This window comes from Lonchura striata, chromosome 13, assembly GCF_050655825.1.
Source record: "Lonchura striata isolate lonStrDom1 chromosome 13, ASM5065582v1, whole genome shotgun sequence".
In the NCBI taxonomy this organism is placed as follows: domain Eukaryota; kingdom Metazoa; phylum Chordata; class Aves; order Passeriformes; family Estrildidae; genus Lonchura; species Lonchura striata.
This window is the reverse complement of record NC_140715.1, coordinates 5,450,287-5,580,218: the sequence shown is the minus strand read 5'-3', so window position 1 is coordinate 5,580,218 and position 129,932 is coordinate 5,450,287. Positions and strand designations below refer to the sequence as shown.

General features: G+C 57.2%; 1 protein-coding gene and 2 long non-coding RNA genes across 7 annotated transcripts; all 3 read left to right on the top strand.

Annotated features, from left to right (window-relative positions):
- Nucleotides 1–636: 636 nt before the first annotated feature.
- CXXC5 (CXXC finger protein 5) lies at nucleotides 637–36,554 on the top strand. 4 transcript variants are annotated; one of them, XM_021531866.3, is made up of 3 exons: nucleotides 637–663; nucleotides 29,530–30,599; nucleotides 35,510–36,554. In XM_021531866.3, exons 2-3 carry the CDS (start codon nucleotides 29,814–29,816, stop codon nucleotides 35,549–35,551), a joined length of 828 nt encoding a protein of 275 aa, XP_021387541.1. In that variant the 5' UTR covers nucleotides 637–663; nucleotides 29,530–29,813; the 3' UTR covers nucleotides 35,552–36,554. The 4 variants fall into 4 exon arrangements, with proteins under 4 accessions (XP_021387541.1, XP_021387540.1, XP_085447288.1 ...); XM_021531865.3 differs by having other exon boundaries at nucleotides 35,507–36,554; XM_085591162.1 differs by having other exon boundaries at nucleotides 637–733.
- A 10,169-nt stretch (nucleotides 36,555–46,723) lies between these two features.
- On the top strand, nucleotides 46,724–58,726 carry LOC146766157 (uncharacterized). Its single transcript, XR_014958279.1, has 2 exons — nucleotides 46,724–50,239; nucleotides 58,319–58,726. It is a non-coding gene; the product is annotated as an uncharacterized LOC146766157 (long non-coding RNA).
- A 21,190-nt stretch (nucleotides 58,727–79,916) lies between these two features.
- On the top strand, nucleotides 79,917–99,511 carry LOC146766156 (uncharacterized). Of its 2 annotated transcripts, XR_014958278.1 has the most exons (4): nucleotides 79,917–80,990; nucleotides 81,308–81,881; nucleotides 88,351–88,602; nucleotides 89,018–99,511. It is a non-coding gene; the product is annotated as an uncharacterized LOC146766156 (long non-coding RNA). The 2 variants fall into 2 exon arrangements; XR_014958277.1 differs by having other exon boundaries at nucleotides 79,917–81,881.
- The last annotated feature ends 30,421 nt before the right edge of the window (nucleotides 99,512–129,932 follow it).

Here is a 129,932-nt window from a genome sequence, read left to right as displayed (position 1 = left end):
ATCCCATCCGTGTGTGACACGAGGGGTTGGGACACCACGGTGACACTCGCGGGGGGGTGGCGGGGGGGAGGCAGCTGGGACACGGAGGGCGACACACCGCAGCAACACCCGTGTGGGGTGTACGGCCCACGGACGGCACGGCACAGTGACACCCATGAGGGCATGCGGGACACGAGGGGACACACCACGGTGACACCCATGGAGGCAGCTGGGACACGGGGGCGGGCAGGCACGCCGCGGCTACACCCGTGACAGGGGCGGGTAAATGAGACACGGGGGTCACAGCGGGATAAAGCCGGTGGGGGTGGGTGGGACACGAGGGTCACACTCTGTCCCCACGCGCGGGGCCGCTGTCACACGGCGCAGCGGGGTGACACCCGTGGGGGCGGCGGGGCCGCCGGGGATGGGTGTAGCCGCTCGGCGCCGGGGGTCGGGCGAGCGGGGCGGGGGTGGCGGTGGCGGTGCGGGCGGGGCGGCGGGGGGCGCGCGCGGCGTGTCGTGTCGCGGCGTGTCGCGGCGTGTGGCGGTGTCCGGCGGCGCGGGGCGCTCGGCCCGGTCCGGTCCGGGTTTTGCCGGCAGCCGCGGGCAGCGGCGGCGGCGGCGGCAGCGCCGTGCAGCGCGGAGCGGGGGCTGCGCACTCCCAGAGCGAGCGGCGATGTGGAGGTGGGTGTGCGGCGGCGGCGAGGCACCGAGCCCGCCTCGGCTCCCCGGCCCCGGCCCCGGCCCCGGGCAGGTGCTGACCTCCCCTCCCTACCCCGCTCCCTTCCCCTCCTGCCCCCTTCCCGGCGCCCGGGCAGCCCCCGCCGCTCCCGGCGGCGCTGCCCGCAGCGCGGCGGCTCCCGGACCGCCGGTCGGTGCCGGCCCCCGGGGCGCTCCGGCGGTGGAGTTGGGGCGGGGGGTGTCGGGGGGCCGTTGGAGAAAGGGGAGGTGGTGGAGAAGAAAAAGTTTGGCGGGGGGATCCGCGGCTCGCCCCGCTGCCCGGCGCCGTGCCCGGGCTGCCCGCGGCGGCGGCGGGGCCGGAGCTGGCCGCCTGCCCGCCTGCCCGCGTCGGGCCCGGCCGGTGCTGCCTGCGCGGCGCCCGAGCGGCCCCGCCGCTTCCCGGGGATGGGAGGGGACGGGGGGAACGTCGGGGTAACGAGCAAAGTTTTTCTCGGTGCGACCGAACCCCGCTGCCGGTACCCGCAGCCCGGCGGGGATGCGCTGGGAGCCGTGGCGAGGGACGGAGTGAGCCCCCCACGTCTCCCCCCGCCGCCCCGGACCGCCGCGGCAGCGCCCGGTGGTTTCCCGGGTGACAATGGTGGCGGCGGGGCCGGGGGGCGGCGGGGGCGGCGGCGCCGGCGGGAGGCGGTGGGCAGCGGGGCCGGCGGTGCCACCCGCGGCGGGGCTGGCGTGGGGACCCCCCCCCGGCCCCGCTGTCCGCGCGTGGGTCGCTGCCGCCTCCCCGGGGTGCGCCGGGCTCCCGCGGCAGTTTGGCTCCGCCACCGGTGCCCGGGCGCGGGGTGGCCGCGGGAGCGGCGCCGCTCGCCATCGCCCAGCCATGTGCGACAACTCGCCCAACTTTATCACCCCCCCGTTCCCAGCGAACCCCCCCGCCCCGCTTCGCCGTCAGACGGGATTCCCCAACCCCCTGCTCCCCCCACCCGCGGCGGGGACGGTACCCCACGCGCCCCGACACCCATCGAGCCGCCGCGATCGCGCCGTGGAACATCCCTCGTTCGCACCGGCGTGGGTGCCACCAGCCCCAAAACCACCGTGGGGGCTGTGGATTGTACCCGAATTTGGGAATTACGGCCTCAAACTCCTCCGAACCGCGGCCCCGTGCGCCCCACGGAGGTGTGGGGTATTTTCTTGTTGTTGTTTTATTTTTTTCCCTTTTATTTCTATTTTATTATTCCTATTTTTTTTTTTTTTCCACCGCATCCCGCAGCCGGCAGCGTCCTTCCTGCGTGGCCGGGGCTGCTTCGGGTCGGGTTATTCTTCGCTGGGATGATTGATTGGGGAGAGGAGGATGGGGGGGCGGCATGGGGGGTTAGAGGGTGGGATGGCCATGGGGGGGGGGGGTGCATCCCACGCACAAACAAAGCTGCGCACACATCCTGCGGTAACGGCCCCGCGTGTGCGCTGACCCGGCCGGGCAGCCTTCACCCCCCGCCGCTCCGTGCCGGGGGGCCGGGGGAAGGATGAGGGATGCCGTGCTGCGGGAGGGCGGCTGAGGCCGGCTTTGAGGGGGGCGTGGGGGGATGCCCATCCCGGCTACCTGGGGCGCGGAGCCGGGGCCGGCGGAAGTTTTGTTTCTCTGGAAACGGGCCCTGCTGTGTCAGCGGCCCCTTTGTGCCGCTTTGTCCGCGCCCCCCGGCCCCCAGCCCGGCGGCGGGGCCGCACCTGGGGCTGCGGGGGGACGGGGACCCCTCCGGCCTCCCCGCCCGCCCCGGCCCCGGCGTTCCCCGGCCGCGCTGCTGCCCGCGGGCTGCGCTGCATCCCCCGGCGGGGCCGAGGCGAGGGGGCTCGGTTGGGAGAGGGCGGGGGGTGACTCTCCCCGAGGTCCCGCTCCGCGGGAGCGCTGGTAGGCATGGAAACCTCGCTCCGTCCCTCCGTCTGTCCGTCCGTCCTTCGCGTTCCCAGCGGGAGCAGCTTTGGGGAAACGGCTCCTCCAGCGGCCCCCGCGGGGCCGCCGCAGCGCATCGCCATCGGCGGCGGTGTCACCCCGAGTGTCCCCGCGCGGGGTACCCCGGAGATGCCCCCGGAGATGCCCCCGGCGCTGCGCCCCCTCCCCGGTGCCGGTAGCGGCGTCGCCCCGGCGCGCTGGCAGATGTCGCGCCCTGACCTCGGGGACGCCGCCCGGGGGGGCTGTGGGAGGGGTGTGGGGGGGACACGGTGACGGGACGATGGGGACGGGGACGCGCCGGCGTGTGACAACAAAAGCAAAGTAACAAAGGACCCGCCGGTGCCGCTCAGAAGTTGGTCCCGGCGCCGTTCGGGGCTCGGTGCCCCGGGGGCAGGGTCGGGGGGGGCTGCTTGCCTGGCGGGAGGTGCGGGCGGGGGGTGGGGGGGGTTGTGCCGGGCGTCACGAATGTCGCCGTGTCCTCCCCCCGCCGCCTCGGTGGGAAGAGGCTGGAGCCGGCCGAGGCGTCCTTGACATGGATTTTGTGGTGGGGATGCGGGCAGCCGGCGCCGCGCTGCCAGGCACTGCCCGCACCTCCCGCGCTCCGGGCTGGCTGGGCAGGGGACAGGAGCTGCACCCCACAGGGCAGCCTGTCCCTCCTCAAACCCCTGCGGCAGAGGTTCGTGCCGGAGGAGACGCTGTGGAGGTGTGGGAGGTGTTTTGGGGAGCCCCGACCCTGCGTGTCCCTCAGCCACCGGCATCCCCTGGTGGCACCAGGACCTTTCCAGGCAGGTGGCAGCAGTGCAGGTGCTGGTGTCTGTGACCTGCGGGTGCTGCAGGGTTTGGGGGTGACAGCCTCTCTCCAAAACTGTCCCCTCTGACAAATCTCCTGTGACAGCCGGATCCGGGCTGCTTGGCCCTGGCAGCCAGCACCTGGCACCTCCTGGTGCGTCCATGCAAGGCTTGGCCGAGGTTGGATCCAGCCCCAGCTGGTCCTGGACCCTCCACCTCCCCCAGCAGGGACATTCTCCAGGGTGGCCACAGCGATGCCACCGTTCTCCTGCCTCCCTGTTTTGTTTTCCCAAATCTTGGCTGTAGGAACAACCTCTTGATTAAGTGTATTAATAGTTAAACTTTCAGCTCATAGCTTAAACTCACCAGACCACGAAAAGCTCCCTCCTTTACTCATGCTCTGGTGCTCAACTAAAATATTGCACTCAAAAGCCTTGTTTCTTTCTTTTTATTTTTTTCTCCTTTCCCCTTCCTTTTCCCCTGACTCAGCTTTGACTCCTGGGAGCATGGGGGGTCTTGTGGGACTCCCAATTGTCACTGCTGCCCCTTGCTGCCACCTCTCTGCACAGAGCCCAGGCATGGAGCGTGGATGTCCCCAAAGGGATTGGTGCTCTTGAAATTCATCCAGGTTGGGGAGGAGGATGGGAGCCACTGCCCCAGGTAGAGGCTGGCCCCCCACCCAGTTGGGGACAGGAGAATGGATGGGCCGTGGTGGCTTGGGAAAGGATGGGGATGCTGGCAGTGGATGGTGTGTGGCTGTGATGGGGGAAGAGGAAGGTGGGAGGTTCAGCCATGCCAAGTGCAAGATGTTGCAGTTGTGTGGGGACAGTCCCAGCCCTGGTACCGCTGGGGGAATGGATGGGCTGGGAGCAGCCCTGCAGAAAATGACTGGGGGTGCTGCTGGGTGACAGAGGGGACATCAGCCAGCGCTGTGCTCTGGCAGACCAGAAAGGTGAGTGTGTCCTGGGCTGCACCACGGGCAGTGGGGTGAGGAGGGGGTGTTCCCCCTCTGCTCTGCTCTGGGGAGATCCCCTTGGGGCACCACATCCAGCTGTGGCATCCTCAGCACAGACAGATGTGGGGCCTGTTGGAGCAGGTCCAGAGGATGCCACGGAGAAGGTCCAAGGGCTGGAGCCCCTCTGCTCTGGAGACAGGCTGGGGATGTTCAGCCTGGCATAGAGAAGCCTACAGGGAGACCTTAAAGCTCCTTCCAGTGCTCAAAGGAGTTTCAAGAGAGCTGAAGAGGGACTTTGGACAAGGACCTGGAGTGACAGGACAAGGGGTGAGAGTTTTAAACTGTAACAGGTCAGGGTTAACCTGTACATTGGAAAGAAATGTTTTACACTGAGGGTGGTGAGGCCCTGGCACAGGGTGCCCAGAGAAGCTGTGCCTGCCCCATCCCTGGAAGTGTCCAAGGCCAGGCTTGGAGCAGCCTGGGCTAGTGGAAGGTGTGCCTGCCATGGCAGGGGATTGAAAGGAGAGGAGCTTTAAGGTCACTTCCAACCCAAACCATTCTGAGATTTGGTGCAGGGAGCAGTGGTGTGGAAGAGGCAGGAGGGAAGAAGCATGTGGGCAGAGGGGTGGCTGGAGGAGAAACAACCTCCAGAGATGGCCACAACCTCCAGGCTGGAGTGGGGGAAATGTGAACTTCCTGCTGCTCAGCAGTGGCTTCGTTGTGGGGATCAGTTCTGCAGCTGCCTTCACCTTCAGCAGAGGGACATGTCCTGGTGGGGAGGCTGGGACTTGCCATCCTGAGGAGCCCACTGGGAAGCATCAGGACATGTGGGTGAGGAGCAGCCTGCATCCCTACCCATGTCCTGTATCCCTTGGGACATGGGGCTGGAGCCCCAGGAGAGCTCCAGGGACAGCAGGCAGCAGAACAGTGTGACCCCAGTGAGTGGCTGAGGCAACCTGTGGGTCCCTTTGCCTTTGGGAAAGTGCAAAGGACACGTTTACCCTGGCCTCGGGCCCTCAGGCACCTGACACCCACAGTGAAAAAGCTTTGGGGTCTGTCAGCATCTCATTCTGGTGATGTGCCCACCCTGTAGTCTCTCCTTTTGGGGTGCTGGTCCCTGGTATCTTTAGAGTGATTTCATCCCTGCTTGCCTTTTCCCACGGCTTGCAGGCAGGTGGAGTGTGTTGATGGTCCGAGATGACAGCCTGTGCTGCACATGGGTGGCAGCCTGTGATTATGTGGATAAAAGGATTTTTGAGGTCAGAAGGTTTTCCAGTGGCTGCCTTGGTGTCCCTGGTTTCCACCATCCATGGTTATGGCATGGAAGAGGGACTGGGCTAATGGCTCCCAGGCTGTCAGCTCGCCTTGGGATGTGTGGGTCTGGCTCGATGTCCTTGTCCTGGAGCAGTGTCACTAGCAGCAGAGCATCCTCCATCCCCTGAGCTGGGACATCCTTTGTGCTGGCAGGATGGGGGTGCATCACCTCCCCGCAGAGATGCTGGCAGGGTGGTGGCCCGGGCATGGGAGGATGTGTGTCGGCCGTGACCCTGGAAGCGGTGGCAAAGAATGAAAAAAAGAAAAGCTGTTTTCTGATTTTCCAAGCAGGATGTGCTTTTCCATCTCCACCCTCCCAGCTCCGAGAGGTGGAAGCTGGAAAAGGGCTGGGATCACTGGCCCTGCCCTGTGCCAGCCCTGTGGTGTTTCAGAGGGGACACAGTGGGTGATGGCTGGGACCTGCCCACGGGGTGAGATGTACTCTATCATTTCTGGGTCACTTCTGAGATGGGCTTCATCCCCAGGGTCTGATTGTCCCCTGGGTGGTGGCAGGGCTGGGAGCAGTGCTGTCCCGGCCTTGTGAGTGACTCCAGTGAGCTCTGGTGGGTGCTGCCACCCATGGGACCCTCGGCTGACCCTGGCATACATTGGCTGAGCACGTGCTGAGCTCCCTGGGAATGGTGCCTGCTGGAATGGGGACTGGGTTTGTGCTCAGCTGTGATGAGATTGGGCATGTTCCCCTCTGGCCTGCTCTGGTGTTGCTGTCCCTGGTCACCTCCTGGTTTGTGGGTGGTTGACTGTGGTTGGAAGCAGCCCTTGTTTGATGGATATTTTGGTTTTGCCTTTGCAAATCTGCCTTGAGTCCATGTCTGTGCTCCAGCTGTCTGTGGGGATATCTGGGCAATATCTATCTCCCACACTCTTCCATGTGGAGTTGTCTGTGCCCAGCCAAGCAACGCAGCTCTGTCCACTCAGCCTCTGGGGTCTCTCTTGGTGTCCCCAAGGGTCTTGGTGTCATCGGTTCTCACTTCTCTTTGCTAGGACTTGCCCTTGTGGCCTTTGTGCCTCTTTCTCTCCCTCAGAGATGGGATTTAGGGGTCCAGATCCAAGCCCAGATCCTGAAAGCTGAGACATTCTCAATTGAACATCCCAACCCTGAAGGGTCCCAAGTGTTGGCAGATCCAGGTGCTCTTACCCTGTATAAGAGCTCTTATTCCTCTGCACCCACTTGCTGCTCAGAGGCAGCTTCCTGCTCTCCTGCTACTTCTGGACCTGGAGCAGGGCCAGGGAGGACCATTCATGCCCAAGCAGATCTGATGCCTTGGGAAGGGCAGGTGATCATCCCACAGATGATGCTTGGGGGCTCTGTGGGATCTTGCTCCTTCTGTAGACTCCTAGAACAGTTTGGGCAGGAAGAGACCTTAAAGGTCCCTGGGCAGAGACACCTTCCACTAGAGCAGGTTCCTCCAAGTCCTGTCCTACCTGGCACTGAGCACTTCCAGGGATGGGGCAGCCACAGCTTCTCTGGACAGCCTGAGCCAGGGCCTGCCCACCCTCACAGGGAAGAATTCTTCCTAATACCCAAACTTTCCTCTTTTAGTTTAAATCCCTCACCCCTTGTCCTGTCATGACAGACCCTGGTGAAAAGTCTCTCTCTGACTTTCCTGTAAGCCCCTGTCAAATGCTGAGAGGTTTTTCAGCAGGTCCAGGCCTCACCCAGGCCCTGGGGAGGTGCAGTGGCTGGTGGCCAGGACATGGCAGCAGGTTAGGTTATCCTTCCCACCTTTCCCTCCCGCACCGTGCCCTGGTGGATCCCAGCGGGAGGCGGATGCCAGCGCCCATCACTGCTGGGTGCCCGTGCCACCGGCAGCCTGTGCCCCGCTGCCAGCCGGGGACTTCTCCCCCACTTCCCGCGGCCGGGAGCGCTGCCTGGGAGCCGGGAGCGCTCCTCTTGCCCTCTGCTTTACCTTCTGCATCTCACTAATCTGATGACCGGAGGTATGCGAGGCATTTCAAAAATGGCCTCGTTAGCTGGCTCCGGCCAGAGCACAAGAGCCGTTCCTTCACGCTGCTATTGCAGCCGGCTGCCGCCGCTCCCTCCTCCCGCGGGCATCCCGCTGCTGTTTGCCCGTTCCGGCCGAGCCCATCCTGCCTGCCTGGGGAATCCGCGTGTCCTCCTGGCCACCGGGTGGCTGTGGGGCTCTTGAACGATTTGGGAGCATCGCTGCGTGTGTGGGTGCGGGGCGAGCGAGCGCCGGGGGTTTGGGGTTTGGGGTGCACCCCCAGGTGCCCAATGCTCCCACAGAGGACTCAGTCCCTTCCAGGACCTGGAGAGGGTCCCATGGCACACGTGACAGTGCTCTTGGGGAGTCTGAGGGAATCTGAAAGGCATCAGGGTGGGAGATGTGGGGTGGTAGGTGCTGGCTGGACACTGAACTGAGAGTGCCAGGCTGGGCTGTCCCTCCCCACCTTTCCCACCTGCGTCCATGGGAAGTACCCAGTGTAGGGAGTGAGCTTGGAGGGGTGCAGTGCGAGTATGGGTGAAGAGGAGGGGGGGACCCTGGTATCCCCACAGCATGGGTGCTGTCCAAGGGGGCTGCAGCCCTTCTGAGCCTGGCTCTCCAGCATGGACCTTGCAGGCTGCCATGGCACTCACCTCGGGGTCCCATCCCTCTGTCCCTGGGATGGCAAGCAGAGCATCCCATCCATCTGTCCATCTGTGCCTGTCTGTTTCTCCCCGCTCCCTCCACGCCCTGGGCTGGCACAGCGTGCTGCCTGCTGGAAGGGGCTCCACTGTCACCCATGCTGCCAGGCTGCTGCCAGCACTGCTGGGGGACCCTCCACTCTTGATGTCCCTAGTGTCCCCTGCCTCACCACGGTGACAGCAGGAGCCTGGCACCATCTCTCCATTCCGCTATTTAAAACCGGGGCTGTGGGGTGGGAAATAAGCGTGGAGGATGAAGATGATGACGATGGTGGCTCTGGGCGCCCCTGGGGACAGCTGGCCCCGGGGAGGGGGTGCCACGGCCTGGCACAGCCGGGCACAGGCTGGGAGCTGGACGCGGGGCGTTTGCGCTGTAATGCATCAGGACAGATTGCGAATCCCGGCCCGGCGCGGCGCGGTGCCGGAGCCTGCGCGGTGTCGCGGCGGGGCCGCGCTGCCAGAACCGGTTAGCTCGGACCGAGCTGCCCGCGGGCTCGGGGCCGGGCAGGCTGCTGGCAGCCCCGGTGCACCGAGCCACGGCCGTGCGCTCAGCCCCGGTGCACCGAGCCACGGCCGTGCGCTCAGCCCCGGTGCACCGAGCCACGGCTGTGCGCTCAGCCCCGGTGCACCGAGCCACGGCTGTGCGCTCAGCCCCGCCGCACCGAGCCACGGCTGTGCGCCCAGCCCCGGTGCACCGAGCCACGGCCGTGCGCTCAGCCCCGGTGCACCGAGCCACGGCCGTGCGCTCAGCCCCGCCGCACCGAGCCACGGCTGCCGGCAGCCCCGGTGCACCGAGCCACGGCTGCCGGCAGCCCCGGTGCACCGAGCCACGGCTGCCGGCAGCCCCGGTGCACCGAGCCACGGCTGTGCGCCCAGCCCCGGTGCACCGAGCCACGGCTGCCGGCAGCCCCGCCGCACCGAGCCACAGCCCCGGTGCGAGGGGCACAGCGGGAGCTCGGTGGGAAGGGCGGATTTGTAGGGATCTCTGTCTCCCCTACCTGCAGGCACCTCTGTCCCCCTCCTGTCTGCAAGACCCTTGTCCCCCGCATCTGCAAGGATCTCTGATCTGTCCTTCTGCAGGGACCCCTCTCCTCTGTCCCTCTCAATCTGCCAGGGCCCCTGTCCCCTCCTTCTGCAGGGAAGCTGTCGTCCTTGTCCCCTCCTCATCTGCAAAGCCCCCGTCCCCCTTTTACAGAGCCCTCCATCTCTTCATCAATAGGGAGCCCTGTCCCCACTTCTTTAGGAACTCCTGTGCCCCGCTCTTCAAAGCCCCACGTTCCCTCCTGCCTCAGGCGTCCCTGTCCCCCTGTTCTGCTGGGAACCCCGTCCCTTCATTTCAAAGCTCCCTCTCTGCAGGGCCCCCCGTCCCCCCTTTTGCAGATCCCTGTTGCCCCTCTCTGCAGACCCCCCATGCACAAAGCCCCTTGCTCTCCCTGCCCCCTTCTGCAGAGCCCCGTGTCCCCCATCCACAGGGATCCCAGAACCCTCACATCCACAGGAACTCTTGTCCCCACATCTGCAGCCCCCAAACTCTCCCATCCGGGGTGATTCCCAGTCCTGCCCCACCGGGATGACCTGGAGGTTGTTCAGGGGCAGCTGCTGCCATCGGAACCCCGGGAGGAGGGCTGACCCTTCATCTCTACACACTGAGGCAGGGAATGGCATGGAATCATCTCTAAGAAGTGGTTTCTCATCCCTTCCCCGAGTATTTCCCCCAAATCTGAGCCTGCCAGTGGAGCCAAGACTCCCAGGCTTTGCCCCTATCTCCCCATTACCGAGTGATCTCCTTCCCCCTCATCCTCACATTCACATTCCTTAAATAAAAAAAGCCTTTAAAAACACGTATTGCCACCTCGTCGGGAAAAACTGGAGTCACCTGGAGCGCTAATCCCGAGGCACCCTGGGGCTATGGGTGCTCCCTGGACTCACTCCGCGGGGCTGGTGGAGGAGGGGCCATTTGCCTTGCGAAGGCGTTGGGGGATTAGTGGGAGGATTGGTAAATCTGACCCCAGGTAAAGATTAAGACCCAAAAAAAAAAAAAAAAAAAAAAAAAAAAAAAAGAGGAAAATCGTTGTGTTTTTTCCCCGATGCCTGATGCACCGTGAAGATTAAACTGGGATGAGTCTGTGCGGCAGGCAGTTCGATTAGGGGTGGGGGGATGTGAGATTGGGGCAGGGATGGGGGCTGTGTCTGGGGTCTGGAGGTGCCAAACCTGGGGGCAAAGGGGAATCTGGGGGATTGGGGGAGCTGGGGGCCGGTGGCCAGTCCCTGGGGGTCCCCAGGCTGCCTGTGGTTGGTGCTTTGGGGTTCAGCCATACCCATAACACTGCCAGGCTGATCCTGGGAATAGCTGGCACTGGGCTGTGGGGGTGGTTCAGCAGCTCATCCCGATGGACAGGGCTGGAAAGGCCCCTGGCAGTGTCCCCACAGCCAGCAGCCCCCTCCATTAGAGACTGGCTGTGCCCTCATCCCACCCCTGGTCCCTGGTCTGCATCCCACAAACCATTCAGCCACCTCCCGGGATAACCATGGACCTGGTGCCTGATATTCTTTACTTTGTCCAGGACCCCCACCCTCCATGGCTCCCGGGCAAGGGAGGCTCCCAGCAGAGCTCTGGGAATCTTGTCTGTCCCACTGGTGATGCTCCCCTGGGAAATTATGGGAAAGAGGTCAGGGGGCTCCCCCCCAGGACACAGAGTGAGGAACATGTCCCTTCCCACAGCCAGGGTGTTGGGGAGGGATGGCTTCCCTGCCATGCTGCTCCTGTGTCATTTTGCTGATGAAGGGGCAGAGGAATTTGGGAAAACCCCCTCGGGGCTGTCTGGCCATTCTGAGGGACCATGTGACCAGTAGGTGTACTGGGAGGAAACTGGAATGGCTGTGCCTGGGGAGGACCATGGAGTGGCTGACCCCTCCTTTGGGATAAGGCTTTTTGGGGGCTGAGCACTGGCTTGGGGGTTAAGCAGCATTTTGGGGTGTTGAGCACTAAGTCAAGGGGCTGAGCACCGTTTTGGGGAGCTGGCAACTGGTTTGGTGGTCAGGCATTGTTCTGGCTTGGGGGTCAAGCACTGATTTGGGGGTTTGGTGTTTTGGGAGGCTGAGCAGCAGCATGAGAGTCAAACAGCATTTTAGGAGACTGAACCAGCTTGAGGCTCCAGCACTGCTTTGGGGCCTGAACTTCACTTTGGGGTCTGGGCAGCATCTCAGTGGCTGCTTCATGGGGCTGAGCACTGTCTTGGGGTCAGGCACTGTTCTGGAGGGCTGAGCACCATCTCAGGGGTCAAACACCCCTCTGGGGTGCTCAGCACCCACTCAGGGGTTCAGTGCTGGCTTGGGGGATGAGCCCTGGCTTGATGGGAAGCTGAGGGCCACTTTGGTCACCAAGCACCATTTCAGGGGGCTGAGTACTGCCTCAGAGGTTGAGCAGTGGTTTGGGGTGTGGTTTAAGTGCTGTTCTGGGCCTGGGCTCCAGTTTGAGGGGCTGGATCCTTCCTGAGAGGGCTGGGGGGCACCCCACTGTGGGTGTGATCCTGTCTCATGCCCCATACTGGGGGGTGGCAGTGCCAGGGCACAGGGTTGTTCCTGCTCTATTTGCTCTCTGTGCTCAGCACAGAGCAGGGACAGGGATCTGGGACAGACATCCCCGCTCTGGATGGGCAGTATCAGGCAAAGCTGGCTCTAGGTCCCCTTGCTCTGCCAAGTTGTGGGCCCATCCCAGCCCTCCCCTGCCTGTTTCCCTCCTGCAGTGGAAGCAGATCATCCCTCTTCCTTTTCAGGGGTCTCCCTGCTGCCTCCTGCCCAGAGTGTTCCAGCTGCTCTCCCACTGGGCTGCCATGGGCATCCCTGCCCAGACAGGTGGGGAAGGGAAAGGTCATCTCATTCCCATGTCCTGTGGCTGGTACCCTGGGCAGTGCTGGGCTACCAGGAGCATCCCTGAGTGTTCCCCTGGGAACTCAGGTGTGCTGGGTGACCTGGCAAACCCTCACACAGCCAACTCTGTGCTGGAACCTCAGCCTGCTCTCCAAAGGTGCTGGCAACCAGAAATTGAATCTACCTGCCTGGAGCAGGGTGGCCCTCAAACTGGCACCAGTGTGTGAGGGAGGGCGTGGGTGGGTGCAGGGGCACCCACCAGCTGTGCTGCTGCCATGGGAGTGGGGAGAGCCACGGTCCCCTTCCCTGGGGTCTGCAGGTGAGGAGGAACCCAAGATGTCTCCATCCGTGGGGCAAGGAGGGCATGAGCCCACCCTGAGCTTTGCAGGTCACCTTGAACCCTGCTGGCCCCTGGCTTGGGGACCAACCTGACACCCTGCCCGTGCCTGGGCCAGCAGGAGCTGCACCATCCCCACTGCCCCAGGCAAGGCAAGAGGATGGGACAGGGCTTTTTCCTGGTCTCCCGGCCATGCTGTGTCCCAGGCCTTGTTCCTTGTGCCAGCACTTCCTCTGGAAGCACCCTTGGGCTCCTTTCTTCCTGGGGCTGCAGCTCTCCCCTCAGTGGGACAGATCCAGACCAGGAAGAGGATGCCTGTGGCTCCATGCCCAGGGTCTGCAGCACCCAACAGGGTCATGCCAGTGCCGTGGCCCCACAGGCTTCCCAGAATGTGTTGATCCTGGGAGCTGGTCAGGGTGTGATGATGGCAGAAGGTCTCATAGCAGAGGGTCACTGGGGACACTGGTTTCTCCAAGTGCCATCCCCTGGAGTCGGTGCCTGTAGTGGGGAGTCGCTCCTGCGCCCCTCGGGAGCAGATGCACCACACCCAGCCTTACTGCCCCTGAGCAACCACCATCATTTATTGGGTGGAAATAAGGAGAAATTCAGGGCTGGAGACAGGCCTGCGGGTGCTGCGGAGTGGGAAGGGACAGAGCGCCCCAGGGCAGGATGAGGTATCCTGGGTGATGCCGGGATGCGGGAGCATCCCTCTGAGAATTCGCTCGGGAATGCGGCCATAGGCGTGCAGGGGGCTGGGTGCTCTGAAAGCCACAAACCCCCGGAGCCCTCAAGGCTGATTCTGCCACAAACTCATCTCGAGGGTGAAAACAGCAGTGAGGGAGAAGGGTGCTTGGCCACATCCCCGGGCAGCTTTGCTTCAGCCACATCCTGCCGGGGGCGGGGGGATGCCTGGCTGCGGGGGGACCCTCCGGTGGGCTCGGGGGGTTGTGCCGTGTCGGAAATCACGTGCCTCTGGGCCCCGGGGCTTTACGGGAAGCGAGGGTTGAGGCGAGGGGCAGCTCCCATCCCCCCGGGATGGCTTGGCCGGGGTTCAGCTCGGGATCGGGCCCCCGAAGCAGCTGCCCCGGCGGCCGCTTCCCGGCAGGGCGGGGGCCGGGGGACGGAGCCGCCCTCGCTCCCCTGGCAGATGGTCCCTGGGCACAGAGCTGCCCCTCCCGCATCGATTACCCGGGCCGGCCGTTTAACGATCGCTTTCCGGGGTTAATTAAACTCTTCTCGCCGAGGGCGGCTGTACCTGCCTGCAGCCCTGATGCAGCCCCCAAAACGGGGCGACGCTGGGCTTTGCTTCCAAGCCAAACCTTAACATCCATCCCGGAGTGCGCCGTGGCTGCTTCTCCCCGGGGCACCCGGAGTAAGGTCAGCTGCCGAGGCTGCTTGTATCCCACTGTCCAGGCTGCCCGGGGTTTGCCCCTGACCTCTGGTTTTTTGGGAGCGATCCCCACGACCTCCCTCTGTGGGGTTGGCTCTGCGCCCACCCGTGTCTCTATTCACAATGATTTTGGAGGAAGGCGTGGAGAGCTCGGCGGCAGACGGCGGCTCCGGAGCCGCACGGATTGCCGGGCGGGTCGCAGCCCTGGGATTGTCAGGAGTTGCTGCTTTTTGCATATCTAAATGTGCCCTTTCAGCCGGCGCTCTCGGTCGAAACTGCCATCTTTTGCCTCATTGTCAGCCTCGCCGAGGTTACGCATCGTTTGCTGACTCACAGCCTCCTGCTCTAATTACTCGTTCAACTCCCTCCCGGGAGCCACCCGGCCAGTCCCGGCGCATCCCTCCCCGCTGCTGCTCCGCCGGCCGGAGGGCTGGAGCCGGGCATCCGTGCGGAGCCCCTCCCTGCACCCATCCCTGCCCCTGGGCATCGCTCCGAGCCCCCAAGAGCTTCTCCCTTGGTAGCCTGCTCCAGCTCCCCACGCTCACCCCATAACGCTGATGGTTTTGGGGTGCACACGGGGGTTGGTGGGGCTGTCGGGGCGGCTGACCCACCATCCAGGCGCCGTACCCGGGGGGCTCCGGGCTGGCTGTCCCCCCAGGCATCGCCCCGCTGAGGGATGCTCGCTCCCACGCTCCCTCGGAGCTTCCCAGGAGCATCCCGGGAGCGCGGCCCCCCCGGGGCAGCGCCGGCTGGGACGAGCGGCGCTAAAGCCGTGAGCTGAGCCTCTTTGATCCCCGTCCGATGTGATCAGCCGCCCGCAGCTCCGAGCCCGGCCCAGCGTGATTTCCAGCCTCGCGGAGATTCGAACAGACGCCGCAATTACCGATGGGATCGGCCTGATCCCGCTCTTGGCCTGATGCTCCTCACTGGCTGGGGTCCTGTCTGCCAGAACAGGGAAAGCACCAGCTCTGACCTTTTTAGTATTACTATTTTTATTATCATCATCAGCATCGAACTATCCCCCCATCCCATGCTTGCCATCACTGTCACACCAGTGGGAAGAGCCTGCTCTCCTCTGCAGCATCTCCCTTCTCACATCCTTACACCTTCCAAGGAAAGGGCACCCAAACTCACCCATCCCAGCAAGCCAGATGGATGCAGGGCCTCATTTTATCTTTAATTAACTTGATTTTTTATCTCCCCCTGTTTCTGATCAGTAATATCGAAGCAGAAACAACATCCCTGCAAATCCATCTTGCTAAGGGAGGTGAAACCAAGCTGGGTAATCCGGTGGTAAGGACAGCGCTCCGACGGGTAATGCAGTCGCACTTGCCTTGGAAGAGGAGATATTTTATATATTTATATACCAAAGAAAAAAAAGAGCCGTGTATGTGTTTGCACAGGCTTCTGCCTGTCACAGAATGGTCCAACCACGCATCTTATCTCATAAAGCCATATTTTGGCCCTTTTTTTTCCCCCCGAAGAAAGTGAATTTTAAGCGCCAGGAGACAGTGATGGTTTCTTTGGAGCTGTTAGGATCTGCCATGTACAATAAATCTGTCTTAGTTTGTGGATTATTGGCCCAATAGACCGTAACAGCTCTGTCAGCCCCTCCTGGCGCGCTGTGTCCGGCAAGCTCAGCCTTTGGTGGGTTTTCCTGGTTTTTTTATTATTTTCCAGCAGGAATTTGCTAAGGATTTTTCTGTGCCACGTGCGTGTACAGCAGCTGATAGGGAATTCACAGGATTCAGTAACGTTCTTAGGTTTTGAGATTTTTTTTTTTTCTTTTTAAAAATATTTCCCCTCTAGAAAAACCCAAAGGTACAAAGTCCAAATCCCCAAAACAGGATGAAGAGGAGGGCAGAGCCTTCCCTGGCAGAGTGCATCCAGCCAGGGGCTGCCTCCCTAAAACTTGTGCTGGTAGAGAATGGGGTTTTAGCGAATTCTAGTAGGATTGGGGTTTTACCCCTTTCCAGTAGGATTTTCCCTGGATGGCCCTGCTCCTGCTGGCTGTTTTTCCCAGTCCACTACGCTTGATCCAAGCCTGGAAAAACAGGATTTCCTGGGGGTGGTGTGGGATGGTGTGCTGGCCCCTCCAGCCTTACCAGGCTGCATAGCACATGCTCCTCGCACGCTTAGCCTGGATTTGAGGGGGTCTGAACCCCCCGGAGTGGGGGAGGATCTGCAGCTGGTGCTGCCCCAGTGGCAGTGCCCTGCTCCTGCTGCTCCGTGTGGTGATGTGGGGTGAGATGTGGGGTGAGATGTGGGGTGCACGTGTAGGGTGAGATGTGGGGTGCACATCTAGGGTGAGATGTGGGATGCACAATTGTGATGGGGTGAGGAGTGGAGCGGGAACCAGAGTGGGGTGCAGGTGTGGGGCACAGGCTGCAGGTGCAGGCAGGGCGGTGTGGGTGCCAGGCTGGGGGCACGGCCCGGGGGCAGTGGGTCTGCTGTAGGGCTGGGGAGGACACACGTCCTTAAGGAGGAGGTGTGTGGGGTTTGGGATGGGGAGAGAGCAGGCTGAGCGCTCGGTGCTGTGCTGGGAGGTGGCCCCTGGCACGCCGGGGGTGCCAGCCGGGGCTGCCTCTGGGTCCCCAGGGCTGCGCTGGCAGAGCCGCTCTGGTCCCAGGGCTCCGTAAGCCCATTAAGAGCTCAGGGAGCCTTACACCTCGGGGGGCTGCAGCAGGGCTTGCACTGCTCCAGCTTAAAGCCCTTGAGCTGAAGCGGGGGCGCTGCTGCAGGGAGGCAAGGACGCCCCTGGCCATCCTCTGGAGATGCCCATCCTGAATCCCCGGCGTGGGTGCTGGCTGCTTCCCCCGGGAGAGTGAGGCAGCAGCCCTGGCACCAGTACTTGGCTTTGTTGCATTGTTAAAATGCATCATCAGGGCGAAAAAGTACATTTTTTTTGTCTGAAAAGTCCTCAGAGGAGGATGTTCCCTCTGCAGGTGCTGTGGTTCAGCATCACAGGGTGCAGCAGAGAAGTACCAGGAGGGCAGGTAGGTCCATCTGGGATGGGGATGGGGAAGCCACACTGGTCAAGAGGAACCTGGTCTGGAATTGCTTGGGATTTTCTATACCTTAACCTAGTGCCTTATGTCAAAAGTGTCAGGAGCTGTGATGGCAGGAAACCCCCTCCTCCCTCCTCAGACGGGTCTTTGTGGAGCTCATGGAATGAAAACAGCTTCGTCAGAACACTGAGGGAGATATTGTGGACAGTCCCTAAAATTCCAGGGCTCATTCGAGACACAAGGATAAGTTCCTTTTTATAGAATCCACCACCACCAAGTCCATATCTGCTGGTGCTCCAGCTTGTTGGGGGATGGATTCTGTGGGTGCTCCCTTGCCCAGCTCATCCCACAGCCCCTGCTCATCCCTCAGCCGTCCTTGGGCTCATCCTCTATGGATCACGCTGCTGAGGGCAAGGTGCAGGATCCTCTGGCATGAGGAAGAGGGAGGAGGATGGCATGGAGGAGGCTGGGGAAGCAGCAAGTCGAAGAGGATGTTCATCATGGAAGCTGAGAGCAGGCAGTGGGAACCCATTTGGTTGGGAGCTCCGTGCTCTGGAGCTTCCCTCCCATGCCAGGAGCTTGGCAGTGCTGTGGGAAGATCCCTCTGGAGATGGGGATATGGGTGTTTGGTTTCAGGAGGGATCAAACCCTTTCCTAGTGAGGGAGGATGGTTCTCTCGCAGGGGCTCACCAGGGTGGCAGGCAGGTGCTGGGAGCAGGCTGGAGTCCTGAACCCACCCTGGGCTTGCTGGAGAAGGGCTGGACCACCACGTGGCAGACACCAGCTACATCCAACTTGCTGCTTGTCATTCCAGCCTGCCACCTGGGAAATGAGGGAAGGCAGAAGTGCTGACATCTAGCTCTAGTCTGAGTGTAGCCCCTCAGAGCTTGGGGCCAGGAAGGAGCAGTGAGCCCAGCCAGGCTGACACCCTGCAGGCAGTCCCCTCAAAGCATGTCTCCAGTGTGATAAGCCCTTTCCAGCTCCCACCAAGTAGTGTTTCCTTCATGCTTCAGCTTCCCTAGCCTCGGTCCTGTGGCCCATCCCTATCTTCCTCTGTGTTGTGACAGATTGTAGATGGGCTTTTCCATGGCTGCTCTCCTCAAGGTCATAGAGTGAACCTCTCCTTCTTACTGTGAGTCCTGCAACTCTTCCAGATGAGGGTCCTCCCATCCTGACTGATGCTGTGGCTGGTGATAGTGATGGTGACCCCTTCCCCCTTCCCAGGACTTCAGCTCTGCTTTCCAAATGTCCTGGGCCTGGTTCTTTAGGACCTGACAGTTTATGCCACCTCACTTGTGCTTTTTAAAAGTTGCCATAGGCTCAGAAAATGCTTTGGGTCAGAAGAGACTATCTCATTCCACCCCCTGCCATGGGCAGGGGGACCTTGCACCAGCCCAGTTTGCTCCAAGCCCTGTCCAGCCTGGCCTTGAACACTTCCAGGAATGGGGCAGCCACAGGTGCTCTGGGCAATCTGTGCCACCCTCACAGGGAATTTCCCCCCAATACCTTATCCACCCCGCCCTCTGTCAGTTTAAAGCCCTCATGCCTTGTTCTGTTTCAGCAGGCCATGGTGAGAAGTCTCTATCCACTGACCTTCCACACCCCCTTCGTGCATGGAAAGGCCACGGTGGGGTCTCATGGCTGTGCAGGACCCCAGGGGGACTCTGACTGTTCCAGAGCAGTCCCGGTGCTTCCTGCAGCCAGACTGGTATCTGATCAAACACAGAAGCTGGGCCTTGGTACAACACCTCCCTGCCCTGCCACCCCGTCATGGGCCTGACAGTTTTCTGGGAACAATTTTCCAGGAGCAGTTTTCCTAATCACTCTTTGCCAGCAGGTTGCCCAGCAGTGCTGCTTTTCTATCCTCTATCACCATGCACGGGGGAAGGAAGATGCCTTTCATTTGGGCTGATTCTTGGTTAAGAACCAAAAAGACACCCAAGAGGAATCTCTGAAGGAGAGCTTGGCTTGGGTCAGTCCATGTGTGTCCTCTGGCCTCAGGTGTGTTTGCTGACCCGACAGCACGCTGTGATGGGTGCAGGTCTCCCCAGCCATGGTCCTGGTTGAGGGCAGACCTTGTGTCTGAGGACATTTGGGCACCCCTGGTGCCAGTGTTGCAGCGTCCCCATCGTCAGCCAGGACAGCCGTGGGGCTCCCTGATCCCCAGGGGTGATACAATCCCTGCCTGTGGCTCTGCTGTCCTGGAGGATGAGGTGCTGCTTGCTCCCTGGGATCCAGCAGGTGCAGAAGGGAGGAGCATCATCTTCCTCTTGATCCCAGGATGCTGCAATTTGCCTGTTTGCTTGGGTGCTGCTTTAACATGGTTTCCTTGGCTGCCCTGCCCTTGAGTGTGCGGATGGCCTGGGAGATCTGGGCCTGGTGCTGTGACCACCCCACATGGAAAAGCTCAAGGAATGGAAAAAACCAGTGAGGGGTGCATGAGACCTGAGGACCAGTGAAACCAGTGTCTGAGATGAACCAAACTGGTGGAGCATCTGCCAAGCATCCCACTCCTGGAGGTGTTGGCAGCAAGTGTCCCCATCGACTGGCACCCAATGCCTGGGCAGCACCCTCCCCTCTGCCAGGCTCCAGCTCTGTCCCTTGCTCAGGCCCTTCCAGCCTGCTCGCCTGTGCTGCCTGGGGCTGTCCTGGCTCTCTGGTGCCATCCCCAGTGCCTCCAGCAGGGTCTGGCTTGCAGCAGGGGTCAGTCACCTGCGATGTCTCAGGGAGCAGGAAGCTCTCGGGGTGCACAGCAGCGAGCTCAGCTTGTGTCTGAGCTAGAGAGCAACAGGGTTTGCTCTGTGTTATTCTGGATCTAAAAGGAAAAAAAAAAAAAAAGGGATTGCTCTTTCCCAGTTCCTGCATTTCCTGAGAGCAGCCTAGCTCCTAGCTTATCTTCAGACAGCCTCAGGGGTATTCCCTTGGAGTTTGGGAGTTTAATCAGGCATTGCTGGGGCATGTGAACTCTGCGGCGAGTCGCCGTTCCCAGGGAGGGGAGCGCCTCTCGCAGATATTTGGGTTGGCGTGCCTGGGCTGGGGGCTGGGCTGGCTGGGAACGCGCTGCTGCTTTTCCTGGGGATGCGACTGGGACTGGCTGGGGGTGACCTGCCTGCCTGGGAGGATGGCGGGCAGGATGCTGTGGGCAGGGTGGGGTCCCCTGGACATCCCCGTGGTGGGGCTGCCTGGGCTTCACTGTGCTCCTCTGGAGCTTTCATCCCTCCAGCCCTGCCTCTGCCACCTGCCTCTTTTCTTTTCAAATCCATGGATTTTCTTTGTAGCATCCTAGGTGGGAGCTTCTGATTATGACCTGGCGCCCTTCTTCTGGCCCCTCTGGCCATAACCTGGCCCTGCTGCTGGTTTTATTCTGGGTGATTTTGAACTGGGAAGAGAATCAGAATTCCAGTGGAAATGCTCAACACCAGGCTCTGCTTCACCGGTGGAATCGAGGGCTTTGTTGCTGGCTCTTTTGCAGGCAGTATTTCTTTTTTTGGGGGCTGGATGTATTTCTGGCAAGTAAAATGACGGATGCTCTGTTTCGTTTCCAGTGGCAGCGTTTCAGATTCCTTGCTCCAGGGCAGGAGCTGAGCGAACTCCGATTCCAGAGCAGCTCTGGTACCTTGGCAGCTTAAAGGCCACGGGGTTTGCTTGAATGACAAGCGGTGCTGAGCGTGGGGAAAGCTTGGGAGAGGCAGTTCTCTGCTCATGCCTTCATCTCTTGCAGGAGCAAGATCCCACGGAGCGGGGAGGGACCTTTATCCTGTCTTCCTGCTCTGCAGGCAAACTGGGAGGTGATGGGCAGACCTGGAGAAGGATGGCAAGCCCTGCCTTGAGGGGATGCTCCCTGCATCGCTGCTGGGGAGATGGGGAGAAGCAAAGTCTTGAGGCATTTCTGTGTTTTGTCCCTAGAAACATCCTCTTGGATGCTCTTACCCCAGCTTTGCCTCCCCTTGTACCTGTCTCAGCAGGATAGAATCACAGAATCATGGAACGGTTTGGGTTGGATGGGACCTCAAAGCTCATCTCATTCCAAACCCCTGCCATGGGCAGGGACACCTTCCACTCTCCTGGGTTTCTCCAAACCCCATCCAACCTGGCCTTGGATGTTTCCAGGGATGGGGCAGCCACAGCTGCTCTGGGTGACCTGTTCCAGGGTCTCACGAATGCCTCTGTAGTGCAGATCTCAGAGGCTGGCTGAGCTGCACCCTGCAATGTTGGTGAGCTCCAAGCTACGAGGAAGGACAGGACCTGCCAGCAGGGCTGGGATGCTGTTGGGATGCTGCAGTGCTGAGGGTGAGGTGTGAAGGATGGGAGTCCACAGCCCAGGAGGTCAGGGCAGGTTGGGGACCTGTCTTCCTGAAGCTACCCAGCTTTTTTTGGCTTGTCTGCATGGACCTGAGACATGCATGGGTCTGCAGACAGGGTCTGCTCGTCCCTCAGAAAACACCCTGCACTTGGTTTTGGTGACAGAGAGAGCCCTGACTGCTGCCTGCCTGCCAAAACCTGTACCCCAAAAACTCTCAAGCCTCTCTGGCCCACTGGGCTTACTGGAAGCAGCTTCCCTGGTTAGCACTGGGGATGGGGTAGTGCCAGCCCCATTGCTGTGGCAAGTTTTGGCTGTGCTCAGCAAGGCTGTGGGGCTGGGAAGAGACCAGCTCGACTCCCCAGGGGCTGTGGGTGCCTCACTGCCCCCTCCCAAAGCTGAGCTGGTCTTCCCCCCCCACCAAGCCCTGGCCAAGCAGCCTTCCTCCCCTTTCTCCTCTTCCTCCTGTTTCCCTCCTGCCAGCGAGGCCAAGCAAAACGCGGTGCTGACCAAAAATAACAACCGCCGGCAGATCCAGACAATGGATAAACCCCCGGTGAGGGCGAGGGCGACCCGAATCCTCCCAGAGGAAGACGGGATTATTCGCCGTCCTCTTGGACATCTGTCAATAGCTGCCGTCTGCGGACCCGCTTTCCGACAAGGCCGGCGGCTTTCCGACGGGGCCGTCGCCTTCCTGCTGGGAAAAGTGGTTCTTCCAAAGTGGTTGTCCTCAGGAGCAGGGATCGTGGCTGTTTGGGATCTCATCACTGAGCACCGTAAGGTTCCCACCACCCATTAGAGGCCAAACTCAATGCACTGAGCTGGCCCTGGTGCTCTCAGGTGGTGACAGTGACACAGGGGCTGGCGTTTGTGCTCTGGGTTTGTGCTCTGCCACCACGGAGCTGCCTGGTGGGATGTGGGGGGATGAGGTTTTGAGAGAGCTGGGAGCACAAAGAGACCTCTCCAGGCTGGAGCTGTTCTTGAAGGTGGCACTAATGGATTTAGGCACAATTGAGGGTGACACCTGGAGATGGCATGAATAGATCTGGGCACCATCAAAGGTGGCACTTGGAGGTGCTTGTACATTGAAACACCATTGAAGGTGGCACCGTTGGCTTTGGGGCTCTTTGGCATCCAGCATTCCCATGCGACTGTACCTACAGATTTCCCCCTGGTTTTTAATTAACTTCTTTGCACTCTGCCCATGCCAAGGGTCTCTCTGTGACCTGGTTGTCGGTCAGACCCCAAGTAATTGACGCTGTAATTGCCCCATCTGTTAACAGAGTGATTCACACATCTTAGCTTGGCCTAGGCAGGCATGTGTGGGTTTCCTCGGGGCAAAGCCACCTTCAGCCCCCCGGCTCTTTGGAGGTCCTGCTGGGATGCCCGTTGTTGTTGGCATCTGCCACTGGGCAGCGCCTGCCCCTGCCCACCTGTCCCCCATGCCTGGGCTCATTCTGCCTGGTCCCCTGAACCTCACAGCCCTGAATCACCTTGGGGGCCTCACTCGGTGGGCAGAACATGGGGAACTAGTTGAGCCAGAGAGTCCCTCCAGGAAGGTCTGGAGGGGATTAGCAGAGGACAGGGGGTGTTCTGCTGGGCTGGGATTGATGGCGCATCTCCGGGGCGATGCCAAGCCGGGGGGAGTGGGCGAGCGGCAGAGCCGTGCCACGGCGCGTGAATGTCAGATGCTGCTTGGCTGCGAGCTGGGCTCGTGCGAGAGCAGATCTGTTCAATCCCATTTGGAGAGGGGGGAGAGGCGGGGGGGGCTCTTCCCCAGGCTCAATCTGGTAGGTTTTAGTTACAGTCGTTTTAGGATTTGGGCAGCGAATTGGTGCAGCTTTGGCACAGGGGGGGATGGATGAGCACCGAGGCTGCCAAGCCTCCCTCATCCCCCGGAATTGGGGAGGGGGGGATCCCGCAGGTGGGTGCAGCCCCCGGGCTGAGCAGTGTGGCCATCACCCGGCTCTCTGGGCAGCAGCTGGGCGAGTGGAGGAGGGGAGGAGGTGCCTGGCGTTGTCCGCAGGGCACCCGCAGCCCTGCAATGCTCGGGTGGACGCTTCAAATCGCGTTATCTCCATAACCGCCCGGCTCTGGCCGCTCCGAGTGGCAGCGGAGATAAGTGGATTTCTAGGGAGCGCCTGGTCGTCTGACATTTAAGACTCCTTAATCCGTAACCACCACCCTGTGGAGGCAGGACACAGCCACATTTCCCAGCTGGGGCAGCCCCGGGCGCAGGTCAGCCCCTGCGTTGGTGGCTCCAGCTGTGCCAGGGCCACAGGGTGAGGTTCAAGGATGTGCACGGAGGCTGTGGTATCCCTGGGCACTTCCTTGTCCTCTCCAGGATGATAAGCTCCTTGGCAGTCCGGGGCACATTGGTGATAGGCTCTGGGCTGTCGCCTGAGTCAGGCATCCGGGTGTGGCTGTGCCAGCAGATTGGGAAGCCTGCAGCAGCCATGGGGCTACACGGAAAAACCCGGCACCAGTGGGAAAAAAATACGGCCTAGATGGATCCCTGGTGGAGGGAGCCCACCTGGGGAGGTGGCATCACCTCCTGCCTGCTCAGCAGGATGTGGCATGGCCTCACCACGCTGTCCCTAAGGATGTGCCTGGCAGCACATCTCCTGGCCCACCCTGTGTCCAGAGTTGCTCCTGGGTCACATCTCCGGGACCGCGTGGCTGCCTGTGAGGAGACAGGTGAAAGGCACTCTGTGCACCATGAAGATTTGCCATCTGCTTCCAGGGCAAACTCCAGATGCTGGATTTAATCTTCCATAGCCTTTTAATTCATGAGTTGGCTTCTTAACATCCCTCAGTGCCACCTCGGCAGCAGAGACAAGCAGAGTGGCTGCCATGACTGGCCCTTCGAAGGATGTTCTGGAGCACAAGAGATGAACCTTGTCTGTGTGAGTTGCCCATGTGGCAATCTGTCATACCTCTCATACCTCTGGGTCTTTAACCCACCCAGGGTGAGCCTGAGCATTCACAGCACTGCCCCAACCTCCCCCAGGCCTGAGTGTCCTCTCTTGATGTCAGGAGAAAAGGTGGTGGGTGATGGTAACTTCCATGGTACGTCCAGGAGTGGATCTTCTGGCTGGACCAGTTTTTGGAAGGATGAATGCAGAGAGCAGAGCTTTGGGGCTGTTGGGTTGACAGAGATGATGGCTTGCAAATAACAGGCTTGTCTTTGCCTCAGGCACCTGGTTATCAGGCACCATGGATGGGTGTCCTGTAGGGGTAATCAGCCTTGGGAGATCATGGATTCAATTCTCTCTTGCTTCACCTGCTGCTGGACATCTGGCTGGTGAGGCTGTGATAAGACATCACCGCCTGTTTCAGCTGACCTGTGTCAACACCTGGTGGAGGGAGCAGCGGGTTTGAGTGTGCTGCAGAAATGGGCACCTGGCAGCTGAATCATCTCTTGTGGTGCTGGGGTCGGAGCTGCTGTGAACCTTGTTCTGGTGGGGCATGTTCTCCTGAGCCTTTGACCTCGGTTGCTGTTGGACCTTCTGGCTTGTGGCAGTGCTACAGGGCCGTGGTGCTGTCCTACCCACTGGTGTCTCATCCCAGGATGTGTTTCAGACACCAGGATGCCTCCAGGCTGTCTTGTCTCCCCGTGCATCGCTTCCACCACCTATGGGCCCGTGCTCCTGGCCATCTCAAGGTCCTGTCCACTGTTGGCCAGGGCAGCTGAGGAACACAGGGACCACCTCCAGCCCCTCTTTGGAGCTGCAAGGGAAAGGTGCCTCTGGTTGCAGCCTGCCTGGACTGACATCTTTCCTGGGATGCCTTCGAGAGGGGCACACGCTGGTGATGGGTCGGTGCTTAGCACGTCTGAGTCCGTCCATCCGTCTGTCTGTCCATCCATCAGCAGGGAATGATGGTGTGATGGTGGTGGGGAGGAGGTGGGGGCCATGCTGGGCGGGTGGCCACACGGTGAGGGGGAGGAAGTGGGGACAAAAACGCGGCAGAGGGGACAATTGCAGCCTTTCTCCAGGCTGAAAAGACGCCGGGGTCCCTTCCGTCCTCGTCCTCCGTCTGCTGCAGGCGGACAAAGCCACCGCCCCCAGTGCCCACCCAGCGCCCAGGGATTAGAAAAAAGGCGAATTTTGATTTTCTCCTTTTGTTTCCAGAGCCCGGGAGCAGCTCGGCTTCAGCTTTGCTGCTTTCTTCTCCCTTTACGCCGTGTCTGTGCACGGCTGACCAACCAGCGGCTTTTCTGGGAGGAGGGTGATTTATTTAAAATTAAAGGAAAGCAGAAGTTCTTTCTTGAAGATGAGACTTTTTAGGTCGGCGGGAGCCGATGGCTTTCCAGCCATGCAACGAAAACACAGGGGAGCCAGCTGGAATTTGCAGCTTGTCATTTTTTAGCAAAAGCAAAGCTCCTCTCCTGCTCCCCTCTGACAGTGAACGGTGCCTGCAACCGGGGGGACTCTCAGCCAGTCTCCCTGGCTGGCAGGGGTTTTTCCAGACCACCAGAGATGATCCTTTTGCAACCTTTATTTATTTTAGCATTGTCAGGACTATTGCAGAGGAGTCCCCTGTGTGCTGGGGTTCAGGGAGCCCTGGGGCAGAGTGGAGGAGGTGAGGGGTGGTGTGCTGCTGAGAACTGGGGGAAGACCTATGTAGAGGAGCATCCCAGATTTCCCTGCCTGGGTTATGGGAGAGCACAGCTGCCTTGGCCCATCTGAGCATTCCAGGCTGGTGGGAGGCAGGTCTTTGGGATGACCCATGGAAATCATAGGATCACAGGATAGTTTGGGTTTGAAGTGTCCTTAAAGATCATCTCATTCCACCCCCTGCTGTGGGCAGGGACATGTTCCACTAGACCAGGTTACTCCAAACCCTGGAGTAACTGGGTAACCCTCCAATCCGGCCTGTAACATTTCCAGAGATGGGGCAGCCACAGCTTCTCAGGACAACATGTTCCACACGTGCTGTCCCTCACCCTGGGATCCCCTGGCCTTTGGACCCTGCGCATGGCAGGGGGTTGGTTGCAGGGGAGGAACAGTGTCCTGCAAAGGCTTGGGAAGCCCTGGTTGTGGCTTGGGGCCTCCCGACCTTGGTGCTGTCCCCTTGAACCCTGGCGTCCCTCCAGGCTGTTAAGCTGCCCCGTGCAGACCCGGGCGAGGGAGCCCATCACGTGCCCCTTAATGCGGCCCGGACTAAGCACCTTTGACAGGGACCCAGATGACGCTGCCCGGCGCCTTCCCGAGGGATGGGGGCCGGAAAAGGGGCAGAAACGGGACGGGGGGGCCCTCACCGTCTTTCCTCGGGTCAATCATAAAGAAGGGATTAAGATCATTAATTCCTCCCCCCGCTGCAATTAACGACGGGGCCGGGCAGCGGCTGGCGAGGAGCAGCGCTATCTGTTGTGCTGGGTGGTCCCGCGGTGGCAGCGTGGGGGACCCCCCCTTTTATGTGAACTACGCGTACCCCCGGCCCCCCGCGTGGGGTGCCTGGCGAGGACAGCGTGGGGACAGAGCGGTCCCAGCTGGCACGGCCGCGGTGTCCGGCCGCGGGGGCCGGAGGGCAGCGCCGGGTGGCTGCAGATGGTGGGAGCTGGCGGAGGCGAAGCGGCGGCCGGGACAATAGCGGGATTGTGCGGTGGCGCCGCTGGCACGGCTCGGCACGGCTCGGCGCCGCGCCCCGTGCCAGCCGCGGGCACTGCCTTGCGCCGCTGGGGCCGAGCGCGGCCGCGGCGCCGTGCCCGGTGTCTCCGGGTGCGGGGAGCCGGGCGGGCGGGCCGGGCTGGCCCGGTCCCGCAGCCGCGGGTGCCGGGGGGCTGTGCCAGGCTGCGCTGCTCGCCCCGGTGCGAGGGGGCGGCGAGCGGGGGCTCAGAGCTGCTGGCACCCTGTGGCATGGTGGGACCAGCCAGGGAGGCTGGACGGTGTGTGTGGCTGCGGGAGAAGATGGGAACTGGTGGAAATGGTCACCACGCCGTGGCTTCAGCCGGTGTCCCCTCCGCTCTGGCACCGGGAGCCCGCTGCGGGGCCGTGGGAAGACCCACGCGGGCAGGACGCAGCGCTTTGACGGAGCTCCCCGGCAGCCCCGCGGCACGGCGGTGCCGATGCCCCGGGGGGAGCGGGCAGGGCGGGGTGGCGAATCCCGGGCACGCGAATCCCGGGCCGTGTGTCCGGGCGCTCGGCTCCCCGCACGGCGCGGGGCGGGCGGAAGAGGCGCAGGGCCGCAGGAAAGGCGGCCGCGGGCAGGCGTGAGATAACAGCGCCGGGCGCTTTATCTCACATCCTCCCGTCCGGCGCTTTTCCTGCCGCGCTCCCCGCTCCGGCCCCAGCGCCCGTTGCTGTCGGCACTAAGGTGTGACCCGTCCTAAGGTCGCCAGGAACAGGTTCCCCACCTCCCTGGCAGAGGGGACGAGTGATTCCGCTGCATGGCAGCAGCTCGCCCATCTTCCCAGCACCCCGTCATCCCTTCGGGGTGCACCCCACCTCGCGGTGCCCAGCATCCCCCCGCCTGGCGTGGGGCGGGATGCTGGGGAAGGGCAGCCCGTCCTGCCGCCGCAGCCCTCCCTCCCCACGTGGCCTGGCGAGCTCCCGGCTGGAGCCCAAGCCCTGCATCGATCCGCGCTGCATCTTAAATCCCGCAGCAGCTGAAGCAAGCGGTTTTCAGCGCCAGGGCGGGGGGGTTTCTCCGTGGGCGAGCCGGCTCTGGCACCCGAGTGAGACACCGGGGCTGCTTCCGCAGCCGGTACCACGGTAGTTGGCACAGGGACTTTGCCCCCATCAGCGTTTTAACGGCGATGCCCAAGCTCTGTCCGTGGGAAAGGGTCCTCCCGGGCTATTGTGGGGTTCCTGGGGCTGCGCTGGAGAAGGGGATCCGAAGGGTGATGGATGAGCAGGACTGGGGTTTGGGGGTGCAGGGATGCCCCTCACTCTGCTGCATCACCCCTACAACAGGAGCGAGGGTCTCAGCAGAGCTCTGCACATCCCCGTCTGGGCCCTGGAGAGGAAGGTGCTGGGATAGCCAGGATGGAGGGATCGGGTGGGCGAGGGGCCTCCTCCCAGTGCCACCCTCCCCCAGCTGCCGCCGGGGTGGGGACCTGGGTTCCTGCTCCATTAAGCTCTGCAGCTTTTCTCCTCTAAAGCCTGATTACTTGGCGGTGCCTGTGTGCGTGCGTGCTCGGGAGGGAGGAGGAGGAGGAATTTCACAACAACAAGTGTTTGCAGCCACACTGGACCCAGCTGCCCCGGAGTCGCCCCAGGGACAGCAGCATAGCATCCGCTCCAGGAAGGCTCTTGCTGTTACTGCTGAGCCCGTGGCGCTGCTGGAGCAGCTGGGCATGTGTGCTGGGCATGCTGGGGCATGGGAGGAGGTCAGCAGTGGGGCTTGGAGGTGGATGCTGTGCTCCCTATGGGGTTGAAGGTGGGCACTGCAGCTCCTGATGAGACTTGGAAGCGTATGCTGCAGCTCCCTGTTTGGTTTGGGGATGGACACTGCAGCCCTTCGTGGGGTTAGAAGGTGGATGCCATGGCTGTCCACAGGATTTGGAAGTGGCCATTGCAGCTCTTATGGGAATTTGGAGGTGAACACCATGGCTGCCCATGGGATTTGGAAGTGGATGCTGGAAGTGACTGAGAATTGGCTGGTGCAGCTCTCTATGTGATTTGGGGTGAACACTGCAGCTGTTGGTGGGGTTTGGTTGAAGATGCTGTGGATCCCTGAGGCACTTGAAGGTGGACACTGCTGCTCTCCATGTGGCTTCCTTCCCCTGCCCAGTGCTGGCTCGGGGACAATGGTCCAGGAGGAGAAAGAGGAGGAGGAAAAGGGGTGCAGCTTAGCCTGAGCTGGGTGAGCAGCATCCCTGGGACTGTGGGAGCTGGGGTGTTGCCTCTATGGCACCTGGCTTGGGGGACAAGGGTGGCCGCAGGGTGGGAACCAGGCACCCCTTGCACGAGCTCCAGCTCCTGGCCTGGGAGCATCCCGCTGGCGCCTGCAGTGCCATCCGGTGTGGGGCCGCACGCCGCTGGAGCGGAGCGGGAGATGAGCCCCGTGACTTCCCTGGGGCTGCTGTCCCTGGGGGAGGAGAGCCGGGCACAGAGAGTCTTTAAGCATCAGAGTGCCATTGCTACCAGGCCAGGACTTCCCCTGTGACCCCCCACTTCTGTCTGGATGGCGACCCTTTTAGAGAGCAGCGGAACGGATCTCCACCGAGGTCCGTTCCCTGGAGTTCCTTTGTTCGCGGCGCTGAGATTTTCATGGCAGGGGGAGGAAGAGCCGCTTTGAAAAGCCTGTTGGCTCTTGCCAGCGCTGACTCTCTTTTCTTTTCTCCTTCCAGAGCCGCGTGGTGTGTCCCAGAGCCGCAGAGTATGTCTGAGCACTGAGAGCACCCTGAGTCCTCCGCAGCCAGCGCGGGAGGAGACGCCCCGTTGATGTGCGGTCCCGTCTGAGCGTCCCCGGTGGCTGGCGGGCCAGTGCTACCAGAAGGGCTTTGGGGGTCTTTCACTTTGGCATTAGGGTGGGTTTTTGGGTTTTTTGTTGGTTTTTTTTTTTTTTTTGGTTTTTGGATTTTTTTTTTTTTTTAAATTTTGGGGTTGGTTTGGTCGTTGTGCTCCGGGCACCATGTCAAATTCGGGCTCCCATCAAGACACTGGGAACAAGCCAGAGACGGAAAAAAATAACCAAGATGACTCTCAACCCCCTGTCAACTCCGAGAGGAGGAACAAAAGTGGAATAATAAGTGAACCTTTGAACAAAAGTCTTAAGAAGTCCCGTCCACTCTCCCACTATTCCACCTTTGGTAGCAGCAGCTCGGTAAGCGAACATTCAGAGAAAGGCAACCCCTTAGCTAATGGCAACGATGCGACTGTGGATAAAAGTCATTCTACCTCAAAGCACAAAAACATCTCTAGTATGCTGAGCAAATTAGACCGGATGTCGGAGCTCTCCTCAGAAGGACAGACCGCCCTCCAACAGTTTGCTCAGTCGACAGAAATGCTCAAAAGAGTGGTACAGGAGCATCTTCCTCTAACAAGCGAGCACGGGACTGGTATCTCTGACATGGAGGCAGTCTCAGCTGCAGAGACAATGAACGGCCCCTCTGATTTTCCTTACCTGGGGGCTTTTCCCATCAACCCAGGCCTTTTCATTATGACCCCTGCCGGCGTGTTTCTGGCAGAGAGCGCGCTCCATATGGCTGGCTTGGCAGAGTATCCCATGCAGAATGAGTTGGCATCTGCCATCAATTCGGGGAAAAAGAAACGGAAAAGATGCGGCATGTGCCCGCCCTGCCGAAGACGGATAAACTGCGAGCAGTGCAGCAGTTGTAGGAATCGCAAAACTGGCCACCAGATTTGCAAATTCCGAAAATGTGAAGAACTCAAAAAGAAGCCTTCTGCAGCACTGGAGGTAACCGGCCCCTCTCAGGCACCCTAACCCCTCCTCGGGCTGCGTTCCTGGGTTTGGATCTTGCCCTAGATAATAAAACACCTGGTACTTCTTACTTTTTTTTATTTTTCCCTTTTCCATTAACAGCTCTCACCCTGAGATGTGTACTCTGCCCAGTGCCCCCAGTCCCACCCCATGCTATGTACTGAGGTTGATTGATGTGGGGAGGAGGACTGGGGTCTCTCCCTGGGCACGCTGGACTTTGCTCTCCCCTTTGCAAGCACAGGCAACAGTGGGGCTCTGCTGGGGTTTTGGTGACAGCATCCCCTGTCCTCAGTGGGTGGCAGAGATGGGGAGCAACAGCCAGCCCCAGAGGAGGGGGATGACTTTTTGGGGCAGACCTTGGGGTAATTGGTGATGATGAAACCTGTGGCCACAGTGCAGCCAAAGCCCAACCCCTCAGCTTATTCCACAGCATCGCCAGTGGAGTGGCTGTGCCAGGTGTCCCTGGGCCAGCATCCCTCTGGGGTGGTCAGGATGAGTCCATAAGGCAGCAGCTGGATTTCCTGTGGCAGCAGTGCTGCAGTCCCCACTGGCAGTGCTCCTGTTTTAGCACCCAGCAGAGCCAGGAACATCCCTGCTCCTGCTGGGGATGCCCAGGTGCCCTGGTGTGAGCCAGGTGCTCAGGCTGTCACTGCCCACCATGGCCTGCTTGTGGATGTCCTTGGCTTTGGAGGAGAGCCATTTTGTTGGGGTGCCACCTTGCCAAATCCACTGGGGAGGTGTGACATTCATGTGGGACTACAGGGAAAGTCTGGTGACGTGGGTTGTGGGGGCCTCTTTAGGGCTCACGGGCGGGTGGCATGGCATGGCTGGGGGCTGGGTGCCAGCAGGGCAGGAGTGCCCCATGCTCTGGCAGAGCCTCCCTCTTCCTCACACCCAGGTGTTGTGTTGAAGCCAGGTTTGATTTTTCTGTGAGCTGACCCCACCATCATCCATGCTGGTGTGCTTCCTCCTTCTGGTGAGCACATCCCCATGGAGAGACAGACAGGCTAAAAAGTCACCTGGGCATCAGCTGGATGGTGCATCTTGGCACAAAGGCCTTGCCCATCCTCTGGTGGTCCCAATGCAACCAAGGCCCGCTGCTCCCTTAGCCACATTCTACGTTTTTCAATTAGCATCAGCTCTGAATGAATACTGAAGGGGAAAAAAAATCTATTTGGGCGGTGGGGATGAGGAGAGGGGGACTGTGTCTTTCAAAAACCGCTGTATTGCTAAATTATATTCTTGTTCTAATTTGCTGAGTCAGTGATCTGGAAAAAGGGAGAAAGGGAAAAAAAAAGTTCATTTCTTCCAAAGAGTCCTAAAGCGGGTCAATAGACTCGGAGCTCTCAGCAGCTGGGGGAGTTGCTCCCTTCTCCCAGTGCTGGGTCTGGGGCTGATAAATAGCACCAGGAACCCATGGAACAGTCACCCCTGTGATGGGTTTGTCCATCTCATGACTGGTTGGGTAATGGAGGCCACTGAAATAGGGTTCTGCATCTGGTGGAGCTGGCCCCAGCAGAGATGAACCCCGTCCCCCTGGGCATGACCAGGTGTGCTGAGGCTCAAGAGAGATGCCACCGTGCTGGTGGGATGGACCCCGGGCAGGAGTGGGTCACTCCAGGGCATCACCATCCCCTGTTCATGCCAGACCACCCCCTCTCTCAGAACACCCACTTGCACCATGCGCTGTTGGAAGGGTTGTACAGGATTGTGGCTGGCACAGGGACACCGTGACCAATGTCCCAGGTCACCTGGGTCAAAGCTGGCTTGTTGAATCTAACCTGTCAACCAGCCTTGCTCATACATTGGGCCAGGTGTAGGGCAACCACCAGCACCTGTGCTGTGCTGGAGACCTGTCTGGAGGGGGCCAGGATGCAGAGTTCCATGGGCTGCTGGTCCTGGTGGGTGCCATCACACCTCTGTACTGGACACTGGGACAGAAGGGGCCATTCAGTGGCCTTTCCAATGGGGCTGAATCATTCACAAGGCTTTGTGGAGCATTGTCCTGATGTTTCTCCCCTCTCAGCCCCTAAATTATCAGGCTAGCCCAGAGATACGCGGCCTTGAGAGGAGGAACATCAGGATATGGGCAAAGATTCAAGAGAGGCTCTCACCCCGATGTGGTTTTCCAGCTCTTTATTCTGTGATGTCCAGGGGAAAGAGCGGGGGGGAAAGAGGACGAACAGGAAGGGTCAGGGGTTTATCTGGGCTCTGGACAGGGAGGGCTTCTTGGCTCTCCACCAGCCCTGTTGGGCATGAAGGAGGAGACCAGGATGATCTGATCAGAGTCACAGGGGTCCCGGGAAATGGGAAAACATGGCCTGAGCAGAATGTAACATTGTCCCTGTCTCTGGGGGGCATCCAGAGGAACATCCTAGGAGAGCCCAGACAGGGGCCGCAGCTATATTAAACATTGATCTAAAATCAAGCAGTAAAAAAAAAATAGAATTAAACCTTTATGGTGGCGTAAAAAAACGGGCTAAATCCCTCAGCTGCTGTTAAGCTTTATCTGCACATCTACAGGGCCTGAAGAACCGGTCACCACTGGTGTCCCGCTGTGCTGGGGCTGCCTGGGGCTCTGAGACCGGCGGGGTCGGGTGCTGGGAGCAGGCAGCAGCACGTCCCTGTGCTGACCAGGCTCCTCTGGGCTCTGCCAGCCCCAGCAGCCTGGCCAGCCCTGCACAGGTCACCCTGGGCTTGTCTGCAGAGGTCACACGAAGGCCATGAATAGTTGGGATTGACTCATCAGAGCTGTTCTCCATCCAGAGAAGCTGTGCTGAAGAGCTTTGGTGCTCCAGATAGAGCCGGTGAGGGTCACTGTCACCCTCATCTCAGCCTCACAGAGAGACTCTGGCCATGGAGGACAAGGGGTGAGCATTTTAAACTGAAAGAGGACAGATTTAGGTTGGACATAATGTAGAAATGTTTATGATGAGGGTGTTGAAGCCCTGGCACAGTTTGCCCAGAGCAGCTGTGGTTGCCCCATCCCTGGAAGTGTCCAAGGCCACGTTGGTTGGGGCCTGGAGCAACCTGGTCTGGTGGAAGGTGTCCCTGCCCATGGCAGGGGATGGAATGAGAGGATCTTTAAGGTTTCCTCTAAACCATTCTGTAGGTCTGTGATTGTGGGGATGAGGGGGATCTCTCCTGGACATCCACATTAGAGCTGGTTGTCCATTTTCCTTTAATAATAAAGGAGCAGAGGTATTCATGAGACATCTCCATCCAGACCCATGAGGAGCCCCCTCTCCCCTCTTTCCTCTCCTCTGGGATGATGGGTCTGGGTAAGTGGCCCTTGTTGGAGAGTCCATCCTGCTCTGTCCTGCTTGTTGTGCTTTCAGTGGCTAGGTGGGATCCATTGTGGTCAGTGTGGAGGCCACAGCCCTGTGCATCGCTGGGCACAGGCACTTGTGCCTTCCCAGATGTCTGATTATGTGTCAGACACCTTGGGGAATGGGTGATGCCTGTGGCTTGTGACTGCGCCAGCTCAATTTGCTCCCTAACATGGGCTGGGAGCAGGAGCAGGTGGGATCTGTCAGCAGTCTGGTGGGCACCACCAGCTCCTGCCCATTCTGGCCCTTCATGCCCCTGCCCTTGCCCAGGCCCCATGTTTGGGCTGTGCCTGTGGAAGTGGAAATCTCCTGCAGGGATGGGGTGATGCTGCTCAGCTGTTTCACTGAGGCTTGGTTGCTGTCTTGATCCAAAAGAAGGACCCAGTGAGATCTGACTGACTCCTACATGGAATTAGGGACCAAAATGTGCCTGGTTTGACTCTTTGGATGCTACATGAGGTGTCCCAGCCCTGCCACGGGCTCAGTATCGTGCCCCCGCTTGTCTCAGGGCAGCCAGTCTGCTGTCACTGCAGCCTGTGGCCTCTTTCCCATTGGTGTCCCTTGCTTGTTTGGAGATGTGGGACCTGAAGGGTCCTTTCAGGTGATTGTGTGGTGATCCTGTGGTGATTGTGTGTCTGGCTGGCACAGCCCAGCCTTGCCTGGGGGCTGTTGGCACTGAGAGACGTCGTGGTCCTTGCACACTCCACCCATGTTCTCATGGACATTGTGCAGGCTTTCCACCTCATCCCAATGGAAAATGTCTCTGGTTCTCCTTCCAGAGGACAACAGCGCTGCTGGGGCATGGCCCCACACCATCTTTCCTGGAGGTGGCTTCTCAGAGACCTTGTCTGTTGGGCCCTTTGTTGGCTGTGGGGTTGAGCCTGGTGGGACTCATCCCTCTTCCCTGTGGGGTGCTGAGGTACCTGGTGGTGCCTGGGGCTGCTTTGCTGGGATCAAGGTTTGTTGAGCATGTCCCATGTCTGAGCAGCTCCTGCTCTGATGTCCCCAGGCCCATTCAGCTCCTGCTCCCAGTTTCCATCCAGATGTGCTCCTAAACCCATCTGGTGCCTGGACTCCTGTCCTCTGGGTGTCTGTCTGTCCGTCCATGGCAGGGACTGTGGGGGCTGGCAGTGAGGGCGCTGTGCCAGGTTGTCCCAGGTTGTGCCACGTTGTGCCAGGCCATGCCCACTGCCCACGGCCCGGCCACTGCACTCACCGCTGGCCAGAGGGGAGGCCAAGGGCTGTGCCAATGTGCCAGCTGCCCATGGGGACATGGGGACATGGGGGTGTGGGAACAATGGCCAGGCTGCTGTGCTGGTGCATGGCCAGGGAGGGCTCTGGCAGCAGGGGGACCCCGGTGTCCCTCCTGCTGGCATCGTGGGATGGAGATCTTGGGATCAAAGGGTGCTGAGCCTGGGCTGGATGCGTGCCAAGGCTGGGGACCGGGGTGCCAGGGTGGGGGTGAGGGGTGGGTGCTCAGCCCTGGTGCTGGACCCGACCTAACGCCTTGTCCCTTCTTCTTCTGTCCCCCTCCCTGTGTCTCTTCCTTTCCAGAAGGTGATGCTTCCTACAGGAGCCGCGTTCAGATGGTTCCAGTAGGAACGGGAATCCCAAAGCTCTGTCATCCAAGTGCAATGTCACTGCTTGCTTGTGTTGTCTCAGGCAAGGGATTTTTGGCTGAAATGAATGGATGCACCTGTGTCTCTTTAGAACCAAAAATATTTTCTCGCAAATCTCATTCCTGTTTTTATATTTTTTTCTTTTTTTTTCCTTTTTTTTTTTTTTTTGCGTTTGTTTTAACATCTTCGAGTCCTAGTCAGACATTTAACTGCTTTTCAAATAAAAAACAAAAAAATAATTAAAAGAAAAAAACAATGGATCTGTAAAGTACCAAGACTTAATAGACAGAGTATGGACAATCAGTTTCTTTCTGTGTTTTGGTGTTGATGTTGTTTATGTGTGAAAGATGCAGTACTTGTGTAGGGAATGTAAATTTACAGTAACCTTTTAAAATCTAGTTACTAATAAGCACTACTGTAATTTAGCACAGTTGTTTAATTGCACCCTCATTTATACTTTTTATTTGATTCTTTCCCATCATACAATAGAGTGGATAGTTTCTAGAATGCCTCAATTTCATGTTTATAAATGAGAATATGTTTAAAGCGATGTAGTATCCCTTCTCCTCGCCATTCACCTCTGGAAGTTTAACCCACAAGAGGGTCGGTATAAAAGGTGGAAGAAAACAATTGCTACACAACTGGCGGAATTCAAAAAAAGGAAAAAAAGAGTAAAAAAAAGGCAAAAAAAAGAGTCGTTGTTAGTTTATTAATATAGAACAAGAAATGCTGCGTACAGAAAATCCTCCTAATTGCAACGGTTTACTCCTAGAAGTAATTTTTGTAAACTTACAGAAGTTAAAATCAAAATAAAACAAATATTGCAGGACCTGTGCTGAAGCAGTTACGCAAAGTGATATTTCTCTTCTGTTCACCCCCCGTCTCTCCAGCTCTCTCCATCATTAAATTGAAATGCTGTTTGTAATGTTTTAGCGATCCAGGCTGTTTTTGTGAATAAAATGAATGCATGTTTTGTGTCATGATTTCCAGCTTGGTTATTTCTCTCCCACCCCTCTGTGCAGCCCTCCAGGCCCCCCAGCAGCGGTGGTGGCCCACGTTCCGTGGTCCTGCTGGCTGTGGGGACCTTGCCAGTGACGATGCCGGAGTGTGGTGGAACGGTGTGATGAGCTGAGCTGGAGTCGCCCTGGCTGCTAAATCCCCACAGTTAATCCTGGCGGTGCCTGGGCTAAACCAGCCTTGGCTCCTCCCGGGGATATTTCCTTGACCTGCCTGGAGTTTTACCCAGCAGTGCCAGCACCATTTGTTTTGGTGAAATAATATTCATGCGCCATGAAGAACCGCTGTGAGGCTCATGTTGTTGGGACAAGCCTAAAATGAGCTCCCAAAGGTGAGTTGGCTCTGGGGTGGATTTCCAGCCTGGCCTGGTGTTGGTACTGGATCAGCAGGAGCTGCTTGGGGTGGAGGGGATGTTGGATGGGCTCAGCCATGGATAAGCCATGGGGTTGCTGCCAGTGCTCGGGTGCTGCGTTGGAATCATGCCAGGCAGGTGGGCTGGGAACCTCCTACCAGTCCCTGGAGGTTCTCCAGGGCCATCCCAGCCTGGCAAGAGGAAGATCCGGCTGGAGCTGGTGGTGCTGGCTCTGCCCTGCAGGGAGGAGGTAGCGAGAGCCTTTGTCCCCAGCTCCAGCCAGTGTTTGGGCCAGCATCTGCTGGCCAGATGTGCACCCGGAGGAGGGGGGTGATGCCGGCGCGTGGGTCGGTCCCTGCCCAGCAGCGACCTGCTGGGATGGAGCAGAAAGTCCTTGGGGAAAGCTGCCCCAAATGCCCTCTCCAGCAGCATTCCCCCCGCTGCTCCTGAAGCTCCGGGTGGTTTGGAGCCCAGGTCACAGCAGTGCCTGGGCCCAGGGCTGTGTGTGGGAACGACTGCAGCACACGGTGACAGCGATGGAGCTGGGCCAGTCTGGTGAGTGACAGCTCAAGGCCTGCAGGGACAGACAGACAGACAGACAGACCCTGTGCCCCAGCAGGGCTCTGGTGCATGGCTCTACTCTGACCAGGGTGGCACTGGCAAGGGGCTGCTGGGAGCTCGCACAGCCAAAAGCACTTAGCAGGAATGTGGTGGGGGTGTTCTGGGAAAAAGGAGTCTGGCTGCCTACTTGAAGCCTGTGGCTAAGGGTTGGGGCTGTGGGAAGGCACAGTCCTGGCACCTGGAGGGAGGCAGCCCCTACCCCATGCCGGGAGAGTGTCCTGGGGAGCAGCACACAGCCCCCTCCCCAGCCCTGATCCCCTGGGGAGCTGCAAGGAGGGTGCTGCTTCATCCCACCCACAGCTGGGGCTGGTGACTGCTGGGAATGTCACCCTGGTCTGGCTGTGTCACCCACAACAGGGCTGTGTTGGGGCTGTTGGCAAGGAGCAATGCTTGGGGAAATGCCACCATGGCACAGCAAACCCCGCAGGGCACTGGCAGGGACCATGGGCATTGGCAGGGGAGATGGGCACTGGCAGGGGAGGAGAGAGGTAGCAGGGATATGGAGCTGCCAGGGAGGACACGGCCATTAGCAGGGGACAGAGGGAGCAGGGGCTTCCCCATGCAGGTAAACAGGTTAGGGAGAAAAGAATCAGATGTGGGATTCAAACCCTGCCTGTGAGTGGGGAGGTGGGATGTGGGGTGCTGGGTGCCCTCCACCCCACTTGCAGCTCAGCCCCGTGCTGGGCTCCATCCCTGCCTCCCGGTGGGTGTGTAGGAGGGTGGCCCTGTGCTGGCCTGGAGCCTTGCCTAACGAGCAGGACCTCAGGCATCCCCCGAGGGTGAACCCATCCCCTCCTCCATGCTCACCCTCCCCAGCCCCAGCCCCTGTGCTAGCCTCCCCACAGCTGCTGCTGGGGAAGTGGCACCCAGGGCTGCTGTCCCCAGGGTGCCCGCTGGCAGCCAGGTGACACAGGGCACACGGGATGATGATGATAATGAGCTCGGCACGGCGCTCAGGGACAACCCTGGGCGCTACCACAAGGGCTGGCCTCGAGTCTCTCTTAATTAACATCCTCGTTAAACAGAGTTAGCAGAACGGCAACCAAACCTGCCTGTGGCCCTAGGGCGTGCTGTCACAGAGGGCACAGCCGTGTCCCCATCCCCGCTTGGCCTTGGTGGCACGGGAAGGTGCCAGGTGGGGCCAGACCCCGGTGCAGGGCTGATCCGGCAGCAATGCCAGCGGTGTTTTCCACGTGGAGTGGCCTGGCTCGGAGAGGATGGATTCTGGAGTGAGCTGCAGCAGGAGATGGAACCCTCACAGTGGTGCCAGAGATGTGTCCTGTCCCATCACAGGGGCACCCCAGCATTTGTGGGGTGCCGGGCTCAGCTGCAGGGTGTCACCGTTGCATGTCCCCGTGCTGGGCTCAGCCCGGCACGGTGGCCTGGTGGCCACCTCGTCCCACCGTCCCCGGGCTGCAATTAGCAGCTGACCCCGGGCTGACCTGCCCCCCCGGCGCGGGATGGGGCAGGATGCAGGAAGCGCCGGACAAAATGTGCTTCAGCTGAGCCGGATGGCGGCTTCACCGCGAGTGCCGCCGGCCAGGCGTGACCTCCGCCACCGCGGGGACACCGAGGGGACGGAGCTTGGCAGGGCAGGCCGCAGGACCTCGGTGCTGGGCTGGGAATGTCCATGTGGGCTGGGAACCTCCTGTGGGCTGGGAACCTCCTGTGGGCTGGGAACCTCATGTGGGCTGGGAACCTCCATGTGCACCGAATCCTGGTTGCTCGGAGGGGAGCCAGTTCACGCCCACCACTCCGGTGGGAGGTTGGGATGGTGGGATCTGCTCAGCTCTCCTTGGTAGGGACACATCACAGCTCAGGGGGCTGTGGGGACAGCCTTGGTGCCCAGTGTTAGAGCCATGCAGCATCTCCAACATGGCTGGGCCATCACTGGGTGCTTCCCAGCACGTCCTGGGCTGAGCTGACACCAGCTTGGTTGGGGTTTTGGCAGCTCCACAGCAGCTGGATGGGACCAATGCAGGTGTCCTGGGGGTCCCCAGGCATGGGTAGCTTGGGGGATGCTCATTGTCACACATCTGGCTTGGCTCAGGCTGGATTCTGGGGCTGCTGGGACAGCTCAGCTGGGACCATTAATCGAAACAAGCCTCCCAAGTTCTGCTCCCCGCAGCTGGCCAGGTGACCTTCCCTGTGTCACACACATCATGGCAGCTTTCCAGGCTCATTTCCAGCCTTGGCTGAAGTTCTTCCAAAAGGTTGTGGAGTTTTCGAATTCGGGCTAAGGATGCCTCATCTTTTTGCACATTCTCCAGAGGGAATGAGCTCTGTGTTGGTTTCTTCCCCACAAACATTGCCTGCTGGGGTGTGGGACAGGGGAGGAGAGTTCCACAAGGCCTGTGGGATGCTGTGTTGGCTTTACAGTAGTGCGAGACTGAAAAGGGCTTTTCTCAGGGAAGAGCAGCCATGGGAGATCCTTTATCCATGACATTCACATCACTTCACCTCTGGGAATTCCAGGATTCCTGATGATCACCACACACTGAGATCTCCCCATGCCTGAGCTGGGGCAGGAGGATGTTTACCCAGCAGCATCCTTGGAATGGACTCTGCAGGTGGAAGCTGACACCCATTCCTGCATCCCACCAGCCACCCTGGGATGAGCTGTGTCCCCAGCAAGGCAAAGCTGCGGCTCCAGCTGGCCAAAGGCCCTGGCTGGCCGCCCTGCTGCAGCTCTGCAGGAGCCTGGGGATGTCACTGCAGCCATCACAGGGTGGTTTCTGCACAGAAACTGCCTGAGCTGCTCCTGCCCTGGGGATTGGAGCACCACCAGGCCTGGCATCCTGCCTGCAGCTCCGTGGTGCTGCCACCACGTCTCGGTTTGGGGTCTCAGGTGTCGGAACCCCGGCCTGGTTCAGGGGTTGCGTGGTGGAAAATTCTCTCCTCCAACCCGTGCTTCCAAGGAAAACTCAGCAGTCTCTGTTGTTCGGTCTCAAGGCAGTTTATTGCAAGTTATTTAAAAGATTTTCTCCTTTGGCTGCTGTGGTTTGCTCACAGCTCAGGCAGAGGCACACACACACCCTGACATCCTCTCTGACCCCGACTGCTTCTTCTCTCCCTGCCCAGGGCTGCTGCTGCTTTTATATGGTACATTACGTGTTACATGTTTGCAGTTTTTCCCCAATGCCTATTACCTATATTAAATGGTGCTTTTCTTCTCTAAACCAATCTGTGAGTGCCAACATCACCAAGAACATGGAGGTAAGGAAGAAGAAAGAGGAGGAACAGGACCAGCCTACATTCCTCCATCTTAAAACCTCTGATCCCCATGTACAAAACCAAAACCCCCCTGTACAGGTGTTAAAATCCCCTTGTACAATACTAAAAAATTCTTCCCTCTTCTTTGTGACTACTTCTACTATAATATCTAAACTTTTGTGACTGCTTGTTCCACCTTCAGAGTTGGTAACTCATTCCATGGTTCAAACCCAAAATCACAGCTGTTTCCAGGTGCCTGCCAGGGTCTCAAATGCCTCTGACCAGGGTCTGGAACCTCCATAAATGTCTGAGGGACATTGTGAGTTCTGACATCAGGTGCCCCCTCTGCCACACCCCACAGAGTAGGTGGCTCTTGCAGTGTGCTGGCTGTGCTTGTGTGAAGGAGGACACCTCTTGCACCGCCAGCTCCTGCAGCCCAGCAGAGAACCACAGCACCCAGCAGCCCTGGCCTGCAGGCAGCAAAGACCTTCCAGCCCGGTTGAGCTGTGGCATTCCTCTTTTTGATCACAATCAGTGCCCAATTATTCCTGATGAGCACCTCGATGCTCCCCGAGCCCTGCTGCTCCCCCGGCCTGTCCCTGCTGCTGCCAAGCCCACGCCAGGCCACGGCAGCTCGCGGGGTGCCAAGGCCGCTTTCAACACCGCGTCAAGATGTTTTAAGGCCAGAGCAGTCAGGACTTGTGAGAAATAGGTCGGCCTGTGACAGCAGAAGGCGGCTCTCGGTGCAAGACGCGGCGTTACCGGGCAGGGGAGGCAGCGGCGGCGCCAGCCTTCAGCCCTTGGGTGACGATGGGGCTCAGCAGAGGTGACAGGTGCCACCAGCCCGAGCTGGGGGTTTGCAGCCTGAGCCCGCCTCGCTTTTGGCCAGCCATTGGTGCTGACAGCCCTGCTGAAGCATGGGGCTGGGGAATTGTGTCTCCCCCCACCGAAATGCTGGGAGTGGATGCAGTGCTGGTGGAGGTACCACGGGCAGTGGGGACACAGGACCAGGCTGCCCTGTCCTTGTCCCCTCAGCCAGTCCTGCAGCTCCACCCTGCACCTCTGACCCGGGGCTGGAGGATGAGATGCCTATGGGGAGGGAAGGACACCTTGCCCTCTCCTGCCTTGCTTCTGAGCCCTGGGCTGGCTCCTCCTGCAGCTGGATTCTCCTGCAGCTGGTTTCTCCTGCAGCTGGATTCTCCTGCAGCTGGTTTCTCCTGCAGCTGGATTCTCCTGCAGCTGGCTCCTCCTGCAGCTGGCTCCTCCTGCAGCTGGCTTCTCCTGCAGGCCCTCTCCCTGAGCCCTGGGGCAGGCCTCTCAGGGATGGAGGAGCTGCTGCTCTGTGTCTTGTTGGCAACCCATGAGCCAACAAGTGGTTAGGGCAGGTTCTACTAAACCCAGGGTGGGTGCAGGAACAGAGCAAGCATGGATGAGACCTCCCAAATCATTGAAATGGTCCATCTGATCCCACCTGCTTTCTGGCTTTGCCTGTTCTCCTATTTCTGGCTGCCCAGGATGTTCCATGAGGCCACCTCCTGCCACAAGGATTCATGTGGCAGGAGGAATCCTCCACAGAAACAGCAGGACAATCTTCCCCTCTCATCCCTGCACTTGCCAGATCACAGCAACATCTTCCCCTGGCAGAGCCCTGGGTGATCCTGAGCTTCTCCATCTCCTCACCTGCCCTTGCCACTGAGGTGCCACTCTCTTGTCTTGGGTAGCTTGGGAGTGGGCAGGGGGTGATGCCAGCGCCCACCTGCCTTCCACCCTGGCAGGCTGGGACTGCAGCAGAGCCAGCCAAACCCACCCCAGGAGCCAAGGGCGTCCATCAGTGCATCCTGCTTGACCTTTACAGTCATTAATTCCTGTATTTTACCTCACGTGCTGGCCCTGTGCTTTCTGGAGCTCCACCTGCTGTGGGCAGTGATACCTCCAGCAGCAGTATGGCTGTGACCTGCCCACCTCCAGCAGAGTTCGTTTCCCAGCCCTGGGATTGCACCAGGCAGGAGACTGATGCCCATGAAGATCTTGCAGGTCCTGCACCTCTCTGTGGCAGAGCTGGACCCTGGCAGAGAGCAGGAGGGCTTGGCACAGCTCAGCACCTCCCCGCTGTGCCCCGTCACCTCTGGGTGCTCACTGCCGCTGGCATCCCTCCCCCTTGCCATGGTGGGCACAGGTGCCCTCCTGCCAGGTGAGCTGAGGTGCTGAGGTGACCTGGGGAGATGCTCCCCAGCAAGGCTCTGACTCCCTGAGCGAGAGACGCCTTCTCCTCCCTCTAGGTTTATTTTGGTGCTTTTAACCTGAGGCAGGTGGGGCAAAAACCAGCCTGGGGCAGATCCCACCTGGGTGCTGCAGTGAGGGATGGGGTGCACTGAGCTCCTGCCTCTCTGCTGGCCTGGGAGGCTCCCACCAGCAGCACGGTTCGCTGCCTTGCCGTGATCCTGACATTTCTCCATCGAGACAGCCTCGGGGGGAGGTATAAACTGGCTTTGCTGCAAGTGTGTGTGTGTGATGGGGGCTGCCTGACCCCCAGCTCCAGTCCATGGAGTGCCTGAGCTGGCTGGTGGCCCTGTCACCTCTGCTGGAGCAGGGTTTGGCTGTGGTGCCCTCCAGAAGGAGCAGCAGTGTGGCAGGGTGAGGCTGCAGGGCAGCTGAGGAGGCAGAGCCACTCCCGGGAGTCTGGGGCCGATCTGGGGGAAGGGGCTAGGTCAGGGCAAGACATGAGGGGATGGGGAGTGCACAGGGAAAGAGAGAACACTCTTCCTTTAGGCAGAGGAACGAGAGAAAAGGGAAGAGGCAGGAAATGGAGGTGGGAAAGGGACACAGAGGAGATGGGAATCCTTGGAGAAAACACAACCTGTTGGGTGGGGGGAATGGTGGTGGTCTGGGTGTTCCAACATCCTACCAGTCCCCACATGATATTGGCCATCGGGGACCCGCATTTAAACCCCAAGTGGCAAGATGGGCAGCGAGTCAGAGCTGGGTCTCCAGAGTGAGCCGTGCCAAGGGCTGCAGGATGCCCGCAGGCATCCCAGCGACAGTGCTGGCCTGCTGCCACCCTGGGGACACTCTGCACCCCGGGGCAGCTCCCCAGCACGCTGCAGAGCTGCCCCCTCTGCCCCCACAGCCCCATTTGCTTCCCTCTCAGCCAAAGTGACCGCTTATCCGCTTGGGTTTCACGCTGTGTGCTCAGCCCTGGGCTGGACACGGGCAGCAAGAGGAATGCGACCAGGCAGGTTTGTGCAAACACAGGCACTGCGTGGTCCCCCTCGGTCTTTAGTCTGGTAAGCAAAATCAGCATCTAATCCAGATCAAACAGGACTTTAGCTCCTGTCAAAGGACTGATCCCCTATTCTGCCCGGGCCGTGGCATTTAAAGGGACACGGCCAGGTTAAGTATAGCTGGAAACAAAGGGTTTCTGAAAATCGTCATAATAAAAATAACAACACAAAAAAAGCTGGGAAAGATTAGTGGGAAGAGAGACTATAATGAAATATAACTGCCAAAGAAAACTGTGGTTAATGGAGACATCTCCCTAGAGCATTTGAAACCCCAGGTAGTGGAGGAGGAAAGAGATAAGTGAAACCACTCAGAAACCAGCAGCAAAACAAGCCAGGCTGTTCCTGGATCAGGGCAAGATCTCTCCTCTCCTCTCCTCTCCTCTCCTCTCCTCTCCTCTCCTCTCCTCTCCTCTCCTCTCCTCTCCTCTCCTCTCCTCTCCTCTCCTCTCCTCTCCTCTCCTCTCCTCTCCTCTCCTCTCCTCTCCTCTCCTCTCCTCTCCTCTCCTCTCCTCTCCTCTCCTCTCCTCTCCTCTCCTCTCCTCTCCTCTCCTCTCCTCTCCTCTCCTCTCCTCTCCTCTCCTCTCCTCTCCTCTCCTCTCCTCTCCTCTCCTCTCCTCTCCTCTCCTCTCCTCTCCTCTCCTCTCCTCTCCTCTCCTCTCCTCTCCTCTCCTCTCCTCTCCTCTCCTCTCCTCTCCTCTCCTCTCCTCTCCTCTCCTCTCCTCTCCTCTCCTCTCCTCTCCTCTCCTCTCCTCAACATCCCCATGCAGGAGCTGGATGCAATAATGGGTAATTCCTTTGTTTGGCACCCAGGCTGTGATGGGAGCACTCCCTGGCTGCTCTGGGTGTTGGGGAATGGTGCCAGGGCACCCCAGCCTGGCACAGCCCTGTGCCTCAGCCCCAGGTGGGATTTAGCCACCCGACTTCTCCTGACCTTAATAACCAGTGCCAGTTCCCCGGGAGCCTGGTGGCTAAATCCCGCCTGAGTCTGGAAGTGTAGGAGTCAGTGTCACAAGTAATTTATTCCAGGCATCTCTCAGCCTCCTAAACTTGGGGAAGCCAGTTCTTAACACAGATCCCAGTGCTGCCACAGCCCTGGTCGAGCAGATCTGCAGCAGCCTTTCTTCCTCCTCTTCCCTGCTTCCCTCACAGCTGCTGGAGAGCAAAGCCCTGCCCAGCCCCTTCTCCCAGCCCAGGGGCAGGCAGAGCCTCTGCTGCCCACAGAACCCCAGAGCATCCTTCAAGCCATGGATAAGCCATCTCCAAAGTGGGGCAAGATGCCCCCAAAGCCATGACTGGGATATGTGCAGCCCCTACATTCAGAATCTGAGCTATTGATGATTCTGAGATTGTAGAAAGACTCTGTCTTTCAGCCCCCTGCCAAAGCAGAAGCCATAATTGGTCTGTGCTGGTTTCCAGGTTGTTTATTCTGTTTATCTCTCACATGTTCTGCTGCCCTGCCCAGCTCTGTCCTGCAGGGCAGCGTGTGGGGCTCTGCCCTCAGTGGGATGTGACAAACATTAAATACCAGAAACTCCCTGGGCTGGATTTACAATAACGTGCCAATATCTGTCACCTACGTTGGACAGTGTGTCCCCAGCCTGAACCAACAGAAAAATGCCAACACCACAGTGAAACATGGAGGGCATGAAGAAGGAGAAAAAGGACAAGACACTCCCAATTTCCTCCAGCTTGTCCCCTTTGATCTAGAATCCTAAAATTTTACTTTTGCACCCATGCCACACTTAATTATTACTTATATCAAACACTCAGAGCTGGTAATTCATCCTGTAAGATTGAAAACTGTTTTGCATGGACAGAGATCACAGGCAGTGTCTCTGGGGGCTCTGTCCAGGGGGTTCCTGACTCCTGCCAGGGTCCCAGACCTGCCAGGGCAGCCAGAGGGAAGCTCTGGATTCCCACACCCTACAAGCAAGGCATGGCTCACACATGGGTGCTGCACCCTGGGCACCTCAGTCTTGTTCCATGGATGTTGTCAGTCCAACGTGGCCCTTCTGCCTCATCCTAAACCTCTGCTCTGGTGTGTTGAGGGTGGAAAACCAGAGGCAGCTCTTCAGCTGGGCTCTGTGGGGCTGGAGCTGGCTGAGTGTGGAGGAGTTATGCCCATGGAAAGGGAGCCCAGGCAGCCCTGCTCTGCTGGATATAGTGTGCAGAAGCTTTTCCTGAGGTTTCTGATCCTTTTCAGGGCCAAAGAGCTGGAGGCTGGTAGAGTCCCACAGCCCGTGGGCAGGAGTGTCCAGCCCTGGCACCCCCTCACCCCCTCACTGCCCGGGGTGCAGCACCTGTGCTCAGAGCTGGTGGATTTCTCACGTCCACATCCCTTACTCTGCTCTCCACCATGACCAGACCCAGTGGCCTGGACCTTTCCCAGCCATGACCACATGTGGGTTACTCCCTCCCCTTCAGCATCTGCTCAGACACTGCCACAGCCTCTGCTGTGCCTGGGGATGCCAAGGACAGCGGGCTGTGGTACAGGCAGGCAGGAGAGCTCCGTGGGCAAGCAAAGGGGTGTGGGCAGGCTGGGGCAGGAGGGCTGGGGCTGGAGGAAAGGTTTTTCAGCTGGGCTGGCCTCACCCCTGCTGCCTGCAGCTCAGGATGGATCTCTGTGGCTGGGCAGTTCAAGCTGGGTGACAGCCACTGCCACACAGCCACTGCCACAGCCTGAACATCACATTCATATTCTAGTCACAGTTTTTGGGCATCTTTGCTTTTCTTGGCAGTGTCAGAGCTCCAGGACAGCGGGGAAAAGAGGGAAATGGACCTCCCTTGCTATGTCTCTGCTGCTGCAGCTGTCTCGGAGGGGTGTGCTGCTTGTCCTGAGTCATGTCTGTGCCAAGCAGAGCTGAGCTGACACCCAGCACAACCTGGGCTGCTGCATTTGCTGCCTGGGAGCCTTTTGGTTCCTCCCACGGCCAGGTCACAGCCTGTCCCACCGGGATGAGGCAATGCTGTGGGCACAGGCGGGGTGGCCGTGCCTTTGCTGCCCAGCACAGTTTTCAGCCCAGCAGCAGCTGCAGGAAGCTGGGGACGTGCCCTGGGGCTTCCCCTTGCAGCCCTCCTGAAGGGCAGGCACAGGGCTGGCACAATGCCCCGTGCCCAGGTGCCACCCAAGGCACGTGGGACAGTTTGGGAATACGGCTCAGGAAGCACAGCCATGGTGGGACATGAGCACTCCTGAGTTTGTCAGCCTTGTCCTGTTCCTTCTTCAGGGTCTGTGGATTTCCTTGGCCCCAGTGACATTGCTTGGTTTCACTGGGTGGCCCCTGCCTCCTTCTCCAGCTGCCTCTGGAGCTGTGCAGGGAAACGAAGCCCTTCTGATGGTGTGAGGTCCTGGAGGTTCTGTGTGCAGCAGCCGTGGCATCATCACCTCTCTTTGCCCCCAGGTGGGATCCAGGAGGCTGTGCCAGCATGGGTGAGGTGTGAGGCAGGTGAGTTCACACCAGAGTTTGAACTGTCCTGCAGGTGCAGCTTTCAAACCTGGCAGAGAGAGATTACGGAAAAAAAAACAAACAAACAAAAACAAACAAAAAAAACCTACCAACCAACCAAACAAACAAAAAAAACCCAACAGAAAACCAGAAAGAAGAGAAAATGCAAACATTCCACCTCCATCTTGCAAAGTCCCTGAGTCACTTCACCAGGGCTGGGAGCATCTCATCCCTGCGGGCCCTGGCTGTGTCCTTTCCCTGGGCACAGACATGCTTCACCCTGTCCATCCTCGTGGCTGCCCTCTGCTCCCTGGAATATCTTGGTTTCCCAGAGGCTGAGCAAATTCTGTGACATTTCCAGGCTGCAAACTCCTCTGCAAACAATTCCCCAAATGCATGTGCAGCTCCTTGGGAAATAGAGCAAGGCCCAGCACAGCCATCTCATTCCTGATTCCAGGCAAAGCTGTGGGAAAGCTTCATGGTCCTGCTTGGTGGGCAAAGCTCTCTTCTCAGAAATGAGTTTTTGCTTAAATTTTGGAGAGAAAATGTAGTCTGACTCAGCCACAAAGCATGGAAAATTTCAAGCAGGCACTTGATGTGTGGCAAAAAGTATCCTTGGGCTGGGAGCATAAGTGGGGTTGCATTGTTTGGGCTGTTTAATCAAAAACCCAGGGGAAAGAAATAACTTTGGGTCAACCCAAATGAACTGTTCTAGATGTTCTTTCTGAAACAAAAAAGTGTTGCTTTGAACAGCAGGAGGCTCTTGGTTTTATCCACTACTGATATAAATGACTTTACTAGATGGCAATTGAAAAGTCACAAAGTTCCTCTAATACCAGAGAAATCAAAATAAACACTTCTCTTCCCAAGCTAACAGATGCTCCCTGTCCTTTCAGATGGAGCCCAAATTCCCAAATCATAGAATCATGGAATTGTGGAATGCCCTGACCTGGAAGGAATCCATAAGAGTCATTGTGTCCAGCTCCTGGCCCTACAGGGGATATCCCAACCATCCCATGGTTCATCTGAGAGCACTGACCAGGCTCATCCTGAGCTCTGTCAGCCTTGTGGCTGTGACCACTGCCTTCAGAAACCTGCTCAGTGCCTGACCACCCTTTGGGACAAGAACCTTTCCCAAATATCCAGCCTAAGTCTCTCCTAACACAGCTCCAGCCATTCCCCCAGGTCCTACTGCTGGTCACCAGAGAGAAATAATTAGAGCCCCTCTGAAATCAGAGATTTTGGTGATGAGCTATCACTGGTAACAATCCCAGCTTGGGAAGTTGTGGATGGATCCATGTGAGGATCTGCCCTTCCTGCATCAACAGCCAGAGGATGCAGAGTGCTGAGCAGCTTTTATTGTGTGTGCTGCTCCTGTCCTGGGCTGTGCAGGGCGTGATGGCTGGCATGGCCACAGTCCTCTGACCAGCCCAGGGGCTGGTAGTTCTCTCTCCTGGCTTTGCCCCAGATCCAGCTCTGGAGCTGGGATGTGGAGGATGGGATGGATGGGATGTGCAGCGCTGGCTGTGGCCCTGGCTGAGGCAGGGAAGGATGCAGGACCCTCACTTGGAGGATGGCAGGGTATTCAGTTCACGATTCCCTGCTTGTGCTACCTGGGATGTGTCTCTCCTCCATGACAAAGGCTTCAGCAGACTCCTCATGCCTCTGCATGCCCTGTGCTTCTGCTCCTTGCCCAGGCAACCTGCAAGAAGGCAGGGAACTGGAGCAAGTCACCCCTTCAGGAGGCCACAAACACCGCCACTCCTCCTGGAGCAGGCTTTCCAGCCCAATTTCTGTGCCTGTTTTGAGAGGCTGTGGTTCTGGGCTCCCACAGAGCTCTCACCCAGGCAGGATCTGGCTCACTGGGGAGAAAATTCTGCCCTCCACCTCCCTGTCCTCCTGGCTCAGCCAGGAGGATTTGGCCAGGGAGTTTGGCTAGGGAGACACATGAGTCCTTTTTGATGCCTCCTCTCACCTTTCCTTCATCAGGACTGAAGCACCAGAGCCTCTCGGGGTGTCCTCCAGGTCGGGACAGCCTCTCACCCCATCCCCTGCTCGGGGGAGCTCCTGTAGCTGCCCTGCTTTGTGCTCTGCTCCCTCAGCACGGGTTATGCAAGAGGCTTTGGAAGCGAGACAAAATTACAGCGGGAAGAAATCATCGCAGGGCTCTGGTGGGAAAAGATATTATCCTGCGTTGCCAGCGAGACTGGCCGCCGGCAGGTAGGGCCCGGAGGAGCGCTGCGTGGCAGGATGATGGCTGATAAGCCGCCGGGTCCTGCTCCGCTGGGCTCGGGAGAGGGGAGCGCTGCTGTGTGAAGCTATGGAAACGGGCAGGCTCTGCGCGGCCGCGGAGCGGGCACCGCGCCGCTCGCATCCCCGCAGGTACGGCGGCTCTTTGTGTGCGCGGCTGCGGGAGCGGCCCTGGAATAATTAAAAAAAAAAAAAAAAAAAGTTGTTCCATGGGAAGCTCCGGCTCTGGCGGCAGCTGCCCCCGGCCGTGCCCCCCTCCCCGGCCCCCCGCTCTGCCTTTGAGTCACCTCGGCGGCGTGACGGCCGCATCCGCGCCAAGGTCACGCTTAAAAGCATTGGACATGGCTGGGCGCGGAGGTGGGAGCGGCGCCGCGCAGGGCGCAGCGCGCTTGGAGGAGTTGCGGCCAGGGCAAAGCTCCCCAACGTGCCCTTCGAGGAAGGGGGCTCCCACCGCCTTTCATTATTTGCCAAGAAACGTAAGCCCAGAGGTCCGTGAAATTGTCAGGATGTGTGAAATCAGGCACCGCCGGGCAGCTCTCCTGCGCGACCATCTTAAATATTTAACGCGTTGATTATACAACGTTTGCATTGAAACGCTGGTGTGGGCCCGGAGCCGGGGTTCGGGGAGGGGCTGGGGGGGTTTGGGATTTGGCCACCCTGCCCTGGGCTCCTGGCAGCCGCCGCAGCGCCGGCGGGGGGGCGGTGCGGGAGGCATCGGGCGGCGAGGCGCTCCTGCTCGGGAGCCTCCGAGTGACAAACGCGCTCAGGAGCAGGAATTCATTCCTGTAAATATGTTTGCATTATTTATTTTAAGCATTTTTATAAATCATAATAGGAGAGACATCTGCTGTTAAAACTGCAAACTGCATTCGTGCCTAGGGCAACGCGGGAAGAGGCTTTTCCCCGAGAAAGCTTGGGAAAGTTTGGGGAGCACCGCAGATTTTGGGGGGTGGGGACAGGGGAAAAACGTGCGGGGGCATTTTCTTGGTGGGAGTTAAATATACCCGTTCCTTCCCGGGGGTTTTATTTAAGTCCTTCCTGCTTCCTCCTCCCCTCTGGCTTTTGACACCTTTTTTTATATGGGCTTTATCATGAGGATGGCATCTCCTCTCGCCTCCCTGATGGCCAGAGAAGCTGGGAGTAAAGCACCCCACTCCTCCGCAGAGATGGGCGGGCACATGCGGGTGTCGGTGGGTCTTGTTTCCCGTGGGGGCAGCGAAGAGGTCCGGACAGGAATCCAGCGCCTCTCAGTGATGGCACAGCACAAAAAAAAAAAAAAAAAAAATTAAAAAATAAATAAAAAAAAAATCCCTCTCCCCAGCCAGGTGGCATCTGCTGGTCCCTGGAGCCGAGAGCTTCTGGAGACGGCGGTGGCTGGTTCTGGGTGAGGGGAGGAAGCTCCGGGTGACTCTGACTCACCGCTGCGCAAGATTAATTGCCGGGCGTTGCAGGAGGTTTATCACTGCCACCCGCGCTCGCCGCGGCTGCGGCTCCTTCTGCCCCGGATCCGGGCCGAGGAGGGGCTCCGGCCCCGGGCTGTGTCCCTGCGAGGAGAGGCGATGCTGGAATCTCCCTCCGCCCCGGGAGCAGCCCCGAGCTCAGCTCAGGCGCCCCGGGGCGCAGGGGATGCTGCGGCTGCTCCCTGGAGGGGTCATGCTGGCCTGTGCCTCAGTTTCCTGCCCCTCAGGGCAGCTGTGCTTGAGCTGGGCTCTCGCTGCCACTCTTGGCTCCTGTTTTGGAGCCGTTCCACCATGAGAAACTGGTGCAAATCCACTCCCTCTCCAGGGCCCATCCAGCCTTCTCCTCCATCCTGGTGTCCTCAGCCATCCTGTCCCGCAGCACTGACAAGCTCAGCAACTGTGATGAACAAAATCTTTTGCATAATCAATAATTAATGTCTGGGGTTTCCAAGCAGCTAATTAATCTCCTGGTGAATCGTGAAAAAAATGTTTAGGGGAATTGTAGGTGTTTTCAAGCCAGGTGAGCAGAGGTTCATGCTCAGCCCGGGCTCTCCTGTTAACCCACATCCATCCCTGGAGAGCTGCTAGCTCCAAGTGATGCTGTTCATGGCCAGAGTGTGGACGATATTGATCATAAATATTTGCCTAATGAGATCATATCTGCTTTCCAGCATACGCAGTGAGTGACCTCAAAAGGCCTGGTGTCCTTTGGGTGAGCTCCCAACCAGCTTAATTGTCTATCTGAGTCTTGCAGCTCTGGGGTGACCTGCACTGGGCTGTGGGGAGGGGTCAGGTCAGTCCCAGCCATGCTGGGAGTACTGGAGGCAGGGAACAGACCTTGCTGGGCCACGTCAGAGCCTCCCACCCAAAAGCTGGGAAATACAGCACATAAACAATTCAGGTTCCAATTCAGGTTCTTTGCCTTAGGCAAAGATTTGAGAGGATTACTCTGGTCACTGGTTGCAGATTCAGGGAATATCACAGTCTTCATCCACCCCATTCCACAGTAAATTCTGACTTGGGGAGCCTCTGCTAGGTTCTCTAGAAACTTCTGCAGCAGTTGTATTCAGGCACGGCAGCCCTGGGCAAAGGCTTTGACCCAATTTCAGGCAACCTGAAGCGTTGAAAAGTCCTCAAAGCAGCGATTTCTCTCTGTGACTTTCAGGGAGCTGTGTGGTCCTCCCCTGCTGGAGACCTGTGAGCTCTGGTAGATCAGACCCAGGGCAGATCTGCAGCCACAGCTCCTCGCTGGTGAGCAGGGACAGAGCTTTGCAGCCTCCCAGCAGGACCCTGACAAATGTGCCTGGGCACTGCTCAGGTCCAGGCTTGCTGCAGTCCATTTCTGTGTGAGCAGGCCACGAATTCGTTCTCCCCAGCTCTGGCTCTTCAGCTCGTCCCAGAATAGCCAAGTCAGTGACTCGTGGCTCATTTTGAATGATTGCCAAGCAGCTGCAGCTGTCCTTGACTTTATCTCTGCTCCAGTGTGGCTTTGCCCAGCTCCACAAGTTCACTCTAGGAGACTCCACTCCCCCTTCCCAGAATAGAAGACATCCAGGGCCCAGTGTCAGCAAGTTTAGCAGCTGTGGGAAGTGTTATCCTTTGAGCAATCAGTAATTAGCCTGGTTGAAAGGCCGGAGTCCTTGTGGCTAATGAGTAGCTCGAGATGAGACCTACAATCTCCTGACCCTCTCCAAGTCTCCTGGTGGCTTCCAAAGGATTCCTGGATTGCTCTCACCTTCATGCCAGCTCCCAGTGGAACTGTCATGGGAGCTGGTCCCGTCCAGCAGACCCAAAGCTCGTGGGCACTCTTGCCTGGTCACCTCTGGCTGTGTTCCTCCCCACTCCCCCTGCCCTAAACCCGTTTCCATCACACCTCCTACATCCCGGCTCACTTCCAGTCTCCAGCCTACCTGTCCACAGCTGCCACATCTGGAACTGCTGTCCCTGCAGCCAGGGCTGGCCTTGGTCACTGCTGGTTGAGGAGACATTGCAGGGACACTGCTGGAGGCAGAGGGAAGATGGTTGATGGTGGCTGATGGTGGTGATACCAGATGTGCTCCTGATGGATGGAGCTACCTCCTGTGCCTCCAGCCCTCTTCATCTCACTGTCAAGCTGGAAAAAGATATAGCTCACCTCCTGGAGAGCTCGCCTTGACCATGGGAGCACTGATTTTTGGGTTTGGCTCGTGCTGAGGGTCTGTGCAATCAGCACAGGGAGAGGTTTCAGCCAGGGGAAGAGGCTGATCAGCAGCAATTGCTTCTCTGTGCAGATATTTCTTGCATTCAGGCACTGGTTCCTCAGGAGCAGCGTGGAAAATGAAGGCACCGTGGGATGAATGGATTTACCTGAGACCTCTGGAGCCTCCTTTCCCCTTGTTTTACCTATTAAGTATCTCTGCTTCCCTGCCTTGCAGGCAGCAGCTTCTTTTCCTTCAGAGATGTTCCAGGCTGGGAATATTCACAGCCCTGTGTTATCTGGTGTCAGCAAAGAGATGGGAACATCTTGGACTGAAGAGACTTGATTTATTGTTCCTGATTCTTAGAGCAACCCAGAGTATGATGGGATGGGATCTCCTCATTTGCCATCACTTTTAGTGGGATTGGAGTGAAGAGGGTCACAAGAGTTTGAGGTACTTCTCTTTCTTTTTTGTATTTTTTATTTTTATTTTTTCTTTTTTTCCTCTGTTTTTTTTTCCTTTTCTTTCTGAAGGTAGTTCTTTCCCCTTTCCAGGATGATGAGAACAGCAGTGGGAGGTTTATCCTTGAGAAGTGAAGGGCTTAGAGGGATCTAAAGCAGCCATGCAGTACCTGTGAGGAGGTGTTTGAGCGGACAGTCAGACTCTTCAGAGCAGTGTATGGTGAGAGGAAGAGAAACAGGTATGAGGTAAGTTAAGAGAAGCTCAGACTGGTGATAAAGACACACCTTTTCCCATGAAGGCAGCCAGTCATCAGCAGCTTGCCCAGGACAGCTGCACTGTCCCATCCTCTGAGGTTTTCAAGCCCTACTGGACAATGAGATCTTGCAGCTGACCTTGCTTGGAGCAGAAAGTTAACTAGAGACCTCCTGAGGTCCTCTCTGACCTGGGAAATTCTGCCACTTTATGTTGAGGTCAGCATTCCAGGACTGCTCCACCTGCTCACACAGTGAACTCCAAAGCAGTTTTTGGGTTCCTGAAGGCTGGAGAAAGGAAGGTGGCTGAACCATGTCTAAGGCCACGGATCACCAGGCACTGGCTTCACAGAGTCATAAAATAGAATCCTGGAATGGTTGGGGTGGGAAGGGACCTTAAAGCTCTTCCCATTCCAGCCCCTGCTGTGGGCAGAGCTCCCCCTGTTCTGCACTAGGACATGGGGTTTGACAGAGCCCACACCCCACCCATGGCATCTCCCGGGCACGGGCCCCTCCCCAGCATCATCCCAGGTATCAGAGTAAGGCAGGGGGAGAATCACAAGGTCTGGCAGCTGCCCAGCTGTGCCTGAGCCAAAGGGAGCAGCAGGATGCCCAGGACACACCCTGCCTGGAGCCCTCGGGGAGCAGAGGGACGCTGCGCTGCTGGAGTCAGTGCCCCTGAGCTCAGCTCCTAAAAAACCTGCAGACCACAGTGGCTGGTGTGCAGCACAGCCACGGTTCCTCCCTCCTGTGTTCTGTGACCTCTTTGCAAGGCAGCTTTTGGTTCACATCCTCTCCAGATCTGCTGGCTACGGCAAAATGCAATTGGCTGTGCACAAGCTCCCCAGCTCCCTCCCTGCACAGGGGACGGGCAGGGCTGAAGCTGTGGCGTGCTGGTTGTTCTGCCAGCGAGGCAAACCTCACCTGGGGGATGCTCCAGTCCTTCAGCCTGTGCAGCTCCCCCCTCCCAGCTCAGCTCCCCTCGGGGACGCGCTCTGCTTTGAGTGGGGAGTGCCAGTTCTTTAGCAACTCCACGGCCAGAAAAACCTGCAGTCACAAAACTAAATATAGCCCAGGAGAGGCCATGAATATGGTGACGCAGTCTGGAAGTGGTTCCTGGCTGTTCTCCAGCAGCTGGGAGCAAGGCATGTGGCTTTGGCTTTTTAGGGGCAGTGGTGTGCAGGGGAGGTGGGGGCCAGGGGGGACTCCACCCTCCTGTGGCCCCCAGCACAGACTGGTAGGGCGAGGCAGCAGAAATGGTGCCACTCGTGGTGTTTGGGGCTGGGAAGGAGTTCCAGTGGTACAGAGACCTGGCCCAGGATTCACTCAGCTGGAGCTCCCTGGGAGACGGGGCTTGGAGAGCTCCTGATGTGGAGACTTGTGAGATTTGGGGTCTCCTTCAGCCTTTAAACAGCAGTGCTGGCAGTCCTGTGAGAGTCACAGGCAAGGCTGTGGTCTCACCCCCTGGTTTCCTCCAGCCTGAGCACTGCAGGGTCTCCTGGGCTGCAAGCCCTCATCAGAAGGGATGCACAAACCATCAGCACCCCTCGTGGCTCCAGCAGGGCCAAACCAGAGGAGCAGAGCACATCAAGGAGCCAGGTAACCTCAGCCCCCACCCTACCCACTGCAGGGAAGGCAGCTGGCAAAGGGCAGGAGACCTCAGGCTGGACACCACGCTCAGCCAGTGTCTCCCTCCTGCACAGGGAGGTAAAGCTGGCCCTGGCTGGGAGCTGGGATGGAGTTGCTGGGGACTGACACCTCACTGGGTGCCAAACTTGTGCTGAAACATGGTGGGGGTCAGGCTTGGCCACCTCTGACCCGCTGGCAGCTGCTGGGAGCATCCCCAGGCTGCACCACGGCACTGTGTGTCCCCCCTCTTATCCCTGTGGCAATCAGAGCTCTCCAGAGAGGAAACAAGGTGCAGGAAGGGACAGCTCCAAACTGGCCCTCAGAACCCCCCTGCTGCAGGGACGGGGACCCATGTGGGATGGGATCTCTGTGCCTGTAGCTCTGGAATGACTCTTCCTCCTCGCTCAGCCAGGTCACTGCCCCTGAGCCCGGGAAGCTCCCAGGGCTGGTCATGGCATGGACAGGGTGGTCTGCTGGCCCTGGGAACTGCAGGGCTTTGCTGTGGCCCTGCTTATGACCCAGAGCACACTCAGTGCCTGGCTGCTGAGTGGGAACCTCAGGAGCCACTTCCAGGATGAACTGTAGGTCAGACTGGCAGGATTCTGCCCACCCAACCTTTTGGGGTGTGCCCGAGGGTGCTCACCCTGGTCAGACCCTCAGTGTGCACTCCAAAGAGGGAAATCTGCCCTTGAGCCTTGCTGCAACGTGTCCTGATGGAGGGGACCCTGCAGGGAGGCAGGTCCTGTGCCAAGGGAAGGCAGGAGACTGGCAGAGCCAGCCCTGGCAGCAGAGCTGCTGGGAGCTGCAGGCATCACCCCACCGTGCTTGGGGGTGCAGCCTTGTCTGCAGTTCCTTTCCTTGGACAATCTTTGCCATGATAACAGCTTGATTTTAACTCTGGAACCTGCTGATGGGAACCAGAATCAGCTTCTGGTCTGCACCACTATTTCTTGGAATGATTCTCATGCCCAGAAATCCTAGGCAAGGCTGGGGAGGACAGCAGGAAACATGTGCTGGTGGTTCATTGTGTGGACAGCTCTGGAAAGCAAGGCATGAGGCTGGGTTGAATGCACCCCACAGAGCTTGCCACATCCCGTTCCCTGTCTGCAGGAACAACCATGGTGCTCCTCACTGATGTTTATGGGATGTTTATGGCCAACATTCTGGGAAAAAGCCCGGGAGAGCTGGGTGACCTGCACCCGGCTGCGGGGACAGAACTGCTCACCCTGTCCCAAACCCTGTCCCAGGCACCCTCCCTGCTCTGCTGGATTCGGGTTTACCCTTTCCCTGCCTGGCTGAGATGCAGAACCAGCCTCCTGGGGACCCAAATCTGAATCTGTAGCTTTCAGAGAGCTGAGGGAGCAGAGAGGCACAGCGGGAGCGCCGGGAAGCAGACGGCGCTGCTGCGTGGAAATCCATGCCCAACTGCTCCATATCATATCATACAGCATATGTCTAGAGACAGGCCAGCAAATTCAGACCTGAAAATGTGTATAATTGCCAGGCAGGACTTTGAGATTGAAAGAGCTTCAAAGAAAACACAGTTCCTGTGTGCTGAGAGCAGCGTGGTGGCTCTCTGGGAGTTGAGTTGAGTGGGACAGACCCTCCCCTTGCACGTTACTTTAGTCCTGGCAGAGCCTGAAGGTCAAACCTGGCTCACTCACTTGCACCACTTCAGTGTTTGCTGGTTTGGCTCAACACCAGAGCTCGCTGGTCTTAGCACAATACACAGGAGCATAGAATCGTGGAATATCCTGAGCTGGAAGGGGCCCATAAGGACTATTGGGTCTATCTCCTGGCCCTGCACAGGACAGCCCATGAATCACACCATGATTCTCCTATATTTCCATTTATTTTTCCATATGGCTCTTTTTGCCTTTTCCTACTCTCTCTGCAGCTTAGTTTTCTCAATCATTGCCCAGAAATTGCCCTGGAACAGTGGAAAATGCTGTTGCCATCAGATTTTACCATGGTCAATGGCACGTGGCCTGGAGCTCCAAGGGAGTCCCCCCCGGTCACAGTGACAGATTTCCTGCAGAACCCTCCCTGGTTGCCAGCACAGGTCCTCAGGCAGCAATGCCACCCCTGTCTGCTGTCACACACTCTTGTCCCCGTGGTGGGCACCACCTTGAGGGCACCCAAGCCTGCCAGCAGCTTGGGGGTGGCATTTGGTGGCCTGAATGGCTTGTGTGGGCTTCAGAAGTGACCTGAATTGTGGTGTGAGCTGCCCAGGGGGTGCCAGGCTGGCTCTGTCCCTCTGGTAACACAGGCACCCTCACAGGGCTCCTGCCAGCTCTGGCCTTGCACCAGCAGCACAGCGATGCTTGGACGTGCCCCAGGCTGGGAGTCACATCCCTCTGTGGGAAAGTCAGTCCCAGTGGGAGTGGGAAACCTCATCCCAAGCTTCCCTCCGCACCTCCCACCCCATTTTCTCTGTGGGATCTCCTCTCACGTCCCACCCTAAGCCCTCCTGGCAGTACCACCAGGCACATCCCTGCAGCATCACCTCCCCAGTGCCAGCCTCCCATCCCTCACTCCCGGCACGGCGGGGAGCCTCGGGGCTCTCCCTTGCTCTCCTTCTCTTCCAGGAGCCAGGTGAAACCCAGGAGTTTTTAGGATCTGTGCTGGCAGAACACAGCGAGCAGATGGTGCCCTAAAATCCCCGCGCCCCGAAGAGCGAGCCAGCGATCATTTGTGAAGCTCTTGAGATCTATTTTTTTTGTCCCAGAGCCTGCTGAGCCTGGCGAGGAGCGTAATTGCAGCCTGGACTGGCTGGAGAGGGCAATACCCGGATGGGCTCCTCGCCTTTCAGGCTGTAATTGGGCCCTGGCGATACAAAGCACAAAGCTCCTTTCCTTCCTGCTTGCCCGGCTCCCTCCGCCAAACCTTCCCCTGCCTGCGCTGGAAAAGATGCAAATACCAGGGCACGGGAGAATGGCTCCCTCGTGCCTGCGTCACATCTGAAATACCCATTAAAAATATATGTTCCAAAAAGAGCACCTCTGCACCCAGCACAAACTCTCCCAGCAGTGGGGGCTGCGGGAGGGAGCGGATCAAAGGGAGGAGGGACGCGGCTGTCCCGGCTCCATCCCCGGCAGGGATGGGCGTGGAGGCTCGGCGGGGTCCGTGGGGCAGGGATGGGCGTGGAGGCTCGGCGGGGTCCGTGGGGCAGGGATGGGCGTGGAGGCTCGGCGGGGTCCGTGGGGCAGGGATGGGCGTGGAGGCTCGGTGGGGTCCGTGGGGCAGGGATGGGTTTGGAGGCTCGGCGGGGTCCGTGGGGCAGGGGTGGGTTTGGAGGCTCGGTGGGGTTCGTGGGGCAGGGATGGGTTTGGAGGCTCGGCGGGGTCCGTGGGGCAGGGGTGGGTGTGGAGGCTCGGCGGGGTCCGTGGGGCAGGGGTGGGTGTGGAGGCTCGGCGGGGTCCGTGGGGCAGGGGTGGGTTTGGGGGCTCGGCGGGGTCCGTGGGGCAGGGGTGGGTTTGGAGGCTCGGCGGGGTCCGTGGGGCAGGGGTGGGTTTGGGGGCTCGGCGGGGTCCGTGGGGCGGGCTGGAGACACCCGGCAGCCCCGCAGGAGGCCGGGATCCAGCAGCGGGGTCCGCAGCGCTGTGCTGCCGCTCGGCTGGCTGGGCCGAGCCTGCAGGGATGCGGGGAGCCGAGGAAGGGGCTGAGAGGAGGGGGAAGAGGCTCCCGCAGCAATAAGCGGGTTTAATGAAGAGCCTTGAGGACGTGCATCTCTCCCGGCAGCAGCGGGATGGGGCTCTGGTGGCATCACCTCCCTGCCCCTGCCTGTGAGGTCCTGTCCCAGTTCGGGGTATGGTGTGACCGGTGGGGAGAGCAGGGAGTCCACGCACATCCTCCTGGCTGCTCCTCTGCCTCATGGCCTTGGGGCCTGGGAAGATAATTACACATAAATTTTGTCGCAAAATCTCCCCTTCAGCGAGGCAGGGGACAATAATTTGTCCCAGAGACCCCATGTAGTGAAGGAGCTTTTCTGGGCAACCCGACAGGGCTTGGAGGGTCTGGGAGGTGAGGGCTGGTGATGCCTCGAGCCCTGTTCTCCAGGAACACCCCTGGGGATGTGCCTGGGCTGGGGGAGCCACAGGGCTCTCAGGCTGGGCACTCAGCTCCAGCCGCTGAGAAAGGACAACCCACAGAGACATTTTCTTCTTCTTCAAAGGAATTCAGTGTTTGGCTGGAGCGTTCAAAGGAGATTTAAAAAGAGAAGATAAAAAAGAAAGTTAAAAGCTACCCAGTGAGGGGTGGAAGCGGGAACGTGGGGAGAGATCAGGGGCAGCGCCGGCAGCAAAGCAGTGGCAGGACACCGAGAGAGGATGAGGAGAGCCTTCATCCCCCAGCTGCCCAGCCAGGGCACTGATTCCCATCCTCCAGACCTGCAAGCTGGGTCTCGGCTCCCGGGGAGCCGCGGCTGTGCGGGAGCAGCGGGGCTGGGTGGCCGTGGGGGGAGCAGGGAGCCTGGGGCAGGGGTCCAGCAGCGTGGGAAGGGTGGGATGGAGCAGGGATGCCGAGCAAGACACCGGGAGGGAAAATGTTAATCAACTGCAGTGCCTCCCTGAAAGGAGCCAAATGTAAATGAGATAATTAAGCTATTATTTAAAGCCGGGAGACGGTGGGGACAGGCCCGGGGTGGCCGGACTGCATTTTAATCAGCTGCCTGGCTGGGGCTGGGGAGCCCGTGCTGGTGGTGCCCCTGCCTCTGCATCCCTGCCTGATTACCTGCCTCTGATTCCCTGCCTCTGCATCCCTGCCTCTGCATCCCTGCCTGATTCCCTGCCTCTGCATCCCTGCCTGATTCCCTGCCTCTGATTCCCTGCCTCTTATTCCCTGCCTCTGATTCCCTGCCTCTTATTCCCTGCCTCTGCATCCCTGCCTCTTATTCCCTGCCTCTGCATCCCTGCCTCTTATTCCCTGCCTCTTATTCCCTGCCTCTGCATCCCTGCCTCTGCATCCGTGCCTTGGCTGCCTGGCTCCTGGGTTATGGACCAGCCCCTCTGTGAGCTGCCCTCAGCCTCTGTCCCCACTGCCCAGCCACTGCCATCCCGTGTCTCCAGGTGTCCTGCCAGGTCAGGGGACAAGGGGTTCAAGTGTGGGGGTATCTACACCCGTGTTACCACCTTTCTGTGGGGTTTTGTTTAGGCTGCAGGAGCCCTTCCAGTGCCTCAGTTTACCTGCTTTCGCTGTTTTGGATATTAAAAGTTTGTAATAAGAATAAACAGTGCTGGTGAGGATAAATCCACCCGAGGAAAAGCAGAATTTGAATGCTCCAGTGGTGCTGGCCAGACTTGTTTTTGGGAGCCTTTTTAAACTGTCTTGTTACCAGGTGACCAGAAGAAGTCTAAGCAATTGCCCTGCGGCTCACTTTCCCCACCTCTGGAAGCAGCGCTGAGGTTCAGGGATGCTCTCAGCACAGTGGGGAGCTCCAAGGTCACTTGTGAGCTGCCACGAGCCAGCAAATGGGGCAGAACAGAATTTTCTTCCCGCATTTCTTTGTTTTGGTCAGGGATGGAAAAGAAAACAATGTCCAAAGCCATCAACAGCCAGGGGTGTAAAGTAATTTTATTCTATGTCATCAGGACCATCCTTGCTGGTGGTGGAAGATCTGACTCCTGGAAGCAGAGACTTCTGAGCAGCAATGAGAAGATGGGTGGTTGTTCACTCCTTTTCTCATATATCAGCTGGGATCTAGGTGAAACACAGTTAGTAGGGGCCAGGTTCAAAGGAAACCTGAGGAGATGTCTGTTCCATGGAGCATCCTTAAGGAGAGCTCCACGCTGCAGGGGGAGTGGGTGCTCCCAGTTCCTAAAGGAGGTGTGAGAGTTCAAAGACACCAGGAAAAAGCCCATGGAGATCTCTTAAGGAGAAAGGCAGCACCTCTCTAGCTCAGAAAACTCTGCTCCATGAAGGTCTGGAGATCAGGGGAGCAAGCAAATGTTACACATGCCAACCACATTTGAAATGGTTCCCCAGGCACCTGGCACTGGTGGAAAAGGGGGAGCAGGGTAGATGGATGCCTTGTGCATCTCTACAACACAGCCCTTGCCTTTCGAGAGGCTTTCTTACTGTATGGTTAAATGGTAAATTAAAAGCCTGATCCAGAGTGGCTTTCAAGTGCCTTGCTCTTATTTAGGTACCTCATTCCTGCAATTTCCATTCCTTCACAGAACCGGGCCCTTAAATCCTGAAGACACTTCAGAAAATGCTATCCAGCATCCCATCTCAGCAAAAGATTATTGCAGCCAGTCCACAGAGCTCTGAGCATTCTGGCAGTGGTGGCAGCTGACTCCTGGCCCTGTGTGGGCCGGTGCTGTGCCCTGTCCCCCTGGGGCTGCCCGTGCTGCTGGCAGGACGCTGTGGAAGGAGCTGGTTTTTCCCAAGCACTCTGCTGGGGAGCACCCACCTGAGCATGAGCCCAGCCTCCCACTGCCCTATTTGCCCAAAGCAGCAGGGTTTTTTCCCTCCTCTCCACCCAGGCAGCCAGGCTGCAGCTGCCTCCCCTCTCCTGGGCCTGGGTAGGGACTTCAGGTGCAGCTGGACCATAAATTCCTGGCACCAGCAGCGCTTCGGTGGTGCTGCAGCTTTATTTGCACAGTCACCATGTGCACGGGCAGCTATGGCCTTTGCCCACTAGAGAATGGGTTTGCACCCTGGTGTCTCCATTTCCCTCCCCCAGCTCCCAGGGGAGGCGAGTGCCATCAGCTCTGCCAGGGGGTGTGACCACGGAGTGTGTCCATGCTCTGATCGATCCCCGAGTGTCCCCAGGGCTCAGATCTCAGTGGCCCTGGGCAAGATCTCACAGGCTGATCCTGGCAGCTGTGCTGGAGGTGCTTTATAGCTCCAAAATAATTTGAGGAATGAAGAAAGCAAATTCCCTGTGATTTATCCAACCAGTCCCAGAGTGATGAGGAGGAGTCTGGGGTCGCACATGGCACAGGGGTTGCAGTGCCTCAGTCTGAACTGGCCATTGGATGGTGTGAAAAGAGAATACAGGAGGTAAAATGTGTGGCTCTTGATTTGCCATAGGAAACAATTTGTATTTCTGTTTCCTTCTGCCTGCTATTCACAGGCAAGACAAATTTAGCCAAAGCACCTTTCTCTGAGCTCTGAGATTTACTGCCCTGTGACTCAACTTCCCCAACTGTGATCTAGGGAGAACAATCCTTTCTTCCCAGTCAGCAGGGTGTGAAGCTTTGTGCACCTCCTCCTTGAGGCAAAGCTCTGTCCAGAGCACCCAGATGGGAAAGAACTCTGCACCTGTATGTCTTTAATCCCAATTCCAGGACTGGCAAGTATGTCATAAGAACATGCAGTTGCACGTGCTGGGGACAAGAGAAGATGCTGATGGCACAGCCCCTCTGGAGAGCACAAACACAGCCTGGTGCCTTCATTCCCTGGGCTCAGCAAAGGCCCAAGCAGTGAACTCATGGATTCATTAAGGTTGCAAAAGCCCCTAGGATCATCAAATCCAGCCATTCACCCAGCAGTGTCAAGGCCACCACCAAACCATGTCCCCAAGTGCTGCATCTGTGCATTTTTTGCACATTTTCAGGCATGGTGACTCCACCATTTCCCAGGTCAGCCTGTTCTAGCGCCTGAAAACCCTTTCAGTGGATCCCAGGGTGGAATGGGATGCTGAAGGACATGCTGTAGATCTCAGGGGAAGCTTGGCAGTGTCTTTGTCTCTCTGGCTGTGCAGGAGCAACCCAGGGTGGGCAACCTTCATTTCTAGAGGTCCCCGTGCAGATATCTTGGGGTGGCAGAGGTGACTCCTCACTTTATTGTGCCTGTATTGAGCAGAGGAGTGAAGTGACCTCTCCTGAAGCTCAACACCATCCTGGAGAGCTTTTTCACAACATCTCCTTGGGGGTGGAATGTGGCTGTGAGGTGGCCAGGGCCGAGCGGGACTTGGTGGCACTGCCAGGCTGGATTCATGCTGGGAGGGGCAAAGCTTGGTGCCACAGCCTGCAGTGCTGGCACAGCTTAAGAGGCTCCCAGCAAAGCTACTGGCACGAATGGCCCCTGGTCTGGGCAGTGTGCTGGGGGGCTGGGGGGGCTTTCACAGCCTGCACAGCGATTCCAGGCAAATCCGTCTCAGGATGAGACAAAATTAAATAAAAAACCGACTCAGTGCCCCGAGCACGTGTGAAGTTGTTTTCTCAAGGGTTTGTCCAAATGCTGAAGTTCCCATTCTCCCAGCAGGAAGAGGAGAGAAAAAAACCCAGGCACAAAAGCCTTGGGAGCAGTCACTGGCTGGCGTGGGTGGGAAGGGGGCCAGGCTGGGCACTGTGTGGTGGCAGTAATTTTCCACACGCGGTGCATTAGGTGAGACTCTCGGTCAGGAGTGAATTCTGGTTTTTTTCCCCTTCTTCCTCACCTCCAGAGACTGGTGTTGGATGGGAGCCCGGGAGAGGCGAGATAAAGGTCTTCTCTATCAGACAGCTGTTGAAAGATCTCAAATGAAGAGGCAGGCATAGCTCAGGAGCCATTCAAGGCAGCAAATGTGAAGGGTAAACTGCAAAGCAGGTACTGTTTGTTGCCTTGAGAGGCCTTTGAAGACACATCCTCTCCTGGCTGGGCAGCTCTCCTGACCCCCATCTGCCCGGGGCTCTCCAAGGCTCGGTGAGCTGCTGCCCTGGTGGGTTTGCTCTGCAGCTGCCTCGCCAGCTAGATCTGGGAGAGCAGCATTTCACATCCTTCAGGAGTTAGGAAAGGGGTAATCATCCACTGGGCTGAGGAAACCCCCAAATCTCCCTTCAACCCTCCTGCAGCCCTCAGGTAGGGATGGGGTAACATCAACTGGGTGAGGGAACCTCGGACTCTCCCTCCATCCCTCCTGCAGCCCCCAGGGCTGGGGGCTGCCCCGGGGGACGTGCAGCAGAACCCAGCTCATCACCCAGGCTCAGTGGCAGCCAGCCCTGACCCCGTCCCGTGTCTGAGGCTGGACACGTCCCGGAGCCTGCCCGACTGCCCTCCCCGAGCTGTTCCTGCCCCTCCTGCTGCGCCCGGGTCGGGCGCGGGGCACGCCCGTGGTCCTGGCCGTGGTGCTGTTGCCACGCTGCGGTGTGTCACGAATCTAATCAGATCTCACGCTCCAGGGAGCAATTCGCCTCACCACGGGAAAGCGGAGCCGCCTGCGCCGGGCCTCGCACGTGGCTCCCGCCCGCGGCGCCGCGCCCAGCGGGGCTCCCAGGGCACGGCCGGGGACACTGGGCCAGCACAGGCTGGGCTGGAGCTGCTCCAAGCAGGAGGCACGGCTGGGCCACCCATCCCATCCCATCCCATCCCGTCCCATCCCATCCCATCCCGTCCCGTCCCGTCCCGTCCCGTCCCGTCCCGTCCCGTCCCATCCCATCCCATCCCATCCCATCCCATCCCTTCTGTTTTATTCTGTCCCATCCTTCCCCTTCTGTTGTGTCCCTCCTGATCCCATCCCAGCCAGCCCCATTCTCTTTGTTCAGTCCCAATGGTCCTCTCCCATGGCATCCCACATTCCTGGCCATACCATGCTTGTCCTGTCCAATCCTATCCTCCCTCTGGCAACAGCTCTGTCACTGTCTGCATCTCCCAGTGACCAGCCTTGTGCAATCCTCTGGCCCTGACCAGTCCCCCTCAGTCACCCGTTTCTCTCCCATCCCAACCCCATTCCTGTTGGGTGCATGTCCCACCAGCCATGCTAGAGGCAGGAGTGGCAGAGCAGAGCCAGGACACTGTCCCTGGTCTGTCACAGCTCACATCCACTCTCATGTTGGGAATGAAGGCTGCCAGGGGGACAGCCAGGATCCAACGTCTGATCTGTCATGACCCAAAGGCAACAGCTGGAGCTGTGTCTGTGGAACTTTAGGTTGGATGCCAGGAAAAGGTTCTCCCTCCAGAGGGTGGTCGGGCACTGCCCAGGCTCCCCAGGGAATGGTTATGGCTTCCAGAGCTCAAGAAGCCTTTGGACAATTCTCTCAGGCACAAGGTGGGATTGTTGGATTGTCCTGTGCAGGGACAGGAATTGGACTCAATGGTCATTGTGGTCCTTTCCAGCTCAGGATATTCCATGTTTCTATGACCTCAGGGTGAACCACTCCCAGAGTACGTCTGGCATGAATCCCACTTTTCTCTGCAGCTCCCGTCCCACGTCTGCCTCCTCCTTGGGTCATTTCGCATGTACCCAACACAAGTCATGGACAAATGTCCAACAGAGGCTGATTTGCCTCAAATTAAATGGCCAGGGTCTGATTGTGAACTGCTTGGAGTGCAGTCCCAGCCCTGGAGAAGTTGGAGACTGCTCCCTTGTAGGTGCTGGGCTGCCTTTGGGGATTTTGCAGTTACTGAGAGAAAGGATCCAGAGCTGCCCTTGACTCAGCCATTTTACAGCATCTCCTGAGCTCAGTGAAGCTGGCACTAAACCCCAGTCGCTTTGATCATGACAAATAGGAGCTGGAGAGCCAAATCCAGTGGAGTCACTGCCTGTCTGTGGAGCTGCTGCTTTTCCTGGTTTCAGATGTCGATTTGGTGTGTGGCTGGTGGCTCTGCCACCCACACTGTTAGGGCCAGGATGATGCTCTGTGAATCCAGAGGAGCCTTGGGATGCTGGTGAGACTGGTCCTGCCCATGTCTTCAGTCGCCTCTGTGGAAGGAGCTGGCCTGGGGCATGCTGAGGATTGGTGTATGGGACTCCTCTGGTGTTAACTGATGGCAGGGCTTGTGCTTTTCACTCACTGATTGTGTCGTCCTGGGCAGGAGGACACACTGGGGTGGGTAATTGTGTGTGGGGGTCAAAGAGTTGCTGTCCTGGTTTTCTGGGTGGGGATGGGTGCCCAAGTTTCTGTGAGGGCACTGGTGGCCCAGGACATGCATCTTCTGGCCTCCTCAGATATGCTGGCCCCTTCAGAAGCTCAGCAGGCTTTGTGGCCGGGTGCAAGGCAGGGGACACTGTGTGGGGCTGGGAACCTCTGCTGAAGAATGGCCCAGGTATTTGTTTCCCAGCCCCTGGGCTGAAGGAGCCATCTCCAAGTGCATGGAGCTCTCCAGACACCAGCGTGAGGTCTGTACATCTTCTGGCAAGACAGACAAGCTGGGATGTCTGACTGGGGGGGTGCTGGCAATTCTGGGACCGTATGAACCCTGCTCCCACTGCACCAGCACAGCTGCGTCCCCAAAGAGCCACCCTCAGAGGGACAGCGGAGCGCCGGGCCCCGCGGGGCGAGCATCCGGCGCGGCGGCGGGATGCGGGGGGGAGGCAGCCAGCCGCCCCCCGCTCCCCCTGCGCCTCGCTCTACTTGCCGCGCTCCCCAAGCTCCCTTTCCTTCCCCTCCGCTGCCTTTTATGCAGCTCGCCCAAGGCTCCAGGGCCTGGGGATCTTTCCAGGCTTCCCCAGCTGGGGTTTGGCAGCTCTAATTTTAGGCACTTCGCAGTTTTGCTTTCTCGCTGCTCGGCTGAGGAAAAGCGCTTGTGCAGGGAGGCGAGCCCGGCCCTTCCCCACCGCTGCTGGCTTTTTCTTTGTCTCTCTTCCCGGCTCGCTCCTGCCTGGTGCCGGCTGCTCCGAGATGTCGGTGGACATTAATAAACCCCTTTTAAAAGCTGGAGCTCTTGCGGGAGTGCAGAGTGGGCTTGCACGTTGAGCCAGGGCCCCTCCAGACCTGCTGCTGCCCACGGTGATTGTCTCCAGACCGTGGTGTGACACCCCACTCCCCCATAAAATCACTGGGAGGGGCTCCAGTCCAGGCTGGGAGGCTGCAGGAGGAGAGCCCAGCCAAGGACATCAGGCTGGCCACGGTCACCCAGCACCTTTCAGTCCCAATGAATCTCTAGGAAGAAGCTAAGGAATGCTTTGATGCAGGAAACCCCAAAACTAAAATGGACCAAAAAAAGTGGTCAGATCAATGCATGCACAGAAAACCCAGCAAGAGCTAATCCAGCCCTCAGGTCCCTGTTGGCAGCCTGTTAGAGCTGCTGCAGGATATGACCCTGGAACTGGTCAGCCTGGGGCTGAGGCAGGACAGCTGGTGAGTTTTAATTCCAAATCCAAGCTAAGGACAGCCCTGTGGGACGCGGGATTTTGCCCAAAGTCCTCGTTATGCAATTTAGACACAAAAGTGGAGCATCCCCCTCCTCACATCCTCGGGGATAGTATCTTCTGGGGAAGACAAGGAGAATTTTTTCCCAAGGAAGCAAAAAATCAGGTGAGGAGGTGGCAGCAGCTGGGAAGGCAGGATGGGCTTACTGGGACGGATCCTTCCCATACGGGGGACGCACTTGGATTTTGTCCATTGTACCCAATGAGCTTTCGTCCTCCAAAGGGGAATGACTGGGGCTGGAGCTGCGTAACGGGATTGTGAGCTGCCTGCTCCTGAAAGGGCTCTGCATCCCCTAATCCATAAACCTGTTCATGGCACATGGCTAACTCAGGCAATTCCCGACACGTTTATGCTGCCGACACAATAACCGAGCCGTGGGTCCCAGCCGGGCTGGAGCCCCTGCCATGGACAGCGAGCTGCAAATCAGCCCTGAACGCTGTCCCGCAGCCGGGCTGCGGCCGGCACGGGCGGCAGGACCCGCCGGGGGCACGGGGTGCCCGCGTACCCTCCCTGCTGCCGGAGCCTCTCTGCTGCCCGCGGGAGCGGGCTGGCAGGGTCCCCAAGGCAGCACTGCCCTGCAGGCGATAGGGAGCTAAAATCCCCCCTCCCACGCTGGCATCCCTCTTGTCGCCGGTCCGCAGGACCCGAAAGCAGCGTTATCAGAGGGCCGCAGCGCCGGAGAGGGGCCCAGCTGGCTCCCCTCGCCCTCTGCGCTCCCCGGCGCTCACGTGGAGCGGTGGGTGGACGCGGCTCTGGCTCTGCTTCGCTGCCAGATTATTTCTGGGCACCGCCACAGCCGGGCGCGGCGGGGAGTGCGCGGCTGCGAGCCGTGCCGGGGGTGCCGCGGGGGCGCGGCCGTGCCGGCAGCTGCGGGCCGGCTCCTCCCGCCGTGCGCTCCCGGCACCCTGTCCCCGCGGGGCTGCCCGGGCCGCCGCTCGGCACCGCCGGCACCGCCGTCCTGCCCCTCCTCGCCGCCGGCTGCGGGCGCGGTGCGTCATCCGCCGCTCCGCTAATTCGGGGGCAACGATTCGGCGGATCACGCCGAGCGCCGCGCCGGGGCCCCCGCGCTCCCTCCCCGGCCCAGATGCCCCCTCCCACCTGGCCCGCTCCCCCTGCTCCTGTATCCAAGGAGAGGGAAGCGGGGCTCTGACGCCGGGCTCGCACCGCCGCTAATCACTCCGGGCCCCCCTCGCTCCGCCGGCACGGCCGCGCTGACCCCGAGCACGCAGGGTCAGGGAGCCGCGGCGCTGCGGGGCCGGGCGCGCCTGTCACGTCCCCTCGGCGGACACGGTGCAGCTGCCGCTCGCCGGCAGCCGCGGGGGCTGCTCCGGGCCGGCCGCGCTCCCCGGGGCGGAGCGGCTCCGCAGACACCCCAGTGCCGGTGGGCTCCTCGGGGGATGGAAGCCAGGCACAGCACGGGGTTTGGCCCAGGGGAAAGGGGCGAGGGGCTGTGCCTGCTCCAGGGTCTCCTCTCCGTGTCCCGCACAAGGGCTGGGGAGCATCTGTCGGGATGAAGCACGCACCCGGCAGGATGGAGAGGGATCGCCGTGCTCAGAGGAGCTGTGCGCTCCCTGGGAGGGGCGAGGCGGGCGCCCACCCGGCGCTGGCTGCACGGCGCTTCTGTGGGATGCCCAGGCGGGGTGCGCGGATGGGGTCCCGTGCCCTTTGGAGAAGATGCCTGTGTGGGAGTTTGCCTCGGGGTGAGCTGCTCAAGCAGAGCTTTTCCTCCTCGAAACCCCCACGCTCTGTGCTCCCGACTCGGCTGGCGAGCTGTTGGTGCCGGCAGAGGCGGCGCAAGGGCAGTGGCGGGGGGGCATTGTCCCCAGGTGGGCACAGAGCTGCGTGTCCCCGGGCTGTGCGTGCGAGGCTGTGCTGGGCGCCGGAGCTCACAGTCACACACACACAGCGAGCAATGAATCCCACCAGCACGCCTGCAAGCTGGGCTTGATTTTCGTAACCTTCCTCACTCAGACTGGATCTCGAGTCATCCTGCATGGATGGACATGGGAAAGCCCGCTCGTGTGGACGAGCACGCTTTGTGAGGTTATGTATCCCCATCCTTACTTCCAGGTGGGGGCAGGATCACAGGAGACAGAAAGGAAGGAGAGGGCTTGGAGGCATTGATATTCCTGGTGGGACCTCAAGAAACATCCCTAAAGCATCCACAGTCCCTGAGGAGACAGGTGGGGGGACGCACATCCCCTTTTCTCCAACACACTGGGGATGCAGCACCTTCTCCACGGCGTAAAATGGAGCAGGATGCCGAGGGAAGAAGGCCTTTGAACAGTCAATTTCCATCGCTGAAAGCTGACAAGTTTAAAACAGCTAATGTGCCCCGCAAGATGAGGCCTTGGGAGATTTACAGCTCTCCTCGGCTGACTGCTCCCATACGGTGTGTATGTCAGCCAGGGAGCCTTTTAAAGAACCAAGATAAAGCTGCAGCGGGGCCGCACTGCCCACCAAATGGATGGCAGAGAGACAGGAAAGGAAGGAGAGAGCTTGCTCTGTGTGTTTTTTTCCCATCAGGCAGGTGCTGAGCTCATGTCCCCTCCTGCAGCCACCACCATGGAGTTACTGCAGGTCAAGGTCATAGCAGACCTCTTGGAGCAAAATTTGCCTAAACTGGTGCAGGAGGAGGTTTGTAAAATTGAGTAGGACCCACCTGGGGTGGGTGTCAGCAGACATGGAGGTGGCACTGTCTCTCAGGAGTTGTTGTAGGGTGCCCATGGAGTGAGGAAGCCCTGGGGGATGGGCAGGACCCAGCCTGAGCCCTCTGCTGCGGGCTGGAGCTGGTGCTGGACTGGGTGGGATGGTGGGGAGCAGCCTCCTGGGTGGGTCGAGTGAGAATGTTGGGATTTAGCAGGACCCCAGCTGGGGTCAGCATCCCTTGGAGAGCTCACACAGCATTCAGGAGCTGCTGTGAAGTCCCTGAGTGCTGCTGCCTGTCAGCTTCCTGTGCCACATCAAAGCCCAGCTGGGATGCTGGGTGCTCCCCAGGGCAGTCGGATCCTCATTGTGACCTCTCTGTCCCTCTGCTGCAGCCAGCAGCACTGTGTGCATGAGCAGACCCATGACCAGCATGGAGCTCTGTGCAGTGTCAGCTGGCCAGGACTGTGGCCAGGGGTCCTGGGGCACAGGGGTGACATGGGACCTGCTGCCCATCCCCGGCATCCATGTGGTGCTGGCAGCATGGGAGCCATGCCCACTGCCACCCTCTGCCTGCTCTGCCTGGCACAGACCTCAGCACAGGATGTCAGGAGGCAATTCACCTTCCTCAAGGTCACCAGGAGCACCAGGCTGGAGGCATCATGTCCTGAGAGCACCTCTGCCTCACGCAGAGGCACGGCACTGCTGGGATGGCAGTGATCCCCATTTCCCAGACTGGCCAGGCTGCTGCCCTGGCACCCCCACATCTGCTGGGCTAACAGTGCTTACCGTGCTCTCCACAGCCAGCTGGGCCTTTGTGTGTGGAGCAAAGCTGCAGCCACCTCAGCAGGCTGCTACTGCTCAAGACAGGCAGGGCCAGAGATCCTAAATCCACTAAACCCACACCAACCCATCCAGGCAGACTATTTTTTCCTCCCTGTGCTGCTGTCAGCCAGGTCAGTCCTGAAGGGACACACTTGGCTCTGCACGATGCTTCCTGCAGACACCTCTGAGCTGTGGATACCCAGGATTGCTGCTGGGGCTGGAGGTTTGGGTAAGGAGATCTTCCCACAGCCTGAGGGTGATTTTCCTTTGTTCCCAACCCCTCAAAAGCTGGCTGGATGGTGAACAAATATTCAGTGTGACCCTGCCCTGTTGAGGCTGGGAAAAGTTCTCCAGGCTAGTTTGGGGCTCAGTGGCAGCACAGGGACTGCCAGCTGTGATACTCAGGAGTGGCAGAGCAGCTGTGGCTGCCCTGGCATGGGAGACACCAGCCAGGCTGGGGGAAGCATTGCTGTGATGCCCATCAGCCTCCTCATCCTACCCAGGGGAAACAGGGCAGGGGAGGAGAGTCTCTTGCAGGATGTTCAGCAATGGGGCACCTGGAAATGCCCTCTGTTGTTTCTGCCTGTTCAGCTTTGCTACCCCAGACACCAGGTGACCCTCAGCTCCTCTGGACTGGAAGGAATTTTCCATCCCAACGCCTAACTGATGCTGCTCCTGGCAGTGGGGCTGGGGTGTGAGGGCTGGTGGCAGCACCCTGCGGCCTCAGTGCCGTGGTACTTCCTGGCCTCGATGCACCAGGAGCTGGAGAAGCAGCCCCAGCCTGGCACCAGCACCTGGCACATCCCTGGCTCCTGCAGTTGCTGATGCAGAGGAGCAGGATGAGCTGGATTCACTGGGGAGGACAAAGCTATATTAGGTCCTCTCTGTTCCTTTCCCTCACAGCAGCAGCCACAGTGGTGGACCCTGAACAACACCCAGGCCAGTCTCCAGCCCTGAGCGGGGAGAGGAAATATCCTCACTGTCCTGAGATGTTTGAGCGTGCCTCCTCTGACCCCTCTGCCCTCCTGGGAGCAAGGGGCCCTTTGCCCACTTGGGGGAAGAGGTAGCTGCTCCTGGTGCTGGCTGACGCCTGTGCTGGATGCTGGGGATGAGGATGGGACACCCTGCAGAGGGTTCAGGGACACAGCCCACCCCTGCCTGGCCCAGGGAGTGTCCCATGGCTCCGTTCAGGGCAGTGCCCAGGTTCCACGTGGGTCCCTGCTGTCCCCTGGGCTCCGGCGCGGGGGGAAGGAGCCTCCCCTTATCTCCCTTCCCTTTGTGCAAACACACGAGCCCGCCTGGAGCCGCCGTGCGATGCCGCCAGCCGGAAAGCCGCAAAGGCGGGGAGGTTGCCCAGCTTCTGTCTCCTTCCCAGCAGGTGTGGCTGGCCCTGCCAGGCAGATGGCTCCGCGCCTGGCAGAGACGAGCGGCGGCGCCAGGAGCAGCTGGCTCCATCCGCAGCCGGGCCAAGAGCGGAGACGCTGAGCAGCGCGGGCAGCTCGCGGCAGGAGAGCGAGGCAGTGACCTCCCTGCCAGGCTCAGCCTGTGCCGGGCACCCCCGGGCTCTGCACTCACCTGGGGGTGCTGCCAGCTCCTGAACCCCACGGGGATCCAGGGAGAGGTGTTGGCAGGGATCAGCAGTGCCCTGGAGCGGACAGGTGTCTCTTGGGGACAAAGATGTAGGATGCAAGGGATGGAGGATCCAAAGGTGCGGGAACCTCCAGGGCACTTTTGCTCCGGTGAGATCTGCCAGTCAGACATCGGGGCCTCTCCTGCACCCTGGAGCAGCTGGGGCTTGGAGCTGAAGAGCCCCAGGGTGGCCCCTGCTCTGAGCCATCAGCCCCCATCCCAGTTTTTCTCCTTGCTGCCTGGGCTAACGATCCGCTGGGCAATCAACAGACCAGTTGGAAACCCTGTTAGAGCCTGGCCAGGCACTGCCTTGTTATTTCTATCCAGCCAAGTGGGGGAAACAGCCCTGTTTCATCCACTGACAGTCACTGTGCTGTTGTGCAGCTCCTGGCACAGCAGGACAGGCTGAACCAACCCTCAAAAATCAGAATGGAGACAGGAAAATGCCGCTCCCCCCTCCAGGCTGTTCTCTACTGCAGAAGGAGAGCAGCCCATGGATTTTTCATGATGGCAGCAATAAGGGGACTGCAGAGGCTCTTGTGCTGTGCTGGCCAGCCATGCCCATGAGGGATCAGCACAGCGGCCTCACGCTGCACAGCGCAGCCTCATTTGCTGTGCAGTTATTAATTCCTCGGTTTGCCTGGCTCTGAGTGGAGGCAGAGAGCAGAAGCAAATGGAACCCACCAGGACTGATGGCCCAGGAGCTCAGAGCAGGTCCTGAGCCTGGCATTAAGGGCTGGAAGAAGCTGTTCCTGGGACCTGTCTTCCCAAGGGGCAGAGGAGAGATGGAGAAGGGATGGTCCATGGGAGCAAAGCCTCTGGGCAGGCTGCTCCCATCATCCAGACTGCTCCATCCTCATCTTGCAGCGGTGCTGGAAGTGGAAGTTTTGAAGTCATGCACAGAGCTGTTTGCTTGGTATTTCCTGCCCCCGAGAACAGGAAGCAGCAGCAAAGCCCAGGAGGGAGCTGCTCTCGGGAGAATTCCAGCCTGACACATTTTGATCCCTGCCTGCAGGAAAGGGGGAAAGCTCCATGCTCTTTCCCTCATCCCTGTGCCCAGTGCTGGGAGCTGATGGGCCCAGGCTGAGGCCAGCTTGGATATGGATTGCACAGAAACGTGGCAGCTGGAATGATTTTCCATTTCCCTCTCCCTCGTACCACTCTGACCTGGACCTTGTTTGTTCAGGCTCTAGGACAGGCAGGGAAACGCTGGCTCGTGAGCTGCAGTGTGAGAAATGTCTGCAGTGGTGGGTGCATGTCCACCCAGCTGTCCCATGGCTGTGCTGCTCTCCAGGGACTGTCCTCTTGGCCCCGTTAGCTGCAGGTCCACTCTTATCTCCCCTTCCCTGCCAGATCTGGGGCAGCATTTCATCACCCTCCCAAAACCCCTCCTGTTTTTGAGGACCCGGTCCATGCTGGGAGCCACCAGCCCTGCTCAGAGGCTCCCTCAGTCCACCAGGGCTTGAATGCAAAGCCTGAGGTTGTCCCCTGCCCTGTGTCACCTGGATGAGCGAGGTCCCTGCCACAGGCCTGTGTTCCTCTCTGCAGTGCTGCTGGTGATGGCCAGGGAAGGGCAGGCTGGGCTGGTGCCCGGTGCCAGGCGAGGGCTCTGCCACGGCAGGAGTCGCTCCCATCAGGACTGCAGCGTCTGTTGCTGGCAGATCATGGCAGCAGCCTCCGAGGAACGTGAACAGCACATTATTAACAATCTTTTAAAGAGCTGCCAGTGCGTCCCAGGTCCCTGTTTATTTCTGCATATGGCCTGTCCCCTGCTGAATGCAGCATTCATAGGAGGTGTCACCTCAGCTTAAGGGGGCCTATTACTTACCCCAATCAAACTCCTGTAGTAGGTGATTCCTCCTCTGGCCAAGGACAAAATCCCACAGGAGGAGTTTATCCTCCCTTTAAATCATCCCTGCTTTTGTTTTCTTCCTCCTGCGGTGTGCATTTTTGCAGAGTGGATGTTGGATCGAGGGTGTCCAAGCTGGAACACACTGGCCTCTGGATCTGCTCCCAAATCACGATCTGCACGGATGCTGGGGCTGCTGCTGTGGCACTGCCCTGGCTGTGCCCTGCCATGGAGAAATCTGGGGATGCACTGGCTGGAAGGACATGGCTGGGGAGCAGGGACATGCCCAGAGAGAGATTGCATTCCGGGCCAAGGTGGCTGGCACAGAGAGGGCAGGTGAAGCTAGAGAAACCTAGAGGAGAGGAGACTGAGCTCAGACCTCCCCAGGGGCTGCAGCTCCTCCTGAGGGGCAGCTCCAATCTCTGCTCCCTGGGACCAGGGAACTGTCCACAGGAAAAGTTCTCAAGGGAATGGCTGGAGCTGTGTCAGGGGATTTAGTGTGGGTATCAGGAAAAGGTTTTTCCCCAGAGGGTGGTGGGACACTGCCCAGGCTCCCCAGGGAATGGTCACAGCCCCAGGGCTGCCAGATCTCAAGGAGCATTTGAGCAATGCTCTCAGGTACAGGGTGGGATTGTTGGGGTGTCTGTGCAGCACCAGGAGTTCGACTCAATGATCCTGATCCTGGTTCCTTCCAGCTCAGGATATTCCATGATTCTAAGTTTCCATCCTCAGCTTAGCACAGGTCCACCGCAGTGGCTGTGCCCAGCTGTAAGGGTGCTCCAGACCCTGCCTGGAGGATGCTGAGCTCACTGTGCAAAAAGCAGAGATTCCATTCTGTGGTCACAGAGGCACCAGCTGGAACCCAGACCAAGAGCTCAGGGTCTCCTTTCTTACTTATGTCAACACCAGCCATGGGACAAGACACACAGAGCAGCCCTGCCTCAGCAAGAGGAGGCTGCAGGTGTTTGGCTGGATCCTCCAGGCTGGGCTGGGTGGGTGTGTGATGTGTGTCCCCATCCCAGAGGTGCCCACAGGACAGAGGTTGTTTCTCTGGGCAGACACAGCCAGCTGCTCTTTGGGGCTGTGTCTGAACACAGCCAGGTGACATGGGACACACCGAGCCGGGATGCTGGGAGAGCCAGCACCTGGGACACCTCTTTGGAGGATGCCTGCATGGATTTTCACAGGATCCTGAATTCTTCTGCTGCTCCTCCAGGGCCTCTGCCCAGTATTCCTGCTTCCCTGTCATTGCTACAGGAACCAAGCAGCTGAAAATCACAGAACACAAATGAAATTTTCACAGCTGAAAATCCAGCTCGGAGTCCACCTGGAAATAAACATGTCCTGGGTGAAGGATGGACCAACACCAAAGCAATGAGGGGTCCCTGGCTGCTCTGGGCAGCATCATACAGTGCCTGGCACAGCCCCACAGCAGTGACAGTGGAGGCAGCAGCACACACTAACCTGATCAATCCATGGGAAGGGGGGGTCAGGATTGTCCCTGACTTTTTTTTGGAAGTGACAGAGCTGTGCCTGGATTCTGGGCACCTGCACAGGACAGGAGCTCGGGCAGTGGCAGGGTTTGCTGCAGGTGTGAGCAGAGGGTGTGTGCTGTGGGTGTGAGCAGGTTTGCTGTGGGTGTGAGCAGGGGTGCTGCAGGTGTGAGCAGGGGTGCTGCAGGTGTGAGCAGGTTTGCTGCGGGTGTGAGCAGGGGTGCTGCAGGTGTGAGCAGGGGTGCTGTGGGTGTGAGCAGGGGTGCTGCAGGTGTGAGCAGGGGTGCTGCAGGGCAGCCCCAGCCCATCGGGCTGAGCAGGGGTGCAGCCCCTGGGCTCTGGCCATGCGCGCTGCTCCAGGAGCAGTCGCCTGGGCAACTGTGAGCGCCGAGCCAGACGAGCCATCAGGACAGGACCATTGTGCTCGTTCAGGGAATGCTTCCCAGCCCTTTTCCCAGGTCAGGCGCCTCCCTGGGTCACCCCACATTGCCAGCCCAGAGGAGGGCAGCGCATGGCCTCGCTTGGCCACGGAACGCTCAATTTCCTGAGCGTTCCAAATCACCCCTCCAGGGTGGGATGATGGGTGAGGGAGGCCACAAGCCCCCAGCAAGGAAAAGCTGCCAAATGAGCTGAGAGCCAAGGTAGTGGCCCAAACCAGCACCAAGCACGGGGGATGAGCCCAATTACCAAACCCTACACAGAGAGCAGGCCAGTTTTCCCTCTGCGCTACTACTTGTAGTAACCATGGGTGTGCGTGTGCATGTGGGTGTGCATGTGCATGCCCAGAGCAGCAAACGCTCCCCATCTCTCCCCATCTCGCTGCATTTCTGCCTCCTTGTCTCTGTTTTGCTGTTGTTGCTGCCTGCCTGACACCTGCATGCCCTGGACGAGCTGCTGCCTCGCTAATGAGCTGCAGCATCTCGCTCAGGTCCTGCTCACTGTCGGAGCACAGGGACTCTCCAGGCTCATGTGTTTAGCTCAGCCCCACGGTTTCAATCCCTGCCAAGAGAAATGGAAGAATCTGGTGCAGCCAGGCCTGGAAAAAACAGCAAGGACAGTCTCTGGTTAACCCTTCCCACGCTGCTCCTCTCTCCTGCCTTCCCACGCACAGGGAACCCTCAGGCTTCCCAGCCCTGCTTCCCACACCCCAGTCCATCCGTGTTTCCCTACCTCAGGGGAAAAAGCAGCTTTTCTCGTGAGATTGCCCAGAATATGCAGAGTGAGTATTCCCATGGCACTTGAATGCGTGCCCCCTTTGATCGCGGGAGGGCAAAGGGCAGAGATCTAGGAAAAGAAAAGAAAATCATTAAAAAAAAAAAGAAAAAAAGAAAGGGAGAGAGAAAAACAGGGGAAAAAAAATTAAAGCTATTCAGGCAGGAGCTTTCCTCAACCTCTATAAAATACAGTTCACGTTTCCTGCGAGCCTGGGGCGCAGATCACATTCGACGTGAGGTGCTTTGCCCGGCCCCGGTGTAAATTCCGGAGCCTCGCATCTGCATGGCGTGATGGGAAAAAGCTTAAGAGGGGCCCGGGGAGCTGCAGAGGAGGCGGCTGAGCCTATCTGGCTACCGCAGGGGCTGTCGATGCACAGACATTCCAAGGCTATTTGTGAAGGTGAAATGGTCTGTAAAGATTCCAGGACACCATGTGGCAGGATGGTTAGCAGGGCTTCTCCTCCGGTGTTTGCACAGCGCTGCCGGGCTGGAGGGAGGCTGTGTGCGCAGAATGCCTCGCGGTGATTAGAGCATCTGCAAATTTCAGCTTCATACGCGGCATAATGAGACACGGAATATTATTAGCCTGCAGCCATCCCCCCGCCCCAGCGGCGATCCGCAGCTCGGGCTGGTTTCACCTTCTCAGCGAGGATGGAGGATGCGCGCCCCGAGCCCGCGGCGGCTCCCCGGCCACGCAGGACCGAGCCCACGGCAGCCACGGAGGGTCTGCACTTTGGCGTATGCAAAATGAGGCTGTGCCATCCTCCCCCCGGCTGTGCACACCAGCCCCTGCTCCTTCTTCAGATGGGCTTCTTCTGCAGCACCCTGAGCCACAGCCGGCCCACACGGGGCTGCTCGTGGGGAGCAGCTTCAGCTCCCCGTCCCAAAGCTTGGTTCACCTCCCCGTCCCAAAGCTTGGTTCATCTCCCCATCCCTGCTCCCCATCCCAAAGCTTGGTTCATCTCCCCAGGCCTGCTCCCCATCCCAAAGCTTGGTTCATCTCCCTGTCCCAAAGCTTGGTTCATCTCCCCAGCCCTGCTCCCCGTCCCAAAGCTTGGTTCATCTTCCCAGCCCTGCTCCACATCCCAAAGCTTGCCTCATCTTCCCAGCCCTGCTCCACATCCCAAAGCTTGGTTTACCTCCCCAGGCCATGAGAGCCCATCTCTGTGTGCCACCCACCAGGAAAAGAGGTGCTGGGAGGGCTCAGGTCGTGCCCAGGCTGCACAAGGAGCCGTGGCAGTGGTGGGAAACAAGAGCTTGGTTTTGTTTGGCAGGGGTGGTGACACACACATGGGGTGACCCTTGCTAAGAAGGGTGTGTGGGGATGCTGGGCTTGTTGGCAGTGGGTGTGCACACAGATCCATGCCAGCTCTGAGCTCTCCCCTCCATCCCACTGCCTGGCACAACCCTGTGACCCCAGCTCACACCAGTCCTGCTGCCCTGCCTAATGCCTCGTGTTTTCTGGCAGCCAGGAATGTCCCAAATATTTCCATGCTGAGGTGGAGAGAGCTGCTGGGCAGTGGCAGAAGGTGCCTCGTGCAGTGGGGGCTGATGTGAGGGGGTTGGTGGGGTCCTGTGCTTGGTGTGAAGCTTGGGGAAATCCCTGGTGTGGGTCTGCATTCAGAGAGCAGCAGCCCAGGGCTGCCCACGGGCCTGGGGCAGCACCAGCCCTAGCCCGGGGTGATGGTGACAAGAGTGGGGCTGTGGGGGGTGTGTGGGGAGCACAGGGTGGGCAACCCACGTGCCTGGCATGGGTGTGTTCACATGTCCTGAGGTGCACTGGATGTGTGCATGTGGGAATTGTGTGCAGGTGCCTTGTACCCTGGAATACACACCCAAAGTGTGTGTGTGTGTGTGTGTGTGTGTGTGTGTGTGTGTGTGTGTGTGTGTACCCTGGAATACACACAGTGTGTGTACCCTGGAATACACACTGTGTGTGTGTGTGTGTGTACCCTGGAATACACACAGTGTGTGTGTGTGTGTGTGTGTGTGTGTGTGTGTGTGTACCCTGGAATACACACAGTGTGTGTGGTGTGTGTGTGTGTGTGTGTGTGTGTGTGTGTGTGTGTGTGTGCACCCTGTAATACACACTCTGTGTGTGTGTGTGTGTGTGTGTGTTTGTGTGTGTGCACCCTGAAATACCCACCCTCTGTGTGTGTGTATGTTCACGGGCTGTGTGGCACTGACTGTGCCTGTGCAGGGACAGTGCCCGGGGCTGTGCAGGCTGCAGGCAGGGTGACAGGATGTGTGTGGCTCTGTGTGTGCTGAGGCTCATCCCACACGCAGCCAGCCATCCCTGCTCCATGGGCTTGCTGGCACCAGGGACACGCGTGAGTCACGGGAGGTCACATCCCTGGAGCTGCTTCCTTTGTCCCGGCAGTGACAGCACGGGACAGCGCTGGCTCTGCCACCCCGGGGCTTCCCCAGCAGCCTCTCCCTCCACCCCTTGCTTACCCACACGCTGCATGACCTTGTCACTGCCAGTGAGTGGAACCTTCCCGAATTTTGCCAGGCTGTTTTGCAGTGACATCAGCTCCCCTGCCTGCTTCAAAGCTGGCATCTGCTGCCATAGGTACGGCAGTGACATCTACAGCCAGGGGCTTTCCCCTCTCTGAGATGCCTGGAGCCACCTGAATCCTGTCCCTCACACTTGGCTTTTACCCTCCTGTGGGTAGATTTTTATAAAGCAAAGTCCAGGGAAGGCATCACCACAGCAAAGCTCTTCTGGACACTGTTAAACTAACACTAACTGCCACCATGGTTAATCTGTACCAAGGTCGAATTCACAAATTGGCAGGTTAGCTTCAGTTCCAGATTGAAATTAGATCATCAATTAATTAAATCATCACTTTGCTACAGAAAGAAAACTGGAGAGGACCCAGTCCTCATAAATCCTGTGGAAGCCTCAGAGAAAGTGGCTCTGTATTTTATTTGGAAGAATTTGAGTGAAGAAATTCACATCCATAGTGTGATAGTGAGAACAACTTGTCACCCCCTGCCTCAGCCATAACCCCGAGCTGAGCCAGGCACTGCCGTGTCCATCGTGTCCCCAGCAGACATTACAGCTCAGCATTAACATTAACCTCTGCTTCCATAACCAGGGCTTTGAGGCTTCCCTAAACCAGAATTGACTGATGACTATTTCAAGTTTCTTAGGAGTTTGAAACCCAAACCCCACTTTAATTTTATGAGTAATTTTATGGGACAATCGTTAGGGCTGTGAAAGCTGGAAACTTCTCCTTCAGGTGCCTTGACCTTATGGCTGCTCATCCACCCATGCAGGAGCCCCTCTCCACTTTCATCTGATCACCCTTGAATTCAGAGCTATAAAAAGGATGGGCTGTCTCCCAGCTAATAAAAATAGGAAAAAAAGGGAGAGGCAAAGCCAACGATAATCCTGCAGCCTTTGGAAGGTCCTGGAGCAGGGACTGGTGTCTGAATCAGCAAGCAGATGAAGTCCCTGAGGCACGGAGCTGCTCACTGCTGGCTGCCCAGGGAGCATGGCTGGCACAGCCTGTTCCTCCCAGGTGGTGCAGAGCTGGCAGGGTGGGTGCTGCAGGGCTCCTGGGTTGGGGGGCAGCTCAATAGGGTCTTCATCACTATGGGCTGCATGTGGGCTAAAGGAAGATTGGCTTGACTAACTCCTGAATTCCCAAGCTCCAGCTCTGCTGGGTTCTTGGGGCCTCCCACCATGCAGTTAAGAGTGTGTGTTTCTCCATGTACCTAAAAGGAGAGGACACTGAACTGGGAGGAAATGAATATATGCTGCAAATGGAAGCAGGGCAAGTCTTGGCTCCAGCCACAAGGGAGGTTTAATCTGTTTAATCTGTTCTTCATCTTCTAGAACTGATGTCCACACATCAGGGTGACTCAATTCAGTGCCAGGTGCAGCAGTACAGAATAGGGCTTGTCCCCCTCTGGCAGTCATCATGACCTGGCACAGGCACTCCTGGGTCTTGCTTGCTCCCAGATAATCAGTTCCAGCATCATTTCCCTGTCTCTGGCATCTATGAGCAGACAAAGACTGCATTCCTCATTGCTCATCCTTTTCAGTTGACTCTGGCATTACATCCACTGACAAGTCACATCTACTGGCAACTTCTCCTCCACCTGCCCGGGAAGGAACCTAAATATACAAATGTTCATTTTGCCCCAAATCTGCTCTCCACTGAGGGGCCCTGCAACGTCTCTGACAACAACCAGCAACGTGTCATTTGTTTTTATTACTCTGGGAGGGCAAGCTGCTGTGCGTGACCAAGGAAACCGAGAGCGGGCTGCCCTTGTGAACTTGCAGAGTGCCTGATGGAGATCGGGAGGAGAAGAGAGCTGGGGGAGTAGGAAAAGCATGACTTCTCTCCTGCTTGTTGGCCGAGGCAAGATTGATTGACTGTATTGGCGATAGCATAGCACGCGTCAAGGTAGGCACGAAATTGTGGTGAGCACTAGAAAACCACCAGCCGTGGGGATGAACTTAATGTGAGGGAAGACATATGGGGTGGGTGCAGGTTTTGTGTTGAGCTGGGGAGCGGTGTGGCTCCCTGCAGCAGGGAGGGGAGAGGAGATGAGTCTGACACGGAGCATAGAACGTGTGATGGCACTGGCTGGTCACTTGATAGAGCAGGGCTGGCCTCATTCTGCCTCCCTTTTGATGTCTCCAGCAGTTCCAGCCAGTGCTAGAGAGAAAAAGACACTCCTAGGATGCAATCCACCTCCTCAGATCAGCCAAGAGGTGTGTCCAGAGGTTGCTTCACAGGTGGAGGCTTCCTCCCATGCCAGCTGAAGCCCTGCCCAGAAGATGAGATGCTCCAGGCAAAGGGCAGGCCTAGGAAAGGACCTGAAGAACAGAGGGGAGGCTGGGAGGCAGATTAGAGACAGTGATGGGAAATGGGAAAACACCCCAGTACTGGCTCAAAGGCTGGGCAAGTGGCTGGGGCTGGCCATGGCCACATGGTGCCATGCACAGGCCAGCTGGAGGGACGGCAGAGGAGGGATCGAGGTAAGGGGCTGTGAAGAGAGGAGGAGCTGGAGGTGTTTTATGGTAACATGATGTAGGTTTGGTACCAACAGTTCAGTTTTGCATGATGGTGATGGCTCCAGTGCTGTTTCCCACTGACAGATATTCAAACCAGAGTCATTTCCATAAAGGACACGGAAACTATTTTTTGGATCATATTTTTCATTAGAAAGCCTCAAAAATCTGCCTTGCAATTTACCTAAATTTGATGCTTTCAGCCTTCAATTTCCTAAACTGAGAGGAAAACCATTCAGCTGAAGGGGGAAGGTTAATGCGGCAGCATTTCCCTGCTGCTGACCTCCACCGTCTGAATCTCACCACATCCGAGACCGAGCGCAGAGCAAGGCAGCGGCGCAGGAAGAAGCTGGGGTGTTAAGGAGGCCGAGGGAGTCTGGGGGGTGGGAGGCCGGGCTGGGAGCTGCAGCCGGGGCGAGGAGCGGCGTGAGCGGGGCCGGGAGCGCGCACCGCCGGTCCCTCCGCCTGCCCGCGCCGCTGGCCCCGCGGCTTCCTCTGGCAGCGCCTTGCGCAGGCTATTTTTATGCTGTGTGAAAAAGCGAGTCCTTCTGCGAGCTGAGGGAATGCGGCGTGGAGAGGGAAAGTGAATTAGTGAAGGTCACAGGCGGAATGTCGCTCTGCGCGCGGCTGGGGCAGAGCGCGGGGAGCTGGAGGGGATGGGTTGGGCCGGGTGGAAAATGGTTGTGGAGCAGCTCCACGTTCCACCTCTGCCTTCCCGGGAACATCCCGGCGCCGTGGCCCTGCCAGCACGGGGGAGCGAGCTGGCTGCGCGCTCCTGCTGCTCGCGGGTGCTGGTGGAGCATCAGCCGGGGTTTACACACGGCAGAAAAAGTAATGATCGAGCTCTCCTGCTAAAGCACCAGGCTGGAGGTGGAAGCCGCTCCTGTCTGCAGCAGGAAAAGGCTTATCCAAGGGAGAGCACAAACAGCTCCCAAAGGCGAGGAGCAGCCTTTTTTCCCTGCTGGAATGATGAGGGGAGCGGTGCCCAGCACCACGGCCCCGAGACGTGGCCAAAAACCACAGCCATTTCTGCAGCATCCCTCTGCCCACGCTCTCCCTGCTCCCTCTGAAGCCGCGCTTTTCCCGAGAACAGCAGGGAAAGGTGAACGCAGCAGATGCCCTGCCTGCACATCCCTGCCGGCAAATGGGAATTCAGGACCTGGACCGCGCTTGGGCTTCCCTCCTCGGTTCAGCCAAGTGAAAAGTTGGCCATGGTGCTCCTCCCCTTCGCGCGGGGCTTGGAGCAGGGATGGGAGCCCAGGGAAGGGGAAGGGCACAGGGATGGGAGCTCAGGAAAGGGGAAGGGCACAGGGATGGGAGCTCAGGGAAGGGGAAGGACACAGGGATGGGAGCTCAGGAAAGGGGAAGGACACAGGGATGGGAGCCCAGGAAAGGGGAAGGGCACAGGGATGGGAGCCCAGGAAAGGGGAAGGGCACAGGGATGGGAGCCCAGGGAAGGGGAAGGACACAGGGATGGGAGCCCAGGGAAGGGGAAGGACACAGGGATGGGAGCTCAGGAAAGGGGAAGGACACAGGGATGGGAGCTCAGGAAAGGGGAAGGACACAGGGATGGGAGCCCAGGGAAGAGGAAGGGCACAGGGATGGGAGCTCAGGAAAGGGGAAGGGCACAGGGATGGGAGCCCAGGGAAGGGGACGTGCAGGTGTCCCACTGCTCCCACGAGCAGCTCGGTCCTGCAGCGCATCGCGCCAGGTACCGCAGGGAGCCGGCCTGCTCCTGGCAGCCTCCTGCTTCTGGGGGACGCTGGAGGCACAGTTCCCATCACTTTCCCATCTCGGAGCAGATTTATGAGCCTCCCAAAAGCTCTCCTTCCCTCCAGGAAGGCTGGGGCTGGGGGCTGGCAGGGGGGGCTGTTTGCAGGGAATTGTGAATCTACTTTCTTACACGGCTGCGTACCACTGTGCAACGGTAATCCCCTGAGCAGGGTGAAACGGAGGCCTAGCTACCATGACCTCCTCTGTAGGTTTCCATGGATACCATGTACTATAAATAAAAAAAGGAATTTCAAACCAGTTTTCAATCCTGCTTAGTGGGAATAGGAAACCTCTTTTGAATTTAGTTTCCTATCTCACCTTACGGGGGGGGTTATTTTGCAGCCTGTTTGAAACAAATAATTACCCCTTCAGCCAGGAAATTACCACCAATCTTACCTATTTACTTCCAAACACTCGGCTAATTAGCACATTGGGGAGAGCTGCCTATTTGCACGCTGGAGATGGGAGGCTTAGTGTCTTTATTTTGGTGGTGCTGGGAGAAAGGACGTGGGGCCAAGGGTCAGCGAGGGGCGTCAGAGCCCTCCAAAAAAAAAAAAATAATAAAGAGAGCAGGAGAGCTGTAAAACTCGGAACGCCGAGATGCCGTGTGAATTAGCGTGCGAGAAGCCCCGGCAAAAAAGGGAATATTACATCTGCATCCTTTTGCAATGAATCAGAGTCATGCTGCAGATTTTGTCTGGCATACTGGGTCTCTGGAGGATAGAAAATAATTTGGTCGCAGCAGTGGGAGGTGTGTGTGCGTGGAGAAGGGAGTTGCTTTCCAACAGCCTGCTGTGGTGAGAACATGCCTGACACTTCATTCCTTTCCAGTTAATGCAGCGAGGCCGGGAGGAAACTTAACCCTCTAATTGCTAAAGTGTACCGGGGACTTGGGAAAGTCCTTGGAAAGCAAACGGGGCTCCCGGGGCTGGTCTCCCCTGGCAGACAGCTGAGGGATTTGCCCAAATGGCGGGTGGTGGGGGCAGGGGAGATGCTAATTCGAACCAGGCGCTGGCGAGCGGGCCGGAGGACAGAGAGGTTGTGTTTGTCAGACCTCTGGGCTGGCACGGGGCCGGCCGGGTCCAGCCCGTCACAAAGCTGGGTCTGAGCCAGCTGGACACGCGGTGGCTCGCGGAGGGGTCTCACGCTCTGGAGCTCCCAAATGGTTCTGCTGCCCCAGCCCAGCGCCAATCTCGGCACTCCAAATCCCAAGTGCTTTCCATTTTTTTTTTTTCCATCACCACACCCGTGTTATGTCCATTCAGCTCCTCACGTGGTTCCTACTGCTGTGGTCACCCAGCATGGCCCTCATGGCATGGTCCTGGTAGGGGTGACCCACAACTTCCACTGCCAAGGGAAGGAGGGCAGGTGAAGGATCTGGGCAGCCCCATCTGCTGCAGCCCCGTCCATCTGAGCATGCCAGGGGGCTGCTCCTCGCTGCTGTGCCCCGGTGCTCTCAGGGATGTTCTTCCCAGCAGACACAGCTACCAGCAGTGCCTGTCCCTCCACCTCGCTCACCCCAGCAAGGGCTTCTCACAAAGCACAGGACTGGGCCTGAGAGAGCATGAGCTCTCCACAGCTGGAAAGGAGGAGGAGGAGGAGGAGGAGGAGGAGGAGGAGGAGGAGGGGTGCACAAAGCACCTGGGGTGCAGCCAGAGCCCCGTGTGCAATACGGGTGAGCTCTGCTCAAAGCTTGTCCACAGTGTTTAATAGCACAGGATGATCACAGGCATCTGACTTGGAGCCTGTTGGCTGCTGCCCTCCTAAAGCTCCTTATTAGCATTTCCAGGACACTGATGTTGTGCTCGGATATACGGGAAGGCACTCATAAGTTACAGAGCAGCAATATATCAACGTTAGAGAAGGGCCCATTTAAGCTTAATATCAGAGGCTGGGTTTTTCCAGAGTCAGGTGTCTCGTTCCCATTGAAATTCAACAGGAGTTGAAGTCTGCTCCCAGGGCTTCTCTGAAAGTCCCAGACTTAATTAGTATTTATCTTAATTAGGGGGATGTTACCTGCTCTGGGAACCTCATGCTATCTGCTGAATTCATCCCCACAGCATCCTGGGAAAGGGCTCCCAGCCCTGTTTGCAGTGGGGGACTGAGACACATGGTGGCTGCTGCTGCCAGCCTGCCACTCAGCAGGGAGCAGAAAACATCTCTGGGGGGCTGAGAGGGTCACAGCACTGCCCCCCTTCCCTTCTGGGCCGTGTTTCCTTGGGACACCAGGTGAGAACACGCAGGAGACCAGAGGGAGGTTGCTGGATGGGGTGCAGCAGGAGGATGCTGAGCCCCTTCACCTGCCTGGGCCTCAGGGAGCATTTCCAGGGGCACCTGGGTGGACACAGAGGTGGCCCAGCCCTGGCAGTGCTCTGGAGCACCGCTGCTCGTTCACCATCTTCAGGCCAGGCCACAAATCACAGGGTGGAGGATGGGAGGGTGGGGAAAAGAGAAAATCAGTGCTTTATGTTTTTTTTTTTTAAGAAAAAAAAACCCAAATTTACCAGCTTGGGAAGAGCTTAGAAACCGGATCTGGTCTGAGCCATAAACAGCCAAGGACGAGCCATGAGGCTCTCTTGGCAAGCAGAATCTCACCCACACCCTCCTGCAGAGGTGGGAAGAGGCAAACGAGTCCAAACAGCTCTGAGGTCTTCTTGGCATGGACTTTCCAAGGACAGAGAAGCTGAAATCTGAGCCCCTGTGCCTGCCCTCGGCCCCTGCTGCTCCGCCAAGGATGGGGTTCCCCACCGCGGTATCCCTGTCCTCCCCTTGCCTGGCATGAGGGATGGGGCTGGGGTTCCCAGCTGGGCTGGCAGCTCCAGGGAAGGGGTTTGGAACAGGAACAAGGCAGCTGTCCCCTGGCAGAGCCATCAGACACGGTGGCCTCCCCCGTGGGGCTCCGCGGGTGGGATGCGAGGCCTCGGGGGCTGGCGGTGCCCTGCAGTGGGGACCTGTGGGGCACAGTGGGGACCTCCAGGGACGGCCTGGGGATGCTCAGGGGATGCAGATGCAGCATGAGCCAGGGATTAGGGCAGTGGGTGCTGACATGAAGGAAGAGAGGATGAACATCTCCCTCCTCCCCCTGGGAAAGCTGCCTCCAGGCAGAGCTGTGAGCCCGGGCAGGCTGTGCTGGCAGATATCTCCAGAGGATCAGTCTAGCCCACAGGGCTTTGGGCCAAGGGCTTTGTGGAGGAGATGGTGAAAGGCAGCAGGAAGCTCAGGGCTGGCCCGCAGAGCCCGCTGGGCATGGCACAGGCAGTGCTGATGTCTGGACAGGGGCAGGAGAAAAGGGACAGGGTGGGACGAGCCATCTGCAGACATCCACCAACAGTGGCACAAGGAGCAGGGGGCAGGACGCAGGAGGCTGAGGGCTGCCACAGCTGCTGCCAGGTGCCAGGTGGGTCAGCCTGTAGCTGACCTTGGGGACGTTTTTGGTGGTCTGGTGACCGGTGAAACTGTCCATGGGTCAGGGAAGATGTCTGAGCTAGGCCTGACTGTGGTGCTGAGCACTCAGCTGCTCATCAGAGCTCAGGGAAGGGACAGGAGGGGACATCTGCTACCCCACTGGACCTGTGGCCAGATCTTTCTCCAGCTCTCCTCCATTAACTGCATATCCTGGAGAGCAGCAATGGTTTTCCAGATTTTCTTGTGAACTGTGGGGCTGGAGTTTGAGAAAGAGTTGGGGTGGAAAGGTCTCTTGAAGGGAACAAATGTGGCTTCATGATGAAGAGAAGGTAGGAGTTAGTCCCAAGATTCAAAATATTGTAGAAATTTCTTCATTTACCTTTGGTTTAAGACTTTTAATGATCATATGTCCCATCTCCACTCTGGTTTTTTCACTCTGGGAGAGAAATGGCAAAAGTTTCACCAGGGAAGGGAAGCTCTCAGGAGCTAAGGGTTGATGCTGAATGGCCTGATGGAAATTCCTGGAAATGTTAACATAGCAGAGCTGCAATTAGGAGCCATATCCTCACAAATAACATAGAAAGCTGTGTAAAGAGCATTCCCTCCAGCTCCTGGGGACACAGCAATACAACAGGTGGCACTGAATTTAATACTGCCATTAAACAACCTCTTTTATTCAGCCAGGAGAAATGTGGTGGCTGGGAAGATGGACGATGCACAGTTTCATTCTGCTGCATGCAGAGCTCCCACCACCTCGCTCGATATTTTATGGAAGGCTCGCCGGGCTGAGCCTGTAGGCTTCGAAATCATCGACAATGTGCTAATGTAAAGTTGCCTGAGCTTATGGAAGATTTTGAAGGCCTGGATTCCATGTGTTGAGACTGGCACCATATCAGAGGAACAGCTGAGTATATGGAGCAGGGAAGCTACGTGTAAGTTATCCAGCAAGGAGAGAATCTGCCTGGGGCTGCAATCCTGGGTGCTGTGATGGGGAGGGGAGGCAGCGGTCCCGGCTGGTCCTTCCCCACCAGGCAGACAGGCTGGGGCTTTGCTCCACAAGAACAAGATTTTCCTGTTGGTGGACACTGTCCTGGGCAGCTTTGTCCTGTTAATTTGCAGGCCAGGCAGTGAGGCAGAGCTGGGCTGTGTGGGGCTGGGGTGGGATGAGCTGTGCTGGGAGGCAGGATGGTGTGTCTTCCCTCTGCTGTGGGACATTGCTCTGGCTGCCATTGCCAGTGCCAGCCTGCAGAAGTGGCTCTGGGGCCACAGGGTGAGGGACAGGATATTTAGAAAATCTAATTTAGCTTGACAAGCACTTCCCTCTCAAGAAGGTCATCTCTTCTCTAGGGTGGCCAGGAGAGAGAAGCTCCTGCCTGGAGGAGCTGCCTGCCCTGCTCAGAGGGAAAGAAACCTTCAGCCTCCAATTCCTTCATCCACACCTGAAACCCCTTGGAGGCAGTGCTAAAGGGATGAAATTTCCTTTCCAGCTCCCAAGGTGCTCTGACAAAGATCCCAGGAATACCCAGGTCCTGCCCCAGTACCAGAGATTTCATTCACCCGTGTGGAGCAGAAGTAATTTCCCCACAGCTACCCAGGCTCACTGCCCACCCCATTGCAGGAGGCACTAAAGCAGGAACAGCCAGAGCAGAGCCCAAAACAGCTGGATGGATTTTGGTGGTGTCTGGAAGGGTTGGAACAACCCAGGCTCCCATCATGGGTGGTGCTGGCTCACCAGGACAGGCAAGGAACTCACCAGGATAGGCAAGAACTCACCAGGACAGGCAAGAGCTCACCAGGAATGGCAAAGAGCTCACCAGGAATGGCAAGGAGCTCACCAGGACAGGCAAGGAGCTCACCAGGAATGGCAAAGAGCTCACCAGGACAGGCAATGAGCTCACCAGGACAGGCAAGAGCTCACCAGGAATGGCAAAGAGCTCACCAGGATAGCCAAGAGCTCACCAGGACAGGCAAGGCTCCATTTCTGAAGCCACATATGGGGGTGGCTGGAGGGTGCCTGGGAAGGGAGGAGTGGGTCTGCAGGCAGGGCAACAAGCTTTGTGACAATGAGTTTTGAGCTCTTGCAAACACCACAAGCCCACCTGAACGGGTTTTCCCAGGACCTCTGTAAGACTCCACAGCATCCTGGCACCATGACCAGCACAATGCTGCTGCTGGGGACAAGCTGAAGGCTTTGTCTTTCCTGGGTGAGTGACTTTAGGTACAGCCACCAGCATCCTTCCTTCTGGAGCAGGTCACCCCTGGCCACCAAGCCAGGCTGCTCCTTCCCCAGAGCAGTCTGGGGAATGAATTTTCGCACTGGCCCAACTCAACTGGGCTGAAAGAGCTGCCTCACTCTTCTGAGCTCTTTGGAAAGGCTCTTGGGCTGGGGCTTTTGCTGTCCTTAGAAGGGGCCACCAGGATGTGTGAGTGGAAGTGAGAAATGAGATTTCCCGGGAATAATCCTCCCACATGAAACTCGGTGGCATCTGTGAAGAGGCTCGTGTGCACCAAGAGGATCCACGTGAGGGAGCGCAGGGAGGTGTCTGCAGTGACACCAGGTCCTGTCAATTCGCTCAGACCTTGAGAGGGTCAGGTTCAGTGGGGTGCCCAGGCTGATCAGAGGGAGAGGCACCGTGGGCCTGGATCACACAGCTGAGCTCAGCACGGAGCAGGGCAGAACGTGTCACAGACAGAGGCAGAGCCCACCCCGAGCCACTCTCTGCACTGAGGGCTCCTGGTTTGGCTGACACCTCCCAGGAACTGGCTTATTTTGTGACAACCCAATGAGGACCTCTGCTTCAGAGCCCAGCAGTGGCCAGAAAGGTGAATAAAAAGAAGAGACTTTCCAGGAGAGACTGCAGAGAAGGATGTCAGGAGTCTCATAAAGGCGTTAGGCAGGCGGGGGTGTCGCCGTGACCTCGCCTGGAGCGCTGTGGGCAGGGCTGCACATCCCACCTCACAAATGACAGTCACAGGCACGGATCTGGAGGAGGCTGGGAAAATAGCTCCAAGACTGGCACACCCTGGGGCTTTTATATGCACCAGCTTGGGCCCATTTGGCTCACAAAGCTCTGGAAGTCCTGGCTCCAGCTGGGTGTTTCTGGGATGACTGGAGCCAAAGGCTTGCTCCAGGGGTTGGGGACGTCAGCTGGGCTTTGTCTGTCTGAATGTTCTGACCTGCAGTGACATGGGCTGGTTGAAACCTGACAAGAGATGCTCTGAAGTAGGAAACTGCTGCCTACATCAGACCAGGAAGGTGTTTCCAGCTCTATGCTGTGGGGCAGCATTGTGCTGTCTCTATTTCCTTAGGCATCTGTTAACAAGCCACTGCTAAATAGTGATAATCCTCCTGCTGCAAAAGCCCAGGTCTGAGTGTTTGCTGCAGCAGGATAATGTCCCCAGCTAGAGAGTGTGTTTGGAGCCCATGCAATGGCTCACTTAAATCCACGTGAGACTTGAGGGGTCTTGGCAAAGGAGCAACCTAAATCAAATTAGGAACACAAGGGGATGTTCCCATGGGCCACTGCCTCGGAGTGAGCCCACAGGACTTGAAACAATGATGTTTCCTTTGCCGTGGAACAGTAGAAACAGGTAATCCAGATTAGTTGCTAAGTGCCTCCAGGAGGTAGGATTAGTAAAAGGAAGAGTCTGCAGCACTCAGCTGGCAGGATCCCACCAGCAGAAGAGTGTGGCCATCACGGTGGCTTTGCAAATGCATGTCTGGTCTTCGAGGGAGAATCACGGGAATGGCCATGAGAAACTCTCCAAGGGCCACAGAAGCAATGCTCATGTGTAGAGGAAAGTCTGTGAGTCTGCACCACCCTGGCTCTCACTCCAAACACCATGATTAAAGCAGTGAGCTTACTAATTTTGGTGTTGTTTTGGCATAAAGCATGTGCTGCATCAGTAGATGTTTGAATTCACACAGACAACATGAGCAATAAAACGGTATTTCGTACATCAGGTTTGTTTTCACTTCAGAGAACTGGTCAGAAATGGAAATTTCTGTTTGAAGCCATTTGAATTCCCAGTTAGTTGGGAATTTCTGACATAAGTCAGAAATTCTGTGAGCTTTCAGAGGCAAAGCTTCTGCCCTTCATGGGAGTAAATTGGTTCTGCACAACAGCAGTGCTCAGCAGCTCAGGGCACCTGTTTTGACTCCAGCCTTGGTTTAAATTGGTATCTGACCATGCTTTGTTCTCTTCTCTCCCTGGGGCTTCTTTCCTGCCTGCTCATCTGGAGAGCTCATTGCGACTGGGTGATGCCAGACCCAAAGGAAGCACCAGCTAACCCCTGATCCTGGGGTGAACATGGCATCCACTGTGGAAAACACCCCCTGGACATGGGGAGCAGTGTTAGAGACAAGATCTGTGCTATTTTCTCCAAAAACACAAAGCTTTGGAACATTGATCTTCTTGTACTGAAATCATTGTTGCTTTTGAAGTAGCTCTACTGGAGGCAACGTTTGTGCCTCTGGGGCCTCCAAAAACTAGAGGAGGCAGCAAAAAAATCAATGGGGTTTTGACAGAGGAGGTTTCTGAGCTGTCTTTCCCAGTGCTCTTGGCTGCTGACAGAAGTGTTTGGGGTGCCACGTGCCCTGGTGACATGTGGACACTTTGCCTGCATCGAAGGTGGTGAGAAACACCTGCAATACAGGCCTTGGGGAGCAGAAATAGAGACCACAAGGCGTGAGGGTCAGTTTTCCCTCACAGGAAGGAGGTGAAGAATCTGACTCCCAATTCCTTTAGACAGAATAAGCAAAAGGAGTGGGGGTCACTGCAGGTCAGCAGTGTTTGGGTGGGTCCTGTGTGTGTGTTGGGGAACTGAGCAAATGGGGGAACCACAGAATCAGGTGTCTTTGTTTGAAGATGCAGGTGTTTGAGCAATTCACCCAGCCAGTGCTGCACAGAGATCAGCCCCCTGTGCTAATGCCCCTCCTTGTCGGCATGCAGTGGCCAGGGATTGCAAGTGCTGGTCCAGCCCTTCCCAGCGGGATGAGCTGCTGCAGGATCCTCTCTGACACATCCCTTCCCTGCCCCTTCCCTCCGGGCCCTGCAGGGTGAGCCCCCAGCACCTTTTGGAGAAGCAGAGCCTGTGCAAAGCTGCTCTGTGTCCTTCCCAGCCAGCGGGATTTGGACTGGGACCTAACCCCAGCCATCATCTCTGCCTGGGATAAAGGGAGTTTGTTTCTGCCTGAGCTCACTGCAGTATCTCCTGCTGGCAGACTTTCCAATTAGAGAGCCAAGTGGGAGTCAGGAGAGACCCCAGGGTGGATTTCACACTCAGTCTGTATTTATATGTAAACCTGGATGCAGGGCTGAGCTGCTGAGAGTGGGAGCAGGAGCACCGAGGGGGAGAGGCCAGCCTGGAGAGCAGAGGTCTTTGCAGCTCTCATCTGCAGTGTGTGGGGAACAGAGCTGAGAGAGAGGCAAAGTCTGGCTCGTCTTTGCCAAGACAAGCACAGCTTCAGCTCATGGGCTCTTCCCAAACCCTGCCTGTGGCTCCCAGAATGGCTCTTGAGCATCTTTGAGTGACAGGGATGGCAAGTTCTGCCCTGGTGACAGATTTGAGCATCCCTACGTGCCCCAGCAGCCTCCTGGAGCACATGGAGGTGTGTGGTCTGCCTCGGGTGGGGTCTGGAGTCTGGCCCTGCATGTTCCCACTCTTGTCATTGGCATTCCAGTGCCCAGAGCTGAGCCTCGAGTGTCTCTGCTGCACCCCAACACTGATGATGCTTCTGGCCCTCAGAGGGGTCAGAAGAAGCTGCCCAGCAAGGGAAACACGGGCAGGGGAAGAGGGCACAGCTGGAGGGCACATGGACCACAGGCAGGGGCAGGGAGCAGGCAAGGCTGGAAAAACCTTCCCTCCCAGCCTTCCCCATCCTCTGCTCCCTTCCATTTCCATTGGGTGGGACCCTTTCAAACTGCCAAAAAACACTGGCCTTCCTCTCTAGTAAAAAAAAAAAAGAAAAGAAAAGAAATTAATGAAGGCAAACAGATGTGAAGTTAAAATCTGGAGGGAGCAATTCTTCCCTGGCCAAAAAGGATCAAAGCCTCGCCCCTGTGGGCAGCCTGTGTGAGTACCCACCATTCAGGGGGTGTGTGAGTGCCCCCAAAAAGGCAGCTCCACGTTGGACCATTCTGGTCACCAGGGCCTCTTTGCCAGGCTCACACAAGGGCTGTTTTCCAGGTGCTGCTGCCTTGCTTTAAGGTGTGATTATGGCTGCACAAACAGTTCCACTGGCTCAGCTGCTCCCTCCCCTCCTTCCCTTTGTCTGGCAAAAGCTGTGTCTCTCCAGCTAGTTTTTTGCTGGCATCAGAGCTGGATGACAACTCCAGGAGATCAAAACACAGCGTTGGTGGCTTGGTCACTGCAATGACAAGGTTTTGGTCAGCTGGCTGGGTGCTGAGTTAAGCCTTGTGCTTTGTAAAGCTTGGTTTAGCTGGTTTGCTAAGCAAAGCACCTCTTGGGTGGGAACAAGGACATGCAGGCTCAGCACCTGGTTTCCAGCTCCTTGTTTTGCTACCTGGCCATGCTGTTCCTCACTGGAATAGGGGTAACAGGATTTCTTAGCTTGGCAGGTGTGCTGGAAAGATAAATTCAGCAATATTTGGAGGGTATCACAAGACTCCAGCTTTCCTGCAAGCCACAGCATCTCTCATGCACACCACTGAACTGCAGCTACCTCTCATGAGCAGGCAGAGCAGGAAGAGACACCTGCGAGGTGGCTGAGAAATCCAGGAAAAGATGAGCAGCACAGGGAATGTCAGCAGGGATTGCTCATTCTCCCTCCCAGTTGAGAAGCAGGGGCATGAGGCAAAGGCAGTGAGCTGAAGCAGATGGATGGAAGCAATTTTTCAAGGAACATGCTGTGGAAGTCCTTAATAAAGGGCATCAAAGCATTAGTGTGGATGCAAGATCATGGAAAAGGAACCCGTGGAAAAGCAGGTACTCTGCAGACAGCATCCGAATCAGGAAGATCCAGGGAGAGGCTGGCAAAGTGCTGTGGGAAGCACTGTGTGTTTTTCTTCTTCCTATATCCCAGGGAAGGATGTGTAGGAGAGATTCTTCCCCTCCAGGGAGAGATCCTTCCCCTCCAGGGAGAGATCCTTCCCCTCCAGGGAGATCCTTCCCCTCCAGGGAGAGATCCTTCTCCCTTCCCTGCTGCTGGAGACTGGGCAGGGCAGGGCAGGCCTTTGGCAGAGCCACCATTCTCATGCAAAGCAGATTTCAGACCCTGAGGTGCAGCACCACCTAGAAAGAAGTGGAATCCCACGTGTCACCCCACATGTCACCACCATCCTGGGTCCTGCAGGGTGACACCCACTGCAGGAAGGGCTGTTGGTGTTTACTGCATGGGCAGGTGTGGAATGCAAAGCTGTGGGGTGCAAAATGTGCTTCCAGCCAGGTCTCTGCCTTCATTTTGTGGTCAACAGATCATAGAAGAGTTTGGGTTGGAAGGGATCTTTAAAACCATCTCATTTCAACCTCCTGCCATTGCAGGGACACCTTCCACTATCCCAGGTTGCTCCAAGCCCTGTCCAACCGGCCTTGGACACTTCCAGGGATGGGGCAGCCAAATCTGCTCTGGGCAAGGGCGATCAAGGCAGGCCCAGGAACAGCTGCTCAGCTGGATCCCTGCCATGTTCAGGTGAAGAGGGGCAGCTATCCTCAATGGGATGTTACCTGGGGCTGTAAGACGAGGTAAATAGATGTGATTGTCCAATTAGGATTCACATACATTTGGGTGCAGACCTGTCCCTTAAATCTTTGTCTGTACCTAAAATGGCCTCAAAACGAGGGGGATCTATGAGCCTACTGCTGATTGTCGGAGCCAAATCAAAGTCCCGGGGAGCCAGCAGGCGTCCAGAAACCACGCTGAGTCAGAAAGCACCTTTGGAGCCAGAACCCCAGGACGCAGAAGGAGACTTTGCCATCTCCCGCAGCCCGAAGTGGCGCCCAGCTGAGCCATTCTGTCCCCTCCCGAGGACGGGAGAGCCAGCGGGCAGCCCCTTCAGCGCTTGGCCGCTGCATTATTGCAATTAGCGAGCTCCGCAGAGCCGCCAGCAGTGACTGCAGGTGCCGGTGCCTCCCGGGGCACGGACACTGGCAACAGCTGGGCTCCACCTTCCTGGCTTGCAGCTCTCAAGGGCACTCCCAAAAATAGGCTGCTGCAATCACCTTGGCCAGAGACCCCGCTGACACAAATCACCCTGGCAGAGGTGGCAGGAAGAAAACATCGTGATTTGCACAGAGACGAGAACAGAGCCGACAGAAGGGTGGTGATCGTGGCAACTCGCCTCTCCACAGACCCAGTGCGTCTGCAGGGGTAGTTCTGGATCACTGCGTCGTGGATTTAATAATCCTAAACCCACCAGTTTGCCTCATTCCTTCCTGGTAACACCAACTTTCTGCCCACCACTCCTGGCACTACTGGATCCTGTTTTGCTGCCCTGTCTCACCACCAACCAAACCTGTTTTGTCATACAGCCCCTGGCAGAAGCCTGAGCTGCCAGCAGCAGGTGCTGAATGCTGCTTTCCCACTGTAATTAGCAGGCTGAGCTCCTCTCCTCGGCTCTCTGATCTCTGTTTTCATTGCTCTCTGCAGCTCACGGGAAATGTGATAGGCAGCACCCAGGGTCTTGTGTCAGCAGCAGGCATTGCTAAGCTGAGCACCTTAGCAACAGGGACAGGATGAGGGGGGAACACTGCAGGCAGAGGTACATGAGACACCTCTGGGTGGCACCTCGCCGAAGAGACACCTCAGTTCCAGCTGCCCCAGAAGTTCCACGAGCATTAATGGCTCTGTGGAAGGAAAAGAAGGGTGCTCGGGGTGCTCTAATGAAAGCCAGTGGCTGTGCTTGTGGCAGGCATTTCCCAAGGACCAGCGTGGTGAGGCTGGCTCAGGTGAGCCTGCCTCCTCCACAGCCACTAAAGCTGTCCCACAAGACACTGCATCACTGTTTTTCTGCAGCAGGCACAGCTTGACTCATCTTTGGGAGGCATCCTCCAAAATGTCACTGCGAACAAACCTGCCTGGTTTGTGTCACTACCTGCCGGGGACTCAGCTGAGGGAGGAGGGAGGCAGGCTGCAGGGCAGGCTTCCAGGCTGGCTGCCATCCCCACTGCTCGCCCAGGATGTCCCTAAATGCCTCCAGGGAGCTGGTTGCCCTCCCAGAGCTGCCTTGCCTCGTGCCCTGCTGCTTCCCTGTGCATGCCCTAAGGCTCTCTTTTGTCTGGAAGGGGAATTCTTTAGTTGTGACCAAAATCCACTTGATCTGACCATGCCTGGGGGACTGGTAGGGATGGAAGACACCTTTCTTTGTGCTTCATGTGGAGGATTTTGAAGGCCTAGACCTTCCAAACACAGTGGCAGAAGATAAGGCATATCATTGAAAAAGGCTTTGTTCTCTCAAGAGCTCAGAACTGTCACCTTCACTGTCCCCATTCACACAGGCCCCACAGCCGACCTTTGAGGCCCAGAAGCCACCAGGAACTTGGCAGATGGCTGTTAGAGTGGGGTCTTTTCCCATCTTCCCTTGGAGATATCCCTGCCAGGAAACCCTTTTATCTGGTCCATCATCACGTCTCTGAGTTCACTGCTACTCAGTAAATACCTTCAAAACTCAGGGTGCCATCCATGGGTCGAAACAGTCTGGATTTTGTTCAAAAACAAGTCAGGAGAGCTCTTTTCACAGCTAAAGTCTGTGGTAAAGACAATGAATGATCAGTTCTTATGTGAGCACCACAAAAGCCAGGACAGAGGCACCCCCAACCCCTCTCAGGACAGTTTGGAAGAGATGTGCTGGACACACTGTGCTTCCAAAGGGTAACAGCTCCACAGGGTCCCTGGACTGGAGGCAGTAGCAGTGACCCCAGAGGGAGCCTCACTGTCCCTGAGAAGAGTGAAGGAGAGACAGGCTGGGTCCAGATGAGCATAGGGAGGATGTTGCAGGAGCACTGGATGTGAATCCCCGAGCAGGAGGGGCAAGACTCCCAGGAGGCTCAGCAGGACCCCGTAGGAAGCAGTGGCCCGCCTGGCACTCAGTGTTGGGTGGACAGAGCCATTTTGTGGTGAGGGCTTTGCCTTTCTCAGCCTTGCCTTAAGCCATCGCTTCTACCCCCAAGCCAGGCCCCTCACTACGGAGTTGTGTCCCCCAACCCAGACGGGGAGAGGGTGGCTGTGCACGCCTGTGTGACCCAGCAGGAGCCCAGGGGAAGGCTGGTCAGTGTGTGGTGGTCTGGGGAGCACACAGGGCACGGCTGGAGAGCTGGGTGAGTGGCCAGCATGCTCCAAACAATTCCCCCCGAGCTGTGTGCAGAGCCCAGGCTGGTGAGCGCTTGGCTGGAGGCCAGTCAGGTCCACCCGAGCCAAGGGCAGGTCCCAGGCTGGGCTGGAGAGCTGTGACAGGAGAGGCAGGAGTGGGCTGGGGGGTGTGGACACCCCAACTGGAGCATCTTCCACGTGGCTGTGCTTTGCCGTGTCTCAGTGCAGACTCTGGGCACATCCAGGGAGCAGAGACCCCGGATCCCAGGGAGCCTCAGGAACATTGCACACATTACCCAGCTGAGGACTGAGCAAGGCCAGGGAGTGAGTCCCTGCATGCCTGGGTCTTCACAGCAAGCCAGAAATGGTGCTTGGTGTGCAGCATTCCCTCCCAAGCACTCAGCCCTCGTCTGCTGAGCTTCGCTGTGGGGGAACGGGCAGCAGGAGGAGGAATTTGCTGGGTGTGAGGAAGTGACTTGAGCTGTGGCACAAAAACTCTCTGGGTGGGTGTCATGAGCACACGCTGGGGAGTATCCCGTGGGCCTGAGCTCAGAGCTGCATATGCTGCTCCTGTGCCAGCACCAAACATGGCACCTGGCATCTGCTCAGCTCAGACCCCATTGGTACAAACAGGCGGTAGGTGGAAAGTCCAAGCCCACAGCACAGCCCATAAAGGTCGTGTTTTATTCTGGCTGATCTCCTTCACTTGCCTCATCTTCTGGAGGAAAATGGAGTGATAAACAGCCAGCAGCACAGTTCTGTTAAAAACAAACTGGGGCAAACAAACAAGGGATAATTCTCTCTCTGGTTGGCGTGGGGAATTCTGCTCAGTGGAGAGCAGCTCTGAGGACAGACCTCACTCCAAGTCCTGCATGGCCAACAGACAGTGGGCAACTCCTTGCTGGGCTTAGGGTCTTGCTTCCTGGCCAGTGTCCTGGGGAACCTAAACACTTTTTCTACTTCTGCAGGATTCATATTCCTGCATTCCTGCATTTTCCAGGCTCCCAGACCCCCAGTCCCAGGCTTTGCTGAGCCTGACTGGTCTGTGCCCAGAACAAGGGGCTCTCCCCAGGTGAAGAAAGCTCAAGGACAAAAAGAAGGAATTGGGACAGTCTGCCTGAGCCCTCTCACAGAGCACAGCAGGCAGGGAAGCAGAGGAGGGAAGCCTGGCAGAGACAGGGATAGCTGCAGCATTCTGGGCCTGGGAGAGAAGGAAAACAGGTCAGGGAGAGCAGAGCAAGGGGTCCTGGGAGGTGAAGATGTGCAGAGCGATCACACACACTTGATAGTGTGCAGAGAGGAGGGGAAGGGACAGTGCTGGGCTGGGAGGTGGTGGAGGGCTCTGGGAGCCAGTTGCTCCTCCTGTTTTAATTCTTACCTTCCTCCCCCAAGTTCCAGGATCTCCCAGTCTTTTACAGGGCTTTACAATGCCAGAACCTGGCAAAGCGAGGCACTGAGAAGTTAAGTGAGGCCACCAGAGAAGATGAGAAGGGATTGTGTTACTCTTTTTTCCCCCTGAAACAAAGCAGAGCTGTCAGTTGACACTTCCCGCGCTGCCCCAGCTCCAGAGGGCTGCTGGGGCCGCTTCCAGCAGACAAGAGACGTCAGGGAAGAGACAAGAGCCGTGGGGTGAGGCGTGGGATTCCTGCAGCGGGGTCCTGTGCAAAGCCGTGCCTGGAGTCGATGTCCTCCCACCAGAGCAGGGAGAGGCTGTTCCACTGCCCGTGCCTCCCGCCCAGCCCTGGCAGCCTGCAGTGTCCTGGGAACCTGGGTCTGGAGGCTGCCTGCGAGGCAAAGGGTTAGGAAATCGGGCTGGCTGCCACCAAAAGTCTGCCCAGCTTTTGGCAAAAGTCTGCCTGAACGATACAGCTCCCTGAAACATTTCAGCTTTGACAAATGTGTGGTTTTTTGTTGTGTGTGTGTGTGTGTGTGTGTGTGTATTTTTTTTTTTTTTTTAATGAAAAACCCAACCCTGCTGCATTGAAAACTTGCCTGGCTGGTCAGAGGATGGTTCAGCCAGCCCGTAGGGGAGCGGGGCAGCAGGGCCTTCTCTTGCACACAGGATGCCTATTGTTCTCCGGGCAGAGCAAGAGGGTGGCTGGCATTAACCACAGGACTGGGCAGAACTGCCTGGGTCATCACAGCTGGAACACCACCTGCGTGGGCAGACCCCTACTCTGTGTCTGCTTCAGCTGGGTCTGGCCACCCTCCACACCTCCAAGCTGCAGGAAGGCTTCCCAATCCCTGGAGCAGACCCAGGCAGGCAGGAAAAGGCTAAATCTGCCTGCATGACCCATGGCTGGCACTGCAGCACCAGCAGGATTTTGCTGTCCCTTACCCATCCTTGGGGGAATGGCTGTAGACTGACAGAGGGCAGAGTTAGATGAGATCTTGGGAAGAAATTCCCCCCCTTGTGAGGCTGGTGATGCTCTAGCACAGATTGCCCAGAGGAGCTGAGGCTGCTCCATCCCTGGAGGTGCTCAAGGCAGGTTGGATGAGGCTTGGAGCAACCTGGGATAGGGGAATGTGTCCCTGCCCATGGCAGGGTGTTGGACCAACATGAGCTTTAAGGTCCCTTCCCACCCAACCCATTCCGTGCTTCTCTGGTTCCCACTTCCCTCTCAGTGTCCCGGCACCGAGGGCTGTCCCCGCGGTGTGACAAGAGGACGCTGAGCCCTCTTTGCCGGAGATCACACACGGGCTGTAGCAGCAGGAGGGGCTGAGGGGAGCTGCCAATGCCTGGGTACAAATCCCACCGCTGAGCCCCGGAGTCCCCACTGCTGTCACCTTGGCTGCCAGGCTCCCCCGGCCCCGGCGCTGTCCTCGCTGCTTCTCATCTGCTTGTTATTCATGGCAGGGGGCAAGGAGCCTCCCCCGCCCCCCATTCACCGTGCGGACCATCCCCGTAGCCCCAGAAGGTTGAATTTAATGCTGGGGGATTTGCAAGTCAAGAATTCCTGCGCCCACACAATGCGCAGCTGGGCTTTGAAAAGGCGTCAGGATTAAAATGCAACCGCAAACCTGACAAACCGGCGCAAGGGCCGCAGACAATGGGCTGCAGCTCCCCGTTATCATTCACGGCGTGTGAAGGACCAGCTCGGCGGGTTACAAGTCATGCGCTGGAGATGCTGCTGGCCTGGACACCAGCAGGGAGGGCTCCTTTGTGCGGCTCTCGCAGTGGGGAGCAGCCCGAAAGACAGGCTGAGCCGAGAGACATCTCCGCTCGCAGCGGGGGGAAGGAGGGCAGCGTGACAGGGACCCTCCGCCACCGCCTGCGGGCTCCGAGCTCCCGCCTGGCCGGGATTCAGCCGCCCCGGGGGGCTCCGGATTCACCGGGCTTTGCTGGATGGAAATTAAGGAGCTTTTCTTTGATTCTGGCCTGAAACTGTAACTTGGTTTCTGCAGGAGTAATAAAGCACACGGGGGCATGGGGGATTCGGGGCAAACAGGGATGCCAGGACGGGCCAGAGGGTTTCAGATGATGACGGATTAGATACAGGTCAACCGTGTAATAGTGAGGGACAATGCCACCTGGGGCTGGAATAATTAACGCTCGGGAGTAAAGCCGGCAAAACAACCGGCTGGATCTCCCCGTGGGCAGCAGCGAGACACCTTCCCCAGCCCCCCGAGCCAGCCCAGCCCAGCCCAGCCCTGCCGATCCGGGGCACACCGGGCACGGCTCTGCCGTGGCCCCGGAGGAGCACAGGGAAGGGAAGGTCTGGCCAAAAGAGAGACTTGGGCCTGGCCAGAGCGGTGGGAAGGAAGGAGGCACCCAGGAGCCACCCAGGGGGTGATGTGACAAGCACGGGGTCCTTGTGTGACTGTCATGTCTAGGATCAATTATTTTAACGAGCCCATGGACAAAGGTCAGGGAGGAATGTAATGTCTAATGTCCTCATGCTGGGTACTGCTATGTACTGCTATACATGGCTACTGCCATGGCATTCCCACTCTGAGGCAGCAGCCATCCCAACCTCTCTGTCTGGAGGTCTGCAGGACATGGGACTGGGCCTTCACGTGTTCAACATTCTGGTGTAAAATTGGATCAGCTGATCAGCCCCTTCCCAGCTGCCTTCCCACCACCCTCCTGCGTGCACTTTCTGCACAGGAGCGTGCACAGCTTCCCTCGGTTCCCACAGCTTCCATCAGAGGCTGAGATCAGCAGGAAAGAGCATTTTCCTCTCTCCTTGAGCAAGGATGGGCATGGGGGTAACCCTTCCCCCCCTTCCCACAGATATAAGGATGGGTGAGTAAACTCCATCCTGGGAGACTGGACTGTGTGTGAGCTACACCAACCTCCCAGCACCTCTCAAGGAGCAACGTCCATGTGGCAGGCTGGGTCTGAAGGGACCAAAAAAGCCCAGAGCAGTCCTCAACACCAAATGGCACTGTGCCATTCAGGCTCTGCAGGAGGACTTGGTTTGGTTTATTTTCTTAACACAAAAAACTTGGTCCTTCACTCAAAAAGGGACCTTTCAAAAATGATGCAAAATTGACACTGTTGGAACTTAAGAGAGTTTGCTGGGCAGCAAGAAGCTGTAAAAATATTATTGGGTGGAGGATTGACATTTTCCCTATATTGGAGAGGAGTTTTGTAGCCATTTTGAGGCTAGTTGAGATAGCTGTGCTAAAGAGCAGAACACATCTGGTTTTTGAGCTAGCACAGCTACTTCAGAGTCACAGGGAGACTGAGGCTTTTACCTGGCTTTGCCCAAATCTTACAAGTCAGGACATGAGCTTTAGCAAAGTGGCCTTGGCCTGACAGGGAAATCAGAGCTGTGGCATGGGATCTGTCTTAGCACAGTTCTCTGTGTCACACAGACTGAGCTTTTTAACCACCTAGAGAAAAAGCTCATAAGCAAATTCTTCTTGCACATACCCCCTGCGCCAGCACCAGCAGCTTTTCCCTGGTGGTGAGTCTGTGCCCAGCTCTGAACTGCAATTTGAAAGATGACATTAATGACCGAACACCTTTGCTGCCTGCAGTGGTGCCCTGCAAAAGGGTTCCTTGCCAATCTTGCAATCTCCTCCCTGTGCCATGGAAGTGCTGGTGTCTGACAGTGTCCACCCTGCAGGCCAGGGGTGCTGGTGTCCACTGCTGATGGCCACAACAGAACCAGCTCACTCCAGCTTGACGGGGAGACTGCCCTGCCACGAGGGGATGCTGGAGCAGAAGGGCTCGTGGGGCTGAAGGAGCAAATCATGCCAGGATGCTGGGGAGCTGCTGGGGCAGACTGGACCTGCCTACAGAGTCCCCACAGCAGGCTGGGCACCCACCCAGGATCTCTCTGGGGCTGCATTTTTAAGTTAGAATGACAACAGAGCAGCAAGAACTATAACTAAAGAGACCCTTGCAATGGTGAGCAGTGTCTGGCTCCCCAGTAATCAGTCCTAAGATGCTGCTTCTATGTGAAAACTGCTGCATCTGCTCCATCCCCCCAGCTCAAATGGCCAAGTGGCACCCACACAGCCCTCCCCAAGGGACAAATGCCACCGGGCCACTCCCTCCTGCCTCACCCCAGCGTATCTATGCATGGCACAGCTGCCAGCTTGCCCTCCCTTGGGGTGGGAGGTGTGCCCTCCAGGGAATTTGGGTGGGTGCTCTGTGGTACTCCCCCTGGAGCAGGAGCCCTCCCGGGGAAGGTGACTGGGGAGGGGGTCAGCCTGCTGGGGGAGGCTGCTGGGGATCCCTGCAGTGCCCGGGGGCAGATGCCTGGCAGGAGCTATATTTGGAAGGTGCCATTTGGTTCCCTCCCCGGATGCTGCAGCAAGCTGTCCCCAGAGCTGGCCCTGGCGCTGCGTGTGCAGCTCCCGAGCACCAGCATCCCCCTCCCCGGCCCCACATCACACTCTGCTCCTTTTTTCCCCCCTGCTTTTCTTTCCTGCGGGCTGTGAAAAGGTGCAGTCTGCCTGTGACCGTTTCTCCTCCCTCCCTTCCCCCTTCCTGCTGGTCAAAACCGCCATCCTGGAACAGCCCGGCGGATTAGTGAAGGGATACCTTTGAAACCGATGCCAGGAAAGCTCCGTGGATCAGTTAACAGGAGAGTATAAAAAGCCGTGCCTGTGTCCCCCCACGCTCCCCCCATCTCTCTTCCTCCATGTCACTGGCCCTGGCTGCCGGCTCGCCCCTGGCTGGGGGCCTGCGATCCCAAACGTGCTCTCCAGGCTGGCTTGCCTCATTAATTAAAGAAGACAGATTTTTAGCTTCTCTTTCCCTCCCTCCCTCCCTCTCTTCCTTTTTTTTCCTCGGGCTCCTGCTGGGGAAAGCGGAGCCAGTCTTGTGGGGGCAGGCGGAGGATGAGGATGGGCGCCGGGGATCAGGGGCGGCCGATGGGCTCCGCTCCGGGGCCTGGCACCCCCGAGCCTGCTTGGTGCCAGCCCAGGGGACACGGGCAGAGCTCCCAGCTCCCACACCCACAGGCCTGGGGTTTGCAGCAGCATCTGCATCCCCTCCGGGATGATTCCCTCACAGCTGGCTTCCAGAGCATCCTGCCTGTCCTCAGCACCCCTGCACCGAGCCCGGCCCTGCAGCTCCTGCAGGAGCCTGGCACAGCCATGCATGGGCTGGTGCAGGAAGCAGCGTGTGGGTGTGCAGGAGTGTGGTGCAGCTGTGCAGGGAGTGTGACAGAGCCATGCAGTAAGTGTGGTGCAGCTGTGCAGTTGGTGCAGTACAGCTGCACAGTGAGTGTGACAGAGCTGGGCAGGGTGCATGGTACAGGTGTGCAATGAGGGTGGCACACCTCTGCAGTGAGTGATGTGTGTATCTGTCAGTGAGTGTGCCACAGCTGTGCAGGATGTGTGTACAGCTGTGCAGGGTGTGTGTACAGCCGTGCAGGGTGTGTGTACAGCCATGCAGGGTGTGTGTACAGCTGTGCAGGGGGTGTGTACAGCTGTGCAGGGGGTGTGTACAGCCGTGCAGGGGGTGAAGCACACCTCTGCCATGGGTGATGTGTGTGTACAGCCATGCAGGGTATGTGTACAGTCATGCAGGGTGTGAAGCAAACCTCTGAAGTGGGTGATGTGTGTGTACAGCCATGCGGGGTGTGTGTACAGCCATGCAGAGGGTGTGTACAGCTGTGCAGGGGGTGTGTACAGCTGTGCAGGGGGTGTGTACAGCTGTGCAGGGGGTGCAGCACACCTCTGCAGTGGGTGATGTGTGCGTACAGCCATGCAGGGGGTGCAGCACACCTCTGCAGTGGGTGATGTCTGTGTACAGCCATGCAGGGTGTGTGTACAGCCGTGGAGGGGTTGCAGCACACCTCTGCAGTGAGTGATGTGTCTGTGTACAGCCGTGCAGGGTGAATCCACCCATGGTGGCTCTGCTCCAGGGGTGGCTCACACCACAGAGCACTGTTACAATTCACCTCTGCCTGTGTTGGGGTAGCACAGCTCAGAGCTGTCCCCAGCACAGGCACAACCCTTGACGTGAGCTCAGCCACTCTGGGACATGGTGCACGAGGACAGGAGAGCCAAGCAGGGACACCAGGAGCTCCAGGAGGGACCTGAGGGCTGTGCTGTGCTGGGAGCTGGCCCCTGACTCCTCCTGGCTGTGTTGTTCCTCAGCAAGGAGAAGGCCTAGCTGGTTCTTCTGGCTGAGCATCCCCAGGTCTATCAGCCGGGCTGCAAAATTAAATTCAAAGCTCATCTTTTTAACACGAAGATCACTTACATCCAGCTGCACGAGCCACGGCCCCTTTAGGATTTAATAATAAAATGAATGCCCATGACCTGACTGTTTGCTCACGCCTGGATCTTCCTTGATGGATGAACAGAAATTGCTCCCTGGCTCGGGTCATCCGCAGTAAAAATCGCCAGTCGATTGCTGGGCCCTCCCTCGGCTCCTCTGCGTTCAGGGCTCGCTGCCTTCGTTTGGGACCTGGCTGGGAACGGATAATCAATAATAATCAGGCTGGACGCTGTGACGGCACCTTTGATCCGCGGATCTCGGAGCACTTTGCAGCGGATAATGAACGGAGCCCCTCTGTGAGGCAGGCAGGAGTGTCGGCACTTTCTGGGGGGGTCACACCCGAGGATGGGCTGACCCTGCTGCTCCCCGGCTCCGTCCCGCTCCGCGTCCCGCACGCGGACCGCTCAGCCGCTTTAACATGAGAGAGCTGCTTGAAAAGGGGATGGTGCAAACCTCTGTGTGCCTCATCCCCTGGCAGCTGGTGGGTCTGCTTCCTTCACCAGACAGCCTGGATTGCCCTGTTGACGAAGATATTTTTGGAGGAGTGGTGCTGGTTTAAGGCTCAGTGTAGCAGGGAGCAGAGCAGCCCCGGGTGAGGTGTGTTCCCCCAGGGACAAGTGATCTCTGGGCTCCCCGTGATGGGCTGCAGCACCTCTGCAGCACTGGGCAGGGTCCACACCTGGGGCTGAGGCTGGCGATGTCACTCCCAAGCTAAAACCATTCCCAGGCCTGGGAAAAGATGCTGGCAACAAGAAGCAGAGCTGTGAGATCCTGTGTCCAGCCGTCCTGGAGAGTGCTGGCACAGCCTAGGCTCTGTTTGCTTCCAGGGGTGGCTTGCACAGTCTGAGCCCAGTGATGCCAGCCCTGTTGGGCACACCAGCCACCCCAGTCCCATGGCTGTGGCCCCTACATTGCCCCCAGGATGGCAGCCTGGGGGCTGGCAGCAGGGGCCACCTGCACAGCAAGGAGTGCAGGGCTGGTGGGACAGACCTTGGCTAGGGCAGTGAGCACTGCCTGAGGGGTGCTGTGTCCCCCACGGGCAAGGGGGGACAAGGACCCAGTTCTGGGGGTGCCACCCCCGTGTCCCCAGCCTGCACCCCTCAGCCAGGGTGCCATTGGAAGGGCTGTGTCCCCAGCAGCTGGGCAGTGGGAACAGAGGGCATCCAACACTGGGGTGCCACCCTTGTACCCGCAGCCTGCACGCCTTGGCCAAGGTCCTGCCCGCAGAAAAGCGCGTTCCCCGTGGCCAGCCAGTGGCGGGCGGGGAGGGCAGCTTGGGGGGTGTCACCCCAGTGTCCCCAGCCCGCACCCCACCAGGCCGGGCTGCTCTGCTGGTGTCGCAGCGCCACCCCTTGCCTCCCGGGGAAAGTGCCCGCTGGCTCCAGTGACTCCAGCAATTAACCGACTAATGCATTAATTGTTTCTAATCTGCGCATCTCCAAGGTCACCTGTAAGACCGGGAAAGGCAAACAAACCTCCCCCGGAGATCCCTGTCACACACCCAAGGGATGAGACTGCAGCTCAGCGACTGCCCTGTGGACCCCCACCCAAATCCGCCCTGGGAGCGCGGCCATGGGGAGCGGCCCCGGAGATGGAGGCGGGATGCTGGGGGGGGATGCTGGGGGGGATGCTGGGGGGGATGCTGGGGGGGATGCTGGGGGGGATGCTGGGGGGGATGCTGGGGGGGATGCTGGCTGGGGATGGCGGTGCTGGCCTCCAGCGGGAAGCACAGCCCGTGCTGGAACCGAGCCGCCGGCTGTCCGTGGGTCCGTCCAGCCGCGCTCCCACCGCCGCCTCCGCCTCTGCCTTTGTCTCCGGCGCTCAGCCGCGCCTCCAGTCTTCAAAGTGTTAAAACTTTTCAGTGTGTGCTGCAGATCCCTTGCCTGCAGCCTCCTGCCCTGAGTCAAATTAATCATGTACTGGGAAACACAGCAGGCATGTACTAGCCCTGGGCATGGTGTATCACGTACTTTCTGGAATCTGTCACATGGGGAGCTTTCTGTTTTAGGCTCAATTGATCCTTTCTCGGTTTGATACTGTGTTTAATTGTGAGATGGGGCTGTGTGTTTTTGCTTCAGCCGAACTTAAAGGGCCGCTCTTCCCAGCCTTGTTTTCAGATGTCCACAAGAACAGACCGCCGCTGTCTCCTCACCCAAACAAAAAGTCTTTCTCTCCCCACACACAATATCCCCTCTGTATTGTCCACAACAAAGAGCAGGGCTAAATTAATTTTAGGTCCGGCTCTTTTAATGTAGAGCTGGGAAGGGGAGGTGCTTTTATTGCTGCAGCTGAGGGCTCGAACAGGAGAGGTGAAGGTGCCTGGGCCACCGGGCACTGCCCGGGCGGTGGGGATGGGGACGGGGGATGCCCCTGGCCCCCTGGGCCACCGGGCACTGCCCAGGAGGTGGGGATGGGGACAGGGGATGCCCCTGGCCCCCAGGACCCCCTGAGCCCCCTCAGCTGCAGTGCCCAGTGTGAGGTGAGGTGAGCAGGAGCAGAGCCCAGCCGTGCTGCTCAGCACAACACCACCCCAGGTGGGTGAGAGCCTTCCTGGGCTCTCCCTCCACCCCCAAGGAGGGCTTTCCACCTGCCCTGCACTGGGAAGAGTGGTCCAAGGAGGCTGGGTGAGAGAGAAGGTTCCTGCACTCCAAAAATGATGTCCCCTGCAGGCTGGCATCTCCCTCGAGCTGGCCAGATACCCATAACAGAGCGATTTCTCATTCTGCCTCCACACAAAAGATTCCAAAAGACAAACAAAAAAAGCAGAGGATCCCTTTGAAACTGGTTAAAAAGGGAAAAAAAATACATTTTTTCCATGTGCTTTTCCTTCTGAAAAAGGCTTATCTGGAGCAGTTGCTGCGGGCTGCCGTGTGCAGCAGTGTGGAACAGAGCTGCAGGGGGCTGGGACAGGCTCTCCTCAGGGCTTCCTTCCTGCCCTGCTGGGGACAGTCCTCTGCTGTGGCAGTGCCACCCACCTGCACCAGGGGTTTGTGTGGCTCGGCTGCCACAGGCAGGAGGAGGAAGGACCCTGCAGCCACCAGGTCCCGGTGGCATCCCCAGGATGATGTGGGATGTGCAGGAAGGTGGGAAGGAATCTTGGGAAATCCTCAAAATTGAGAGGAGGAGAGCTGAGGAGAGGAAGGTTTGGGAAGGGAGGTGGCTGGTCAGGGAAGTGGGGGGAGGAGGGATGCTGAGGGAGCAGAGCATGGGGACAAGGGATGCTGGCTGGGAGACTCAGGCTTTGGGAAGGGCTGCAGCAGCACAGGGGTGTTGGGAGGGAGGTAGGCTTGTGGGGCTGGTGTGCTTTTCCACAAATTTAGGCAGAGATGTAAGACTGAAAGAGGAGGGAGAGCTGTTGCAGACAGCTGAACTCTGGATCTTCCCTGTTCTCATCTTCTTCCCCTTCCCAAGCAGGTGGATGGGGCAGGTCCCACTGCCTGGAGCGTGGGCAGGGTCCTGGCCAGGCCACGGCGGCGAGCCAGAGGCCATGTGCTGCTCTCTGCCCTGCTTCTCGCTGGATGGGCAGAAACTTGCTCCTGGGTTTATAAATATTCAGTGCCAGCAGAGCCCATTAATGTTGCATTAGGGCTGCGAGTCGGAAAGCCCCAAAGCCAGGCACAGCTCCTCTGCAGCTGCAGCGCATCCCCGTCCCGCCCGTGCCGCTCCAGCCGGGGCTGCCGGGACGGCACATGGATGCAGCAGCGACGAGCTTTGAGGGGCCGCAGCCCCCTCCCTCCAGCACACCTGGCACAGGTAGCACGGACTGGTACAGCTGGGAGAAAACAAGGGCGTGGTGTGGAGCTCTCAGTCCCCACATCTCCCACTCCCAGGAAATGCAAAGGATGGAGGTTGAGGGCTGGGTGGTTTTTTTGTGTGGGATGTGCTGCGAGCCCCCCGGGGTGGAAGATCTCCAGATCTGGCCAGGTTTTTGGGAGAACAATGGGAAGCCCCTTGGCTGCAGAGTCAAGCTGAGTGTCTTGGGCTGCTCCCTCCATCCGGCACCGAATTTCATCTCCAGGAATAGGCAGGAACGAGCGTATTAAAACAGAAGCTGGAGAAAGGAGTTACATCTGTGCAAAGCAGCGATCCAAGTGTTACTATCGGGACCAAATTTTCTCACTTCCAGGAGAACAGCTCTGAATGTGACAGTCTGCAGACTTGGGCATCAGTTCAGCCAGCTTCCTCATCTCACCGTATCTCGCAGATCCAGCCAGCAGCCGTGTCCCCTGCACTCCAGCAGCATGCCAGTGAGCCCGAGGGGATGGAGGAGCAGGAGCTGGCTGCGAAAGGGGCACACAGAGGGAAGAGAAGGGGTAAAGCTTTGGGTGCCAGTGTGGAGCGGGCAAGGTGGAGAGAGGGGCTGGGGAGGCCGGGGAGCGTCAGAGCATCAGGGAATCACTGCCATGGGGAGCTGCTGGAGGTCCAGCCCAGCTCTTGGGCATGGAAGGCCCTTACTGCTCGTGGCAGTGCTGGGGTGTGCGGGGCTGGCTTCCCAAAGCTCCGGGATGGCCAGGACGGAGTGGCAGTGTCAGGGAGCCGCTCGCCCCCAGAGGCGCTCGGAGCAGCAGGGATGGAGTCACTGCCTCTCTCCTTGCTGCTGCTCTGCCTCTTCCCCCAAAACTGTCCCTGCTCCTCCCTCCAGAGCTTGGAGAGTCTCAGGGGAGCACACCCCTGCCTGGCATGCAGAGAGCCCGAGGTCAGGATATATATGCAAAGGATGTCGAGGTCTGGAGGAGAGGAGGGGAGGGCTGAGTCCCGCCGGGCTGGAGCAAGGTTCACTGGCTCTTCAGGATGCCTGCAGCCTCCCTCCCTGAGGGCTGGGCAGGGCAGGAAGCTGTCTTTGAGCTCCTGGAGGAGAAAAGGACTGAGACAAGAAACTGCTCAAATTAATTTCTTTAGCTCACCTGAAATACTGACTGGTGAATAGCTAAAAAATAAATAAAAAAAAAAGGATGGGAAAAGGGGAGGTGTATTTAATCAGAGATAAGAAATCCATTTCACATCAACAAATGTTAGAGACAATGAGAAGAAGTCGCCTGTCCCGTATAGTTTAGATAGGGAATCATGACAAGATAGGGAAAGGTAATTTAGAAAAGCAGCAGAGAACAGAGGCTTTGCCTGCTGAGAAATAAATTCTGGGAGGAGTATGTTTCCCCAGATTTAGAGATGGGGAAGAGCTGAGGATCCGAGGACTGGAGCCTCTGTGGGTGGGCAGTGGGGCCTTGGTGCTTCGTGGCCAAGCAGGTAACTTCATGTGGAAGGAACTGGACTGCCAATCTTTAGATAAAACTTTGAGAACAGAAAAATTGCAAGAAACTTGCAAGGAAGGAGAAAGCCCAAAGCTGCCCTTTCCCCAGCTGAGCAGGGGTGGCACTTTGGGGTAAGTCACTCTGCATTCTGCCTTGTTTTGTTGGCTGCTACCCCAGTCAGAAAAGAAGGGTTTAAAACATCCCAAGGTCCATCCACACTGGTTGTGAAAAATTACATTTTGTGACTGGATATAACGACAGCACTGGTGTGTTCTGTTACACGCTGAGCCTTGGTGCTAAAGTGCCTCAGCTTTGACCAAAGGGTGCTTCACCTTCCTCCTGCAACTCCTGGTCAACATCAGGGGTGGGAGGATGCACATCAGGGGGTGCCAGTGCCTTGAGCTGAGAACCCAGAGCTCTCAGCAGCACAGGAGACTTTGCACAGGAGTCCTGTGGGAATCTGGAGCACTGCAGAGCTGTGACCAGCAGAACTTGGTTAGTGCCTGGCCTGGGGCCTGTCACTGGCAGGGATGCTCCCTGCTTTCCTGTCTTTTGAAACCGGCATTTCATTTCTCAGAAATGATGAGAGGGGTAGAGGGGAGAGGAGAATCACTTTTTGGAAGTTATTCCATAGGATCATAGAAGTATTTAGGTTGGAAAAGGCCTCAGCAGTGCCCAGCACAGGGGGACAATCACTGCCCTGGTCCTGCTGGACACACTATTGCTGCTACAGGCCAGGTGCCCTTGGCCTTCTTGGCCACTCAGAGGAGCTCACTTGGTACCAGTGGGGCACTGCTGGCACAGCAAGTCCTTCGCTGTGGGACCCAGCATCAGCAGCAACCAAATCTGGACTGGAAGGCTCCTGCCTGGCCTGTACAGCAGGTGGCATCCAGGAATTTGGAGGTCTGCATTTGTGGCGGGGGAAGATCTTCTTCAAGAGGACACAACTTCGAGGTTCTCCAGGGGAGGTTCAGGTTGGACATCAGGAAGAATTTCTTCACTGGAAGGGTGGACAGGCACTGGAAAAGGCTGAGCAGGAGAGTGGAGGTGTCCATCCCTGGAGGTGTTCAAGGAATGACTGGAGGTGGCACTCAGTTCTCTGGGTTGCTTGAGAGGATGCTGGTCAGTCAAAGGTTGGACTTGATGATCTTGGAGATCTTTTCCAAGGCCTTCTTCTTGGAAGTCATTTCTTGAACACTTCCAGCTGGTGACTCCACCAGCTTTCTGGGCAGCCTGTTCCAGTGCCTGACCACTACCCTTCCAGTGAGGAAATTCTTCCTGATGTCCCACCTGAACCTCCCCTGGTGCAGCTTGAGGCCTTTTCCTCCTCCTGTCCCTGTTCCCTGGAGCAGAGCCCGACCCCCCGGCTGTCCCCTCCTGTCAGGAGCTGTGCAGAGCCACAAGGTCCCCCCTGAGCCTCCTTTGCTCCAGGCTGAGCCCCTTCCCAGCTCCCTCAGCTCCCTCAGCTCTGTTCCCTTCCATGGACATGCTCCATCATCTCAGTGCCTTTCTTGAAGTGAGGAGACAAGATGCAGGAAACAGCACAACCCAAGGGAGAGGCTTCCAGAGGCTGAAGGAACCATCTCCAAACCCCAAGAAATCCCCTTGGGAATAACCCAGGGAACCTAGGGAGTAAGCTGATCATCTGTGGGGGCAGGGAAGGAATTTGTCACCATCTGCCTCTTGTCTCTGTGCTGTGGGGAGTAATAAGCAAGTAAGGAAGGGAGGATTCAGCAGTGTTATTAGGTGGAGAATGGCATTATTCCCCCTGTCTGCACCGTATAAATGAGTGTGTATTTTTCATAATGGGGGAATACATGCAGGGAGAGGGAAAAAATGTTTTAAAAAAGAAAGAAGGAAAGGGGGGAGGGGGGAAATGAATCGATATAACAGAAGCATTAGGGCACTCAGGGGAGTGTTTTACTGGGGCCATTAATATACTTCTCAGGTGGTAAAAGCCACTTAGCCTTTAAAAATGATAATGAAATGTTAACTACCCAAAGCATTATTGCTGAGTCACGGAGAGCCAGGCAGCCCTTCAGCTCCCATCTGATGGAGGGGTGCTGGCAGGGCTCCCACCGGCCCCAGCCAGCGTGGGGAGCGATGATCCGGCACATCCCGCCTCCCTGGGCACAGGGGAGCCCAGCTCCAGGCACCCTGCCCTGCTGCTCCAGCATGGGCACCCCTGCCAGCGCTGCCCCTCGCCCCAGCTCCTCGCCCACCTTCTCTGGACCTCCATCGGGCCCGAGGTGATCCCTGGTGGCACAGGGGGACTCACCCCTGGGAGGCACAGAGTGAGGAGGATCAGAGCCAAGTGCTGCAGCCACGCTGCTTCCGAGCCAAAGGGAGCAACGGGGGAACGGGGAGGCCACCACCATTGACAAAGATCCACCCACAAGGATGTTTTGAGGTTGAAAGGTGCAGATGCACCTGGCCTGGCTGCAGAGGATCCGTGGTGGGGAAGCTCAGGATCCTGAGCACCGTGAGTGTCCAGCTGCTGAGCCAGCGCAGGGATGAGATGTGCAAGGGCATGAGATTCTCTCTTGGCTCTCAGGAGGTGACACAAAGCAACAGTGGAGGCCTCGTGGAGCTTCAGTCTCCAAACCCTTGATGACTGCAGGTACCTGGCTGGTAACACCCTAAACCACTTGAGCACCATGAGATCCTGGAGAACTCCTGATGTTGATGGAAGCCCCCATGTTGATGAATGTGCAGAATTTTGGAGGCATTGGGCACCCCTAAATTACTGACCAGCTCTGAAAACCATGGGGTCAAATCCTGGCTGTGTTTTTGTCAATGGGAGAAGCAGGGGTTCACACTGCAAGGGGGCAGGAATCCTCATTTCTCGTCTTTTATCTATCTCTGACTCTCATTTGATTGTGAAGGGCCCAAACAGCCCCCCATGGTGTCACACAAGGAAATTCAACAGGCTGGCATGGTCCAGCGAGCTGCAGTGTGAGATGAAGGTCTTCTCCTAAGACGATTCAGTGCCCAAGCAGAAAATTAATTTCCTTCCATCCATCTGTATATGACCCAAAACCTTCCCTAGTCGGAGAGATTATGAAGTTTTTTCACAAATGTGGATTGAAAGTCAGAGGGAGCTGTGAAGGATGCTGGAGGAGGACTGAGTCCCTGAGGGGACAGGGAGCAGCTTGGCTCCTGGAGGCACACCATCACTCTCACCCACTGCACCCGCTTCAGGCACTGTTGGACACCTATTTCTGGGGAATTTTTTACTTTAGTGAGTTTTCACCTCTGTAGGGGGGAACTGGCAACACCTAAAGCAAGCAAACACCTCTCTTTACCCCTGCATTTGCAACAGTGGGATGTATCTGGGGACACTGGCTGTGGCACAGATCTGGCAACTGCAGTGTGCAGGGCAGAGTTAAGGATATTACAGAGCATGTCTGGGACCCTTGCACACACTGAGCAGGTTGGGAGTGTCCCCAGCCATCCTGGCTTGTCTGAGCCTGCATTTCCCCAGCAGTGTGTGGGGAGGTTCCTGTTCACCAGCATCTCCCTGGGAATGCAGCCCCAAGGTCAGCCTGCCCTGCACATGATGCCAGTCCTCTTGGAGCCCAGGGCAGGGCAGGGCAGCAGCAGCGGGTGCTGCATGCCCAGCTCCACACCTGGGAAGGGGAGGTGGAGGAATAGGAACACTTCCCACCTCTGTTCCCTGCCTCACCTCTGCACTTCATCCTCTCCCAGAGGAGGAATCAGCAGGAGGCAGCTCTGGTCCTGCTGGGACCGGCGCTGGCAAAGCCTGGCTGTGCATGATGGAGGCAGGGTCACCCCATGGAGCCTCCAGCCCTGGGCAGGAGGCTGCTGCACAATCCTGCATTCCTGCCCCAGAGCTGGGGCTGTGCCCCTACCCCAGCCCAGAGAGGGCCACGTTTCCTTTGTGCTCTGCAGAGAGCCTGCAGGTACAGCGAGAGGGCATCTGAAGGGCATCTCCTTCCAGCCTGGCACTGCTGGAATTAAAGCACACACAGGGCTTTAGTGTCTGCTGAGAGAAGCGTTCTCAAACTCGGGTCACGCCGTGCCTGAAGCCGTCGGGGAGCTGCTAAATGGGTCACGCTGCTCTGCTCCTCGGCAGGGCCTGGCCAGTGTGGCTGTGGCTGGGCTGGCCCTGCTGCTGCCAGCCCCTGTCCCATGGACACCCCATCCCATCCCATCCCATCCCATCCCATCCCATCCCATCCCATCCCATCCCATCCCATCCCACCCCGTCCCGTCCCGTCCCATCCCATCCCATCCCATCCCATCCCATCCCATCCCATCCGTGCTGTCGAGAATGATGCAGCCGCTGAAACGTTTCATCCCCAGCGCCCGCTGTGAGCAAAATTGCCTGGGATCAGGTGGTGCGAGCCAATTTTTCTCTCAGCAGGGGCTGCAGGTAAAGCACCTCGGTGGAGAGGAGCTTGTGCTGCTCTGAACTTTTCTGTTGCCCGCCTGAACTCGGGGAAGAGGAGAAGGGATATTGTGTGCACTCAAGCAGAAGCAGAGAAGATGCCAAGAGAGGAGAGAAGCAGATGGAAAAGACAGAGAAAGCTCAAGATGAGGAGAGAGCAGGAAGGAAGGAGCAGAGGAAGGATAAAGCAAGAGGGAGGTGAGAAAAGAGCTGGAGCTGGGATGCCACAAAGCAGTGGCCAAGGCAGCAAGAGAGCTGCATCTTCTTTCTTGTCCTACAAACCAGACACAGACGTGGCAGCAGCTAATCTTCCTGGCTCATGAACAAAAGGATTCTTTTCATGCCAGTAATCCAAGAGCTGCCATGCCACGGCTCTCCCAGCTCATCTGCTGTGAATGCACTTCTGTGGCGTCCAACTGAACGGGTTAGCAAAATAAAGACAGATGGCAATGGATTAGCTCTAACACTTCTGTATCACAATGCAATCGCTGCAGTCTTCTCCACTGCCTCCTCTCAGGACAGTTTGCTTGTGCTGCAGCTGTGCAGCCACCCCCAGGCACACACACGTGTCCCAGCTCCAGAGCCACAGCCCTGCGAGCAGGAAAGGTTTGCCATGGTTGCTGTCTTTGTTCCTTGGTAAAGCCATCCTAGGGAGAGGCTGTGCTCAGAGTGAAGGGCCAAGGCAGCCACCTCTCCACTGAAATGGGATGTCTTCAGGGCCAGCTCTGAGGTGTGCTGATGAAGGAGATGCATTGGTGAGCAGCACTTTTAACATCTAGACCTGCCATCCCTAAGAGTGGGCCATGTGGCACGTTAAATGATAAGGCAAATACATCAAGAAACAGAAATGGGGGTTGATGCCACCTCTTCACGAGTCAACAAAAAAACTCATCTTCTTCATTGAAACCACTTCACCCAAGTCAGGCTGGCTGCAGATGTAGAGCTTGCAGTGAGCCCAGGCCCAGGGGATGTGACAGGAACATTTCTGCTGGACACAGAGTGTTCTGGAGACAGCCTGGCTTTGTTGAAATTGGGACATTTTTCCTGGTTTTCCAGCCAGAAGGTATGTGGGAATTCTAGCACCAAGACTCATAAAGAGCTGATCCTTCCAGCTTTGTTGGTAACTATCCTTTCCAGCTGCACGAGTTGTTTGGGCTGAACTGTCTCCTGCAGCAGGGGAAACTTCACCCAAACATCTCAGTGGAGCCTGTCCAAGATCAGCTTTACTGGGTTTGGCATCTCTGGTGCTATTGGTAACTTCAGGGGTAACTTCTTGAGGGTGGACACGTTTCTGTGCTGCTGAAGGAGCCTCCTGATCTCATTCCATCAGTTCATGGGGTGTCTTCACCCCTGACCCTGTGATTTGGGATTCCCTTCTGAATCTTCATCCAAGATCACCACATGAGCCAGCAGTCCCATTTTGTCAAGAAGATACATGATGCATGAAACTGAATATTTCTTAGAAATATTACTTCTGCCAGGTACAATTCAACCAATTTTTCTCACTGGTCACCAAGAGCTCATAAAAACAAAAATTACCAAGAAACTTGAAAATTTTGCTCCCTGAAAAACACTGAGACTGAGTTAATGCTCTTGACAACAAGATATCTTGTCTCTGCACTGTCTTTGGAATTGTCCAGTTTATTTACAACCTATAGCAAAGATAAGGCTCCAAGCAGCCTGATTTACTCTTTAAATTAGCCCTGCTTTGAGCTGGGGGATGGAGCAGATGACTGTCCCAAGTCCTTTTTCAGCTCCCTGTCTGCAAGAGGAAGACCCCACTGGGATGCTCTAGCCTTGCAGCTGAGTCCAACAGCTCAGAGCTGAGCCTGCCTGGCGGATGTTCTGAGTGTCCAGTCCTACCTGCCAGCCTGCTTAACCAAACTGTGTTCCTCAGTGTCCCCAGGCATATCCTCGTGGATGTCCTTTGCTATTTTCTGTGGATATTTGATCAGAAATATTCCTAATAATCTTACTTATGCCTAAAAATATCAAGTTTTTTTCCAGGATGCACTGGAATCATGTACTGGGTTCAGTACTGGGCCCCTCAGTACAAGATACACATGGAGGTGCTGGATCTGGATCGTGTCCAGGGAAGGGAATGGTGATGGGAAAGGCTCTGGAGCACAGCTCTGGTCAGGAGTGGCTGAGGAAGCAGGGGGGTTCAGATCCCAGAGCAGCGGTGGAACGAGGTGTGAGGGAGCCCCTCTGCCACCCATCACACCACTGCCCACAGGAAAATCCCGAGTGAGCACAAGCTGTGAGGTCATGGATGATATGAGGTGAAGGCAGGATGCTTTGGGAAAGGTAAGTGACCCCTGAAATGAGCTCTGACAAAATCCTGGTGCCCTCTGCGCTCAGCTGTGTCCGCCCAAGACGAGAGGGAATGAGGCTGGTGGGAGCTTGGCCCTTGTTGGGGTTGCACATTCCTGCCAGGCTGAAGAGTTCTGCAGGAATGGCTGATTGAAGCAGGGCTGTCTGCAGTGCCCTGCAGCCTCCCCTCTGGGAGAGCAGAGGCAAAGGTGGGGTCCAGGCTGAGCTGTCAGTGCTGATGCTGAGAACGAGCTTCACTGCAGCACCAGGAACCAGCCCATGTTGCCAGGCAGGGGCAGTGCAGGCTGAGATCTTCACTGGACGCCTATTGACACTGATTTCTTTATCCCAGAAATCAGAATGATCCATCCCAGAGCCCAGCCCAGAAGGGACAGACACTTCCACCACCATGACAGCATTAGGAGCTCGCCCTGAGCAGGGCCAGGACACCCACTGGAAACGCCGGGGAAGCAAAGCATCAAACAGCCTTCCACAGCCTGAACTTCTTCCACACAGAGCAAGGCATGTTTCCCCTCATAAAATGTAAGATGTGTTCCTTTCCCGCTGGCATTCTGCGCTCTGCCAAAGCCAGGCTGAGCGGGCAGCCTGGATTTTGACACTTCCTGTCTTCAGGGCGCTTGGATTTTTTGCAACCTCCTCTTTGTGTTTGCTTTTCCTTGTGCAAGGTGGAATTGGCCAGGCAGGCAAGCAGCAGGCACCGAGCTGGTGCTGATGACAGCCTGCCAGGGCGTCCCGGGCTCCTCCAGGATGCTGACAGCAGACGAGCCATTATCACCCCTGCCATGCCTAGCAAGGGTCTTGCCAGGGGTGACTGCCATCACAGCCCTCAGCACAGCTTTCCCTGCGAAGCACACACGGCTTTCAGGGCTGCAGTTTGGCAGTGTGGGAGCCAGCAACTGCTCCTTTTGCCACCTGACCTGCTCAGAGGCTGCTTCCAGCTGCTCTGTCCCAACTTTCTGCTCCCCATAGCATTACCTGGCCCCAGAATTATGCCTTCCCTTCCTTTGCTGCACTTCTGCCACTACTGCCACGGGCTGCAAGTGACCCAGCCAGGACAACCTGGCACTCTGGCCAGCTGTGTCCTCCCTGGAGCAGTGGGCCAGTTTGCTTGGCTCTGCTCTGCAGCTCCCTCCCCTCACATCCCAAAACAAAAGGCAGGTGCTGCTGCCGATGCTGCAGGTGGTGATTCAGCCCCTGCCCTGCCAAAGCCTCCCTGGAGAGCAACACCTGGATCCTGCAAGTGAAACTCGAGCCTGCAGCACACAGCTCTGCTCCGGGCAATGGCCATGGCCATTGGTTTGTGATCAGCTTGGGAGGAGGTGGGGAAAGGGGAAAAAAAGGGGCATCGAGGTGGACAGAAATCTCGACAGGTCCATCCACAGCAAAACCACGGAGCTGCAGCCAGCACAGGATCATCTCCTTCAGAAACCTCCTAAGGCAGTGCTGCAATTTGCATCTGGATGCATTTCATTCCCTATCAATGTTCATTAGCAGCTGCCCAGCACTAAGCTGCCTGCTTGGGAATAATTAGTCCCTTTCTCTGAAGGTCATGGCAGTGCTATCATCACAACTTCCCTTTCTTTGCTCATGCAGACAGCTGGATGCTGCAAGCATCCTTTCGAGTGCTCCTGGGACAGGTACCAGGCACACAGGGGCAGTGGGGCAGCACGGACAGCCAGCTTGCTGCTGCTGGGGTTCCTTTTTACAGCGAATATCAAAGTTGCACAACAACTTTGCTGCTTGAGCTGGAGACAGCAAAGGTGTGGAACAGAGGGGGAAGAAGGGAATAAACCTGAGAGGCAGTGATCTGTTTGAGTTTTTGCTCCTACTGTAAGCTCAGCAGACATTCACAGACAGAACAGCGGCTCCAGAACAGGGTTTTAGGTGGCTGGGTCACCATAACTCTTCCCTGCCCTCGAGCCTGTGGGCTTGAGCACTGAAAAGTAATTTTCAGTGACTCATGCATCAGCGTTAGCCAGCCAAGGGAGCCCCAGGGGCTGCGTCAGCTTTGAGGAGGCTCTTCAGAGAGCAGCCTGTGCAAATGGGGGCATGGGAGCTGCTGCCTCACAGCACACTGGCCTCCTGCTGGGGCTTGTGGCCAGCCTGGGGAGGCTGCTGCTCAGCCTCCACGGGACTGGCATCTCCACTTCCAGCTGTGCATCCACCACTTCCCACCCGTGGGCACAGAGCTCCAGAGCTGCAGCTGTCCCAGGGCTGCTCTGAAATGAGCAGTGGTGCCTGTGCCTGTGGTCAGGAGGCACAGGGAGCTGGCAGGGTGTGTGCAGCTCCTTTCAGGCCTGGCCACCCTGCACAGCTCAGGCAGCTCCCACCTCGTGTGCCCAGGTGGCTCTGGCAGCCCTTGGGAATTCCTGTGCTGCAAGGTCTCCTCACTGACTTGTGGCCATCCCTCCTGGCTCCTCCTGCCCTGCCTGCTGTGGGTTTTCCCTGTCTCCCAGAGGGCATCCTGCAGTGCAGGATGAGAGATCCTGGCTGACAAGGGCTGTAGCAATGTCACTTTGGGCAGATCTCTGACTTCATCAGGGCACTCTGCTTTGTTTTCCATTAATTTCAAGCAAATTATCTTCAGGACGTGGTACAAGGTGCATTAATCCTCCTTCAGGTCAGGTTGCTGCTTCCATGGCCAAACCCAGCCTGATTTTCTCAAAAAGAATTCCCAGCACAGACAAAAGGCAGTACCCAGCTCTGGAGCCCAGCACAGGAGGAGCTGGAGCTGCTGGGGGAGCCCAGAGGAGGCTCCAGGATGAGCAGAGGGATGGAGCAGCTCTGCTGGGAGAACTGGGAATGTTCAGCCTGGAGAGGAGAAGCTTTGGGGTGACCAAATTGTGGATTCTAGTACCCAAAGGGAGCCTGCAAGGAAGATGGAAAGACCATTTACAAGGGCCTGGAGTGACTGGACAGGGAAAAAAGGCTTCCCACTGGGAATGAATATTAGGAAAAAATTATTTTCTGTGAGGGTGGTGAGGCCATGGCACAGGCTGCCCAGGAGGCTGTGAATGCTCCATCCCTGGAAGTGCCCAAGACCAGGTTGGACAGGGCTTAGAGAAGCCTGGGATAGTGGAAGGTGTCCCTGCCTATGACAGGGGGTGGAACAAGATGATCTTTAAGGTCCCTTCCCACCCAAACCTTTCTGTAGTTGTATGAATATGGCCTTTGTGTAAATATGACACAGCAAGTCTTTGTTACACTGGAGTAACCTGCTTTTTAATACTCTAAATAAGGGAATGAAGTGTAACCTGGAGCCATTTTAGGCTCCCAGGCACACAGATAGCTGTTTGACTTGATTGAATCCATGCAGAGACAGTTTCTTATTAAATAGACAAGAGGCACTCTATCTATTAAAACCTTGCATGAAGGTGAAGTATGTTTTGGTGTCTCTGCAGAAGGCTGCATGCTCTGTTGAGGCAGGGGCTGGCTGTATTTTGTGTTTTATGCAGCACCTAGGAGGGCTGGAGAATAAAATCCAGCAGCTGCACTCCCTGGTGCAGGATGCCAGTGCACGCACAGCATCGTGGATCAGTGCAGCTGTGGGTCACTGTGGGATGACTTGGTGGTGAGAGACTTGCATAGGAAATGAGAGAAAATAATCAGGCATTGAGTGCTGGCTGCTCTTTCCAGCCCTGCTCTGACCCCAGGGCGCTGCTGGCAGCTGAAGCTCTGGTGGCTCTTTGGGAGCTCTGGGGCTCTCCAGGCAGTCTGGGCTGGTTTCTGTTGGCTTTATTCAGGTGCTCTGCTGGGTACCAAGGACATCCACGATCCACAGGATGCTCTGGGCTGAGCAGCTCCTCCCTGCCCCCTGCAGCTCCCTTTTCTGTGCATGGGGTCAGGTCTCCAGCACTGCATCCTGTGTTCCCCTGTGGAATATCATCATCCCTAAGGTGTCTGCTGAACAATTTTGAATTGATCACTGACTAAAACTCCCGTTGTTGGTGCAGTGCTGGCAGATGCCCTGCATTCAGCTGAGACACTGAGGTGGTGGACTGAGTCCAGAGGAGGGCGATGGAGCTGGTGAAGGGTCTATGTTTCTGTGCTGCAGCTGGACATTTCTTGTTCTTCATGCCCAGAGGCAGCTGTGCAGATCTTCCTGTGCCCTCTTAGGCTGGAAACAACCTACTCCTCACTCCCCAGCCCTCCTTTCCACATCCCTGGCAGCTCCCCAGCTCAGGCACTCAGGATCACAGCTCCAGGATGGGTTGGAGTATTGTAGGGAAGTGCTGAGGGTGCTGGGATGGCAGAAATTTTCATCAATTCATGAATGGCTTTTAAAGAAAGGCTATTTCATGTGGCTCCCCACATAAGAACCAATGGAACAGTACAGAACATCTAAATCCTCTCAATTCCATGTCCCACTGAGAAAAACCCCACAGCCTCTCATGCAACATTCTCCCAGCCAGCTTTCCATGTTCACTCATTCCTTCTATTTCCCCTTCTTCTGAGGACTTGCTTTGTCCCTGTAGGGTTGTGTTTGTGTGCTGGACCTTTGTTGTAACCTCAGCCAGCTTCTGGTTCTCAGGACAGACTCTACAGTCAAGGCAAGACGAGGCTCTCAGACCTGTGCTCTGTTCTGTACACACTTAAATAGGCCCAAAATTTTATTGCAAACTCATTCAACTTATTTTGCTTGTCCCCAGTCCCTCCCATCCTGACCTCAGTGTCTCCTGGGTCCTTGCTGTCCCCAGGTCTTTCCTTCACAAGAAAACTTGGCAGCAACAAATTCCTTCCTGCAGATTTAAAACACCACTTGGCCATGACCAACTCATGGCAGCATTGACTTAGAAAGATTTATTTAAATTCACTGAAGGATGAAGGCAGTGCCCACCAATCTGATAGCAGGGTTTGATCTTCATGGATGTGAGGTCTGTGATTTAATAGGTTTTCCAGGTACAACAGTTCTTCAGATGCACCAGGACCGGGGAACTGACCTCTCCTCTGAGCCTCTGAAAGCTTCCCTCAGTTCCTGTGCTGGTAATACAGAGCCTGAATATTTCACCATTATTGGAAGATAGTTTAATCCTCTTTGTAACTTGGCAGAGCAGATTAGAGTTTCTTCTATATTAAATTAGAGGCTTCTCTAAAGCATCCTGAAAAGAGCTCATTTCATTAGCATGCTGTTGATTTATTATTTATAATGACTGTTTACAAAACAGCCTGTGAAGATGACGAGGCCCCAGTCAGGTGACTGCATATTTCTACAGGCAGATCCAGCCCTCCAGAGCAACCTGCATGCCTGGGCTCTGCAAAAAAAAAAAAAAAAAAAAAAAGCTGCTGATTAGGAGTGATTTGCAAGGAGAGTTTAAACATGCTAATCCAGCCCTGTTTGGAGGAATGTTGGAATGTTGTGGTGATGAAGCTCACTGGGGACCTTAGCTGGGGGTTTTAGTGGTGCCTGCCATGGGCTGTCCACATTCACTTCTTTGTCAGGAACATGGAAAACCAGAATGGGTTGGGTTGGAAGGATCTTAAAGCTCCTTCAATTCCAGCCCCTGCCATGGGCAGGGACACCTTCCACTATCCCAGGTTGCTCCAAGCCCCATCCAGCCTGGCCCTGGACACTTCCAGGGATGGGGCAACCACAGCTGCTCTGGGCAGCCTCTGCCAGGGCCTCCTCACCCTCCCAGGGAGGAATTTATTCCTAGTGACATTGGTGAGGCAGGAACTGGTGCAGTCCCATAGTGCCCCTGGCTGGTCTCTTCCTCTGAGCACCATCCATGCAATCCCAGAAGTTGTGTCATCAGATGCTGACCCTCCCCAGAGCTTGTGACATTTTAGCATCTCCAGCCTGAACTGGAGTCACTGAGTCCCCTGGGGCTTGAAAGGAGCCTGGGGCAGTGTTGTCCCTTCACTCCCATCCTGTGCTGGAGGGGTCTCTCCAATCCCACTTTTTCCACAATTTGCATATGTTGAGCTGATTAGCAAAAGCCTGATGAGTGCTGGGCTTGATTCTCATGGTTTGAGTGGTTCCTTCACCCTGCACAGCAGCAGGAGGGGAGAGGTGAGTGCTGCACAGGGTGAGCATCCCTTCCTCCAGCATCAGTCACAGAAGCAGCAGCCAGAGCAGTGCTTCCTGAGCCTGCAGCTGCTGGAGAAAGGGCTGGGGATGTCTGCCTGTGCCGAGGCCAGCAAAGGCAGGAGATGGATTGCTCTGCTGCCCGAGCTCTGCTGCAGTGACTCAGCCTGCGAGCTCCAGGCAGCAATGCCAGCATCAGGTGTTTGGCTGATGGTGCAGCCATCAGCATTCCTTTTCTCTAAAGGAATCAGGCTGGGTTGGGCCCCTCTTTTGGGAGCAACCTTCTCCTCTCTTTGTTCTGTACCTCTGCTAATTTCTGTTTCAGAGAGTCACTCAAGAAGTCACACTCAGATAGCATCCCTTGGCCTTGAGAAGGAAAACACCCTTCCCCATCCTGCACACAAAGGCAGAAATCTGACAGAGAGAAGCCAGAGATCTCTCCTGGAGGCTGGGCTTCCAACACTCATCCTGGAGGCAGAAGGTCCTAGCCCCTCCAGGAGGACTGTGCAATTTCTGCAGGACTCATAAAACCACATCAGCTGCTAAGTGGAGGTAAAATAAGAAGTTGTGACTGCTGCTAAGTCACAAATATTCCATGCAGTACTGAGAAAATGCCTCCAAATAATTATGGTTTATGGTTTGTTGTTGATTTTGTCAGGGTTTTTTTTTTGTTGTTGTTGTTTTGTTTTGTTGTTTTTTTTTTTTTTTTTTTTTTTTTTTGTTTTTTGTTTTTTGTTTTTTTTTAGCGAACATAGTTTTCCAATCAGGTGATAAAGGAATGGGACCAACACTGCTTTAGCACAACTTTGTCCTCTGCATAATTTTTCCTCTAGAGGAAGCACGAAGGGAAATCTTCAGACTGCATCCAGGTCACAGCTCAACAAGGACATGGAGCAGCAGGAGTAGGGCAGAGGAGGCCATGGAGCTGCTCCCAGGGTTGGAGCCCCTCTGCTCTGGACCAGGCTGGGAGAGCTGGGGGTGTTCACCTGGAGAAGAGAAGACTCCAAGGAGACCTGAGAGCCCCTTCCAGTGCTCTGAGGATCAGAGGGCTCACTGTCCCTGCCACCTGCACCTCTTTGTCCTGTGCACTCTTGGGGCAGCTTGTCAAATAATTCCATGCAGCTGGAGAAAGTTCCAGCTCATTTAATTGACCTGCCTGCTGAAATCCCGGGTAGTTCCCAAAAAAGCAGCTGAATTCAGTCCTTTTTCCTGAAATTGATGTCTGAATTCATGTTACTGGATGGATCTGCTCTGCTCCATCTTGGACCTCAAGTGTTGGGCTAGAAGACAATCTCTGCTGCTTCCAAACACACCTCCAGAACTGGTTGAAACTCCAGGACCAGCACATCCTTGCTTTGCTCTCTTCTGAAATGAGGGTCTTAGCATATTCAGTGGCATGTAACTGAGACATAAAGCACTTGGATGGGAAATCAAGGGCAGCACTTTCTGCACAGGTACCTATGGCTCCGTGAGCTTCAGACAGAACAGGGACTCGGGGCTTTTTGTGTCAGATAGATTCACATTCCCAAGCCAACAACCCCTCTCCTACACTGAGAGGCTTCATTTGATTTTCACACGGCCCTGGGGAAGGCTCTCCCATTCCTGCCTTTCAGATGTGCTAGGTCACACTTGGGTCAGCTCTCCCACGGCCACGGCACCATCACGGTAGTGCCACAACCCTGCTGTGACACGGCCGTGGGACACCCCTGCCCTGGCACTGCTGGCACCTCCCGCACTGGGAGGGACTCGTGTCTGCCTCAGGATGGGCAGGGGCATCAGCAGCTGGGGATGTACAGTCCTGGAGTTTTGCCTCCTCCTTTTGAGTCATAAATTGCTTGTGAGCAGGTCCTGGCCTCTTTGCCCTCATCCTTTCAAAATTTTTCCTCCATCCTTCCAACCGTCCCTTTGTATTTCCTCACATACAATGTCCCCTCTTTTCTGGCCCCTGTGTGGGTTGTGGGTAAAGCACCACCACTCAAAGACCCTAAATCTGCATCTGATAAATTCTCATGAGGTCACATCTGCTCTGTCTTGCCCTGCCGGACTAACAGGAGCCCAGATTTGCTTTTAAGTATCAGTCTTGTCACTTCTGAGTTACTCAGGAATGTTCACTGTCCATCAACACAGGGTGATGTGGCCCTGTTCTTCCCGAAGATATTCTCCCTTACAAGAGCTGGTACATTTTTACAGGAGGGAAATCCCAAACTGCACAAGCATACAAAAAGTTCTTTTGTATTTCTTTTTATTTGTTGCTGATGCCACTGTTGTTTTTCCAAACCTGAAGGATGAGTGGTGAATCAGAACGGGAGGAAATAACAGCAGTGAATGGTAATAACTGGATTAAGAGATTCAGCAGCACTCTCACCTGTGCTGTTTATCATGCAGATTAACTATTTAATCCATCTGCATCTCCAGCTTCAATTCTCTATTCCCATTGTCTTGCAATGACATCCTCCCCCATCCCTGCAGTCCCTCGCTGCTCCGTGGCCTCGTGGCTGGATCCCTCCCGTGCCCTCCTCCCGGGCTGGGGCTTTGGGCCAGCCCAGAGCTGGTTCTGCTCAGGTGCCCCTGGAAGCCCTGAAGTGAGGGCTGTGTGCTGCTGCTGCTGCTGGCCAATGAGCCCTGCAGCCGCTCGGTCTCCAGGAGCCGCTGGAATGACCGCAGTGGCGGGGATGATTAATCAGGAAATGGTAAAGAAAATGCTTATAATGAAGCACTTGAATTCCTGACTTTACTGGGGGGTGCAAACTCACAAACAAGGTCATGGAAAAGAAAAGCATTGAGGAATTGAGGATGACTAAATACAAGGACTTTAACTCTGGGTCAGGAAGTCTCTAAAGCACAAACTCCTGCAGGCAGGAAGGATGTCATGGGGAAGTGTTTGACCACGATCACACTGTCCTGTATACTGGTCAGTGCTGGGGAGAGGGGCTGAGCCTTTGGACCACTGTGTGACACCACAGCCATGACATTATTTACCACATTTTGATGGTGGAGACGGAGAATGGCCCTTGCCACGTACCATGAGACAGGGAGTGAAACACCAGGCTTGGGGTGTGTGTGTGTCACCCACCCCTCTCTCTGCTTGCACTGGCCATGGCCTGTGGGAGCTACACCTGTGCACCTGGAGAAGAAAACAGAAACATCTCCAAACCTGGACTCCTCCTTTCTGCTCAACCACAGTGCAAAGGCAGGGCCCAGCCTGTCATAGTTGAGACAGAGACAACACAAAGAAATACTCCATTTTCAGAAGGCTTCAGAAGGCTTCAGACCTGTTTTTATTATAGCATGCATGCTTTTTATACATTCTTACAAACCTCATAAGTTTACACTTTAGTCTTTGGTCACGAGAGACAAAGTGCTCATTGGAACAGGCAGTTGCAGATTTCTCTTATTTCTCCTTCTTTCTTTCTTGGGTTTCTATGTCAACGACCTTGGTAGAAAATTCTTTCAGGGGTAAACATGGATCTTCTTATCAAACATGGATCCTCTTATCAAACTTCTCTCTGGCTCACAAGAAGTTGCTGTAAAACCTCTTCCAAGCAGGACACCCTGAGTGCCAGACTCAACCTGTAAACATAAAGTGCAGTGAGGTTGGCCTAAAGTCCCAAGGGTGTGGTGGGTTTCACCCTCTGCACTGACAGTGCAGGCTTCATATCCTCTTCCCTCTGGAATTTTTCACATTCCCTTTTTTTTATCGGTGTTACTGAATCCACATAGATGATATGAATGTGAGTGTATGTTTGTTAAAAAACCCAAATACATTGCTGAGATGCAAAGACTGTTTTCAGTTCATGGGTTTGAAAGGGGCATCTGCCACAAAGGGTTGAGGGTGGTTAATGCAGCACATTCCAGCTGCTGGCTGAGAGGAATAAGCAGCATTGCTGATAAGCTCATTTGATAAAGCCTTTGCTGGGCACTGCAGATGCAGGCTAAGTCCAGCCTTTAATACTGCCCCAGTCCCACAGGCAGCACTCTCAGACAGGGCTGCCAGGAAATATTGTAACCCTGTCCACCTCTCCTGCAGCTTTCAGTGAGTCCTGACAAGTCCCCACCGTGTGGTCTCACATGTCACAGCTGTCACTGGCCTGCCCATAGATCACCAGCTGATACCCAAGCAAATGCAAGTTGGCACCAAGATTTCACAGGCAGCACAGACCCTTTCTGCAGCTCTGTGGGGTCATGGTGTCCTGTAAGGTTGAAGCAATGATTAAATCCCTATAATTGTTCCAGCTGGTCACTTGACCACAGAATATCTTTTCTGTTGGAAGCTGCTGATGTTGCCTCATGAGAGTCAATGCTGGGACTGGGTAATAACAGCCTTCACCTGCGTGAGCTTGTCCCATCACAAGAAATAATGGATGGGAAGGAGCTGTTCCAGGAGAGGAGAACAGGGTGTGAGTGTGGCCTCATCTGTCTGCTAGAAAAGGCACAGGATTGCTCTGTCCCCTGCTCCTCACACTACAGAGGACTGGGTCCCTGTGGAATCACGCTGGGCTCGGGTGCTGCTGATTGCCAGGCTACACTAACCTAACTCCCAGCTGATGTCTCACCAGCTCTCATGGCATCCTGTCAATTGAGGAGTTGGGAAGGGAGGATCTGGGCTCAGGGTGTTTTCAGGACATGCAAGACATGTGCCACTTGAAATGTGGCTCATCTCCCTTCTGAGCCTGAGCAGAGATGAGTTGAAATCTGGGATGTGCACTGGGTTGGATCCCAGAGCCCAGAGATTTGAAAGCCAGGGCTCATGTGCTGCCCTGGAAAGTGAGTGGTTGTTAAAGTTACACACCTCCAGGGTCACCCCTGCGTTTATGGAGATGGCCTGAAACCAAGGCAAGGAGCTCCTAGTGACTTCTCCATTTAACACCAGCTACAGCACAGTTTTCCAGTCTACCCTGGGTTGAAGGATCCTGAAGGAAAAAAAAATTGCTTTTGGGTTCTGCATGACTTGAATTCAACAGGAATAGTTGAACGTCTGGTGTTGCACGTGGACACCAGGCTGTGCCTGAAGGAGCACAGGGGCATTCCCCAGCCTGTCCATCATGGTCCCTGCACCATCAGCACTTTCCTCCACTGCTGCCCTGGAGGTGGCACAGCCTCGGGGCTCCCCTAAATGTGCTGCTGATCCAGAAGACATTAAACGTTATCTCTGTGTCTCACTCCATCAACATTTTTTTCAGTCTGTATTAAAAATCCTACTATGGTTTTTTAGCACAAAAGGGGAAAGAAGAGAACCTTCTATGTTCAGGACATTTGGGACATCACTAGAATTTCATCCATCTGTGATTGGCCCTCAGACCGTCATACTCAATTTATTTCTCAGCCAAAGTTTTTCAGCCATCTGCTCAAGTGGAACAGCTTCCAGCATTTATTCCCAATAGTGCTCCTCTGAGGGAGCACATGGATTTTCTCCAGTACGACAGCATCACTATTTTCCAAAAAAACCCTCAGCCCAACCCCGCAGTGACTGGCGGGGAGCCCTCCCTGCTCTGCACCCCGACCTTGAATTTTAAGCAATTGATCAAGAAAACACAGAACAGTTTCTGTTCCACTCAGGACCACCGTGACTGATGTTTTTTTAAAGGGCTCCTCTGCAGAGATGTTAATGAGGTCGCCTTGGATACTCAGCTTAAAACGGTGTCGCTTCAGCTTCTTTTATGTCAGCAATCAACAACAACAACAACAAATACACAACAACCCATCAGTGGATCCGCTTGAGGAGGGGTGGGGGACTCCTGGCAGGTGACTGGAGCAGATAGTGATTCACAGTCCACCTGCTGCCAGCAGTTTGGTGCTGAGCCTCTCTGATTGTCTACTGGAGCATCAACACAATGATCTCCATAATTATTATGTCCTTAAATTGAAAAAAAAAAGAGACAGATTAGAAAAGCCTGATTTTTCCAGCCATCCTATTGAAAGTGCCCCAGGAAAGGGCTTCAAATTGGGAGTAATAAGAGGTTCAGGGACAGTCAGGGAAATAAAAAGCACTTTCTCTGTGTGAGCAGAGGAGAGGCTGTGTGTTCCAAGGGAATTGTTTCCTGGGCTGAGACCCACTTGCATTACTCCTGCTTAATGAGTTGCCATCCATCAGCTGAGCTGCAAGAGTGGCCCATGTCCAGGTTTAAAAGCAGGGGGAAAAACACCTGAGGCAGGGACACCAGGCAGGTGCATTCAGTGTTTTGATGATATACATAACACAGTGCTCACCATGACTCCAAACAAGTTGCTTGGCTTCTCTGAACCTCAGTTTCCTGCTGGTGAGCAAGGGTAAATTCAGTGCCACATCTCA

Coding starts and splice junctions, on each gene's coding strand:
- CXXC5 (XM_021531865.3), top strand. CDS start 29,814: ATGTCAAATTCGGGCTCCCATCAAGACACTGGGAACAAGCCAGAGACG. Junction 30,600..35,506: donor AGCCTTCTGCAGCACTGGAG/GTAACCGGCCCC, acceptor CTTCCTTTCCAG/AAGGTGATGCTTCCTACAGG.